This window comes from Chionomys nivalis, chromosome 8, assembly GCF_950005125.1.
Source record: "Chionomys nivalis chromosome 8, mChiNiv1.1, whole genome shotgun sequence".
Classification (NCBI taxonomy): domain Eukaryota; kingdom Metazoa; phylum Chordata; class Mammalia; order Rodentia; family Cricetidae; genus Chionomys; species Chionomys nivalis.
Window position 1 is genome coordinate 78,341,807 of NC_080093.1, and position 142,830 is coordinate 78,484,636.

A 142,830-nucleotide genomic window follows, 5' to 3' on the forward strand; every position below is an offset into this window, starting at 1 on the left:
GATGGACACACAGCAGGTCCTGACCATATGCATTAAGCTCCCCACATATCCCTAAACTTTGAAATGGCTGAGTCAATAAGGGTGGCCCTGACTTTACCACAGTGTGGTGGTTTCAGTGAGAATGGCTCTCTTAGGCTCCTACGGCTGAGTACTTGGTCCCCAGTTGGTGGACTATTTGAGAAGGATTAGGAGGTGTGGTCTTGTTGGAGGAGTTGTGTTACTGGGGGCAGATTTTGAGGCTTCACAAGACTTGTGCCATTTGTAATAAACCCTCTCTGCCTCCTGCTTGTAGATCCAGATGTGTGCTCTCAGCTGTTCCAGCTGCCCCCTGCCTGCTATCTCCATCCTGCCATCACAGACTCTAACCCTCTGGAACTATAAACCCAAACAAACTTGTAGAATATTATTTTAAGGTGTGTTACATTTGTTTATGCTCTGGTGCATTTGTTTAATGATGTGAAGATCATTAAAGCCCTTGTTTATACTGTATTTGTCTAACTCTGTGAAGCTGTGATTCTTTGCCTGTCTAAAACACCTGATGGTCTAATAAAGAACTGAACAGTCAATAGCGAGGCAGGAGAAAGGATGGCCATGGCTGGCAGGCAGAGAGAATAAGTAGAAGGTGAAATTTGGAAAAGGAGAAACAAGAGAACAAGGAGAGGAGAATACTAGGGGCCAGGTACCCAGACAGGGAGTAAGAAGCAAAGAAAGCTATACAGAAATGAGAAAGTGAAAAGCCCAGAAGCAAAAGATAGATGGAATAATTTAAGAAAAGCTGGCTAGAAACAAGCCAGGTATTTATAAGAAAGAATAAAAATCTGTAATGATTTATTTGGGAGTGGGGTGGCAGGTCCCCCCAAAAACCAAGAGTAAAAAAAAAATAACTACACAAATGCTTACTTATTTTTTGGTTGTGGTATTTTATTACAGTGATAAAAATGTAACTAATACAAGGTGGAAAGCTTCCAAGGTGTGAAATCCGAGGTGACCTCTACCCTCCACATGCCTGTTCATAAGCACCTGCATACACACATACTGTGCACACACAAATGGTAATGATGACTAAATCTCATTTTCTTTCCTTTCTCCTTCCTTCCCCCCTCCCTCCCTCCCTCCCTCCCTCCCCCTCCCTCCCTCCCTCCCTCCCTCCCTCCCTCCCTCCCTCCCTTTTTTGATTTTTGACACAGGGTTCCACCATGCAAGCTGACCTCAAACAACCACACCCAGCTCAGGAATTTCTATTTCTTTTTTTTTTTTTAATATTTATTTATTTATTATGTGTACAGCATTCCTTCCATGTATGCCCGCAAGCCAGAAGGGGGCACCAGGTCTCATTACAGATGGTTGTGAGCCACCATGTGGTTGCTGGGAATTGAACTCAGGACCTCTGGAAGAGCAGTCAGTGCTCTTAACCACTGAGCCATCTCTCCAGCCCCAGGAATTTCTATTTCTTTATTACAAATGCAGTTGTCTGGAAGAGATGACAGTGAAGCCAGGCGTGGTGGCACACATTTGCAATCCCAGCACTTGGGAGGTGGAGGCAAAAATTCAAGGCCATCCTTGGTAGTGTAATGAGTTCCAGGTTGGCCTGGGTTAATGAAACTTCAAAAACAAAAAATAGCAAACTCTCTAGGGGCTGGAGAGATGGCTAAGAAACCAAGAACACTGAATTTGAATCTGGTTTTGATTCCCAGCACCCACATGGAAGCTCACATCTGTCTGCAATTCCATTTCCAGGGGATCCGATACCCTCTTCTGGCTTCCATGGGCATCAGGCACACACATTGTATACAGACATATATGAAGACAAAACATCCATATTCATAAATTAGAACTTAAAATTAACTAGAAATAATGAAAAGAGAAGGAAGTTGGAAAAAGAAGAAAAACAGTAGGAGATAGATTGCTGTTTGAGAAGGAATGGCTCAGGCTCTGGGGATGAGGCTGTAATTTATACCCGTGCACTCTTTGCTGCAGTAGTATAGCTCACTTTTCTTATTTGTTTTAAGATAGGCTGGACTTGAACTCATAATAGTCCTGTCCCTGTCTCTAAAGCCCTGGGGTTTTGAGCCTGAGTCACCATGCCAGGCATTTTTTTTTAAAGCAATGCTAATATCCTGTATTAATCATCCACTAAGACAGAGAAACTACAAGGACAGAAACCGTGTAAACATCCAAAGGCCACTATCTAAGTGACAAGGGAGGAAGGAGGCACAGCATAAGAAAATGTACCAGGGCTGCAAAGGGCACAGGGAGGGAAGCTGGGTGACCGTCAAACAGCCATAATGACCCTGCCTGGATAACTTCACTGCCTTCACTGCCGTTGCTAAAGGCTTCCAGTGCCAGCTGGCGTCTGAGCCTCTTAGTAATTCCTAAAATAGAACTTCTTGCTCTGCCTTGTTGCCACCTGCCTGCTCCTCCTACCCCTCCCACTCTTTTCCTCTATTTTGATGAAGTTTCTATGTTGCCCCAGCTGGCCTTGAGTTCTTGCGCTCAAGCAACCTTCTGGCCTCAGCCTCCTGAGAAGGCGGAACAGCAACTGCACCCATTAAGTCTCATTCCTTTCCTGTCCCCTCTTTTCCTCTGAAACTGGATATATAGACCAGGCTGGCTCAAATTCACAGGTATCTGTCTGCCTCTGTATCCCAAGATCTTCTTTAAGAGCTATTTTTATTTATGCATAGATGAGTGTTTGTGTGGATAGATGCCATGTGCATGCAGGTGCCTGTGTAGGTTAGGAGAGGGTGTCGGATCGCCGGGAGCTGGAGTTCAGGGTGGTTGTGGGTGCTGGGAATTGAACTCTAACCCTCCGGAAGAGTAGGAAGTGTTCTTAACCAATGAACCTTCTCTCAAGCCCCACTTTATTTTTTAAAAGACAATTATCCAAATTTCATTTATTTACATATTTATTTTGTGTCTGTATGCATGCAGGGGGATTGAATCGGTCTGTCTTCCACCATGTGGATTCCGAGGTTAGAACTCAGGCAGTCAGGCTTGGCGGCAAGCACCTTTACCTGCTGAGTCATCTCACCGGCCCCACTCATTACCTTTAATTTTATGTTTTAACTGCATATGAACATAGGTATGGGGTGTAGGTGGAATGAGAATGTTTCTAAGACAAGCATATGTAGCAAATCCTCCTCCACCTGCCCTCCCCACCCCAGTAACCACGCAAGAGAGTTAACTGCACCCTCTAGAGAGCTATTTACAAACACATTGAAATTTGGTGCAAGGCACATTACTGTCTTAGTTATTATGCGTGTGTCTACAAACACACACACACACACACACATAGATGAACCCAAATGGCAACGTTCCACACTTTCCGTGTCCTTGCTACCAAATGACAATTTACCACAATGGTATTTGTAATCCAAGCATTTGGGAGGTGGAGGCAGATTAGGAGTTCAAATCTAGGTCTCAGAGTACAATAAGAGTGAGTGAGGGAAGTGGAAGGGGAGGGGAGGGAGCGAAAGAGAGGGAACACTGGGAAGGAGGCAAGGGGAAGGGAGGGGGCAAGGAGAAGGGGAGAAAGAAGAGGGAGAGGCTCCCGGAGGTATCTGGTCACCACCCCGCGCCCGTGGGAACGGCCCCGCCCGCCTCTGTGACGTCATCCGGAACCCGACGAGGCGGGGCGGCTGGCCCAGGCGGCTGGAGGGTCCTCGCGGAGCCAAGATGAGCGAGGGCAGCGCGGGCGACCCAGGTCGCGGGTCCAGCCGGCAGCGAGCCACACACCCAGGTAGGACTCGGCGGGACCGTGCGCTCGGGAAGGCGGGGTGGCTGCCCTGGTCCCCAGAAGGGGACCGCTGCGGGGAAAACGGTGGGCAGTGGACCTGCGGGACGGGGAGGCTCCCCTCGCCCTGTCTACAGAGCTGGGGAGGCAGTCCTCACTTTCCATACGATGACCCTCGGACCCAGGCCAGCCTCTAGTTCGCCACGGTATCTCTTCTGTAAAGAGACTGTGACAACCTGCCTGCCCTACAGGCTGACCTCGAGCCGCCTGCCCCTGGATATTCTCTTTAGATCCACTTGGAAGCCATTCCGTCTCTGGTCTTTATTGCTGTGTGAATTTTACCAAGTGACTTGCCCTCTCTAAAGCTCAGATTGGCTGAGAAACAGTGAAATATTAATAAATGCCCCCACATAGCCTCAGTTATAGTGAGACAGTAGTCAATGGTATCAGGGAGATTTTCTTTTTCTGTTAAACATACAGTCAGTTTATACAGCGTCCTAAGATTTTATAGAAATGTGTAAAGACACCGCCCAGTAGATACAATAGAGCTGCTAAGCCCCTCAGGCAGGCTTCCTAGTAGTTTGTATTTATTTTGTTTCTGCCCTGAGCCAGACTTCGCAATGAGATCTGTAGGCTGAGTTTCAGTGTGAGATTGTATCTACCAAGGCAAAGCTTAGCATGCAGCAAGACATAGATATCAGCGTTGGGACCTTCGCTTTGGATTGTTTTCAACATCAAGAAGAAAGACCCTGATCCTGGGACAATGCTTTGGAATCAGGGAAAAAAAAATATTCAGGCGAGGCACTATGATCGTTTTTTCTCGCTTGGTCCCAGCATTGTTGATGTCAGCTTCGTTTCAGCCTTCCGGTAGCAGTCAGAGACTGCAGTGTGGCTGGCTTAGAGTCCCCCAGTGAGGGGCGGGGGTGTGTCTCCTGGTAGAGTTTTCTGGCCTTGTATGAAGTTCCAGAATTCCGTTCCTGCACTGTGAACGCCAAGTGTCTTGTGGCTGGTTCCTTCTGACCTTCCTCTTATCCCAGCACATGCTACACCGTTGCCATTCCTCTCTTCTCTGATCAGGAGAGTGGAAGGGCCACTAAGCAACTGTTGGGCCCCTATAGTTGAACCATTTCTCCAACCCCTTGGGTATGTACATGTTTTTGCTTGATTTGTAATACTGGGGATTGGTCCCAGGGTCTCACACACGTGAGAGAAGAACCTTCCCTCAGAACTACATTCCCCAGCCTTCTTTTATATGTTAAGTTTTTTGGTTGTTGTTTTATTGTTGTTTGTTTTTTTGGGTTTTTTTTGTTTGTTTGTTTTTTGGATACTATCTTGTGTAATTCAGGCTGGCCTTGGACTCCTGCCTCTACCTCCTGACCACTACCTCTGGTTTTGCTTGTTTTTAAATTTTGAGACATTGCTCGCTATGCTGCCCAGGCTGGCCTTCAACTTACGACCTGACCTGCCCTGCCCTGCCCTGGCATTCTGGGATACAGGTTCATACTACCAGTCCCAAGCAGATGCTGATTTCTGACCTCCTAATCTAGCAGCATGAAGTGGAGTCTCTTTGGAAAAGGAACCCACAGTGGAATGGTGGGCTGTATATAAGCAGTGCTTCTCTGGCCAGGCCTTAGAGGGTGCAGACAGGAGTGAGCCATCTGGAGGTCTCTGCCACCTGAATTCATACAGTAAGGTTGTGGTCAGGGACACCTGGATTTGCAGTTGCCTGCACCTTTGACTAGGGCTAGAGGGTCCTTTCTACCATGTCCTGATCATGTGGGGTAACCCAGCTTTGCTGGCAGGGGCCTCGCTTCCTCTCTGTCTGGGCCTCCTTTATGCTTCCCCTTAACATGACCCGTGTCCTCCCCTGAGCAGCTGTCTCCAGAAGAGCAGCCTGGAAGCTGAAGTGTCCCATGTCCATTCTTGAAGTTCACACTGTGTTTCTGCAGTGACTCCTCGGACACGCAGGTCTCCTTGTGCAGCGTGCAGCGTGCTGGGTTTGGATGTGAGCATCCAGATGTTGGGAACATGGCTCTCAGGGGCTGTGGCAATGCTACAAAATGTTGACTGTTGTTATTTAAGGCTGTGCTTCCTTGTGCCACCGGGCTTCTGGAAGGTGGCCTCAGTGCTCATCAGTGCCTGGCACACTCTGATGGTAGTGTCTGCACTACCTTCTCTGTTGGTTCCCGTTTCCATGCTCATTCCTCCCACGCCCACCTGATGGTACTGTCCTGCTCTAGCCCCCGTCCCTCCGCCTTGGGGACCATGACCTACCTTAAAAGATACATACATTTCTTCTCTTCCTTCAGGGTCACTTATTCCCAGAAGCTCTCCTTGACTGCCTCTCCCAGGCTGGGCTCTGTCCCTACCATGTGCTCTTTTGGCCCCTGGCTTCCCCTGAGAGGGAGGGGTTCTTCCTATACCTGGCTTAATTCATTTTTGTTTTGTTTCAGATAGTTTATTATGCAGCGTAGGCCTGCCTGGGACTCACTATGTAGACCTGGCTGGCCTCGAACTCACAGAGATCTGCCTCTCTCGCCTTGCAGATGCTAGGAGTAAAGGCATAGGCTACCATGCCCAGCTGTGTTAGCAGCATTTAAGTGTTCTCTATTTTTCTTCATTTCCTTTGCATGGATTCTGTTAAAACTAGGCAATCCTGAAAGATTGGCCCAACCCCAGACAATGGGGCAGTAGGGGAAGACACAGTCACCACCCGTGTTAGTGTAAAAATGAGGTGAACATCCTGTCCCGTGTGCTTGCTCACCCAGTTTGGGTCTTGGTGCATCCTTTCTACAAAAAGGCTTGTCTTGCCAAGCTGCTTTGTCCATACACCCCTCTGTGTGGTCATTTCTTCCTAATCTTCTCTCCCCTTTCCCTCTCTCTCTCCTCCTTTCGTCCCTCCTTTTCTCTTTCCTTCATGGAGGTTTGGTCACACATGTTCAGCTGCTGTTTCTCAGCATGGAGTGATGCAGAAGCATGTCCCCCCCCCCCGTGAGAACTCACTCTGCACACCTCCATCCCCAGTGATAACCCACTCTGTATGTCCCCATCCCCAATGAGAACCCACTCTGCTATTCAGGAAGAATAAGGAGAAAGCTCTTTAGTGATAGACTCACCCTGCCCTTACTGATGTCCGAAGAGAGCTAACCTGGAGCAGGAGGTCTTTTTTATTAACTTACACATTTGAGGCTTATATATTCCACATACGCTGTCATCCTTAATTCTTTTAGTTCAGCCCCAGGTCATACTTTGAACAATTTAAACAGAGATGGGAAATTGAAGTCCGGCCACTTGGGCAAATGGGAGAGTTACATAGCAGAGATATTACCAGGATTTTTTTTTTTCTGAGACAAGGTTTCTCTGTAGCTTTGGAGCCTGTCTTGTAGACCAGGCTTGCTTCGAACTCACAGAAATCTGCCTGCCTCTGCCTCCCAAGTGCTGGGATTAAAGGCCATCATCCTGGTGCCAGGATCATTTCTTTTTTTAAATATATTTATTTGTTTTTTTATGTATACAATATTCTGTCTGTGTGTATGCCTGCGGGGCACCAGACCCCATTACAGATGGCTGTGAGCCACGATGTGGTTGCTGGGAATTGAACTCAGGACCTTTGGAAGAACAGGCAATGCTCTTAACCTCTGAGCCATCTCTCCAGCCCCCGCCAGGATCATTTCTTAACCAGTGTTGTTCTGTTTGAAAGTCTGTTACCAGACCTTGCCCACCTGACAGAACTGTGCTTCTCTAGGTAAGAACTCAGGGGACTGAACTGCAGACCAGACCTTCATGATGGTTGCAGACCTGCTCTGGCCTTAGGGACGTGTTCTTTGCCACAACCCTACACTTCAATTATGCCATGAATTTTTTTTCTTCCTGCAGTTTTTAGCGAGACTGCACTACTTTGCTCCAGTCTGGAGGCAGTGCTCCTTCGGCTAAGTTCCACTTTGTGTAATTTATATTTCCTAAGCAAGTTAATCCTTTATAGCATCGATTTTACTACTTAAAGTTTCTCCCACCTCAGGAGAAGGATCTGACCAGCTCTGACTGGTTCCAGTGTATTTCCATCACCTCCATCCCTCAATCCCTTCCCCCTCCCCAGTCTCACGCAACCAGCCCACTTCTACCTCTGTCTGTGGTTCTCCCATCCTGACATGGTTGTGAGTGCTTAGTGGCTTTCTCTAAGCATGACATCAGAATTCATCCATGGTCACATGACACAGTGCTTCTGTCCTTTTGATGGGTGACTAATACTCCATTGCCAGTGGGTCACATTTGTGCATGCTCACATCCATGGGCTTCTGGGCTGACTCAGCTCTTGGGGCCCTGTGGATGGGGTTGCTCAGTCCACATGTGCACAGTTTTCTTATTGTTGGAAAATCTTGCCTTCTCCCTTCTTTTCCTCCTGTATTTTGGGCAGAGTCTTCGAGTGTAGCTCGATCTAGCCTTGCACCTGCCTTCTTCCTGTCTCTGTCATCCAGTGCTGGCACTTTAGGTGTGTACTACGCCTAGCTCCATCAAAAATCCAGGGTGACCTCTCTATTTTGCTGTTTAGATGGTGAAGCCCCATGGGATCACCCCTGGAGAACTGTGAGGCACATCAAGGCTGTGTGTGAGCTATGCTAATAGGCCAGGCAGGGCCCCCAGCTTTTCAGGGGTCACCGGGCAGCTCCCCTCTCGAGAACAAACAGAGCACCTGTCAAAACACAGGTGGAGTCCTTCCAGACACCCAGACAGCCTGGGGAGATTAAAGTCAACTTTCTTCTGCCTTGGGGACAGAGGATGCCAGTTTTCATCACTGACTTTGAGCAAGAGAAGTTGTTTGTGTGTGTCTTGCCCAGTAGCTGGGACGTGAGATTCTGAGGACAATACTTGGGGATATTGTCCCAGCGCCCTGACTGCACTATGTGGTGTTTTGCTTGGTCTTTGACTAACAGCCCAAGGTTTGGGACATGTCCATTGTGCCCAGGCTTCTGCAGATACACCGTCAGGCATTTGCACGAATTTAAAACTGCTCTTCCACTTGAGTCAAGTCTACTATACCACAATAAACACGAAGACAAATAGCCATTGGCCTGTGGTGTTTGTCTTCCCTTATCTGCTGAGCCCACTCATCCGGTGAATGACCCCACTGCTTCTAGGTGTCTGAAGAGGGTGGAATGTTCTGAACCAGGCTGGCAATTACTTGAGCCTTTTTTCAGTCAGAACTTCAGTCAGGGTTCTCATGGGGACTGGTTCTCTTGAGCTATTTTTGCCCCTCTGTCTGGAGGAGCCCAGCTCTGTCCAGCAACAGTGACCCAGATTAGAGGTGGCTTTCTTTGTGTTTTCAGGAAGTGAAAACATTGGATGGATAAAAGGGGGAAATGTCTTTGCAGGGGTGTGACTCTGTTGCAGGCTGGCTGCTCTCTCCCAAGGAAGATTGTTTGGGTCTGGGACCACACAGTCAAGCTAGGCTGTGCACTTGGGCTTCCCTCCCAGAAGTAGAAGGATGGAGATGGTGCCTGCTCTAGTCAAGCCCTTGGACTGACCCCTGAGAGCCAGCCTGCAAGAGACAGGCCACAGAATTCCAGGTCAAGGGAGTAAGCAATGGACAGAAGGATGGGAAGAAAATCCAAGGGAACCTAACTGCTGGGAAAGAAATTACACAAAGGCTTGGGGTGGGGGAGGAGAGTAGTGCCAGCTCAGATGTGAAGTGACTCTGAGCTGAGGCAGGAGGACATAAAGAGAAGTGTTTGGGAGCCTTTGGTGGCAACGTAAGTGGGAGGAGCCTTCAGGAAGAGGGTACCTGTGGAATATTCCTTTACACTATGTGAATATATGTCTCTGTGATAGGTTTGATAAAGAAGTTGACTGGCCAATAGCTGAACAGAATAAAATTAGGTGGGAGAGCCCAACTGAGAATGTGGGGGGGGGGGGAGAGAAAGGCTGAGTCTGTGAAGTCACAAGCAGATGCGGAGAGAAGCAAGATGGGCATGTTGAACTGAGAAAAGGTACCAAGCCATGTGGTGTCGGGGACCAGCCTCGACAAAAATACCTCTTGCCAGGGTAGAAGCATCGGGATTTGGGAATATAGTAAAGAATATGAAGATGAGAATGAAAATAATAAAACAGAGAAACATATAGGATAGTATCGGGAGGGAATTCCAGTGAATACTGAAATTTGCTTATGTTTAATTTCCAACTGCTTAAGATACCCCTCATCCTGAGCTGGGCTGTGGTGATGTGCACCTTTAATCCCAGCACTCGGTAGGCAGAGGCAGGCAGATCTCTGTGAGTTTGAGGCCAGACTAGTCTATAAGAGCTAGTTCCAGAATAGGCTCCAAAGCTACAGAGAAACCCTGTCTCGAAAAACAAACAAACAAACAAAAGAGAGAGAGAGAGAGAGAGAGACCCTTACTCCAAAGCTAGGAGTAAGACAAAAACTGCATTAACATGATACAAAGAAATGAACAGACCAGTTGATGTAGTGGGCTCCATCCACAGTTAAACATTCTGCTGCTAGAACAAAGCAAGTCACACACACCTTAGACAGTAACATTCTGTAGGCAAACCACAAACCAATCCCTGGGTGGAATCCAAAGTTATCTCCATAAAGAAACTGGACCCTTAGTTGGCTCGTAAGATTCTTGTTTGAGGTAGGAACACACTTCTGGAGTACAAGGTCTGCCTGTGAGCCACACCTGTTGACAATAACCTTGAGAGAGTATAACTGCTTTACACCTAGGTGGGACCTTTGTTTGAGGCAGAAACACAATAATCTTGAAGGAACTAGAGTTAAGTTCCCACTCTGACCTTTGATCAATGTGGAATTAGGCTCATATTTTCGGGCAAAGCATAAGTAAGAAATAGGGATTGATTTAAATGTAAGAGTTAGGTGGTAACAAGCCTGAGCTGTTAGTCAAGCATTTATAATTAATATTTAGCCTGTGATTACTTGTGAACAACTTGTGGGACAGAAGCTTCTTCCTACAGAGGAACCTAAAGGGCAGAATGCAGGAGGGCTAGTTAAGAAATAGAGAGGGAGGCGGATCTCTGTGAGTTCGAGACCAGCCTGGTCTACAAGAGCTAGTTCCAGGACAGGCTCCAAAACCACAGAGAAACCCTGTCTCGAAAAACCAAAAAAAAAAAAAAAAAAAAAAAAAAGAAATAGAGAGGGGTGGGCACAGAAGGTGGAGTCAGGAGGACCAAGAGTTCAAGGTCATTCTCAGAAAAATAGCCAGTTTGATGCTAGCCTGGGCTACGTGAAACTTTGTCTCAAAAGGCAAAGGAGAGTTGGTGAGGTGGCTCAGTGAGCAAAGATGCTCGTCAGCCAAGCCTGGTGACCTGGGTTTGATCTCTGGGGTTCACATGGCGGAGGGAGAGGACTCCTCAAACTTCTCTATTGAGCTCCGTGGTGGTCTTCTTACCTCCATATGCATGTGCCCCCTGGTTTACCCACCTGCACACAGCAGGTAAATGTAATTTTAGAGACCAAACTTAAACAAAATAGGGGAAGAGCTAAGCAAGGCAGCTGTGACTAGTCGGCTGGAAGCAGAGGAATGGGGAGTGTAGTTGCTTTTTTCACTCTTTGGGGGTCTGCCACCTGGTTCCCAAATAAATACAGTCTTATTACTTATGAATGCCCGGCCTTAGCTTGGCTGGTTTCTAGCCAGCTTTTCTTAAATTATTCCATCTACCTCTATGCCTCTGGACTTTTACCTTTCTCTATTCTGTATTTCCTTCTTCTTTCTCTGTTGCTGGCTGGATGCCTGGTCCCTGGTGTCCTCTCCTTTTCACGATCCCTTCTCTTCTCTTCCTATTTAGTCTCTACCAGCCCTGCCAATCCTTTATCCCGCCTACCTATTAGCCATTCAGCTCTTTATTAGAACAATCATGTGTTTTACACAGGCAAAGTAACACAACTTCAGAGTTAAACAAATGCAACATAAAAGAATGCATCACATCTTTGCATCATTAAACAATGTTCCACAGCATAAACAAATGTAACACATCTTCACCTAATAGTCCACAGCAGGGTAGTGCTGAAGCTTAGAGGCCATCCTTGGCTGCATAGCGAGGTTCTGGGTTCTGCCTCTCCAACAGAGGGAGGTGGAAGAGTGGGAGAGAGGAAGGAAGGGAGGACCAAGAAAACATGAGAAAGGACCCTCCTCCACCGCATACACTTCTGGTTCTGATTGCTGTCCCTCACTGGCTGACACCCAGGTCTAGAGCACTGCCCTCTCCTTTCTGAGAAGTTGTCAGACCTCTGGCTTCTTGGGGACTGGAGAGATGTTTAAGAGCACTGGCTGCTCTTCCAGGGGACCTAGGTTCAGTTCCCAGCATCCACATAGCAACTGTCTATAATTCCAGTTATAGGAGATCTGACATTCTCACTGACATACCAATGCAAAACACCAATGCACATAGGTTAAAAAATACATGTGTATGTATATACGTCTACGTAAATATATGAGTATATATAAACTAATATTTTGTATGTGTATGTATACATAAATACATATAAAAACTCTGGTTACTGAATGGGGACCTAAGTCCAGCATCCTATGACCCAAGGAAGAGCAAGGGCCCCTTAGTTGTGTGTGTGTGTTTAATATTAGCATTTCCTTCCCCAGTGGCAAGCTGCATCTCTATCGGGACACAGCTCTGTAATAAGTCTCCAGGCCAGCATGGGCTTCCTCTAATATCTAACCTTATAGATGGAATAGCTTGGAAGCCCATGAATTGTGTCCACAGTGGCTGTGGAGGCAGCTAGGGGCAAGCCTCTCCCACCTGCACTGGGCCCTCTTCCAGTCTGTCTTTCTGGGTAACCAGTAGACTCCCTAACTTTGCCTCCCTCTTGACTAGTTTTGAGTCTCCTCTTGGCGGACATCAAGATTCTACCACACCTGGGCTTGAAGTCCTCGGGGCTCTAAGAGACCTGCCCCCTGGCTTCCCAGTGAGCATGTGGAGGTGTCAGTGACGGTGGACAACCGCGGTGTGTGTGTGTGTGTGTGAAGAGGCCTCTGGTAGAGCTTAGGGGAACAAGGAGGCCCAGGTCAGGCAAGCTGCAGCCTGTTTGTGTGAACTCCACAAGCCCGGGTCTGCATTTGAGTGTGTAACATATTTTCCCAAGTTCTTTCAGGAACTCAGTGAAGTAAGGGTTTGTCCTGGATAGTTTGTACTGTCAACTTGACACAACCTGAATCACCTGGGAAGAAGAAACCTCAGCTGAGGGACTGCGCATATCAGATTGGCCTGTGGCCACGTCTAAGAGAGGTTGTCAGAACTGGTGATGGATGTGAGAGTCTGAGACTTCATCCTGAGGCAGGATATGGGCTAAATAAGACCCACCCGGGTCTATTGAGACAGCGGGTGAGCGTGAGCCAGAGAGGAAGCCAGTAGACCATGTTCTTCCATGGTCTCTGCTCCTGGTTCCTGTCTCCAGCTTCTTGCCTTGACTTCCCTCGGTAATGGACTTGTTACCTGGAAGTGTAAGTCAAACCCAGCTTTCCTACTCAGGTAGCGCTTGGTCGTGGTATTCATCACAGCAACAGAAAGCAAACCAGGACAAAATGTTTTATCTTTGTGGGTAAAAAAAAACTTCTCTGAGGCACAGAGAAGTTACTTGACAAGTCACCTGTGGTCGCTTGCATGTGGTTTATCCCCGAGGACCTGTGTGTTGGAGGCAGGGTCCCCAGGGCATTGGAAAGTGATGGAGTATGATGGTGGTGGTGGCCTGCAAAATCTTAGCAGTTGGGAGACGGAGACTGGAGGATTGGTGTTCAAGGCCATCTTCTGCCAGCTAGAGTTACATGGAATTCTGTCTTGAATAAAACAGAAAAAAAAAAGAGGTGGAACTTAATGGGGAAGGGGGTGTCCGCCAAAGAGACTGCGGATCCCCGGGCTCCTCTCTGACTTGCGGTGACTTCAGCGAGGCAGTACTTTACCCTACGAGCCTCCAGAGGCAGCAGCTCCGTGGCCCTCACCAGAACTGAGCTCAGCACCGTGAGCTGCCAGAACTGTGTGAAGTCAGCCTGCTTACGAAGCACCAGCCGCTTTGGGCATCTTGTGATAATTTAGTGGTGGAAACCAGGCCAGCAGACTACGGTCACCTAGGAGCAGAGACATTCCCAAGGCCACATATCCCTGTGTCCGTCAGAGGGACATCTGTTGAATACGTATGTACCTGTTAGGTGCCGGGCCACTGCCATGGCAGACGTGCGGCGTGAGCATGTCCTGCTGAGGTTACCCCTCATGGTAAGCTTTGTCTCATTGTTCCGCAACGCTCTTATTGTGGCTACAGAAGAGAATAATGCATGAGACTCACCAGGGAGCCAGTGCAAAAGTTTTCCATAACTGTGGTGTGTGCTTATGCTCCTCAGAGGCTGCTGTCCTTGCTGCTAGGAAAACTGGAAATTACTTATAGTATTTATTATTATTTGTGTGTGCACATATGCATGAATGCATTTGTGCAAGTGTGCATGCATGTGCACATGAGATAACCTCAAGTAAGGTTTCTTGGGTGCTCAGGTGCAGCTTTTTTTTTTTTTTTTTTTGGTTTTTCGAGACAGGGTTTCTCTGTGGTTTTGGAGCCTGTCCTGTCCTGGAACTAGCTCTTGTAGACCAGGCTGGTCTCGAACTCACAGAGATCCGCCTGCCTCTGCCTCCCAAGTGCTGGGATTAAAGGCGAGCGCCACCACCGCCCAGCTTTTTTTTTTTTTTTTTTCCACACAGGTTCTCTCACTGGCCTGGAACTCACCAAATACAAAGCAAGCAGGCTAGGCTGGCTCCAGGGCTGCACCTGCCTCTGCCTTCCCAGTGCTAGGATTAGACACATGCCACTATGCTATTTTTTCATGTGGGTCCTGGGATTGAACTCAGTTCCCTGTGCTTGCAAGCAAGCACTTTATGAACAGAGCCATCTCCTCAGCCCCATTTGTTTATATTTATTTTGAGAAAGGGCCTCGCCCAAACTGACTTCGGATTCTCAATCCTCCTGCCTCAGCCTCTTACTTTGTTTTCGAAGCAGTCTTGGTAGAGAGAAGACACCTTCCACGCCCATCAGAATCATCTCACACGCTAAACTTTATCAATGAAGAGTGAGTCTCGGCTTCCACGTGTGTCTCACCGCGTCAGCAGCCACCTAGTTTTGTGAATGAGCTTTTGTTAGAACACAGCTGGGACTGTCGCTTGGGGATCTTTTCTGCCACGTGGGCAGCAGATACTACAGGAACGTGGTGTTTGGCTCTTGTCTAAACACTTCACACACGAGAGCCGACCCAGGAGGCACAGGATAATCAAGATACACACTAGCCTACAACAAGGGGGAGGAGGAGCTGGGGTGCAGCACCAGGGAGGTGGCCAAGGGGGCGGGGCTCCCTCCTACAGACCTTTTCAAATCACCAGGCACACTGACTCACAGGAACTGGCCGGTTCTCTATGATCCCTAAGCACACCCGACTTTCATCTGGTTCAACAACTAGATGATCCAAACATTTCACCCCGTGGTGGTGGCTCTGATTAGCAAGTTAGTCACCTGCTCCTGAGGGCTGTTTGCTCACCTGGTTGTAAAATGTGGGGGCCAGTCCAGCCAGATCCCTCATCCATATGACCAGCTGATGTGACTGAGGTTGTTTCTCCTAGCCCGCTGCCCAGGTGTGTGCTGGGCAGACGACACTTCTCCCTTCTTCCCTAGGCTCTGCGCCCCAGGGAACCAGACTCTTCCACAGTATCCCCTACAGCCCCGGCCACAGGTAGCTTTGGACATGTGACCAGATGAACGCTTCATTTCCTCCATCACACTTTAGTGGTCAGAGACCTCTTCCTTCCGTCTTAGGTTTCCTTTGCTGAGGACTGGGAATAGAAGCAGCTTGGGGAGGAAAGGGTTTACTTCAGCTTACACTTCCATCACTGAGGAGAGCCAAGGCAGGAACCCGGAGGCAGCTGAGGGCATGGAGGAATACTGCTTACTGGCTTGCTCTTGTGGTCTGCTTTCTTATACACCCCAGGACCGGGATCGCTTGCCCAGGGGTGGCCCCACCCACAATGAGCTGGGCCCTCCTACCTCATTAATCAAGAAACTGTCCACAGACTTGCCTACAGGCTAATCTGGTAGAGGCATCTTCTCAATTTATGATCTCTGAGGGCGCCGAGCATCCACATGGTGTACAGACACATGCAAACAAAACACTCATACACATAAATCTCAAAAGTAAAAACGAGTCCCTCTTCTCATATATGTTGAGGTTTATGACAAGTTGGCAGAAAAGCAACCAGTACATATACCTTCCTTGTGTGCCCAGCTTGGACCACAGCCATGCTACCATGGAGAGACAGCGGTAGCCACAGTGATCTCTATTAAATTCTAGCCAGAGCGGCATTGCTCTGCCACAAATCCCTCGTGGTTCTCACTTTACCAAACAAAAGCAAATGTCTTCCATGACTCTCAAGGCCCCATGTGACCTGGCTTGTCCCTCACCCCCATGACCTACTGTCCTCCCTGGTGACTCTCTCACCATTCTGTTTCTCAAGTCGACTGAGTTCCAGATGCCTCAGGGCCTTTGCACTTGCTCTTTTCTTCTTTGATAGCCTTTCCCACGATGGCTGCATAGCTGCTTCTCCCTGTTTTCCCAGCCTTCTGCAAATGCCAGCTTCTTGGGGGTACTCTCCTTGACGGCTCTGTTTAAAATTATACCCCCATCCCGAAGACCTGCCCACCTCCCACCCCCAACTTATTTTTCTCCATGTGATCACCACCTGATCTATGTTATTCCTCATTTAATGTTTGTCATTTCAAAATAGAATGTAAGTTTCAAAAAGGCGGCAGGAGTATGGTGTGTAGTATTCGGGGGTGTGTCTCAGTCTGAACTGTTTGGCCTGTGGTAGTTTCTCACCACATGTGCTCAAGTGGCTGAGCAGATGAGGGAGTGGATGGTGCCCGGGTGGGAGGACGGTGATCTTTGGGGGAGCAGCAGGTCTTAGGAAGTTCTTGAGTTTTTGTGTGTGGTAGGAGGTGCCCATGTGCTGTGGAATATGTGGGGAAGCCAGAGGACAATCTACAGCAGTTGCCTCTCTCCTTCTACCAAGTAGGTCCTCGGGATGAACTGAGCTCATCAGGCCCGGTGACAGGTGCCATACCTGCAGAACCATCTCAACGGCCCCTTTGGATATATATATATATATATATATATATATATATATATATATATATACACACACACACATTTGATGGATATCTTGTGGTAGCTTTTTAAGTCTCTGAATTCTAGAAACTTATAGGTAAAAAGCCTTTGGAATCTGTAAGTATGTGTGTTTTTTCAGGCTTCCTACCTCCAGTTCGCTTCCAGAATAACAGTGACATCAAGTCACAGGGAAGGGACAAGTATTCAGGAATCAGTGTACCCAGACTCTGTAATCAGTGTGTACAGATCATTTAGGAACAATGAATTGTGATTCTAACAGACCAAAGTGCATTTCCATAAACAAGACTATGGAAAGAACCCGAAACAAGGACATCAAGGAGAGTCAGTATCTTCTGCCAGGTTTTTTTTTTTTTTCCTCTTAAGAGATTTTAGAGGTAGACCTGGGAATGGTGGCTCACACCTGTAATCTGAGGCCTAGACAGGCCGAGGCTAAATGATTTTAAATTTGAAACCAACCTGGGCTACAGAGTGAGTTCCAGGTTAGCCTGGGATACATAGAGACACACTCTGAAAAACAACAACAAATTTTCTTTTCTTCTCTCTCTCTCTTTTCTTTTCCTTTTTTTTTTTTGAGACAGGGTTTCTCTATGAATCTCTGGCTGTCCTAGAACTCACTCTGTACACCTGGCCTGTCTCTGCCTCCCTGAACCCTAGGATTAAAGGCGTGTACCACCACTACCTGGCTTCAAATTTTATTTTCAGTTGTAAAAATTTATTGTCCATATAGAAAAGAATAATAAAGAAAATGTTTTATTTTTTCCCCTTGACTTTTATAGCCTGCTTTCTGGGGCACTAACCATGTACTTTGACCAAAAGCTTGGTAACTGTACAATTGTACACTGCGCCCTCAGCAGCAGATTCATCCATTCCCAGTTCGTTCATTCATTCATTCATTCATTCATTCATTCATTCATCAGGTATCTGTCAGACACTGTCATGTGCTAAGCCCTGCACAGACCCTGATGATTCAAATGTGGTCCCTGAGAAGGACGGAGGCAGTACACATTAAACGGCATAGATTAAGGACGGGAGGACCATTGTAGAGTGGGCACTTAGGAGATGTGGAGGTTGAAGAGGTGGGAGAAATCTCATCACATAAAGAGCAAACCTCGCTCTCTCCAGAATCCTAACCTAGCTCCTGACCAACAGAATAGCAGTTGCCCTACAACCCCATTATCTGAGGTTTTGCTGTCTGTGGCTTTAGAAACCTGTGGTCAAGTATGGTCTAAAATATTAACATTCCTGAAATAGCTTATAGATTTCAAGTGAAGTGATGAAATTATGTAGCTCTTGCTTTATCTGATACGGAACGCCACAGTGCATCCATGCTGTATGCAACAGCCACCCATATCTCTGTCCCCATGGGAGTGTTTGCATTTAAGTCCCTGCGGCCTCACACACAAGCGATGTAAGCCAAAGAGAAGCTGAAGCGCTTCCTGAGTTAAAAAAGTCCAAGTCTGACTTACTAAGAAAAAGAAGACAAGAACACTGTGTGCTGAGCTGCTGTGATGACAGAATGTGTTCCCTTCCAAGGAATTCATGACAGCTTTGCTGTCACACCTCAAAGCTGCAGAGGCTGGCCTGGGGCAATGGCTCAGTGGTTAAGCACAGTACGGCTTTTGCAGAGGTTAGGAGTTTAGCTTCCAGCACCCACATCACGCTGCTCACAACTGCTCATAGTTCCAGCCCCAGGGGATCTGATGCCTTCTTCTGGCCTCCTCAGGCACCTGCATGCACATACATGACCTGCCCCCACCCAAATATTTAAAAGTAAAAGCAACTGCAAAAGCTAAGGTCACAGTGTACGTAAGTGCTTGGTTTTGATGGAAAAGACAGAGCTGGCATTGTAACTAGTGATAGAGGACTTGCCTTACACACCCAAGGCCGTTCATCCCCAGCAACATAAACACACTTGAATGGGAGGGTGCGTGCATGTGTGCATGTGTGTGGTATAGAGAGAATGCCATGATATTCTTTGTTTCAGGCATCCCTTGGCATCTTGGACCATATTCCATGTGGGAAAAGAGGACACTATTGTAATTCCCACAGTAACTGGCAGGCTCTCCATGACCCACGAGGCCCCTTCTTCCCCAGAGTTCCACAAACCTGCAAGTAGGAAGCAAAACCCTAGGGAGCACAGCACCATATTAGGCTGAAGCCACTCTTGGCAGGCAGGCTGTGGGAGCTCAGGGCTCTTGGTGCCATTCGGATCATGCTTAGCCAGTCTCCTGGGAGAGTTCATGGTTTTCACTAAGGTTGGGTAGACTGTAGAAATAGTTGCCAGGACCGAAGGAGGCCCTCACGGGTCCTTGCTTCCGTCCTGTCATCTGTTTGTCCATCCATTCTTCCAATAGAAGGTTTTCTAGGGGCAAGATATGGCTCTAGACTCCGAGGCTTAACTTTGAACTGAGCCTGGGGGTGCAGGCCTGTCAGCCCAGCTGCTGAGGACCCCAAAGCAGGATGATTTTGAGTTCGAGGCTGCTCTGGAGAACTTAGTGAGACTGTCAACAGTACAAAGAAAGTTTAAGATGTGGCTGACATTAGAGCATTTGACTGACGTTTGTGAGGTTCTGGGTTCAGTCCAAGTTCTGAAAAAGAGAAAAGGTAGCTCCGTGCTTTGACCGGTACCACCTGTGGTCACTCATCCTCCCGCCTTGGTAACGGCCTAACTGCTGCCGGCTGATCCCAGTGGCCAAGAAACTCCTGGTATTTCTAGAAGTCACCCCGATGTTGGAAATATGCCCATGGTGACTAAACAGCCCCCACACTGACCACACAAGACCCAAGTCAGAGGAACACGTGACAATCGTACTCCCCAAGGACGAGCTGCCCGAGGCTCAGAGAGGTGCAGTGAGCGACCTTTGTAAGATGCCAGAGCTGAGACTGTCTTGACCTCGAGCCTTGGGCAAGCCATCGTCTTTCTGAGCCTCAGTTTCCCCCTTAAAAAGCCAGAGCACTGAAACCTTCTGTGTCTACCTGTGAGAGGTCCGTCGGAGCTTTGAAACCAACACAGTCCTATATGAAAGCTCAGAGAGGACATGGAAATGAGGACATTGCTGGGTGTGTTTTATTTAAAGATGGGAAATTTCCCCGGAGTGGCTGAGGAGAGAAGCGTGTATAATACACTATAACACTCAGCCATCACTACTTTATCTGTGTGTCATTTTAGTGTTTACAAGGCTGTTTCAAATCCATAGCCCATTTCATGGGAGGGGGATGGGTCTTGAGGAAGCTAATAGTATGTTAGGTCCCCAGTTCAAGGGCTTAATAGTAAGTGCATGCTCCTTTCTCTCCTTGTGGAGGGGAATCCTTTTTTTTTTTTTTTTTTGAGTGTGTGCCTGTATGTCTGTGTATACGTGTCACAGCACATGTAGAGGTCGGAGAAAATCCTTCAGGAGTTAAGCACTCCTACTGTGAGTTCTGGGGAGCTAACTCAAATCCCGGGACTGCCCTGCAAGCTCTTTTATCTGCTGAGCCTGCCCCATGATGGTGAATTTCCATCCTCAACTCGACTGTTTACTCTTTGATTCTAACTCCAGTCAAGTTGAGTCAGGGTCATGTTGTGTAACCCAGTCTGGCCCTCACACTCTCAGCAATCCTCCTGCCTCAGCTTCCTGACTGCTGGCCTTATATGTATACACCGCTAAGCCTAGCTTCTGGTACTTCTCACAGCCACACCCAAAGTGTGTGCTCACTGTGGCTCACAGTGTGACAGGTGTTTGTGATTGTGGCATTAGATGCCTTGTTCCTGAGACCGTAGAACTGATATCTTCCTGGGATGGCCTGGCGGTGGGCAACAGTGCAGCAGCTGAAGCCAGGCCAGGCTGCAGCCTCCATCCTGCGCTGGTCCCTGACCTCACAGATGAATATTCAACAGACTTCATATTCAAAGACCTTTGTTCTTGGTTAATAACAGTTCTTTGTTGCTGCCAGGAGGGAGGTGTGACCCCAAGGCAGCACCCGTGCCCTATTGCCTTCTATGCCGAGCCTCCTTATGGCTGGAGGCAGCCCTGTCTGATAGAGTGGCTCACATCCTCAGGGTGTGTCAGAGTGAATGTGGCATGGCTTGCCCATGAGGTTGGCAGAGCCCAGGCACGTGTCTCTGCGTCATTTGCAGAAAGATAACTGCCGTGGCGTGTCTGAGCATGCCTGTCGGGAGAGCAGAGGGTAGGGAATCTGTACATTCCAGAGAGACCCGGAATGCTGGTCCCTTGTCTTCCCCCAGCCCTCTCACACTTCCGGGTTCATTTAGAGTGTGTGTGGGGGGGGTACACTGTGTGTCTGCCACCTTCCTGGAGCTTGCAGCCTTGTGAGCACCTGTGATGCTCTGGCTGTAGTTACTGTACCCAGACTCATCCTTAGGGTCTCACTGTGTAGCCCTGGGTGCTTTCAAATTCAAGATTTTCTGTCTCGGTCTCCTGAGAGTCAGGATCACAGTCTGGGTTCTGGCAGCCTACTGGGGCCATCTGTTAAAGTCAGAACACAGTCTGCTCTGGTCCAGAGTCTTCAATGACTCCTCTCTCAGTGACATCTGTAAGCTCTCACTGGGTATAGCCCAGCCACGCAGGCCTCTTACTTTTCTCTTTTCCACACCCCCATACGATGCCCACATGGATGTTCTCTGTGGCTGGGGACAAAGACAAGGACCTTGGTTCTTGTCAATGGGTTCTACTGTCTGGATCTCTTTTAAATTGCATTTATTTGTTGTGCATGCATGAGGGTGTGTGTATGCATGCTGTGGTGCATGCTAGCAGTCAGAGGACAGCTTGCAGGAGTTGATCCTTCCCTTCTATCACGTGGGTTCCAGAAATTGAACTCAGACCCTCAGCATCCGTGGCATGTGCCTTTACCCTCAGAGCCATCTTGCTGGCCCTGTCTGGTTTCCAGCACCCAAATGCCCAGAAGTGAGCTCTTTTATGACTTGGGACTTTTGTGCTTTTTGGTTAGAGCAAGTTACTGCTTGGGCTTCGGGGAAGGGGACATAGGAGACCTAGGCTGACTCCACCATCCGCCAACCATATGGACTTCTGGACTCCTGTCTGTCCATCCTTCTGCAGTCAGGAGTTTGCATGCCTTTCTGCATGCCATGTCTCTGCGCTTCCTGGGATCTGCTCTTGCTCATGTAGCCTCAAGTCTGTGCCCTCTTTCCCCTGAGCTTCAACTAAAGGAAAGAGCTGGCCAAAACAGAAGGACCCAAAACCAGCGCCCCCATCCATCCCAGTATCCCCTCTGACCTTTACCCTTCAGCATTCCCCCACTGTGCATTTATGCTTTGTTCTTGTTTTGTACTTAGTACTTCTTGTCATGCGTTGATCACCGGCTTATTGACAGGTCCTCCTCTCCCCCACCTCAGAATATAAGCTGCACCAGAGTAAGATATCTTTTTTTTTTACATTAAAAAAAATGACATTGTTTTATTTCTGCTAGCAGGAGCAGGCTGTGTGTTATGTCAGATGTGGTGGTCTCAGTGCAGGTGTGGGTGGGGGAGGACGTAATGACTTGGTGGCTGGAAGGGAAATGGGAAGGTTAGAAACGCTTCTGGGAACTCATGAGGAAGGAATCATGGCATGCTACGGCTAAGCCACCAATGAGGTTGAGAAACTCTTGGAAATCTAGCTGCCCATCACTGTTGAGATCCAGCTTCTTCATCATGCGGTCCAGGACACCAGGGTCCTTCTGGTTCTTCGTGAAGGCGGCCAGCTCCGTGTTCATGAAGGTGAGGAACTCCGTTTTGGAGAGTGGGCAGCTGTTCCCATCCTTCCCACTGTACTTTTGGAAAACGGCAATCAGGGACTCGATGCATCCCTCAGTCTCTGTGGGTTTGAACATTTTTGGCAAGCTGGTGAGGAGCAGGAACCGATGGCGACTGCGGCTGCCAGCGGCGGGTATGGGATTGGCAGTCAGAGTAGGATATCTTCCTTGGTTGCCATAGTATCCCTGGCTCCGTAAAGGACACATCATAGGCCTATTCATTGAACGACTATTTGGGATGAGGACACTGAAGTTCTGAGAAGTGAACTCCTCCCAAACACACAGCAATAAAGGGACCAGGTCAGGATTCTAACTTAGGCCATCTAGCGCCCAACTGGAAGGACAGAAGTTAGGGTGTCCATGGAGGTAATTGCTTAGGCAATCATGACTCTTAAACATCATTATCTCCCCACTTATTGAGGATAGAGCACACATTGCTAGCTTCATTCAGCAAATGGACCATGCATTTATCTAATGGCTACAGGTAACTAAGTTTCATCTATAGAAAGCGAAGATGATTTCACTGTCCTGTGCATCATCCTGGACAACTAAGGGCGGCCAGGACTGGGGAGATGACTTAGTGGTTATCCCCTTGACCCCTAAATGTGAGGACCAGAGTTTGGATTCACAGATCCCATGTGGTGGACAGCGAAGTAGTAACTCCAATGCTCAAAAGGCAGAGATATCCCATCTCTTGGAGCAAGCTAGCCAGCTAGACTGTCTGGATGGGTGAGCTCTGGATTCAAGTGAGAGAGCCTGCTTTCATATATAAGGTAGGGAGTGATGGAGGGGGACGCCCAGCATTGTCCTTACTGACACATGCATACATGGCCACCTGCACACACACACATGCACCCCCACACAGGAGAGCACCCACACCCAAGCAAACAAAACAAAGCAGAATGACGCAGATTTGTAATTTGTGTTGACACAGGTTTGTTATTCCCACTACACAGGGGACAGAGGCAGGAGGATTCTAAATTCAAGGTCAGCCCGGGAAACTTATCAAAACCTTTTCTAAATAAATAAAGGCCTGACTAGGTAGCTCAGTAGTGGAGCACCTGCCTGGCATGTGTGAGGTCCTGGGTTGAATTCCCAGCACAGTAAAAGAGAAAAGAAAGTCCATCTGATACTCTGCCTTGTCCCCAAGACTTGTTCATAGTCTCTGAGAATCAAAGGCTCCCAAGCCATCTGGAGTGAATTTTGCTTTTCTTCTCTCATCCAGAGAACATGTCTCTGGGTTCTAGCTGCTTCTCTCCGTCTGTGAACTTCCTTCAAGAGCTGCCAAGCTATCGATCAGTGGCGCGCAGGAGGACAAACATCGTCTCCCGGGACAAGCAGAGCGGCACCCTGCTAAAGCCGACGGACTCCTACAGTTCCCAGCTGGATGGAGGAATCACAGAAAACCTCAGCAGTCAGTCCATCCGCAAGTACGCGCTGAACATCTCAGAGAAGCGGAGACTGAGGTTTGTTCAGGAGCTGCCTGGAAGTGGCCGTGCTGCAGGCTGGGAGAGGGCCGTATGTGGTGTGTTTGTCACATGTGGAACTGAGAGCTCATTCTGGAGTGAGCATCCCTAAGCTGTGGTGGCACGCGACCTTCAAGAAGTTGTTCCCCTCCTGTTTGAATAAACAGTCCCAGGTTTAGTTCAGTGGGGGATGTTGCCGCCAGACTCATGTTCTCTCTCTCTCTCTTTCTCTGTGTGTGTGTACATGTGTATGTGTGCATGCACCCATGTAGGGGCCAGAAGTTGACATGCAGTCATGCTCTGTAATTCCACCTTAATTTGGGGGTGGGGGCAGGGCAGACTCACTGAACCTGGAGTTCAGCCCTTGACTATTCTGGCTAGCCAGCAAGTCCCTAATAGGACAGTCTCATTACCCCCAGTTCTGGGGTTACAGGCAGGTCCTAGGGATCCTAATCAGATCCTCAGGCTTGCACATCACACACTTTACCCACAGCCATCACCCCAGGTGTCTTCCTTTTTTTTTTTTTTTTTTTTTTTTTTAATATTTATTTATTTATTATGCATACAATATTCTGTCTGTGTGTATGTCTGTAGGCCAGAAGAGGGCGCCAGACCTCATTACAGATGGTTGTGAGCCACCATGTGGTTGCCGGGAATTGAACTCAGGACCTTTGGAAGAGCAGGCAATGCTCTTAACCACTGAGCCATCTCTCCAGCCCCTTCCCTCCTTTTTTTATGTCAAGATCTCGCTGTGTAATCTAGTTAATCTTGAACTCATCTGTCCCAGCCTCCCAAGTGTTAGGGTTACAGGCGTGTGCATCATATCTGTCCATCCATCTCTCTACCCAGCATCAATCTCTCATCTATCCATTATCATCATTATCATCTGTTCATGCACTGATCTCTATCCTTTCCTCCATTTATCTGTATCCATCCATCATCTCTCCTTCTATATCTGTATTTGTATAACTCCATCAAGTCATCTGCATCTATAGCCATTGTCTATCCTATCTATCCATCCATTTATCCATGTCTGTATCTGTATCTCTCCATTTGTCTGTCTAAACATACTCTGTGCTATGGGAAAACACTTCACCTTTCATGAATACGGCAAGTATATATTACATGTACACATTTTTGTGAATAGTGTTTTTTGTTAGTGGTGGGTATTTATTAAGAATGGATTAAACACCAGCTACGGTGCTTAAGACGGAGGGGAGAGCAAAGCAAACCCGGCCTGGCAAAGGCTGTCATGGAAACAATAGTCTGTGTTCCTGGGGCAGAGGACCACAGAGAAAAGTGTTCTACATTCTCAGCCTTTAAAGAGCCCGTGGCATCAGGCTGGGCTTGGTGATGCACAGCTTTAATCCCAGCTCGTGGGAGGCAGAGGTAGGTGAACGAATCTCTCTGAGTTCAAGGCTGGCCTGGTCAACATAACAAGTTCCAGGCCAGTCAGAGCTATATCATGAGAGCCTGTGTCAACAACCAACAGAACCACTGCCTGTAGCCTATTGGGAGAGATGGACATTAATTGGAGAAGATGTGTCATCAAAAGAAGGGGTATCCTGGAGGTGAACTAGGAGCATTCGATCAACTGGCAGGGTGGGGCAAGAGGTCAGGAATGGCAGCGTCAGGCCATGGTACTGAGGAAACAGTACCCATTGTGGTTGACAGCTTATAATTCAGTGGTACTGAGCCTGTTGGCAATGCTGTGCCTCCATCACCACCAGCTACTTCCAAAAATGCTTTATCTCTGCAGCTCGCATTACAAAAGCACTCCGTTCCTCCTCCTTCGGCCCAGGCAGCCAGGCACCTCCTGTCTCTGTGTTTGTATGTGCATGGAATATGTTTTCCCCACTTTGTGTCGTGCTTTCAAGGTTCATTCATTCTGGAGCATGTATCAGCCCCTCACTCCTTGTTATGGCTAATATTTCAAAGTTATGACCACGGGCTCCCATCCAGGGTATCGTAGAAGCTTAGACTCAGTGCTGTCTTGTTGCCGCGCTCATGGCCGTGTTTCAATGCAGGGACATTCAGGAAACCCAGATGAAGTATTTATCGGAGTGGGACCAGTGGAAACGGTACAGCAGCAAGTCCTGGAAGAGGTTCCTAGAGAAAGCCCGTGAGATGACCACCCACCTGGAGCTGTGGCGGAAGGACATCCGCAGCATCGAAGGTAGAGCCCTTTGCTTCCGGCTCCCCAGCAGGCCAAGCGGCGGGCGGGGGTGGGGTTCTGAAGCCTATGGGCTTCAGCTTCCCCTGCGGAGGTTGGAGGCGGGTGGGGGGATTTCGCATACCTGCTTTGGCCTTCCCTGCAAGCAACTTGGGTTTGCAGCAGGCTGAAGCCATGTGAAGCATTTCCTCCCAGGATGAATGTTGTGTTAGCGATTGTTCTCGTTGCTAACTAAGGAAGCAAGGGCTTGTTCTGGGTCACAGTTTCAGTAGAGTCTGCTGTGGCAGGGCAAGGCATGCTGTCAGGAGCGTGAGGAGGCTGGTCACGGCATCTGTAGTCAGGACACAGATGCGATGGATGCTGGTGCCCGGCTCTCTTTCTCCTCCTTATTCAATCCAGCCCCTGGGATGGCACTGCCCACATTCAAGTTGGGACTTCTCACCTCAGTCATACCTCTCTAGTCCCTGACAGATGTGCCCAGAGGTTCCTCCTCGGTGAGTCCAGGCAAGCTGACAGCCAAGACTCTCAAGTATGAACTTGACCCACATTTAGCCTTAATAGGACCTGTGCCTCTGTCATCTTGAAAGGTCACAGCAGAGCCTGGGACAGGGAGATGCTTCTTACCCGTCTGTATTTTCTATCGTAAAACAAAATGATTTATAGTCAGTGTCTTACAGCTGCTAATATAGATGTTCTCAATATAGTCTGTAAAGCGCATGGCAGGGTGTTTGGGAGACATGACGGTCTTCCTTATTGACTACCTTAAAAGTTTAGTGCCAGGCGTGGTGGCCATGATCTTAATCCAGGGAGGATCAGGTGTAACTCTGTGAGTTTCAGGCCAGCCAGGGTTATATTTGAAACCCTGTCCCTAAACAAACAGATAGTGGGGTGTCCTCTGGTCTTCTGGGGAGGGCGGTGCTGGAACACAGCTCAGCAGGTAAGAGTGGAAACTGCTTTTGCAAAGGTCCCAGTTCTGTTTCTAGCACCCACGCTGGACAGCTCACAACAGACTGTAACTCCGGCTCCAGGGAATCCAGAACCCTCTTCTGGCCTCCACGGGCATCTTCGTGTCCTCCCACTCTTAGACATACACATAATTAAAATAAAATAAATCTTTAAATATACCATTCATAATTTCTTCTTCTTTGTAAGTTGCTGTTTTATGTGGAGACTATAAACATATTTCTAAGTTGTCCTCTAAGCTCGTCTGGAGCTTCGCCACACACACTCTTTCTCCTGAATGGAAGGAAGCATAGTGTGGTCTTGAGCAAAATACAAGCAAATCTTTACTGAACATTGGCAATGAACTGAGTGTTTGTTGCTTTTGGCATCTCACTCTTTTTACTTCTGTCAATCCTCACAAGACTCTCCGCTCCTTTGTTTCTCTCTATGTAGACTAGGCTGGCCTTGAGCTCTTCCTGTCTGTGCCTCCTAGTGCCACCATGCTCAGCCTCACAAAACCCTCTCATGTGGCTACTCCATTTTCCTGCCACAACAAAGTTAAGCCCAAGTGCACTCAGCTGTGACAAGGCTCACAGGCTGTCAGGCTTCACAGGTCAAGTGTGTTCTGAGTGTGTAATGTCTCCCATGGACTCCTGTGTATGAACACTTGGTCTCCAGTTCTGGGCTAGCCGCAGAGTGGGGCCTACCTGGAGGATATGAATCACTTGGATGGGCTTATCTGAGTCCCATTTCCTGTCTCTGCTTCTGACTGTGGACACAAGGTGACCACCTCAACACTCCTACTACCATGCCTTCTGTGATAAACTGTGTCCCCTCAAACTGTGATCCCCCAAATACCTTCCTCCTTGAGATATCAGGTACCAGACCACAGTACCAAGACCAGTAGTCAGGATGCTGGGCCCAGCTTCCCTGGTTTGGTGGAATACTCCTGGAGACTTCTGTCTGACTGGTGAGGCTTTTTCTCCCTGGGGAATGGATCTTTGCTTTGACTTCATTTATTCTACTGGGATTTCTTGGCTGACTGGATGTCCCTGTGGCAGAAAGAGGTATGCAAATCAAAGCCATATCATCTCTGGTGACATTGCTGAGTGTTTGAAAGAACATGGCGTGGGTGTCTTCGATGATTAGGGTCAGCTCTGTGTTCTTGACTCCCAGGGAACTACAAGTACCTCGCTCTGCAGGCCATGGGCAGGGATCCAGGTCTTCTCTGCTAGGAGGCTGCTCTTGTGTTTGTTTTCCTCCCTAAGTCCACTGCATGAACGAGGACGCTACGTTTATTCCGAGAGGTGCAGAGAAGACACCGTTAGCCCTAGTCCTCAATGTGAGCAAGTGTGAGCTAGAGTTTTTGCCTTTTAAAATCTGTGAAAAACGTACAACAAGTATCCCATTAGACGACATGTTGGAAGCCGGAGACTGAGGGTGAGAAAATGTGTCAGTTATTGCAGAGTCTCTTCAACATTACCCCGGAGGTCTTAGCTAACTGCTGACTTCCAAGATGAGGCAGAAAGGGAAAAGAAACAGAAAAGGAAGAAATAAAATATCATTTGTCCAGATAATATATGCATAGAAAAAAAATACCAGCTTTTAGAATCAATACGTGAATTTAACAAGGTTGGTTGTTGATTTGAAAAGGTTTGTATAAAATTGGTAGTATGCCCCCATCTTTAGGGAGCTGCTGGGGGAACCCAGGGCTTTGTATGTTCTAGGAAAATCTCTACAACACCGGCCCTAGGTGTATTTCTTCATACTAGCAACATTTAGAAAAGGAAGTTTTTTTTAAAAGAAAAGATTTAGACATTTTAATTATATGTGTGTGCCTCTGTGTGGGGTATGTGCATATAGGTGCAGGTGCAGGAGGAAGTTGGATGTCCTGGAGCCAGAGTGACAGGTAAACTACTTAACGTGGGTGCTGAGAGCCAAACTCAAGCTCTCTGCAGAGCAGTGCACCTTCCTAGCTGCTGGGTCACCTCCCCAGCCCCACAAAATGAATGAGTTTTTGTATGATTTATAATCACATTTAAAAAGTTAAATCCCTAGAAGCTTGTATAAGGAGAAATAAACAATGCTCAAGCATAGAAAACTGTAAAAATTTTTATGGACCAGGTGTGATGGCATAGCCTATAATCCCTGAATTTGGGAGGGGGACACAGGAAGAGCATAAGTTCCAGAATAGTCAGATATAACTGGTAAGTTCAAAGCTAGTCTATATTACATAGCAGGATTCTCCCCCCAAAAACAGAAAAAGAGACAGGTGTGGTAGTTCACACCTTTAAATCCCAGCACGCAGGAGACAGAGGCAGCTGGATCTCTGAGTTCCAGAGCAGCTTTGTCTATGAGAGTTCAGGGCCAGAGTTCAGGGCTACATAGTGAGACCCTGTCTCAAAAAAGAAAGGAAAGGAAAGGAAAGGAAAGGAAAGGAAGGAAGGAAGGAAGGAAGGAAGGAAGGAAGGAAGGAAGGAAGGGGAAGGGAAGGAAGGAAGGGGAGGAGGAGGAGGAGGAGAAAGAAGAAGAAGAAGAAGAAGGAAGAAGAAGAAGAAGAAGAAGAAGAAGAAGAAGAAGAAGAAGAAGAAGAAGAAGAAGAAGAAGAAGAAGAAGAAGAAAGAAGAAGAAGAAGAAGAAAAGAGAGAGGGGGGAAGAAAGAGGAGAATGGGAGGGAAAAAGAAACTGGGTATAAAACTCTTATTGAGAAATGCCAAAGAAGATCCAAGTATGTCACATTCAGGAGATTCAATATTAAAAAGATAAGATGTCACTTCTCAAATTCATCAATGTATTTCATGTAAATCAATCAGAGACTCATCTGTGTGTGTCTGTGTGTGAAAATCGATGCACTGATTCCAAGCACTGTATGTTAGAAACGCTAAGTCGTGGGGGCACCTGGGATAAGCTCAGGGAAGAGCGAAGCGGAAAACGGGTAGCACCGGAGAACATTCCTTTGCACACGTCTGCAACAACTGATTGATGTAAGGATAGATGTGTGAACCACGGGCAGGATAGGACTCAGAACATATGTACAGACAGAAACAATTGACATCCAAAGCAGTGCTGAGGCAGCTGGGTATTCATGCGACGAAAGCTGACTGTGAAGCCCTTCCTTTCCTTTCCTTACACTGCTCTTGGAGGACACATTCAGAAGCAGCTGTGGATCTACACATGAAAACTCTCTAGGAATCTGGGCTTCAAGCAAAGAATAGAGCATGAGATGTTGCTGATGACCCAAGTAGATTCCTAGGATCCATGTGGTGAAAGGAGAGGACAGACCCCTGAAAGTTGTCCTCTGACCTCATGCCTGTGCCCCCCCACCAAGTGATAAAAAAAAATGCATTGAAGGAATATGAGTCTCCCTCTCTTTCCCAGCCTTCTCCCGGTGATGGAGTCCACAGCGTGCAGCAGGTCATTGGTACCCGTGTTGCTTCTTTTCCAGGGAAGTTCGGCACGGGGATCCAGTCCTACTTCTCTTTCCTACGGTTCCTGGTGGTCCTGAACCTGGTGATATTCCTGATCATCTTCGTGTTGGTTTTGCTCCCCATCTTACTCACCAAGTACAAGATCACCAACAGCACCTTTGTGTTCGTGCCGTTCAAAGACATGGGTGAGTGGAAGGGCATCTTGATCCTGGGTCCTAGGCCACTGTGTCAGTCGGGATGGGTTAGGTTATGCTGCAGAAACAAATGATCCCATTATCCTTGGTGTCAATAAGCACGTACTTCTCTCTCACAGTCCAGATCCATCATGGGCTAGGAATCGTCACTCCGGAGCACAAACTGCCTGGGCAGCCATGATTGTCACTGTGACCCAGGGGAAGAGAGCCATGGCAAATGTGGGCTGATTACTGACACTTGTGTTTGGAGATGACACATAAACACATTTCCTCCACATCTCACTGGCTGAGTCAGGACCCTCAGCCCCTCCTGAGTTCATGAGGGCACGTGGGAGGAGCAATGCAGGGTGGGTAAGGGGGAGATTTAGCAAACCTGAAAGAATCAACCCGATGACTTCATTTCAAGATTGCTATCTGTGATAAGAATGTGCTTGGAGCTTAATAACAGTTCCACAGTGATCTTGTGCCAGACACTGTGGTAAGCGCCAGGCTGGGCTTTTGTCTTCTCAACAAAATTCAGATCTTCTGGGGATCCTGTTAGCCCAGATAAGGAGATTTTCTCTATTTCACAGATACTCAACTGCAAACCTCTGATCCCAGGCTCAGTGGAGGAGCCAGCTTGGCTCCATGTCTTCTGAAGGTCTTCCAGAACCCTCATGCCCACCTGTCACATAACTCCTGACCCAGAAGAACCTGGGAGCATCCCTTCAGAGACCCTAGGCATTCTTCCTCCTCATCTTTGTTTCCATTTTAATTCTCTTAAAATTCAAATAGCCTGGCACCTCAGACTTAGTGCGAGGGCCGCTTTCTGCCTCCCGTGTACCCCTATTTTCTCTGTATCCCCGTTTTAGAGGCTTATTTCCTGTGTTGTCTGAAAATCAACATTAGGTTTTCAGGCTGCTCTGCTGCTCAGCTAACCTTCCTGAGCCTCAGTTTCTTTTTCTGTTGAACCGGGGTGATCATTTAAATAGAGATGATTATTCTTCCCTTAAAACAATACTTGGTTATTGAATACTTAGATCGTGTAAAGAACAATCAATGTTGGGGCTGCAGAGATGGTGTTGGTCTGGTTTCCAGCTCCACAGTGGGCAGCTCACAGCTGCCTGTAACTCCAGACGTTGGGGATATGATGCCCCGTTTTGTCTTCTGTGGACACTTGCATACACATACTTTTCCAACACACATAAATATTAAACACGAAGCACATTGAGTGGTGCTTAGTTTCTAATCTTATGGCTTAGGATGCTGAGGGGGAAGATGCTGAGTTGGAGTGGTCTAAACTATATGGTGAGACCTTATCTCCAAAAAACGAAGTAACAAGGGACTGGAGAGATGACTCAGCAGTTAAGAGCACCTACTGCTGTTGCAGAGGATCCACGTTCTGTTCATGGCACCCACATCAGCACAGCAGCTGTACCCACCTGGAACTTCTGTTCCATCGGATCCGATGCCCTCTGCTGGCCTCTGTTGGCATCTGCACAAACAAGGTGCACATATGCACATGTATCAACAAACAGACAAGCAAAATGAAGCAATTCAAAAACCCACTGAACAAATAAAAATAGCTATAACCCCAAATTGTTTAGTAAAGGAACAGTAAAAGAGACCCTAAAAACAGAAATGAAAGGAGAAGGGATCTATCAGACACACTGGGACCTGAAGGCAGAGCAACAGGGAATAACAGATGTATGGACAGACACACAGGCGTATCTGAGTGTGTATCCACAGCTTATGTTCCCAAGCTGCAGTGGACGAGTTGGTGACATAGCGAGACTCTCTCTGACACATGTCCTCTGTGTTGTTTCCTGCAGATATTGAGTGCACAGTCTATCCGATAAGCAGCCCTGGCCTCATTTACTTTTACAGTTTCATCATCGACTTGCTCTCTGGCACGGTGAGTCTTTAATTCAGTCCTTTGTGGACCCTCCTTACAATGACAGTCAAGTTGTGTAGACGCTGGTATCCTGCATCCGGGGCTCTGTGCTGTGTGCCTGTGATCTTACAGGTAGAGGCAGGAGGATCGCCAGGCCAGCCCAGGCTGTATAGTTAGACCTTGTCTCAAAATGACAACAAAATCCAAAACACAGTGTTCTTTGTCAAAGACCAGTGAGAGCCGAATGCCGGTGTTGGCAGCGAGCAGCAAAACAGGGTTTGTGGTGAGCTCACCAGCAAGTCCTGTGCCCCCACTGACCTTCTGCTAAAGTATGCTGGAAATACTCTCTGCTGATTCCAGCTGCTGGCCTTCTCCTCCTCTCTGCTACCTTTGTATTGGCCTGAATTATAACGCTCTGCAGTTAGCATCTCTGATTTGAAAACTCAAAGCCAGATTGGGGACATTTGGGATTGGCTTATGGACACCCAACTGGTGAAGTCTATGGGAATAGTCCAAATTCTGAAAAGCTCAGAAATGTCAGGCCCTTCTGGATCCAAGCATTTCAGACAGAAGATGCTTAGCCTACAGATGGTTTAATCTTTCTGGAAGTTGCTAGTATTAAAATGCCACGCCATTGCTTTTCTGAACAGTTAGATTAAAAAGTCTGGGATTTGTCCATTATATTTAATATGGCGGCACGGGGGGGTTCTTTTACATCTCCAAAGTCATGTTTTCTACAAAAACAACTCAGAGGTTGTTGGTGCACAGTCGAGTGCCACATACATAAACGAGGAAATGGAAGCTGCACAAATGAGGACCACACAGTATGTTGCCCGAAGTCATTGTTACGGAGAGCAAAACTTGACTCATCATGGCGGAGCACACCTTTGATCCTAGCACAGGGAAGCAGAGGCAGGTGGATCTCTGCGAGTTCTAGGCCAGCCTGGTCTACAGTCAAGGATACATAGTGACACCCTGTCTCAATAAAAAAATAAAGATTCCTGGATCCTGACCTGACCTCAGAGCTTCTGTCATCTCTATTCCTCCCCTCTCTTTGGTCTTTCAAGTCAGGAACTCACTAAATAGCTCCATTTCTTCATGTTGCATCCCACAGGCAATGTATATTAGTGTGTGTTAAAGGGCAGTTAGTGGCACAGGATCATGGATGTTCGACACAGGTAGCTTGCTTCAGCCCTGTCCTAAACTTTCTGTGGTGTTCTGGAGAGTAGCGTGGGTCTGATATGCACAGTGAGAGAGCGGCTGGCTCATGGGCGCTTGAGATGTGGAGTCTGTGACTGAGGAATGGGTTTTATTTCATTCCATTCTTGTCACTTTCCACTGAAACAGGAAAAAGAGAGAGAGCGTGAGAGAGCCAAAGGGCCACAGGCTTGACTTCTGAAACAGGCTCCTTCTGAGGTCAGGGAACTTATTTTCTGGGCTCTGTGGCTCTCTGGCCCTCTGATGTCCTTTTAATGTAAGGAGAAGGTTGTAAGAACTGAGATCAATCTGAGGCCATGTGGAAAGGGATCCGAAGAGCTGGACAGACATTTATGATGTGTGTCCAGGCTTTGAGAGAGTGGGAGACAGTATGGAGTCTTCTCTTTCTACGTTTGCTCCTATTTACGCATTTTCTTACTCAGGTAGTGCGAGAATATGTGGTTATCATAAAACAATAGGACTTTGTTTATTATCTGTTTGTTTATTTTTAACAGTCTTGCTGCTTGGCTCAGGCAGACCTTAAGCTTGTCACCACTTTTCTCTGTCTGCCTCTACTGCTTAGATCCTTGAGCCATTTCCAGCTGTTACGTGTGATTTGGCTCTGGTGCCTCCCTATCGTGTGTTCAGAGGACATGTTTTCCCCTATAAAAGCTTGTTGGCTGGAGATGTTTGGGTGCTTGGTTCTGTTTTCTGCTGCGTGTCTGATTTTGTTGTTGTTGTTGGTGGTGGTTTGTTTTGTTTTGTGTAGACCAGGCTGGCCCTGACGTCACAGAGATCCACCTGCCTTTGCTTCCCAAGTGCTGGGATTAAAGGCGACTTCTGTCCCTTTTTGTGCCTGCATGGACGCCCTTGATCTTGCTTTGGGGCAAGACCTGGTCTTCCAGCTTTGCTCTTCTTAAGGCTGCTTTGGCTGCTGGCTCCCTTGTACTTGCATCTAAACTTTAAGACCAGCTTGTTAATTTCCGAATGAAGCCAGCTGGGTTCTGATTGTGTGTGTGTGTGTGTGTGTGTGTGTGTGTGTGTGCTGGTTCCATAGACCCATTTGTGGAGTATTAGTATAGAAATCCTGAACCAAATACATGAACGAAAACAAATGGATGCCTTTGTTATTTATTTAGTTTTGGTTTTTCAAGATGGAGTTTTACTATGTAGCAGCCCTGACTATTCTGGAACTCATTCTATAGAAGAAGCTGGCCTCAAACTAAAAGATACAGCCTGCCTCTGCCTCCCAAAGTGTGTGGACTGGAGGCATGACCTCATATATATGTATATGTGCATGTATGTATGTATGTATGTATATATATATATATATATATATATATATATATATATATATAATATTGACCCTTTTTTGTTTGTTTTGTTTTGTTATTTTGAGATAATGTCTCTTTTAGCCTAGGCTAGCATCAAAATAGTTATGTATCTCAAAAAGAATGATTTTGAACTTGTGATTCATCTGCTTCTACCTCCAGAGTGCTAGGATTGCAGGTGTGTGTCCCCATCCCTATTTTAAGCTGGGATCAAACCCATAACCTTGTGTATACTAGGCCAACACTCTACCCTCTGAACTACATCCCCAGCTTGTTTTTATTTCAAATGCGGTTCATAGTTTTCACAATATACTATTTATACTTGTGTTAAACTTATTCCTAAGTGTTCTTTTTGATGCTATGGCCTAGAAATTTTTTTTCACATTAGTTAAGCGTGGCTTACCATTTAATTTTTTTTTTTTTTTTTTTTGGTTTTTCGAGACAGGGTTTCTCTGTAGCTTTGGTGCCTGTCCCAGAACTAGCTCTTATAGACCAGGCTGGCCTCAAACTCCCAGAGATCCGCCTGCCTCTGCCTCCCGAGTGCTGGGATTAAAGGCGTGTGCCACCACCGCCCGGCTCATTTAATTTTCTTAAAGGTATTTAATTTTTGTTTGTATATGGATGTGTTTGTGTGGGGCTATGTGGACATGAGGCAGTACCCTTGGAGGCCAGAAGAGGGCGTCAAGTCTCCTGGAGCTGGAGTTATAGGAGGTTGTGAGTTCCCCTGCTGTGGGGACTGGAAACCAAATGGGATCTCTGTGGTACGTGTGCTGCTGAGTCATCTTCCCAGCACTTCCCAGGGAACTTTGATACCCAGGCTTTAGCAGATCTGCATTCCCCTAACACTAACTGAGCAGCCCATATACCTTGGGTTTCGCTCTGGTGTGGGTCCCTCGAGGCAAGGGGTCCTCCTTTGATTGCCTTTCCGAGCTGACCCACCCTGACCCGTGTTCTCGCTTCGTTCAGGGTTTCCTGGAGAAGACCAGCCTTTTTTATGGACACTACACCATTGATGGAGTAAAATTTCAGAACTTCACGTATGATTTGCCCCTGGCTTACTTAATAAGCACAATTGCCTACCTGGCCCTGAGTCTCCTCTGGATAGTGAAAAGGTAAGTGTGCCTTGCTTTCTCTTTGACTTTTGTGTCAGCAATGTTCTTGTTGCTGTGACCAGATACCTGTCAGAAACAGTTCAAAGGAGGAGATATTTATCCGGGCTCGTGGTTACAGGGAATTTCAGTCCGTCACAGTGGGAAGGCATGGCAGTAGGAGCTTGACACAGAATCTTGTTCATAGGGTGGTGGGTAAGAAAGCAGAGAACACTCTGGAACCAGGAGTTTAGCCCTGTGACCTACCTCTGTGAGCTCGTCCCGAAACCTCCCTACATTTCCCCACCCTTTTAAGTCTGTGGCGGCATCTCGGATTCTCCATGACTGAACTCTTATAGTTCTGAAAGTCAGGGCCTGAAGGATGAGCAGAACCCACGGGTGGGCTTCAGAAGAAGGGGTTGGGTGTGCTGCAGGCAAGGCTTGGAGGAAGCAGAAGTCAGGAGCTGGCAGCCAGAGCAGCAGTCTGAGTTGGGTGTGTGCTAAGTGCCTCTTCCAGGCCCCTCTTCCTCACAGACTTCACTCTGGCTGGGGAGTGTTATGTTAACCGGGTTTCTGTTGGCTTGCAAGTGGCAGAAAACCAACTCTGGTTAATTGGACCATTGGGGAATTGAGTGTGTGGAGAGCCAAGGAAGGCACGAGACTGGTCTGAGAAGGATACAGCCTTCGCTTGGGAGTGATGTCTAGGGCAAGAGCCGCCTCAGCTCTGAGCAGCTGTGTGGCAGCAGCTCCTCGCAGTGGTGGGAAATAGCGCATCAATTTCCGTCAGCCTGCAGTCCGCCTGATCGTGGCCACAGAAACGCCGTAAAGGTCTTGTTAGCTCTGTCCACTCAGATACCTAATCCTGACCCTTCCATTGTGGTCAGAGCCGGAAGACTGTTGATGAGTTGAGTCCCTGATGGTGTGTGTCCATCACCTGGTTAGGGTCATGTAGTTTGGATGTGAAATTCCCTCTAAAGGTTCACTGTCAAAGGCTTGGTCCCAGATGGTGAGCTATGTAAAGGTGAATGCATCATAAGGATGCTAATCTCAGAAATAGGGTGATCCACTGATGATTGCACAGCCGAATTGGCTTTTAAGAGCCAGGCCTGGTTGGAGGAAGCAGGTGACATACTTTGTCAGCATCTCCCTCCCCCCCCATTTCCTGGATAGTTCCCTTTTCCCCTCTGCTTCTTCCACCATGCCCAGCTGCTATAATGTCCTCCCCATCACCTCAGGCCCAGCAATGGATCCAGTCAACCATGGATAGAAGTTTTCTGGAACAGTGAGGCACATAACCCCTTCCAGCTTTAAGCTGTCAATCTCACGTATTCGCCGCAGCATGAAGAGTCTGTCTGACAGGTCCTAAGACACCAAGGCCTTTCTCTGGTGGTTTGGTGAGAGAGCAACTCCCAAGAAAGGAGAGAGATTCTAAATCCTGTTGACAGTCATTTCACCCCAAATCGGCAGGAACACAATAGAAGCTGTATTTGTGAACATCACAAGGGGCTTCTAAGTGAAAACTGTGGGCCGTGCATCATGAATGGTAGTGCACGCCTGTTATCTCAACTACTCGAGAGGCTGAGGCAGGAGGATCACAAATTTGAGGACAGCCTGGGCACCTCAACAAATGTCTCAAAACAAAAGTATTATAAGGGGAGGGGAGCTGGGAGTCTGGTTCAGAGATGGAAGCTTTGGGTTCAATTGTCAGCATTGCAACAAATGAATACATAAGGTAAAATTAAAAAAAATGTAAATTATTTTGAAAAAGTAAATTGCCTCATGGAGGGCTGAAGAGATGGCTCAGTGATGTGTACACCAGCTGCTCTTCCAGAGGATTGGGCTTGGTTTGATTTCCAGCATCCACATGGTGACTCACGACAATATATAACTCCAGTTCTGGGTGATGTGATACCCTCTTCTGGCCCCCACAGGTAACAGGTGTGCACACGGTACACAAGCAATACATGCAGGCCAAACACCCTACATATACCTACCATACACATAAAGTAGGTATATATTTAAAAAAAAAGTTATTGAATGGATAAAAGACAGTGAATCCCACCAGTGAGATACCTGCTCAGCTGTCATAGAATAAACTTCACTGTTCCAATGGGCCAGCAATGCAGCCATATCCAACTTCATAGATCTTAAATGAGACCAATTCACGGGGCCTATGTGTTGCTGCCGTTCTCAGAAGAATACTTGTGTTTTGGGGTCAGGTCGGTGGAAGGGTTCAAGATCAACCTGATCCGGAGCGAGGAGCACTTCCAGAGTTACTGTAACAAGATCTTCGCTGGCTGGGACTTCTGCATCACTAACCGCAGCATGGCCGAGCTGAAACACAGCAGCCTGCGCTATGAGCTCCGAGTGAGTGCTGCTGGCTTACCCTGGCTCCCCAGGGACTTCTCTACCAGGCTGGTGCGGGGAGGCTGTATGCAGGTTACATGGGATCTCAGGCCCGTTCTATCTCAGCAAGCTTCCCCTTTGCTGGTTTTAGGAGCTCTTTACAGCAAGCAGTTTGTCGGGTTGATCACCTTTAGCCGGAGCATGGGTGCTGATAACTTGGGACTGAGAAAGGAGGTAGGGCACACAGGGCAGGTGGCGTCTTACCCCCATTCCCTACTGTCTTATTAATATCCTACCTGGCCATAGCGTCGTAAAGGTTGTTTGCTCTAGGAACGTGAAGGGTGTGCTGTGATAACAATGGATTAGAGAGAGTAACAGGAAAACTTCCACGTTTAATAGGAAAAGAGAAATGAATAGCATGTTGGTCAAACCCATGAGAAAAAGGTTGGGAGTAGGGAACTAAAGCTGAAGGAAGGTGGGTAGAGTTGGCTCTATTTACTATTTATTACACTAACCATGAACAAATTAAATTCTGTTAGAAGCAGAGACTCCCAGGCTGGATTAAAAACAAACATAGCAGGACATACCCATAATCCTAGCAACTTGAAAGGCGGAGGCAGAAGAGCTAAATCTTGAGGCTGTCCTGGCAACTCAATAAGACTATCTCAAAAACAAAAACTTTTTTTTAAGGGCTGGAGATATTGGTTGATGGTAAAGGGCTGGCCTGGAGTACTCAACCCTCAGAACTTCAGATAAATAAATTACCAATTAATAAACAAAGTTAAAATAATGATATATCCCATTAAAAGAAATACTGCACCATCTCCATGTGCGCACACACACACAGACACACACACATGCATCATAAATGCCTATTCGGCTTACAAATTTATTGCAAAGCCAAATGCAATCTAGAGTGGAAGGTTCTACCTTACCATAAGTCTTAGACATAAAAACTGGTGGGGCTTAGCCTGGGAAGGTATCTCGGGCAACATCTTTAAGAGAAATCTGTGGGCTCTGTTACAAAATGCTCACGAATGAGTTTTCTTTGGTCCTTAGGCAGATCTGGAGGAAGAGCGGATACGACAGAAAATAGCCGAAAGGACCTCGGAGGAAACCATACGCATTTACTCTCTGAGATTGTTCTTGAACTGCATCGTGCTGGCCGTGCTCGCGGCCTGCTTCTATGCCATCTACCTAGCCACTACCTTCTCACAAGAGCACATGAAGAAAGTAAGTGCCCCGTGAGAGTCAGTTGACTTTGCGCCCTGGCATGGCAGCGTGCTGGGTGTCCTGCAGATCTCTGTGGAAGATAACCAACATCATTTCTCTATTCAGGTGGAAGGAGAAATTCAGTGGATACAGGAATGGCGAATCAGCTGTTCAGAAACCTTTGTTCTGGGAATACCTCTTCCCACCTGAGGAGTTCACAGTATTCAGATCTAAGCCGGGCCGCCTGTGTTATCTGACTCTTCTAGTTCACAGCCAGGGCCTCAGTTTATAAGAAGAATCCGTGTTTTAAAATGCTTTTTTGTCTTAAATTGCATGTGTTTATGTAGGAAGTGGAGTTGGTACTCATGAATGCATGTGGCTGTGGTGATCAGAAGAGGGTGTTGGAGCCCCTGAAGTTAGTAGCTGGCTATGGATGCTGAAAATGGAGCCCAGGCCCACTGCAAGAGCAGTATACAGTCTTAACTCCTGAGCCGTCTCCCCAGTCCCAAGCAGTGTCTTTAAACATCTGTGTTGGGAGCTGAGTGTGGTTGTGCACACCTGGAATTCCAGCACTTAGGAGGCTCAGAGAATCATAAATTCAAGACCAGCCAGAATTTCATAATGAATCTTCTTTAGATATATAAAAATGTCTAAATTGGTGTAGTGATTGTCAATCATCAGGCATTAGATACCCAAATACCAGCTTGTGGCTTCACCATCCATTCATATACCGTGGCTGCTTTCTGTATGGTACGAGATGGTTCACTGCCATATCCACATCCTAGCCAAAGGGAAAGTGGGGATGCTGGGGCTGACTCATCTCTTCAAGGATGTGATACAGAGTTTGATTTAAAAATTTCTGACAGGGCAGGGGTGGTCCACGCCTTGAATCCCATCTGGAAGGCAGAGGCAGGCAGATCTCAGTGAGTTCAAGGCCAACCTGGTCTACAAAGTGAGTTCCAGGACAGTCAGGGCTACACAGAGAAACCCTGTCTCAGAAAAACAAAACAATACAACAACAACAACAAACTTCTATTGCCTCAGCTAGAATTTAGTTACAGTTGTGTACCTGGCTTCAAGGAAGGCTAAGCAACTTAGTTTTCATCTTGGATATATATATATATGAGATCTGCTCCTAAGGTAACTTGAATGGGCTGTCCACACAGCACGCACAGAATTCTGTGTACTTCACTAATATGTCCAGCAGTGTTCATTATTCTTCCAGCGTGTCTGCCTGTGTGCATCGAAGGAAGGCTCTAAGCAGCCAAGGCTTATGTTTCCCAGCCGCCCGGGTTGATAAATGTGCTTTGTGTGTCTTCTCAGCATGCGCAGCTGAGTTCTCTGTAGTTCAAATCTTCACCGTCGCCCCCCCACTTAGGCTGACCGGTGCTTTCTGTTATCTTTCCAGGAAATTAACAAGATGGTTTTTGGGGAGAACCTCTTGATATTGTACCTCCCGTCCATTGTGATCACACTGGCCAATTTCATCACCCCAATCATCTTTGCCAAGATCATCCACTATGAGGATTACTCGCCAGGCTTCGAGATCCGCCTGACAATTCTTAGGTAATGCCTAGCTGTGTGCATGCTGGGTAGACCAGTGCTCACTCACGGCAGACATTGCTAGTTGCCTGTGGCTTGTTTTCCTGCTATGCTAAGAATCATCCTTCCGCCGGGCGATGGTGGCGCACGCCTTTAATCCCAGCACTCGGAAGGCAGAGGCAGGCGGATCTATGTGAGTTCGAGACCAGCCTGGTCTACAGAACTAGTTCCAGGACAGGCTTCAAAGCCAAAGAGAAACCCTGTCTCGAAAAACCAAAAAAAAAAAAAAAAAAAAAATCATCCTTCCTTTGATGAGCCCCATGAGTAAATTATCATTTGCCGCGCAGTGAAGGTCCCTAGACTTCAGAGTCTCCTGTCAGCGTTACACTTCTGATTCTGTGTTAACTGAAAGCATAGGATGGGGCCCTAGAAGGACATACTGTTCCAAAGATGTTAGAACTGACAGCGTCAGGTAGAATCCAGAGAGTTTATAGTGAGCAAAGATGGCCAAGCGGGTACTGTGCTTGAATTGGATAATTTTTTTCTTCTTCTCAAATATCTGGGATTGAGGGTTTCTTTTTTTCTTTTGAGACTATCTTAGTTTGGGTTTCTGTTGCTGCAATGAAACACCATGCAAATGTTTCAAGTTGGGGAGGAAAGGGTTTATTTGGCGTATACTTCCAAATCACTATTCATCATCGAAGGAAGTAAGGACAGGCACTCAAACACGGAAGGAACCTGGAGGCAGGAGCTGATGCAGAGGCCATGGAAGGGTGCTGTTTACTGCCAAGTTCAACATGGCTTGCTCATCCTGCTTTCTTATAGAACCCAGGACCACCAGCCCAGGGGTGTCCCCACTGTGCCCTTCCCCTTCAATCACTAAATGAGAAAATGCCCTACAGCTTGCCTACAGCCGACCTTACAGAGGTTTCCCCACTGAGGCTCCCCCCTCTCTGATGACTCTAGCTTGTGTCAAGTTGACATGAGACTGGGCAGGACAGAGCTCATCTCAGTATGTGTAACAAGACTAAGAAATTTATCCTTTATCCTGGAGAGCCTTAAATGTGGCTGAGCAAACTGCTGTTGAGAGAGAGGACGGCTGTTAGAAATCTTCTATGTTGCTAATGGCCTCGATTCTGCATCCTCCAGCCTCAGCTACCGAAGTGCTGGGATTTACAGGCCTAACCCGCCATCCAGACTGTATTCATATCATTTTTGTCTTTTCTTTTAAGCAAGAAAACAACAAAAACTTTTTATTTTGTAACTACATGGTTGGAGGGATTTTTTTTTTATTAGCACCTATCTGAACAAAACAATGTGTTTCATTGTGACATTTTCATATGTGTGTGTGTGTGTGATATGTTTCAACCTTACTGATTTCCTTCACATTCTTGGGTCTCCCTTCCTGCATTTGATGCCCTCCCTGTCACTGTAGGAAGTTTCAAGCCTTTCCACTCAACAGCTGCATCCATACCTGACCTTTGGCTCACCTTGTTTCATGCTTTCTCTGTGTTTATGCTGGGTTATATTAAGGAGCTCTTAGGTGGCATGCCATTCCACCCGTAAACACTTCAGTGCCTCCAAGTCACCAGGACGTGGTTAACAAAACTTTACCCCATGTTCCAAAATAGAGCCAGTCTCCATGGTGAAGGGGGTGGTGACTTGTTCATAGCAGGACCCACACAGGTCCACATGCTGAGCTTGATTACTCAGTCAGTCTCTGTCTCTCTCTGTCTCTGTACCTCCCTCCCTCCTTCCTCTTCTTCCTCTCTGAATCAGGGTCTCACTGTGGCTCAGCTGACCTTGAACTCGTCATCTGTGTGCCACCATACCTTGCCTTTTCCTGCCTTAGGACTTGTAGAGGCTGGAGAGATGGCTCAGTGGTTAGGCGCGCTTGCAGAAGATCCGAGTTTAGGTCCTAGCACCCACAGCAGGTGGCTTCTAACAGCCCGTAACCTCGGTTCTAGGGGATTCGATGTCCCCTTCTGGCCTCCATGGGCACCTGCATGCATGTGCACATATCCACACACAAACACCTACATATGCATATAAATAATAAAATTAATAATATTGTAAAACTTGTAAAATATGTATAACATGAAGTTACCATTTGATCATTTAAAATGTACAACTCACTGGTCTTAAGTCAGTTTCCTACCCTCCGCTTCCCAGCAGAAACTGCGTAGTTCAGGTTTGCTTGCATGGACCTCAATGTCGGGTCCACGGAAGTCCGGCCCTGACGCCTCCTCTTCCCCTTGCCTCTTTCCCGCAGGTGTGTCTTCATGCGGCTGGCCACCATCTGCGTGCTGGTGTTCACGCTGGGCTCCAAGATCACATCCTGCGGTGACAGCACCTGTGAACTCTGCGGCTATAACCAGAAGCTCTACCCGGTGAGCCATGGCCTTGACTCCCAGCTTCAGGCAGGTCTGGCCCCAAGCTGGGCATGGTCAAGGGCTTGGATGCTGAAGTCTGTGCAGGACCCTAGGGGCAGCAGGATGGGGATGTGGAGATGGTTGAGGATACAGAAGGCTGGGAGTGGGTCAGTGATTGTGTCTCCACGTCTTGATTTCAGTGCTGGGAGACACAGGTAGGACAGGAAATGTACAAGCTGATGATCTTCGACTTCATCATCATCCTGGCGGTGACACTGTTCGTGGATTTCCCTCGGAAGTAAGTGTGGAAGTCCTTGCCACCCCAACTCTGTGACCGGAAACTCTCGACACAGCTGCTCTCCACAAACGCTGGGTGACTCCACAGTCACTGAGGAACCATTGATGTCTGGTGACTTTCAAATGGCCCTAGGCTGTTGACACCATAGCAGTATCTGTAGGTGGTACCCTGGTACCCGGGATAGAGATGGGGCCTCCCTTCACAAGGCCTCCTGGTGTAGACTTCCTGCACTTGATGCAGCCAAGGCCCTGCCAGGGCAGACACGCTGGATGCAGCTTCTGGGTCTGGATTCACACCAGCTTCTTGCTGATCTTGTGACTATGAGCAAGTTATTTCTCTCAGTCACAAGACACTGAGTTTCTCACCTGAGTCAAGGAAGGCACGAGAGCAGGGCCATCTGAGCCTTTCTCTGAGAATAAGCAGGAGAACTGACTTAGTTAGGGTTTCTATTGCTGTGAAGAGACACCGTGACCATAGCAACTCTTAAAAAGGAAAACACTTCATTGAGGTGGCTGACTTACAGTTTCAGAGGTTCAGTCCATTGTCACCATGATGGGACATGGTGGGGCGCAGGCAGACGTGGTGCTGGACTAGGAACTGAGAGTTTACATCTTGATCCACAGGCAGCAGGAGGAGTTTGTGACCCTAGGCCACTAGGTGTAGCTTGAGCAACTGAGACCTCAAATCCCACCCCCACACATTTCCTTCAATAAGGCCATTCCTATTCCAACAACGTCACACCTCCTAATAGCGCCACTACCTATAGAGGCCATTTTCTTCCAAACACCACCATAACACAGACCAAAACAGGGAGAGCACTGTGGTGCAGAGCTCAACAGGACATGATCCCATCCCTGCTGTCATTGTCCTCCCAGGAGTCTGAAGTGAATCTCTGCTCACCACACAGTCAAGGCACCCAGGGTGTGACAAGGCAGGCCTATCAACCATTCTAGCACTCAGGAGGTTGGGGCAGGAGCATCCTGAGATCTAGGCCATCCTGGGCAACTCAAGCAGTTCATTCAGATGCAGAATTATCTAGAAGTCCAGTCTGGAATTAGCTAGAAATCCAGTCTGGAATTATCTAGAAGTCCAGTGAACCCTAAAGGTAGATACCAGAAAAGTTAAAGTAGGGGCCAACAGGCTGTCTCAGAGGGTAAAGGCAGTGGTCGCCCATCCTCACCCACCTAAGGTTGTTCCCTGGGACCCACACTGTGGAAAGAGAGAACTGACTTCTACACGTTGTCCTCTGGCGTCTACACATGTGCTATTGCATTGCACATCTGCATGCATGAGCACATACACACATAAAAACATGCATAAATATACTTTCTTCTTAATAAAAAAGAAACACTGGGCCGAGGAAATGATTCATTCCATAGTAAAAGCACTTGCTGTGCAAACACGAGAACCTGGATCCAGATCTCCATCACTCCAGCACCTACATAAAAGCCTGGAGTGGCCGCTCGTGCCTGTAATCCCAGCATTATAGAGTTGGAGATGGAAGGGTACCTGGGACTCAATGACTAGCTCCTTCAGCCCAGTCAGTAAGGCTCAGTAAGAGAGTCTGCCTCAAAACACAAGGTGGAACACATCTGAGGGAGGCATCTGATGTCATTCTCTGGCCTCTGCAGGTACATTTACACACTTGCATGCACAAACACGTGGACACTCTCATGTATACAACACACACACACTCTCTTTCTCTCTCTCTCTCTCTCTCTCTCTCTCTCTCTCTCTCTCTCTCTCAAACTTGTCTTGGAAATGATGTTAGTTGGTGGGTATGGCTCCGTAGCCTTAGGGGCACTGGTAGGATCGATCAGGTAAGAATGAGTCTAGTTTGCTTCCAGGCTCCTGGTGACCTACTGTGCATCCTCGAAGCTGATCCAGTGCTGGGGACAGCAGGAATTTGCCATCCCAGACAACGTCCTGGGTATCGTGTACGGGCAGACCATCTGCTGGATTGGAGCCTTCTTCTCCCCGCTCCTCCCCGCCATCGCCACCTTGAAATTCATTATCACCTTTTACGTGAAAGAGGTGAGGAGAGGCACGGGGCTCACACCCTGTACTGCTCGTTCTATTGCTTTGCTCTTGCAAATCTGTGGACAGGAACCCAGTGCCTCCAGCATGCCAGGCCAGTGGTATAGCCTGGGACTGTGTCCTCAGCCCCATCTGAGTCCTTCCTTAGCTCCTGAGACACATCGTAATTACATGTCCCTCCAACCCAGGGCCTCATGCAATATCGCTTCTTTAATATGTGTTTATTCCAGGAAAAGGTTTCCAATAACTTTTTACCTCTTTTTGCTGTATATCTCTGACTAGCCTCAAATTCCTTCTTCTGCCTTGACCTCCCAAGTGCTGGGCTTACACATCGTTTTTGTTTTGTTTTGTTTTGACAACTTTATCAAGCACATTTAAGAATTGGTTTGTTCCTATGATGTAATTGTGACTGACAATTGAACTGAGTCTCAGCTAGGAATTCAACAAGAGTGGTCTATTTCCATGACATTTAGTCACAGGTTTCTTGATTTCTGTTTTGTAATTTTGGAGTCAATGCGTAGCTTTTTGGGGCTTAGTGACTGGCCCAACTCATGATCCCCATGCATTGTGACAGGATCAGATGCTACATGGGTGACTGCAAGTGGCCCTGCAGGTGACTGGCTTTGTCTGAACTTACTAGTTTGCTCATAATCATAAAGTAAGCAATGCTTGCTATTTTTTTTAATGAAGACAGAGATCTTTTTAATGATTTCTTTTTATTATTTTTAATTCTCTCTGTGAGTGTGTGTGTGTCTGTGCATGTATATACATGTGTGGTGAATGGCAGAGGTGTTAGGTTCTCAGATGAGTTACAGAGAATTGGAGCTGCCTGGTGTGGGTGCTGGGAACTAACTCTGGTCCTCTGTAAGAGTAGTACACATTCTTAGCTACTAAGTCATCTCACCAGCCCCCATACTTACCAAACAATAAAACAAGCATATAAATAGTAATCACCACCCTTCTGCTCTTTTCTTTGTTAATAAGCCTAAGATTTATTTTTAATTAGTTCATTCTTTTAAGTACTGGAACTTGAACCCAGAATTTTGAACATGTTAGGCAAGTCCGTGCCACCCACCAGGTTGAAAATTTGTTGATTACCTGACAATTAAAAAATGGAAATAACAGCGTTCATAATGATGCTGCTGACAATAGGGGATAATATTAGTCCGTGCCCCCCAGTGCCCCCACTTCCTATCTGTAGTGCTTACCTCCAGCCCTGGAATAGCCACTAATGTTTTATGGAAGAGAATGCGGAGGCTCAGAGGGCTAACTGGCCCCAGGTCACACAGAGTGGGCATGTCTCCAGAAGGTTAGAGTCAGGTGTAGCTTGCTGTCCCTGAGGACGGTTGTCCACCCTGTGAGTGGGACCTCACTTTATTCTGGGCCAGACTTTATTCTGGGTGCCTGGGCCATTGGCCAGTGTTCTCATGTCTTCATTTGGAAACATCAGTTAGCAGATGTCACTAGAGGGGATAGGATGGTGGCCACAGTCATAGGAAAATGCCGGTTGGCTAGTGAGCTCCCGTGTGCCGTGTAGTGAAGGGCAGGTGAGTGAAATGGGTCACCGGCCTAGGGGACACAGGTTCCAGGTCCGCCCTGCTGCGGTCTGACTCGCCCCTAGAAGTAAGCTCACAGGTTGTTCTGGTTCTTATGGAATTCAGACAAGTTTCATGTCCTAGACAGAAATGCAGGCGGTGATGTTTGTTGGTCTGTCCTATTAGAAACAGTATGCCCTTATTTTTCATTCTCTCCCTTTTTACTTGATATTTCCTTCAAATCTCCATCCCCTCAGTGTTAATATTTATTTCTAACACACGGGAAAGATTATGCGCTTGTAAAATGTTCAAGTTGGCACAGATCACTGTAGATTCACTTCTGTATATTTGAATCCCTGTGAATATGCATTGTGTCCCACAGATCACTCTAAAGTGCTGTGTGCATTGTGTCCCACAGATCACTCTAAAGTGCTGTGTGCAGTACATCTTTCAGATTCGCTTTAGGGAACCCCCACTGTCAGCTTCAAAATTCCTTCTGGAGTATTCCCTCTGATCATCAGTTGTAGCATCACTGTGTTTTGGTCCATTCTTCTTATGTCATCAACATGAATTTCCCCAACTGGAATCTGCACTGAGCATTCTTCTTTTTAATCTCTGTATTATTGTACCCTGGCAGGGCTAGACAGTCCCCAATTGCACTACAGTGTGGGACCCTACTACTCAGGACTCTTATTTTTTCCTTTCTCTTTTGTTCCATAGCTGAGTCTTCTTTATACCTGCAGACCCTCCCCAAGGCAGTTCAGAGCATCCAATTCTAACTTCTTCTTCCTGCTGGTGTTGCTGATTGGGCTGTGCTTAGCAATTATACCACTAACAATCAGCATGTCTCGGTAAGTATATCTTCATTTTCTTTTTTTTTTTAAAGATTTATTTATTTATTATGTACACAACATTCCTTCCATGTATGCTTGCATGCCAGAAGAGGGCACCAGATCTCACCATAGATGGCCACGAGTCACCATGTGGTTGCTGGGAATTGAACTCAGGACCTCTGGAAGAGCAGTCAGTGCTCTTAACCTCTCAGCCATCTCTCCAGCCCCCATATATTCATTTTCTAAACTGCTCCTTTTTTTTGTGACATGTATCTCTTTATGGACAAGAACCTGTAACATTCTTCATGGGCTTTTCTAGAGCACACAGAGGGTCCCTGCTGGCTTCTTCGTCTGCCTTTTTTGGTTTTCCTTTGCTTTTTTTTAGCCTGGCTACTTTTTAACCCCAGGGCTGGGGAGGAGGCGGAAGACAGCTGGAGGAATGGAGACAGACAGTTCCTGGGGCTTACTGGCCAGCCAGACTGGTCAAAAGGACAAGCCCCAGGATCGGTGTTCATTGAGAAGCCCTGCTTTAAAACAGGAAGACACTGGTGTTGACCTCTGCCTCCAGGCACCGACAGACACACACATGCATGCACACACACACAGACACATGTACATGTCACATGCATTTGTGTACACATGCATGCACACACATGCATGCACACACACACACACACACAGAGGAAACATTGCTAATTATTTCTGTCAGTTTCAAATTTCTCAGCTATCCCAGCACAGTCTTCATGGGTTTGTTTTAAAGCAGCAGTCTTTCCCACATCCCCTATTGTGCTCAGCCATCATGTCTTTGTAGTCGTCTTTGATTCTTTGAGGAGTTCCAGCCCTTCTCTCTGCTTTGAATTAAGAGACTGGGGAATACACGGTTGTCTAGTATGTTCATTCTGTGACGTCAACCTTACATTTCTGCCTTGAATGTCCTGCAAACGGAAAGTTAGAGCTAGGGACCTGATGGAATCTCAGGGTCAGCATTTATAAACATAACCCTCCAGAAATGCCTGGACTTGGGAGCTCCCTGCAGGCTATTGCAAATAACTATTCTGGCCATGCCTGGGCAGACCTCTCAGCCTGGGCTGCCATCCCTCCCTCTCTGTCTTGGCAGCATCCCTTCCTCGAAAGCCTGTGGGCCGTTCACCAACTTCAACACCACCTGGGAGGTCATCCCCCAGACGGTGAGCACCTTCCCCAGCTCGCTGCAGACTCTGATCCATGGTGTCACATCGGAAGCCTTTGCCGTGCCTTTCTTCATGATCATCTGGTGAGTGACAGCCAGGCCACACCAGTATGTCCCCTCTCACCTGGGAAATGGAGGGTGTGTGTTAGAATGCTTTCTGTTGCTGGGACAAAACGGCAAGAGAATCAGTTTAGAAGGAGAGGAGCTTTATCCTGACTGCATTCCATGGTCATGTGGCCCTGTTGCCTTTGAGCCTGTAGTGGCCGAGTACTACATGGTGGGTAAAAGGAAAAGTATCAGCTCAGGACCTCCAAGACCAAGTTCTCAGCCCAAAGACCAAGATTGCCCAACAAAGGGCAGGGAATAAGAGACCTCTGGGTAGATAGGAGACAGACATGGCCCATAGGAAAATGGCAGTTTATAAAGGAAAAAGGGGGAAACCCTGTGTTAGGATGGGGTGTTTAATGTTTACTTTTCTTTCTTTTTATTTATTCTTTGTGTCTTTCACACCATGCACCTCATCCCATTCATTTCCCCGTCCCTTTGTATCCTTTGCCCTTGCAACCTTCCCCCACAAAAAATATAATAAAATTTAAGAGAAAAAAGGAAACAAAGTAGAAAGGAAAGAAATCTCGTCATAGAAGCTGCAATGTGGCACAGTGAGTCACACAGTTAACCCTTTTATCCATGTATCTTTACTTGTAAGTGTTCATTGCAGAGAGTCATTGGTCTGGTTCAAGGCCTCCTCTTTCTGCTACACTATCGATGCTGGGCCCTCACTGGAACTCCTCTTGGATATCCTGTTGTTGCCCTGTGCTATGGAGATCCTGCAGCTTTGGGTCTGCAGGACCAGTTCCTTCACCTGCTCCAGCAGATCACAGATGGGTTAGATGTTGGGGTGTGTCAACTCATAACCCTGGTTTAGGTTCTGGGTAGTTGTAGGGTTAGGTAGCCCACTAGCTCTCCCTTGTCTTCACCCCCAGAGTGAGCTCTCCTGCATTGCCTTGGCGAATTCACCCCTTGCAGAGATGAGCAAGGGGCACAGCCAGCTCTCCGGCTTCCCCATCCTCAGGGTTAGATCTCCCACAACTACACCTTTAGAGCCACTTCTACCGTGTTGCCCAGGCGTGGTGTAGGGGGCTGCAGCTGATGAGGGTTGAGCTAGCTCTCCCACTCTTATGGCCTCAAGGCCAGCTCTCCCACCTACCTCAGGGGTTGATGGCGCGCGCGCGCGCGCGCGCGTGTGTGTGTGTGTGTGTGTGTGTGTGTGTGTGTGTGCGCGCGCGCATGCGCGCGCACATGGTGGGGGGATTGCATGTTGGGAGGGGTGATTGCTGGCCATCTCTCCCCAACCTACGCTGCCACATGACAGATAAGTAATGGGGACAGCTCTCCCATTCTCACAACTTTAGGGCTGGCTCACCCACACCTCCACCAGTAGAGCACAATAAAGCTACACGTGCGAGTTGCAGGGCCTTCTCTCTCTCTCTCTCTCTCTCTCTCTCTCTCTCTCTCTCTCTCTCTCTCTCTCTCTCTCTCTCGTGTTGCAGCTCGCGGCAGGCAGGGGTAGCTATTCTGCCCTTCTGATCTCAGGGCCAGTTCTCTTACCTGTCTTGGGTGTAGATGAGCAGGGGTGGGAGGAAGAGGGGTTTCAACTGGGCATGTTAATTAGGTGAACCAAAAGGGGCTTTTGATTGCTGGACTTTGCTAACTGGACCTTGGTAGTCAGTCTCAGGAGGAGGAAGTGGCCTACTAAGGAAATGGGCCTTGGTGGTAGCTTTAGGGATGTAATCTAATGGTTTTTAGCAAGGCAGAGGGAGTGGGAGAGAAGGGCAAGCCCTGCCAGAGGCATGCCCACCACGCTCGAGCTGGCCAGAGTCCCTTTGGTGGCAACACATGGTATAGTAGGCCCGTTCACTTCATGTCCACTGGGAAGCAAAGAAAGAAGAGGAAAGGACCTGGGTTTCAAAACCCGTCAAAGACACACCCCATTGACCTACCTTCCTCTTGCTAGAGCCCATCTCCTGATGGCACCACCTGTTGGGAGCCACACTTTTAGCACACGGGCCTTTGGGAATACCCCGGAGTGTCACACGCTAGGCTTGACAAGTTACTGAGCTTCTCTGAGCCTCACTTTTCCATTTTAAAATGGCATAATAATATTTACTCTTTCAGGGGGATGTTGACTAGACTCAGGAAGTTTACACTCGTAAGGCCTGATCCCTATGTGCCTGATTATAAAAGCACAGTAAACACGGTCTATTTCTAACATCGTTGGTGGGTTGCCTAAATCTCACAGTCTATGAAAAAAAAAATGAATCATTGGACAACAGAGGAGCCCTAGAGAGGAGCTTGCACTTGAACTCTGCCTCTGCCGTGTCTAAGCCACAATGACCTGAAACTGTGCCTTCCACACCTTAACTTACAAGCTGCTCTTATATTATGACATCATTAGTCCAGTAAAAGCCCACTCTAGTAAGTAGCTTAAAAAATGCTCATGAAAAGGGGACACTTACTCCTACCTCAGCTGAGATGAATAAAATGACTTAGGGATGCTCAGCTGGACTTCCCAAGGAGCTGAGTTCCCGCAGCAATGGGTTAATAGTTCACCTGGTGCCCGCTGGTGGTGGACATCTGCTCTGCCTTTGCTGTCCTTGGAGGCCCGAGGCTTGAAGAGACTTGTAGACTCTCTCCTGGTTATTTGGTGCTGATTTGATCAGTCCTGCCTGGGAACATGGACAGGAATGAGGAGAGACTGGCTTCCCTATGAAATGAGGTCTTGTCCTCCGTCCCATTGTAACTTGACCCCGTCTGAGCCCCAGAGCTGTAGACAGGAAGCTGTTAATGGCTTTTAGTCCTAACCTTGCCACCGAGTTTTCCTTTATCCATCTCCCAGAAGAGGAGACTGAGGCCAGAGTGCCCGCCAAGTGAGCATGCCCAGCTAATTACTGACACCCTTAGCTGACTTTCTGGGCTTTTCCCTCTTCTCGTTGCCATTCCGCAGTCAGGGGAGGAGCATTAGTAACTTTGTAATTACCTGAGAAAGGTAAAGACTTCTAAGTCAGACTCTCCTGCCTCCAGGTGTCTCTCCTGCCGTCTGCCATCTGTTTAGGAGATAGGAGGGCTTGCCCGCTTAGCTCTTTTTTATAGCCAGAGAAAACATAATCCAAATGAAATATACTGTGTTGGATTTTAGTGGCCTCCAGGTGTCACAGCTCCCCAATGAGTGTTGGGTAGTTTTTAGCAGCCTGCACACCTGGGGTGGTTTTTGTTGACCTGCAGATGATGCAACCTCCCTGTGAGTGTTCGGGTGGTTTTTAATGACGTTTTGGTAACACAGGCTCCCTCACAACCTGCCTGTCTTGTCTTGCAGCCTGGTCATGTTCTACTTCATCGCACTGGCTGGAGCACACAAGCGGGTAGTTGTCCAGCTCCGAGAGCAGCTGTCCCTGGTAAGAAAGCACAGACCCAGAGGGTCAAGGTCAGGGACATTAAACCAGGACTCTGGGCATGATGGCACAGGCCTATAGTCCTAGCACTCAGGAGGCCGAGGCAGGCAGGTCGCAAGTTTCACATATACCTGGTCTACACAGTGAGTTCCACACCACCAAGACCTTGTTTCAGATAAAGGGGAAAAGATAAAACAGCCCTCTCTAGTTTCATTCATTCACCTGGTTCATTCATTCATTCACTTAGCTGGCTCATCTAGTCCTATGCCAGAGGGACGGAAGCATTAAAGAGTGAGAGAAGCGATACATTTGGGGTGGGGAGGTAGCCCGGTGTGTGAAGTGCTGCTGTACAGGCATGCGGACCCGAGCTCCACCAGGGCATCCATGTAGAAGGCTGCAGGCATCATGGCCTGCATGTGTAGGTCCAGCACGGGGAAGCAGAATCAGGCGGATCTCTAGGCCAGGAAGCCTAACCTCAGGCAAGTTGCTGGTCTAATTAAGAAACTCTGTCTCCAAACATGGTGGACAGGGAACCCTAGAGATGACTCAGTGGTTAGGAGCACTAGTTGCTCTTGCAGAGGACCTGGGTTCAATTCTCAGCACGCATGTGGTGACTCCCAGTCATCCATAACTCCAGTTGCAGGGGATCTGACGCCCTCTTTTGACATTCTGCAGGCACCAGGCCTCCACAGGTGCATATACACACCTTCAGGCAAAACACTGATGCCCATAAACACATCTAAAGATAATTTTAAAACAAATACCACCCCTGCCTCACCAACCCCACTTGAGGAATGGTACCTGAGATTGACTTGTGACTGCCTCGAGAAGGTCCACATCCATGCACACGTGCTCCCCCACCTCCACATGAGCATGTACACATGTGTAAGGGCATGTACACACAATGAACTAATTTCTGTGAGGATCATAAGAGCTAGGTATGTGGAGGGATGGAGGAGCCAAGGCTACAGCAGCCAATGGCTGTGAGAGGCCTGTTGGAGGTGACGTCAGAGGTGAGATGGGAATGATGGCAGTCACCAGTTATTAGAGGTCCTTAGGGGGATGGAAGGACAGACTCCGAACCTGCTTCTCTTTTTTAGGAGAGTCGTGACAAGCGTTATCTTATCCAGAAACTAACCGAAGCTCAAAGGGATGTGCGGAGCCAGCCTGCTTGAGCAAGACGCTGCCTGCAGCTTCTCAGCGTGGGGTCCTGGAGACCCTACAAAGTCCACCTGAGTGGAACTGTTAAAATGTATTTTTCTAGACTTTAGGGCTTTCAGTGACTTAGCCAAACAGGCTGACCCCTGGAGAGCCGTGGCTCCCTGAGGATTCTACCAGAACACTGACTTCTCAAATTGCTCGGGCTTTATTACTGAAACCAGAGAAGGAGATTTTTATTTATTTATTTTTTGTTTAGACTTTTGTATCTTTAAAAAAGGTTTGTATGTGTTGTTTTTCAAAGTAAAACTGAGTTCCGCCATCTCCAAAGCTGGGCGGTTTCTTTGGAAGCCTTTCCAGGTTGAGTGAGTAGCCTCTCAAATGCCGCTGGTGACTTAAAATTCAACCTGACTTCTTTTTTTCAAACGAACATGCATCTTCAGGTGCTAAAGGCTTGGAATAGCTGATAAGAATGTGGAAATACCATCCTGGCAGCTCCTGCTGTGTGCCCGGACCACACTTGAATTTCTGCCCCCATCAGGGTTGCCCTTGAGTGGGAGACTGAAGCAGGTTGCAGCCCCTCCTTCTCAGCTTTCCAAGCCTTTCCTGCAGTCTTGTTCACTCCCCAGCGGAAAGTGGCCTTAGCTGGCTGGCTAGCCACCAACCTTCTGATTCTACCTGGCTGCAAGTTCTGCGATTTGATGACAGAATTGAAGGAGGGTTAAACCTTGCAAGGCAGATGGATAGTTCCTCTGTTTTCCAAATGTCATTCCTCTCCCTTGCACGGAGTTCTTCATTCCTTAAGGAAACCAAATGTTTCAGAGCCAGGCTACAGTGTACTGTTTGGTATTGAAGCCGTGGATAAGGCTCGGGGGTTATATGTGTGATTTCAGACGTAGATCCATGGCCTAGTCTGTTGAGAAGAACAGCACACAATACAAACATAGGTTGGGTTCTGATTGCTTAAATACACATTTCAAAGGGCTAGGCTTTGTTTGCCTGCACTTAAAACTTTGGATGTGTGTACCTTTGTTTTTATAAAACGTTACAGAAACAGAGTATCTCTTGTGATCTCTGCTACGGTAAAAACTGTATTTAATAAATACCTCATCATGTATCTTCCCAAAGCTGGCCCTTTTTAACAGTGCCTAATTCGTTCACCTTTTACCTGAAAGTCTGTCAGGGCGCTACAAGTCCTGTGACAAACAGTTTGAAGCTTCGGTTTTTCACTGGCTCCTAACCTTTTCTGACATTTAAAATTAGATTCATGGTTTTAGAAAGCTGCCAAGAAGGATCTCCCTCCTCTGACCACCGCCTTGTTTCTCAGAAATGATTGTCTTCTTGCTCTGGAAGGAAAGCAAACTTGTCATGGTGAACACATCTCTATATGTATAAAGGGTGCTTTGTATGTGTCTTCTCTCTCTCTCTCTCTCTCTCTCTCTCTCTCTCTCTCTCTCTCTCTCTCTCTCGTGTGTGTGTGTGTAGATGGAACTCATATCCTCAAGTCCAACACAATAATTCCTCTAATCTTCCACGAGGTTGTATCAACATGGGATATTTTTGTACCTGTGAGAATGTGTATTTCCTAACGTTTTCTTATATTTGAAGATCTATGAGTTTTTAACCCTAAAACTAAAACACAGGCAGTTTGAATAAACCAAAGTTCATTCCATCCTCATTTTACAAATTCTAGCTGTTGGCATTTAGCCTAGTGCCGTCATATAATATTTTTGTCACTCACCGTGCCCCTGCGATGACCTACTTTCCTGTTTGTACAGATGATGGGTAAAATGGACAGTATACTGTTTTCTTTGTTATAAAACGGATACTAAAATATGCCAACTAGTATGTTAGCTTTAGTGATCGCTGCTAATGTCCATACCTCTTACTTGAATGTTTTGATAACTTTAGTAACCAGGCGACGTTGGTATGGTTTTTAACGCCCGGCTCTAACAGGTGTGTTAAACTACTGATTACACAGTGTCTTGAAGGTTTTAAGTAGTGATTGTGTGCACTTGAACCCACAAAAGCTCATCGTCAAGAACCGGGTGATGAGGACAATTGCAATATTCTGTAAAGATGCTCTTCTCACTGCAGTTAGAGGAAGTAGCATTCTGACATCTGTTGGATGAGTTTTATCACTTCTTGGTTTTCCAGGAGCCAAAGAAAAGCATGTTTGTGTGCTTTAAACTTCAACAACAAAGATATTTTAAGCCTTTTATACCTTAGCACCATAGTAAACCACTGTTGTGTTTATTCTATAAAGATATAATAAATATTGAAGTAGAAATATATGTGTTGGGTGTGTGTTATGAATACATATCTCTGAATTTTTTCTTAATATCTTGAAGTTCTGTGCAAGTAGCTACATACTTTTTAACGCTGTGTAGCACTTCAGAAGCCATACACATTTCCCGTAACCACGCAACCACTAGCGGGCACTTGAGGTGGGTTTTGTCATTCTCCCCCTGTACAAACACCGGAAGATTGAGCTTGCAAAGCCTTGGCAAACATTTCCATTTTTCCCTCTTCTTCTTTTTAAAGGCAGACTTGCAGGTTCTTGCAGTCACAAAATGTTCCCACCCCAGTGAAGAGGAGAATCCAGTCAGGCAGGTGTTTAGTTTGCGTTTACTCTTAAGTTCACAAATAAGATCTCGCAGCTGGATACCTGACGGGCAGCTAGCCACTTATGCTAAGTATTTGGAAAGAAAAGAATTCATTTTTTCCAGGGTGGTGCAAGGTCTGCCCCTGTGAGAACTTCCAAACATATCTTTATACTCTGTAGCATGTGGCTTTCCCAGAAGCCTGACCAGAGTGTGAGAAGTGCTTGATACAGGGATGTCCCTTTGCTGTGTGACTGTGGACAGGTGCCTTCACCTTCTGGGACAGTCCCCTCATATCTACGGTACAAAAGTAAGACAGTTGCTCTTATATTTCACAATTTGACTAGGGAGGCACATACTCTTTGTTCCCCTTTGGAAACATAAAAGTACTTAGGATAGAAAGTATGAGACCATTGAAAACTACAGAGGAAAAAAAGTAAAATTACTCATGAGCACCCAACTTATTTTTTTTTTAAAATGAAGTACAGAGTTAGCAGCAAGGCTGAGGCAGGCAGACTTCAAAGTCTTCAAGGCCAGCCTGACTACACAGCAAGCTCCCACTGGCTGTCTGTGTGGGACTGTTAACTCATAACCAAAGATAAAGCATAGAGGGAATGAGGGAGGAGGGAGAGAAGGAAAGCAACTATAGTGTTCTCACCTTGTCCACACCAGTGCTTTGCCATTTTAACCAAAGTTCTGTCACGGTTCACTACTGACACACACCTGTTAGCTCGGGGGTGGGGGGGGGACTGAGGCAGCCACATCAAAATTTGCTCACAGTTCATTGTACTGATAGACACCTCTGAGCTTCGGGGGCTGAAGTAGCCGCCTCACCAATCTGAGGCAAACCTGAGTTATCCCATCAGATCTGAACCTAGAAAAGAAATCATTACATACATTTCAGGGAGCTGCTGCTAACTGTGTTCATGAATCAGTGTTTGTTTGTTTTTTGTTTTTTTTTTTTTGCATTCTCTTGATGGAAACATTGTATTTTTAAAATGTGTATTTGTCTGCGGGTGCCTGCAGAGTCGGGAGGAGGGTGCCTGACACTGTGGAGCTGGAGTTACAGGCAGCTACTAGCCTCCTGTTAAGGGTGCTGGGAACCAAACCCAGGTTCTGCTCCAATTTTTAACAATCTCCTTCCAAAAATGTTCATAATAACTAGGATGTAGTACATCTCAACATCCTCTTTTTTCTCTTCAGGACCTATCTAGAAGTGCAATGCATGGCGAAGGTTTTGAACATGTGCAGATCTGGGGAGCCCGATTCAGGCTGAGCATTCATTACACGGGGCTGTTACCACACCCTCTCTGCCACTACTATTGAGTACGGGGGTTCATCTTAATTTGAAGTTACTGTAGCATACTAATTTGAACACTATCGTTATATAGCTTAGTAGCTTCAATTATTTTACAGTATGCATCAAATACACACAAAAAACAAGGGTGCAACCCGAAGTTCCCCTAAAACCACAGCCTCTGGCAGCACCTATAATAACTGATGTATATCCTTTAGGCATTTTTTTGTCTCATATACATTACTAACTTGAAAACTTATTTCTATTGGCTAGCCCCTAGCTGTCATATTAATGGATATGCACTTTTAAAAGTTTAGTGTATGTTGTTAAATTTTCCTTCCCTCAACACATTCTTAATTACCAGTGTGCACCAATACACACAGCCAGGAATAATCCAGTGCAGTATGAAGAACAACGTACGAAACAAATCTCAAAAAAAAAAAAAAAAAAAGAGAGAGAGAGAGAGAAGGGACAGGAAATACTGTGAAAGGAGCTGTCCGGCCCACAATTACACCAAACACTGGTGTGTTTTAACAGATAATTTTTACTGAATTGTAGGTGTAGAGAGGCTTCAAATAGAGAAAAAAATATCTCCGTTAAGGCGAGGGAAACTAAGGCCCCAACAGTGACCCAGGCGAGACAGTGAGCACTGCACCTAGGTCGCCCCTGCAGAGAAACTCCTCATCCTCACCCATAAAACCAGCCAGGGCCCCTTCATGACGCCCCAGTGATTGGCAGGCAGCACACCCAATAGAGTTCTTGCATTGCCATTTCCAGCCAATTAGGTGAAACCCCGGGTCCAGGGGCGTTTCCCCGGCCCGCCGCACCCATGCGTCATCAACGTGAGCCGAAAGCACAATTGGCGCGGGCGCTTAGGCCTTGGTGGCGTTGTCACCGGCGATGAGCGGCACGAGGGCGATAGCGGCTGCTTCCATGTGGCGCTTGCGCACTGGCGTCCGGAGGCCCTTCTCAGGTACCAGCCACTCGCGGTCGTGGGCCCAGCGCGGGGCTCCAGGCCGGGGGATATCTGAAGGGGAGGTCACGGATGTCACCGGGGAGACGCTCATTGCGTCACAGGCGCGCGACATGGGGGTGGAGTTTGTAGCTCACGTCGAGGTGATTGACAGGAACAGGTGGACTTGCGCAGCATGCGTAGGGAGGGTGGGGAACCAGGCGATTACCCACCTGTGACGTGACGTCAGCGCAGATGTGGTACTTGAGAGTCCTGCAGGACCACTGTAGTCTCCACCCGGCCTTTCTCCATCGGCAGCATTAACCTGTTAGAAATGCAGATTTCCAGGTCCCGCTCTTTAGCTATATATATAAATTTGTGTGTGTGTGTGTGTGCACGTGCGTGCGTGCGTGTGTGTGTCCAGTAGTTAAGTGCCAGAGAGACCAGAAAAGGGGTTCGAATCCGGAGCTGAAATAACTGGCAGTTTGTGAGCCCCTGTATGTTTGTGCTAGAAACCCAACTCAAGTTCTCTGCAGGTGCAGTACTCTTAGCTGCTGAGCCCTCTTTCAAGACCTTTTTATCAAGCTCCTCATGGGACTCTTTGCCTTACAAAATATGAGAAACACTGAATTTGGAGTGGAGAGAGGTGGATCTGGATTCAGGTTCGAATCATGTGTCATCCGAGCTGCCCCTAAAGATTGCGAGATCATTTTCTCAAAACTAAATCTTCAGGCATTTATTTGATCTCCGTTTTGCCTGATGGCAATACTGTTTGCAGTTTTGAGATGTGTTTTTGTGTAACTGCGACCTATTAAATAGTTTCATCGAAACCACATGTTTATGGTAAACAGTAAGCCTGTATTGCCTGCCCCCAAATGGACGAATAATCACACACCACCACCACCATGATAAGATATGAAACTTTGTTAGATAGTGTTGAATGTGCTACCAAAGTTTGACCCCAAGACTATTTTTCTTTCTGAAAAAGAAGAGTGCTTAGCTAGTGTTTGGGTATATTTAAGAGATGTCAACTATAAATACAGATGTTTTCCTTGATAAGAAATGGATTAGAAGAGAAGTTTTAAGAGCCTCTTACTATCTTCCGTATTCCATAAACCACTTAAATCTCCCAGGCACCTCTTTTGGAACAGCACCTTTGCGAGCTTCTAGCACTGAGCTTCTGTTTTATTTTAAAGTAGGTAACAAGGCAGTCAGAACTCAGGGATGTGAATTAGAAGGCTTCTTGTTAACCTAGTGAGTAGGTAACAATAAGAATCATTTGACCTGGCGGTGTGACGTACACTTTTAATCCCAGCACTTGGGGAAGACAGAGATAGGCAGGTTTCCACGAGTTCAAGGACAGCTAAGGCTACACAGAAACCCTGTCTTGAAAAAACAAACAAACAAACAAAAAACAAAACAAACAAAAGCCATTTGTTTTCATTTATGAAGTCACTTGACTTCCTTTGTCTCATTTAGCCTCATGATAATAAAAACCTTAAGTATATGTTTCTCCTTAAAAAGGAAAATAGCCTTGTTATTGGGTAAGTTTCTGTTTTGGCTTTGAGGCAGTATCTCTCTCTGTAGCTCTGACTGACCTGGAACTTGCTATCTCACCAGCCTTGCTAACTCACAGAGCTCTGCCTGCTGAAGCTGGAACTGAAATATCTATATGGATTTGGTTATCTAAAAGACAAGCACAGTCTTCATGCTCCTGTCTCAGCCTTTATTGAGTGCCTGGATCTAGAGGAGAGGTGAGATTAGAGAGCAGTGCCCTGTGTTCTCAGTAAAAACACAGTCCTGCTTCCCACTCCTCAAAAGCCAGCTGTGTGAACTTGGCCCAGCTGCTCAGCTCCTTGCTGCTTCTCAGCAACTCTTTGAAAGGGTTGCCTCTTTCTTTGATAACAAGTAAGAGAACAAGGAAACAGGATTGTATTGCGAAGTAGAGCTGGCTCATCAATTCTGTCTCCAGACTCCACTTTCTTCAAGGAGACAAATTGGCTAGAAGTTTGGGCCCTTGAAATTGAAGAAACACAGCAGGTCACTTTGATTGTGTCCCGTTTTTTCTCCTGTGAAACCTGGGCCACGCCCATAGAGACCCTTTCTGAGGGCAGTCAGGAGTGGTGCTTTGCACTTGGCAGAAGCCGGTGAGGCTTCTGTGCTCTGTTCAGTGTCTAGAGTCAGTGTGCTGAGTGAGGTGGAGCATGCCCAGTAGACCAAAGCTAGTTCTGCTCCTGCAGGGTTCATCCTCCTCTATACATTGTGTGCTCTTTATCCCAGGACTGTGGAGATGGCTCAGTGGTTAGACTATTTCCTCTGAGTGTATCAAGCCCTGGTCTTGATGATCTCCAGCACCATAACAAATAGGCACATTTAAAATTCTACTTGGCAGCAAAATTCATGTTCAGGACTCTGGCATACAGACATGCCAAATTCACCATGCCTGCCCTAAGGCCTTGTGTCCCAGAGGCCTTGGGCCTTCTTAATGAAAGAGTTGAAAATGTGTCCCAAATGAACCTTTTCACCTGTTTTCTGGACGTTGAAGTTAGCCAAGGAAAAAGTATCTTCCAAAGATGTGGTAGTCATGGCATACCAAGAGTCTGTGACACTTTAAGTAATGCCAACCTAGGCTAGACTGACAAACCAGAGGACCTGTGGATTTCTGCTTTCATATGAGGTGAATACACCTCACTACAAAGACCCTTCTCAGAGGGGTGCACATCTGAGATCCTCTCATCTAGGACCTGGAGAGTGTAATGGAAATGCTTACTAGTCAGTTCCTCAAAAGAATTTACATTTTAAAGAAGAGTTCAGTTTGTGAGGACAAATGTAGCACAATTAATAAAAACTCAGAGACAATTATTGGGTTCAACTTGAAGACCAGAAAATCAAAGAAGCTAGCTACTGGCTTTTACCTTGATCTCAGCCTGAAAATGGTGATCCTGCCTTCAGGAAACCCCAGAATGAGACTGAGATTGAGAGCTGTCTCCTCCCGCTTTACAATCCTCTCTAGTTCCAGGATTAAGGGCAGAGAAACCACTATTGCCTGGTGTCTATGGCAAGCTAGTGTGGCTACTGGGATTAAAGGTGTGTGTCATTGCTGCCTGGTCAGTAAGGCTGGCCAGTGTAACTGCTTTACTTTTCTGATCCTCAGGCAAGCTTTATTTATTAAAATACAAATGAAATGCCACTACATTTCCCCTTTTTGTCTAAAATAAAAGAGTATAACTAGTATAAGAAAAACTATATAAATAAGTACAATAACTATATGCAATGTATGCAGGCAATAAATACATCAACAATGTCTAGTCCATTTGTATTTGACAAATTTAGAGAAAATACTCCCTATCTATTTTGGTGAGTCCAAAGTCTTGTACCTAATTTACTTTCTATCATAACTTGTTTTCTGCATCAGGTAAACAAGGAAAACTATAACTATCTAGCTTTCAATTCCTTTAGAGACCCAAGAAGGAAATAATACTAGCTGAGTAAACAGGAAGTGCAAGCAAGCGACTTCCAAAAAATATGAGAAATGACAGAAACAGCTGGCTGCCTGAACAGTCACCCAAAGTTCCTCTGAAACATTAGGGCTTCTCCATGTTCAGTCTACAGGCCTGGCATATCTGACAGAGCTTTCTGTGAGGCAGGATATTCTGAAGGGCTGCCCTTCTTGTCTTGACAATGTTTAACAGTCATGTTCTTTTGTGTCCTGCTTGTCCAATTAGGACAGCATACTGTCAGCAGTTGAGGCAAGGGCCTTTTCTTGCCCAATGTCTTACTTTTGCCACAAAGAAAGTAAACTCCATGTGGAGTTTCTTCAATGCCCATTATCTTCTCTGAAGTAGGTTGGTGCTTCCAGGAGCAGATATGTCTCATTGCCATAAAAAAGAGCCTATGTTATTCAAACATCTTAAATGCCATATTCTGAAGATCTCTGAAGTATTTGAAGATGACCTATCTAAAATATATCTTTGTTTGACTTTGAAATCATACTTAATGTGACACAAGTTTGATTATAATATGTGACTAATTACTAACCTGCATTTCTTTATTATCCTAAATTGTTGGCAATAATAATTTTAAAAGACTGGAGATTTGCATCATATTGTTAAATGAGCTGTATAGGTATAATACCTTGAACAAGATTAGAAATGTATGTACAGTATGTTTTAACAAAATTAATCTTAAATTTGTATCAATATATAAAATTTGTATACAATATACAGAAATTCAATACAATGTAAAAATGTAAAACTAGTAGTTGCTTTTAAAAAGCAGATTCAATAATCTACCCTTTTATCCTATCATATCTATATCCCCCCTTTTTTCTTTTCATATTAAGAACCTTGAATCTAATTTCCTTGTTTAGCTTTTTTCCTGACCATTATCTGTAACAACTTGTAACTGACACAAGAAACAAAGACAAACATGCATAATTTATCTTTTGGGAATGTGAGCATAGTTTTCTGGGCTACTTCCTGCTGATTGGGGCACTGATAATCTTACGGGGACCCAAAGAAACTTTAGGATTATGGTCAAGTCCTGACTGGAGTATTCTGTGAGGCTGGATCATCTCAGCCAGCAGTGCTGAGGCTGTTCTGGATGTAGAACTCAGAGGAAACTGCATCGGGGGTGCTCTGAAACATTGGATCATCCGGGCCATCCACTCCTATCAGAGTTTTTTCTTAACCCAGAATGAATCCAGTCTCTCACTTCCTGTGCAAACAAAAGCGAAACCTCTTCTCCAAAGCAACATATCTTTTTACTTTAATTTTGAATTCTAGGCATTTTCAAAATATATAGTTGGATTAATCCAACAACATTTATAGTCCAATCCCAGCTCTGGCCTGGGCTGGTGGCTAAACAGCCTCAGGCAAATGGCTTTTTCATGAATTTGTACCCCAAATGTTGGGCACCAAATGTAGCACAATTAATAAAAACTCAGAGACTGGTATTGGGGTTCAACCTGAAGACCAGAAAAGCAAAGCAGCCAGCACTGGCTCTTTCCTCAACCTCAGTTCAAAGATGGTGAGACTGAGAGCTGTCTCTTCCCATTTTATAATCTTCTCTAGTGCTGGGATTAAAGGTGCATGTCATTGCCTGGTCTGTAAGGCTGGCCAAATGTGACTCTTTTATTTTTCTGATCCTCAGACAAGCTTTATTTATTAAAATATAAATCAAATGCCACTATTATAGATAAACCCAAGCTGTCACCTGTCCATGGAACCAATGTATTAAAAGAATTTCTAAGTCCCAACCTGGGCTACCAGATTTTGCACCCTGAGCCTTTTCAGGCTATCAGCATGGGCCTGCTTCCCAGGAAGACTGGGGAAGAGCATCATGGCTTGCTTTGTGCTGTACAGCTTGGGAAGGGAAAGCCTTTCCCAAAGCAGGGGTCACATGAGCTGCCTGGTGAGGACAGGCTTTGGCTTTCCCAGATGACCATGTGCTTTTGTAAAGTGAAGCCATAAACCCAGTTCTTAAAATGAAATCTTTGGGGTTTGAGCATTGCAGATGACAAAGAATGCATTGACAGACATGTGCAGCCCTCAGGGCTTGCTTATGACCTTGGTTCTAATGCATCTTTCATTCTGTCTGCAAAAGGACTACAAGCCAGTGAGATGGCTCAGTGGGTAAAGGTGCTTGCTGCCAAGCATAAGGGCCTGAGTTCCATCCCTGGGCCCCATGTGGAGGAGGGAGGGAACTGACTCCCGCAAGTTATCCTCTGACTTCCACATGCATATCAACACACACACACACACACACACACACACACACACACACACACAGAGAGAGGGGGGGGTAAATTTTTTAGAATAAAAAAGGACATTAATTTTCTGTGTGGATAATGAAGGCTTGTTCCTTGCGTTTTCATTGCAGCCTATGGAGGAGTCATTGTCGTCAGGTTTCACAGTTCAGGAATGACCTTAGACAATATTAACCGGGCAGCTGTGGATCGAATAATTCGGGTGGATCACGCTGGTGAATATGGAGCAAACCGCATCTATGCAGGGCAGATGGCTGTGCTGGGCCGGTCCAGTGTTGGCCCTGTCATTCAGGTGGGCTCTTTCCTAAGTCTCAACCTGACCTGTTGCCCTGACAATGAATCTGAAACCCACAGTAATCACCTTTGCCTGCATGTTCCAAAGGGAGATCCTGGGAAACAAAGAGCATATGTTCTGTTTGGAAAAGCTCAGGTCTAAACTGTACGTGGCTAGGTGTGGTGGTGCATCCCTTTAGCCCCAGCACTTGGGATAGAAGCAACCAGCTCTCTGTGGGTTTGAGGCCAGCCTGGGCTACATAGAAAGTCTCAGGTCAGAAAGAAAGAATGGGGAGAGAGGACATGTAAAAGAGAAAGAAACTGAGTGTGCAAACCAAGTGTACCTGCGATGTGACTGTCTGCTATCAGGAAAAGCTGCAGATGCCTCCGTGAGGGGAATGTTCCACACTCCAGCAGGTGTCTGTAGACTTGTCCTCACACAGACTGCCAGAGAGAGGGGTCTTCAGTCCCAGGGATCCAGGCTCCCTTTACAGTTCTTACTATCTGTGACCTTAAAGAGGCCACATGACTTTCAGGTTTCCGTTTCCCTGTGTGCAGGCCAGCCTGGTAAAACCCCTAACTCACTGGGTTTGGTTGGGGAATAAACAAGCTCAGACAGAACTATTGGGGCCATGCCTGGCGTGTGGTAGCTTCAGATTCCCCACAGACATCCCAGCTCCCGGAGCTGATCCCAAGTGTAAGATGATGTGCATCTGCATGTCGCCCTGCACCTGTGCATCTGTGCCTCTCTACCTTGGAGCACGTCCAGGCCACTGAATCCCCCATGCCAGGAGAATACCACACATTTGCTGTCCTGCTTCCTGTTGAGAACAGTCCGTGTGTTTTCAGAACATAGTTATTTTCCGTTATTTTCTGATGTCGAATGTCCTGTATATGTGTTACTTTTATTGGTCAATGAATAAAGCTGCTTTGGCCTATGGCAGGGATAGACAGGCTGGAAGAAAAAGAGAGACAGAGTAGGCGGGGTCAGGGAGACACCATGTAGCTGCCAAAGGAGAAAGACAGCAGACCTTACCAGTAGGCCACACCCTCGTGATGATACATAGATTAATAGAGATGGGTTAATTTAAGATGAAAGAGTTAGTTAATAAGAAGCCTGAGCAAATAGGCCAAACAGCACTGTAATTAATATAGATTCTGTGTGATCACTCAGGTCTAGGCGGCAAATGCACGAGCAATCTCTGTCTACAGTTTTCTCCTGGGGTTGCTGGAACCAGTGGCTCAGAACCTTGTAATAGGAGCTGCGGGTGCTTCCTGCTGCCCAAGCTCCAAGCCACCAGCTAGCTTTACCTGAAATAATTACATGGAAACTGTATTCTTTTAAACACTGCTTGGCCCATTAGTTTTAACCTCTTATTGGCTAGCTCTTACATATTGATCTAACCCATTTCTAATATTATGTGTAGCACCATAAGCTGGCTTACCAGGAAAGATCTTAACCTGCGTCTGTCTGGAGTGGGAGAATCATGGTGACTCCCTGACTTGGCTTCTTTCTCCCAACATTCTGTTTTGTTTACTCCGCCTATCTAAATTCTACCCTATTAGAGGGCCAAGCAGTTTCTTTATTAATTAACCAATGAAATTAACACAAAACAGAAGACTCTCCCCCATCATTTCCCCTTTTTCTGTTTAAACAAAAAAGAAAGGCTTTCATTTTAACATAGTAAGATTACATATAACAAAATAGTTATCAAGCAAGAATTACAGTTACAATATTTATATCTATTTTATCTTTTATCATAACTAAGGAAAACTATAATTATCTATCCATTCTTCAACTCCATCAAAGACTCCAGAAGGATATAATATTACCTAAGCAAACAAGAAGTTCAAAACTCTAGAAATGACAGAGACATCTCACTCCCTGGACAGTCACCCAAAGTTCCTCTGTACCATTGGGGCATCCATCTTCAGCCTACAGGCCCATAGTATCCAGCAGACATTTCCATGAAGCAGGAAATTCCAAAGACAGTTTAGTCACTTTCTACTGTGTCCTGCAGAAACTCTTGCAGACTCTTTCATGAATCAGGAACCCAGAAAGACCATCTCACCTTTAGGCAAGTTCAGCAGTCCTCTCTCTGCAGGGTCTTTGTGTCCAGTTTATGCAACAGTCCAGGCAAGAGCAGTTTCTTGCCCAAATGGCTAACCAATTCCCTAAGAAGCCTCTTCAATGCCCATCTTCCTCTTGAAGTAGATTGGTGCTGCCAGGAGCAGACGTGTCTCATTGTCATGAACAGCCCTAAGTTATTAAAACATTAAATGCCATGTTCTGTAGTCTTTGAAAGATATGAAGAATGCCTATCTAATTGAAATAAATCTCTATATATCTAGAAAATCTAACTAACATGACTATAAGCTTGACTATTATTTATGATTATCCATTAACAACCTATATTTCCTAATTATACATTACATTTTTAAATGAACTACACAATCACAATACCTTAATCAATATCAGAAGTGCATATACATATAACAAAATTGACCTTAAAATACGTACTAATGCAAATTATTCATACCTATATCATTTCCCCCTTTAAATGTAAAAGAACATTTATAAGCAATATTTGGGAACATGGGCGCAGTTTTTTGTGTGTGTGTTTAAAATTGAGCTCTCTCAGGTTTTACATGGATCCAGTTTAGCATGTTGGAGTGCCACTCTGTAGTAATAGGAGCAGCAGGACTGCGTCCCTGCCGCCCTAGCTCCCAGCCGCCTGGCTAGCTTATTCCCCAAAATAATTACACAGAAACTGTATTCTTTTAAACACTGCCTGGCCCATTAGTTATAACCTCTTATTGGCTAGCTCTTATATATTGATCTAACCCATTTCTAATATCCGTATTGCCACTTGAGTGTGGCTTACCCGGACGAGTCTAACGGGCGTCCATCTTGGACAGGAGAGTCATGGCGACTGCCTGACTCGGCTTTCTTTCTCCCAGAATTCTGTTCAGTCTACTCCACCTACCTAATTTTCTGTCCTATTCAAGGGCCAAGGCAGTCTCTTTATTTAACCAATGAAATTAACACAAAACAGAAGACTCTCCCCCATCAGAACCTGGGGTTCCAGAGGGCTCCTTGCATGAGATGACTGGGCTGTGAGTCCTCGGGGGAAAAACAGTCGGCCCTAACGAGGCACTGTGTGCATGGCAGCCCGCCAAAGCCATGCTGTGGCACCTGGTGTTTAGGAAGCACCGACTGTCCTGCCTTAGCTGCTCTTGTCCTTCTGTCCCCATCCTTTCTGTGGAGTCTAGAAGGAAATTACACCGTGACTGACATTCTGCCCTTCCAGTTCTGAGCTGGTTCAGTGAGGTGGGTGTGGGTCTGAGGTGTGGCAGTGGTGCTGCCTTGGCCTGCAGCCTCTTTTTTTTTTTTTTTTTTTTTATTTTTGAGAGAGTATGTGTTTTGCTTTTATCTTATGGACCCATAAAGGGATAGGAGACTGCAGCTCTCATCATTACACTGCTTCCCTTTTGCCTCCTGTGTGCTCAGCCATAGCAAGTTCCCAGGGTGTAGCCAGAGGCCCTTGTAATGCTTGCCTCTTTTTATGGTTCCTCCCCCCAGAAAATGTGGGATCAAGAGAAGGACCATTTGAAAAAGTTCAACGAGCTGATGGTTGCGTTCAGAGTCCGACCTACAATTCTGATGCCCTTGTGGAACGTGGCAGGCTTTGCACTGGGTAAGTGTCTGTTGGTGATGAGTTAGTTGTTATATAGTTATGACACACAGGGGACACTAGGTAGTGCAGTTATGATACAGGGGACACCAGATAGTGCAGTTATCATACACACAGGGACACTAGATAGTGCAGTTATCATACACACAGGGGACACTGGATAGTGAGTGCAGTTATCATACACACAGGGACCCTAGGTGGTGCAGTCACAGCCAGATGATGTCTCCTGGTGATGCTCACCTGAGATCAGCTTGAGTGCTGGGCATGGTCTCCCACTCCTTAATCTGAGCACTTGTGAGGCAGAGGCAGATCTCTGAGTTCAAGGCCAGCTTGGTCTACAGAGCAAGTTCCAGGACAGCTAGGGCTCTAACATAGAGAAACCCTGTCTGAGCCCCCACCCCAAAGGAAAAAAAAAAGGAAGAAGAGCAAAGAACCCAGTGTAACGTTCTAGGCTCTGAGCAGAAGGACCAAGGCTCACTGAGCCTGCCTGGTGGTGCATACCTGCAACCTCATCACTCAGGTGGCAGAGGCAGGAGGGTGGAGAATAGAAACCAGCCTTGGTTACACAGTCACACAGTAAGTTCCGGCTAACTTGGGTTTCATAGTGAGGTCTTGTACAAAATCAATCAAACTAACCAAATAAAACAGAAAAATACATTCAAAAAGAACGTTGAGACTGGCATCTAATAGTGAGGGCAAACTGCTTCTCAGCTTGGGGTGACTGTTTCAGAGCATCCGTGGGAACACGGAAATGTCCAGTATTAGGCTTAGCAGGTACTACTGATAACCAGAGGGTAGATATTGGGTATCATTAAACGTCCCCAGATATAAGGCAATACAGGCCATGCATGTTGAAATACTGGCCCACCCTTCACTGACCTGGGGATAGCTGTCCCTGACCCTCATGGGAAAGCTCCCCGCCACTCCCATTCTCAGGAGAGATGGTCCCACCCACACTCCCATCCTGGGCCTTGTGTTGGTCCACCCTAACATCTACCCCATCTATGAAGTGCTGGAGAGTGTGAAGGGACCGGTCCTGCAGAAGGACAGCTGCAGGATCTCCGTGACTCAGGGCAACATCAGGATGTCCAAAGGAGTTTTGGTGAGAGTCCAATGATGATTGTGCGCCAGAGGCCAGAGGCCTTGAACCAGACCACTGACCACAGTGAACATTTGCGGGTGGGGCTGATTGGACAAAGGGACATACAGTATGACACTCCCCAGCTCCAGTGCCATGAGGACAAAGGAAGAGGTGTTGGAGAGGCGGAGGAGATGGAGGGGGAGGTTCTTTTTCAGGACGACACTTCAGGGCTGAGGGACAGATATGGAGGGACTGGGAGGTGAGTGGGATTGGGATGCACAGTATGAAGTTACTAAAGAATCAATAAAGAATTACACACACACACAAATCCCCAGATGCACGACTGTTGTGAGGAGCGGCGGGCTGCGTCCTGCCACCCGGCTAGCTTTACCCGAAATAATTACACGGAAACTGTATTCTTTTAAACACTGCTTGGCCCATTAGCTGTAGCCTCTTATTGGCTAATTCTCACATCTTTGATTAACCCATTTCTAATAATTTGTGTAGCACCACGAGCTGGTGGCTTACCAGGGAGGATCTTAACCTGTGTCTGTGTCCGTTGGGAGAATCATGGCGACTGCTTGACTCGGCTTCTTCCTCCCAGCATTCTGTCTGTCTACTCCGCCTACCTAATTTTCTGTCCTATTAAAGGGCCAAGGCAGTTTCTTTATTAATTAACTAATGAAAGCAACAGACAGATACAAGACCCACATCCATCACATGACATAATCCTACCATAGAGAGTTGCAGCCCAGATGTCAGGATGCCTCACAATGTCTTTGACCAGCAGCCTTTGGCTCTTCTCACGATTGACCTCATTTGACGACTGCAGGGGCGGGAACGGCCTTGCTGGGGAAGGAAGGAGCCATGGCCTGCACTGTGGCAGTGGAGGAGTCCATTGCTCATCACTACAACAACCAGATCCGCACGCTGATGGAGGAGGACCCTGGGAAGTATGAGGAGCTGCTGCAGGTGACTGTGCTCCGCCTGAGGGGAGAAAGGGCAGGTGACAGGTGACAGAGAAAGATGGAAGGGCGCTAAGGAGGCAGGGCTTAGCCTGGGGAGGGGCAGGGAGTCCTGAGTCAGACAGGTTATAGGGCCCTGGCACAGTGAAGCCTAGAACTGTGTCTCCTGAGTCCAGGTCTGTGTGTCCTCTGCACATCCATGACTCAACAACTCGTGGGCTGTACACGGAAGACACCAGCTAACATGCTAAACTGGACAGAGAACTGTAGGCAATGGAGGGAAGCTGAGACCGGAGAGGTGGCCTTCTTCAGGGGAGAGCACATCCATGGTTGTCCAGTGCCACAAGGTCAGCCCTGAAAGCATACATACAGGTAGCATTATATAGACCCAGCAGGTTATACTTCAATATGTATATGCAAACACAAATATGCATGCCATAACAGTGAAATAAAGAGACCATAAATTGGAAGGAGAGCATGGAGGGTGTATGGGAAGGTTTGGAGGGAGTAAAGGGAAGGGAGAAATGTAATTAAATTATAATCTCAAATAAAATAAAGAAAATGATGATGAAGTCTTTAGGCTGCGTGACCTAAGTGCTAGAGCACCTCAGGTCATCGCCTACAGGAAGAAGGAACTCAGCCAGGCTGGTCTTCATTTGGTGGTTACAAAGGATCCCCCTGCCTCAGCACTGTCCTTCCACCCCCCAGTAGTAGTTTGTTTGTTTGGATTTTGTTTGTTTTCCAGACAAAGTCTCTGTCTATAGACCAGGTTGGTCTTGACTCTTGGTCCCCCTGCTTCCAAGTATCGGGTTGTCAGGATGCATCTCTGTGTTTGGCCATGTGGTGGTTTGACTAAGAATGGCCCCCACAGGCTCATGTATGTGAATGCTTAGTCATCAGGGAGTGGCATTATTTGAGAGGTACTGGGAGGTATAGCGTTGTTGGAGAAAATGTGTCACTCGGGGTGGGCTTTAAGATTTCAAAAGTCAGGCCAGGCCCAGAGTCTCTCTCTTGGCCTGCAGATCAGTATATAACTCTCAGCTACTCCTCCAGCACTGTAAGTGTTGCTGTGTTCCCTGCCATGCTGATAATGGACTAAACTCTGAAACTGCAGGCCAACTCCCAATTATATGCTTTCTTTTATAGTTATAAGGGTTGCCTTGGTCATGGTGTCTCCTCACAGCAGTAGACACCCACTAAGACAGGCCACAACTTAATTTTTAAAACCTAAATCAGCAGTTGGCAAACAGCAGCCTGCAGCCAAGCCTGTTTCATAAATAAATCCTGCTAGAGCCACACCATGGATTACTCCTGCAAGGCCGCTCTCCCCACTAGAACGGCAGTGAATGCTGGCCCTTTCGTAGGAAAAGCATGTGGCCCTCACCTGTAGACTAGAACGTGAATCTCTGGCCTGGACATAGGATGAGCAGCAGGTGACCTAGAGTGCTGACTGGCTTCCGCTTGAGTTCCTTTTCTTTTCCAGGTCATCAAGAAGTTTCGAGATGAGGAGCTTGAGCACCACGACACGGGCCTGGACCACGATGCGGAGCTGGTAGGGACAGACTGTGGCTGGTGATGCTTGGGGATTATTTTAAAGGTGGAGGGGCCAGAGGTTTCTGTTCCCAGAAAGAGATGTTTGAAAATAAAGGTCAAAGGTCAGGGAGCCAGCTCCTGGACAGGAAGCACACAAGCTTAGCCTTGGTCCAATGAGGCTCCTGTGTCCTACTGTTATAGCCCAAGGAGCAGCCTAGGGTTTCAGTGGCCATAGATGCTTCTAGCAGGTTTCCAATTAAATGATTTCCCAGATCCTGTTTTTGATCCAGAGGAGCCCAAACCCTGCCCTAGCAGTGAAGCCAAGTCTGACATCTAGATGCACCAGGTGTGGTTTCGTTGTTGGTTGTTCAGGTGCTGGGGTTGAACCCAGGGCCTTGCTAGGCAAGTGCTCTGCTGGTGAGCTTACATCATGCGCTGTTTGCTTTTCTCCCCTCTGAAGTGCTGCAGACCAAACTCAGGGTGCTGAGGATAGACAGGCCCTCTACCACCCAGCTACATTGCAGCCCTTTGTTCTCCACAGGCTCCGGCGTATGACTTGTTGAAGAGGGTTATCCAGGCTGGATGCAGTGCAGCGATATATTTATCAGAACGGTTTTAAAGTATGTCCGACGACCCATTTCTAGAAAAGATGGTCACTTAAGGAGTGGCGATTGCAGAGGAGGAGCTGTACAGTTATCACTGTGTGCTTTTTTTTGTTAATAAACTACAAGAGGTGGTTGTTGGTTTTTTTTTTTTTTTTTTTTTTTGTCTTTTTTTTCCACTAATAAAACTCTTTGGCACTGGGTGGTGGGGGCACACACTGGTGGTAGAGGCAGGTGAATCTCTGTGAATTCGAGGCCAGCCTGGGCTACATACAGAGTGAGTTCCAAGGCGCAGCTATTACACAGAAAAACCCTTTCTCAAAAAACCAACAACAACAACATAATAATAAACAATAAAAATCCAAGAACCCCTTTGGCACTGTTTTCCTGGGTTTTCCTCTGCTGTGAGGGTGGCCAGCTCTGCTTACCTTACAGCACATGCAGCTGGTTTTCCTGCGATCTTTAGTTGGTTTTGGCCTAAGAAATCATGAACCCATCATTCATTAGTTAGCAGGGATCCTTTTTCTTAATGTTTATTTTATTTTTATTTATGTGTGTGCGTACATGTGTCTGGGTGTCTGTGGAGGCCAGGAGAAAGTGTTGGATCCCCTGGAGCTGGAGTTACAGGCAGTTTTGAGCTGGGAACCAAACTCGGGTCTTCTGCTTAGCAGCAGGTGCTCTTAGCCCTGCTGCAGGAATCTTTAAGAGGAAAATAAGTTGAGTTCTTAGGTAACAAACAGCTCTTTAAAACACGAGGATGTTTAAGATGGGATCAGCAAGACTGGGAAGTCCATCCAGGATGTGACTGCATATTCTGAATTCTGCATGGTACGGCCAAGCTCTGGGGTCTGAATAGCTACGTATCTGGAAGGCCCTCACCCAGAGTCCCTCACCTGAGAGGGGTACTGTAAGAGAGAGGAGACTGGGAGGTGGGTAGATGGGGGGGGCAGAGCCCCAAGGAGTGGCATTAGTACCCTTATAAAAGCGAAGCCTGAGGGAGACCCACAGTCTCTTCCATGATGTGCCACAAAAGCCACTGTCTATGGGGACACAGGCATCACAGGACACCAACCTGTTGGCGCCTTGACCATGGACTTCACACCCTGCAGAACTGAGAACGAGGTTTTTATTGTTTACAAGCTCCCCAGCTGACCGTATTTTAATAGCAGCCCCACAAACTAAGACAGAACGGCATTACCCCAATCAAAACTATACTTAAGTTGGGTGTGGAGGTGCAGGCCCCTCATCCCAGCACTTGAGAGACGGAGGCAAGGGGATCAGTAGGAGTCTGAGGTTATTTATCCTCAGCACAAGTTCCAGGACAGCATGTGTGACACCCGGCCACATCAGACAACCACAATAAAATACAGACTTGTGGATTATTTGCAAATTGAATTATCATAATTTCCATAAGGTCTGCTGCCCCCAAATAAACCATCCTGACTAAAACTTAGTACTTTTGTGAATTATTTTATAATTTGTTAAAATTTCAGAATTATATATTAAAAATACAGGATCAAAAAAATTTTTTCAATGAAAAAACCAAACAAACCAGAGTCGAGCTGAGTGTGGTAGTGCACACCTGTAATCCCAACGTGTGGGAAGCAGAGGGAGGTAGATCTCTGTGAGTTGGAGGCCAGTCTGGTCCACATGCACATTCCAGGTCAGTCAAGGCTACTTAGCAAGACTATCAAATACAAAATCTAAAACCAAAAAGGCAGTAAAAAGATCAGTGGTCCTCCCCTCACAGCAGAGTGCCCTCTGGAGCTTCCTTAGAGACTGAAGTGGGTGTCAGGTCAGTCTGAGTGATGCAGTGAGAAACAAAAAGAAGTTTATAGACCAAAAGTCTGACCTAGTTAGGTGGTCCCAGGATCAGCGGTTTCCTAGCTTGGCTTCCCTCATCAGCACCTGTGGCGAGATGGGGTTTACTGCAGCAGCTCTGACTTGGAGTGCAGTGGACATCAGATATTTCCACCAACACTCTGCAACCTTTTTCTCTTCTGCAGTTCAATGGATTTAGTACTCAGGAGGCTGAGGCAGGAAGATTACAAATGTAGGGCCAAGGTAGGGTCCATAGAGAGACCCTCTATCAAGAAAATAAAACAAGGGGCTGGAGAGATGGCTTAACAGTTAAGAGCACTTGCTGCTCTTCCAGAGGACCTCAGTTCAGTTCCTGCATCCTTACTGAGCAGCTCACAACCGTCTATAGCTCCAGCTCCAAGGGATCAAACACCCTCTTCTTACACCGGGACCAGAACACACAGAAAAATAAAGAGAAAAAAAGCAACAAAGATGATCTTAACTTTGTCACCAAGTACTAGTAAGAAATTAAAGCTGAGAAGAAGGGTAAAGATGGCAGTAGATCTTCTGTGTGGATTACCATCAGAAGTTTGTGGTATAGTTTGGTGTAGCTGGCAAAGCCGAGCTCAGGTTACTGCTGTGTCTAGACTTTCATTAGTGGCCATTTTCTTTCTCTCCTGGGTAAGATAGGTTGTCCTAGTACACAGTACGAGGAGGGGATAGAAACTGAGGACATGCTAAGGGCCATGTTTCAGGCAGGTGATGAACTATGAAAATAGTAGACCTACAAACCACTCAGAAGCCTGTCCTGGCTTGCTCTTTCTGTAATGGTCTGTCCTGTCCCCTTAAGAGACAAGCCCCGCCCACTCTCTCCCCCATCCACTGCTTAGTCTGGCAGATCTTCCTGCCTGCCTGCAGCCCTTCCCCTGCCTCTCTCACTCTGCCTTTCTCTCTACTCCTCTCCCCTTTCCCCTCCATAACCCACTAAATAAATATCCAACCTCACTCTGCATGTTATGCCTATCCATGTCTCTGTCTCTCACCCACCACGTGGCTCCCTGCCCAGGATCAGAGGCCTTTGGAGACCTGTGGTGTGGTCTTGTGGTGTGCCCATCTGTCTTTCTCTCTCCTCATGGGACTCACTGCCCCATTGAGGTCTCTCACCCAACACGCAGCTCCCTGCCAGGGACTCTGGCCACTTGGGGAACTGCACTGCCCCTGCCTGGGACTGGCTGCTCTCGGGACTCGCTGCCTGCTGCCTGCCGCCACTTCAGGGAGCTGTGGTGTGGTCTTGGAACCTGCTGCCTGCTGCAGCCACTCGGGGACCTGCAGCATTTTGTTTAAACCGTAACTTAACTTTTTACCTCTATCTCTTAACATCACAAGCTCCAGGTACACCCTTGGCCTCCTGTCTACCCTCTTCTCTGGCTGTCTCATTGTGAGTATTTGTCCCGGCCTCCCATTTTCCAGCTGTCTATCCAATGCCTCCATCTGGAAGTTTGAAAAGAATTTTCAGGCTGAGTTGCCCCAAGCTGAACCCCTTGCCTCCCAATATTGCCAAGTCTGCTCCCCCAGTAATCTCCATGGTAGCTAACAGTGACACCAGTCTTCTCGTGTTCAGGTGACCACAGTCACCCCTGCCTCCTGCCTCTGTCACTTCTATCTGTTTGTCATGGATGTGATATCACTATGTAAAAACTTCTAGCACCTTCCATGTTGCAGTTGGGGCCCAACCACTCCCTCCCCTCCCTTGTCTAGATGATTCCAGATGCCTCCTTCACATTCTTGTCCTCCCACAATTCATTTTTACCTGGCAGCATCGTGACGAGCAGTAATGAGCCTGCTCAGGCCACAGTGCAGCTCAGAACCTCCCGCCCAACCTTCCGGGGCCCATCCCTGTCTCACTCAGCTCCAGACTCCTTGCCCTTCGCACAAATGCCAGGCACAGGCCTGTCTGATGTTCTTCACAACGCCTGTGCCCGCTACGTAGACTGCCTTTCCCCCGAGACAGTGGCTATCAAATCTCTCACCATCCCCCCCCACTCAAGTTCAGACTCCATCACCACCCTTGAAGGAGCCCGGTATAGTAGCCAGTTTCTGTCTCTGTGACCAAAATCTCTGTGAGAATAAATTAAAGATTTTATCTGGTGTTTTTAGTTTACGGTGGCTCGGCCCATGCACTGTGGTGGAGAAGGGAAGTGTCCCCACCGTGGACAGGAAGCCAAGGGAGGGAAACTGGATGGAGAGGGGAAGACAGTCCAAGGGCACGCCCTCAGCAAGCCACTTCTTCCGTGGAGGCCCTGCCTCCTACTTTTCCACATCCTCAGTATGGTCATGTTATGACTCCATCAGAGGATTAATCATCTTTGCCTGATTTCCTGAAATGCTCTCGCAGACCCTTCCAGAAAGAGCTCCACTATCTGGGGCTTTTCAATCCAGCCAAGTTCACAAGACCAACCCCACCAGTCCTGCCCCGTGCCTGGCCCTGGGTGATAAGGCTGTGCGAGACCCTTGTGCTATCTGGCTCTGTGAGATCCAGGTCTTTGGGTCATGCAGAACAGGTGCTCAGCAAACACCGAATGGGACCGAATGAAGAGCTAGCCCTTCTGTGTTAACAACCGCTTTCAAATAACTGCTCACTGGAGACCCCTGTGTCTCAGCAGAGATTCAGTGGGGATTCCTTGCCAGGGTCCGTGGATGTGTGCCCGCTCGTTCCACCTTGACTAAGGCCAGAGAACTTGAGCTTATTCTTGCTCCTTCAAAGCTGTTGACAGCAGGTGAGGCAGAGCTCCTGACCTAAGGTGTGGATAATTAGTATTTTGAGTGTGGAGATGGATTCGCTCCACCTTGACCAAAGGTCAGAGAATTCAAAACTATTCCTGCTCCTTCAAGGAGATTGGCTGGAGGTTCCAGGAAGTGGCTGCCTGCAGGATTCTTGGCCTATTCCTTATATCATGGTAATGAAATCTGTTGCCTCCTCTTCCTCCTCCTCTGGATTGGGGTATATAAGCATATGGAAAATAAACATGGGTGGTTTCAGTATTCACTGAATTTCCCTCCCAGTGCTGTTCTGTGTTTCTGTCTTTTATTTTTCTCGTATCTCTGTTCCTTCTGCTTAATAACTCTAATCCTCATGCTCCTACCCTGGAACAGGCAAATTCTGTCAAGGCTGGACCCCGACGATTCATGTCATCAAGGACCAACAGAGGTTATTTTTCTGTGTTTTTTAACATACCAGCTGGACTTCCATATGTAAAGAGTGAATTTGAAGCCAGGTGCAGTGGTGCACATATGATGCCCATGTGATGCACATATGATGCACACATGTAATCCCAGCACTCAGAAGGCAGAGGCAGATGGATCTCTGTGAGTTTGAGGCCGACCTGGTCACATGGTAAGTACTGGCCAGCTAAGGGCTATGTAGTGAGACTGTCTCAAAACAGAGTTTGATCCTTACAGCATATATTGAAATTAAGTTACAATATTTTAAATATCTGCATGTCTTTTAGCTTCCTTTCTACTGCTGCAATAAGACACAACCACAAGCCACCTGAGGGGGAAAGAGTTGATTTGGCTCACACATCCCAATCACAATCCATCTTTAAGAGAACTCCTGGTGAGAACCTGGAGGCAGGAACTGGTGCAGAAACCAAGGATGAAAACTCCTTACTGATTTTTTCCTCATGGCATATTCAGCCTACTTTTTAAAAAAATATTTATTTATTTTGTATACAATATTCTGTCTGTATGTATGTCTGTAGGCCAGAAGAGGGCACCAGACCTCATTACAGATGGTTGTGAGCCACTATGTAGTTGCCGGGAATTGAACTCAGGACCTTTGGAAGAGCAGGCAATGTTCTTAACCACTGAACCAGCTCTCCAGCCCTAGCCTGCTTTCTTATAGAGCCCAGGACCATCAGTCCAGGGATGGCACCATCTACAGTGAACCCCTCTACCAATCAATCACCAGTCAAGAAAATGTGCCACAGACAGCTTCCAGACCATCTGGTGGTGTCCAAATGCAAGGCTCTGAGAAGCAAATACGCCTGTATGTGTGACCTTGAATCAGGGCATCTTTCTTAGCTATGATGTCAGAAGCACAAGTGGACAAGGAAGAGCAGAGGGCTGGGGTGCAGGTCAGGGGCAGAGCACTGTCTAATGTGTATCGGGCCCTGGGTTTGAATCCTACCACACTACCACAAAACAATGAGATCCAAGTCACTAGACACCATCAAAACTAAATACCTATGCCATCAAAGTCAAGACACTGAAAAAAATGTAGGATAGGAAAGGTGTTTGCAAATTATCTATCTGATAAGATGTTTCTTTGCAGGAGCCAGGCATGGTGGTGGTGATGGGCTTGCCTTTTATTCTCAGCACCCGGAGACAGAGGCAGGCAGATCTCTGAGTTCAGGGCCAGCCTGGTCTATAGATCAAGTTCTAGGACATCCAGGCCTATGTAGAGGGACCCTGTTTTGAACCCCCTTCCCCTCAAAAGGAATACACAAAGAACACCTACAACTCAATAAAAAGAAGTAGCTCAAAAACAGACAAGGAATTTGAATAGACATTTCTCCAGAGGAGACAGGTTTGTATGAATGATCAGCTAAGAAAGGATATCTGTGATCATTGGTCGTAAGGAAATCCAATAAGAAACCTTGGTGAGGATACAGAGAAGCTGTAGCCCTCAGGTACTGCTATACTGCTTAGGGAAGCAGTCTGGCAATTCCTTAGTCATGGAGTTAACTTACCCCAGGTTAAGTCAACAGAAATGAAAGCATGTTCACACGCGCGTACGTGGCTGTCCATGGCAGCACAACACCTAATACCTCAAATGCCCATCAGTGAAGAGTGGTCTCTACAGAAAATGAAGCGTTATTCAGCCATCCGAAGAAATGAGGTAACAGTCCCTGCGGTAACATGGCTGAGCCTTAAAACATGCTTGGCTACAGGGGTTCGGTACAGAAGAGCCCTGGAAAGGGACGCTGGTGTCAATACCCTGAACTGTTGGTTTAAAACTGGTCCAAGTGGCAATGTCACATTAATGTTTTCCCACAACTCCCAACACATGTACAGGGAGTGAAGCCAGATCTGAAGGCTACTGATGACGTCATTTGTATGACGTGTCCGGAATAGGCCAGTCACGGGCACAGAGGGGAAATTAGTGACTTCTTGAGGCTGGAGTGGAGGATGGGAAGAAAGAAGTAACCCCCAATAGATATGGGTTGCTTCGGGGGGGGGGTTCATAAGGATGTTCTAGAATTGGTGGTGCCTGTTGTTCAAGCTTGTGCATATAGTTAACCCCACTGATACTGAGTTCAACAGTGTAGATTTTCTCCCATAAAAATAAAAATAAAATATACACTTCTATGCTGCATTTGAAAGCAAGTTTTAATCCAGGCCATTATCAGACTGCATGGCTTATGTGTTTGTGGGTGAGGTGGTTGCTTTGAGAGGTGTCTGTGCACTGGTGGCTGTGCATAGGCTGTGCACTGGTCTGTAGCTCTCCGCCTTAGTCTGTGAGACAGGTTTCTCACTGAACCTGGAGCTGGTAGATTCAGCTGGACTGGCAGGTCATGTGACTCCAAGTCCTCTGGTCTCTGCTCCTCCAGCGCTGGGTAGAGGTGTGGAGTGTCCTCTGAGACGCCAGTGCTGGCTTTGGCCTTCCAATATCAATGCCAGATGTCTTAGCCACATGGAGGGATTTTACAGTCAGCTGTTGCTTGGTTAGCCTCCCCTCAAAACGAAGGGCCGGTGCTTGATGCTTCTGAGAGCTTCTAGAACAAGGCCAGGGAGGTTCTGATGCCCCCTCTTGTCATTAATCCATGTGTCCTCCCATAGCCACAGTGTTCCCTTGTCTTTTCCTTTCTTTGCTACTCTGACCTTTCAGGGAAATATGATTTAAAGTTGGTCAGAATCCAGGGCTGATGCCCGGATGATGAAGGAGCTGTCCCTGCAAGACCTGTGCTTCCACAGCCGCTGAGCTAGGATTCTCTGCATGCCCCTGTTCCCTCCTTCTACACAACAGTGGGACCAAGCTGAGAGAAGGTGGCAAGTGCAGGTTGGAGGTGCTCCCTCACCCTGTCAGACTATGCATATTGGACAAGTGGGGGTCAGGACCTCCACAGGTTCCTTAGTAGTTTCTGTTTGGTATGTTTACTTCAGGAGAGACTTTTCTCCGTGGTATAGCCACCTATGAATTGTCCGTGCTCCCATGATTCTTTGGTAGACCACACTAGACTTAGGTGGAATGGCGGTACGAATCTGGGTGGAGGGTGTCAGCGCCACCACCGCTCTCTGTGAACCTACTTCTCTTCTTCCTGGTCCTGTTCCTTCAGGGGACCATTTGAACTTGTAGCTCACGGTGGGGTTTTGTTGGTTTTGCTGGTGGCCTTGCTGTGGAGCTTTGGAACTACGCATTCAGCGCCTGTGGTGCAAGGGTTTAACTCTGTTGGAGACCCCACTCTCTTTGAGGACCTTGCAAACACCTCCATAAGAAGGCTTGGTCCTTGGTTCGAGGGAAAGGAAGCACTACCTAGCCTACTCAGGGAAAGTGAAATCAGTGAGTAAATACATAAGTCGGCCTTTTACAGCTGGTCTTCGGTCTGCAGCCCAAGGGCCAAGGGCCCTTTGCCTACACCACAGCCCCAAAGGACCACGCCTGCACGCCTCCCCGGGGACTGTCCTCCACGCCAGTGGCCTCCAGAGGGCGCGCGCTCACCGAGCGGAGCCCGTGGCGGAACTGTAGCGGCCGGCAGGAGGTTCCAGATGGCTTGGGTGAAGGCACCTGGGAGAGGCAGGGAACTGCCACAAGGTGGATTACTTGTCCTGGCAATCCATCCTTTGATTTCTGCTGCAAAAGAAGAATGCTACGCCTGAGCGTTGCCAGATGGGAGGGTGAGCTGGCGTGGTCCATGCGGCGCTGCCCACATGGCTTGTGTGTCCTGTCCTGGGGTGGTTTCATTTGCTTTTTCAGAAAAGGTAGGGATGAGAATATGGGATGAGCTAGTTGGGGTTCCCTGCGGGGTGCCAGGTTCCAGCGCCAGACCGCATCCGATGGTTCCTGCTCTCCCGCACATCCGGACTCTCACATAAACTCTGTCCCATACATGGACTCAGCGACGCTCCACCCTCATGCTTGTCTCTGTAACCTCACCGTCCTTATAGCTTACCTGAAATCCTCATCTCCCCTGTCCATACGTCCCCCTCGTTCCCTTGTCCCCCCACCTCACCCCACCCCGCACCTCGCCTGTTTGTTACTTGCTTTCTCACTATCTCCCAGCACCTGGAGTTGAACTTGCAGCCCACATTTGTAAAGGAATCTAAGGTAAACAAATAGGCGGACTCAACGACTCAAACAAAGTGGAGGGCACAAATAGCTGTAAGTCAGAAATGACCCTACTGAGCTGGAGAGCATCTGGGAACATCCCAGGAAAGTCTGAAGGAAAGGAGGATGGTCAGTCAGTCCGCTGGCCTATCAGTGCCCAAGCCCAAGCCCAGGGGTGGCCAAGCCTGCCAGCCCCACAACCGTGTCTCAACCTTTCTCTTCCCAAATGCTTTTGTGTTTTTTTCTTCCTGCTGTGTTTTACTGTTTTGTTTTTGAGAATTTCTCAATTCTTGGTACTGCTGTGCGTCTTAGGTACTTTCTCTGTGCTGACAAAAATATCCTGCCAAGCTGGGCAGTGGTGATGCAGGCCTTTAATCCCAGCACTCGGGAGGCAGAGGCAGGCAGATCTCTGTGAGTTCGAGGCCATCCTGGTCTACAAGAGCTAGTTCCAGGACAGGCTACAAAGCTCTGTCCCTCTACCCCAAAATATAGTTTGAGGATATAGTCCATCATGGCGGGGGAAGGCCCTGTAGCGGGAGCTGGAGGTGGCTGGTCACATCATGCCTGAAGTCATGAACAGAGAGCTGTTGCTTGCTGCTCACTCTCCTGAGTCAGTGCAGGACCCCAACCCATGGAAGGAAGGTCCTTCCACCTCAATCTAGACACTCCCTCCTAAGCATACCCAGAGGCTAAGCCCATCTAAAGCTCCCCTAACCACACAGGCATGCCCAGAGCCCTGTCTCCTGGGTGACTCTGGAAATTATTGACAATACTAACCACTGCATCTACCTTTAAGAAATGAGTTGTCATCTTTTTAAGGTTACACAAAATTTCAAATGCTTCATCTTTGTTTTTTTTAAAGATTTACTTATTTATTATGTACACAGTGTTCAACCTCCATGTATGCCTGTAGGCCAGAAGAGGGCACCAGATCTCATTACAGATGGTTGTAAGTCACCATGTGGTTGCTAGGATTTGAACTCAGGACCTCTGGAAGAGCAGTCAGTGCTTTTAACCTCTGAGCCATCTCTCCAGCCCCTCATCTTTGGTTTTTAACTAAGCTGGCATATTAGAATCAACTTAAGGCAAAATGACAGAGGCTCCCAGGCCAGGCCTCAGGATGAATATATTTCAAAACCCCATGTGGGAGTTTAGAAGTGCCCGTGGGCCAGGTTGGGAGGTAAAGGTTAGTTCCAGGACCGCCTCGCCTCGGTCTGCCCTCCTCCGAGGATGCATTCCCTCTGCTTTGCGGCTTGCTTTCTCGGCTGAAGCAAGGTTTCCAGTGTCCTGCTCTCCCCACTGCTTTCTGGTAAGGAGGGTCCTGTTTTTGCAGTTTTTCTCCAGCCCCTTTGGTGCCTCAGCAGCTGGAAACACATTCCCAGCCCTGTGTCTTCACAGGCAGAGACAATCGTGAGTAGCCATGCTGCTCCCCTGGGCTCATATCTGCTGAGGGAGGGGACAGCTTTGCTTGGTATTTTCAGAGTTTAACTCCCAAGTTGCTTCCTCTCAATGATGAAAAATTATGTTGAGATGCAGCCTCCCGTGTTTGCTTGCTGATGGTGTTTGTGTGTGTGTTTAAATAAGGCCACATAGCCATTAAAAAGAATAATTAAGTCTAATAATTGTTCTAAGGCTGTGGAATAAAATAATTTCAGAATATGAATTCACATATACCAGTTAGAAGGGTCACAGAAATCTGTCTTCGTGCCTAATTGGAAGTTAAGAGCTCTACCAAAGGAAGAGGTTCCTTTTTTGGGTACAGCTTGACGTGTGCCTGAGTCAGTGTGCTCATCCCTTTCCCTGAGTTATGCGCTGGATGCACGCTAAGGGAGGACAGTGATGTGGGAGTGTCATATATCAATCTGTTGATTTCATTGGTTAAGTAATAAAGAAACTGCTTGGCCCTCATAGGTTAAAACATAGGTGGGTGGAGTAAACAGAATAGAATGCTGGGAGGAAGAGGAAGTGAGCTCAGATGCAGGGCAGCTCCTCTGAGAGACAGACGCCATGCTCTCCTCTCCAGAGCCAGAAGCAATGAAGCAAGCCGCCAGGTCAGACACGCTGAATCTTTCCTGGTAAGACTGATGATACACAGATTATTAGAGATGGGTTGATCGGGATATGAGAATTAGCCAGCAAGAGCTAGAGCTAATGGGCCAAGCAGTGTTTAAAAGAATACAGTTTGTATGTCGTTATTTTGGGGCATAAGCTAGCCAGGCAGCCATGAGCCCAGCTGTGGGAAGAGGCCCACAGCTCCTACTACAGGACAGGGCTTACTTTGGCTCACGGTTTCAGCAGTCAGTCCCTTGCGGGGGTAGGGAGTGGGGAGCTGTTCTCACTGTGGTGGCCAGGAAGCAGAAGGAGCTAGAGCAAGTTATCACCCCAACTCACCCCCCAGAGACCTCCTTCCTCCAACTAGGTCCCAGCTCCTGCCTTCCACCTCCTACCTAATGTCACCCCATCCCGAATCCATCATGTTAATCCATGGATTAGACCAGAGCCCTCATGATCTAGTTTAATTAGTCTCTGGAAACACCCTCAGATACAGAGAGGCATGCTTCCCTGGTCTAGACATCAATCCCATCAAGCAGACAGTAGAAATTAATCTTTACAGCCAAGGATCCTGAATTCACCATTCCAACACACTCTCTTAGCTTTCTCTCTCTTCACTCCTTTTCTCTCTTTTATGCTCCCACTCTTCCATTCCGATCTCTCCTCCTCCAGGTCTCTCCTCCTCCAGGTCTCTCCTCCTCCAGGTCTCTCCTCCCCCAGGTCTCACCTCCTCCAGGTCTCTCCTCCCCCAGGTCTCACCTCCTCCAGGTCTCACCTCCTCCAGGTCTCACCTCCTCCAGGTCTCTCCTCCTCCAGGTCTCACCTCCTCCAGGTCTCACCTCCTCCAGGTCTCTCCTCCTCCAGGTCTCACCTCCTCCAGGTCTCACTTCCTCCAGGTCTCTCCTCCTCCAGGTCTCTCCTCCTCCAGGTCTCTCCTCCTCCAGGTCTCTCCTCCTCCAGGTCTCTCCTCCTCCAGGTCTCTCCTCCTTCAGGTCTCATCTCTTGAGTGTGCTTCCCCTTCCTGCCAAGGTCCTGACTTTACTAAAAGCTGTTCTCCAGCCCAAGGACCTGGGTGGTTCATTTTATATAGTAGCTCGAGTAGCCCATGAGGTGCCACGATATTTGATCGATGCCTGTGTGTCCCTAGGAGGGAGTTTCTGGATGTGACTGACCAGTGTGAACGGTTGAGCTGAGTAAAGTAGGTGGGCCTTACTCCATCAGCTGAAGTCCCTGTAGACCATAAAGTCTGAATAAGAGAACATGCCACCTGCCTGGCTTCCTGAGGGCTGGGCCAGCTGTTTATGTGGGCTTTGGGGTTCAAAGTCTCAAAACATTGGCTTATCTTGAATGATCCTCCATTTCTGATGGAGTGGCAGCCTGTGAATCCCACTGAAAACTGAAAATACCATATGTAGAAAGTGTGTTCATTGCTGGAGATCGAGCTCAGCAGTTAAGAGCACTGACTGCTCTTCCAGAAAACCCAGGGTCAATTCTCAGCACCACATAGCAGCTCACAACTGTCTGTAATTCCATTTCCAGGGGATCTTACACCCTCACAGACATACATGCAAGCAAAACACCAATGCACATGAAATAAGAATAAATACATAACTAAATAAATACAGAACAAATAAATACAGAATAAATAAATAAATACAGAAAGAAAGTTTGCTCGTCTACCTCACTTCCCAAGCATCTTAGCAGCACAGCAGTTCACAGTGAGTCTCCTCACAGGGAGCTTCACTCTCTGACAGTGCCCAGCCTTTCAAGAGACAATCACATCCCATCTTATTGCCTGGGAAAAGACCCAGCTCAGTGCTCTAGACACAGAATTCACTGGGAGTGGCTTCTTCAGCATCATAGAGGTGAAGGTTTTCAAGTCAAAACGTTGTAAATGGGGGACTGTCTTGTCACATTGGCTCTCCTGCTTCTAGAACCTTCTGTGCACACTGTATCTCCGTGAGCTGCTCTCCTGGGAACCTTTCTGAGCCTCTGCAACTGCACAAACCCTTTTCTTCTAATAAATTAATCTATGCATCTATGTATTTATGTATCTATGTATCAATGCATCTATCTATCTATTGCCTATCATCCATCAATCATACATCTACTGTCTATCACCTATCTATTGTCTATCTACCTATCATGTATCTTTTTGTCATCTTGCTTTTGTCTATCACCTATCTACTGTTTATTTATCTACCTATCATCTATCAACTCCTCTATCACCTACGTATTCATCTATCTTTATGCTTGTCTACCTACCTACCTACCATGTCCCATTCTCTCTCTCTCCTATCTGTTTGTTCCTCCTCCTCCTCTTTCTATACCCTTTCTCTCTTCTCTCTCTTCTCGTCTCTCCCTATCCCCTCTCTTCTCTCTCTTTTCTCTCCACCCTCCTCTTTCCTACTCTTTCTCCTCTCCCTCTCCCTCTGTTCCTCTTATATCCTCTCCTTTATATTGGTTCTAAGTCCCTGGAACCTCTGGCCACAGGCCTTATAGGAAACCTGAGTCAGATGTGAGCCTCAGCAGAATGACCATGAATGGGATCAAAATACAGGGCAGATATAGGAAATCAAGGGAAGTGACTGGTTTGGGGTAAAGAAAAAAAAAAGGTTGTTTTTTTTTTTTAATTTATTAGATTTAGAAAAAAAAATACCAATCCAAGTTCCCGCTTCCTCCCCTCCTCCCATTCCCTCCACACACCCTCCCACCTCACCCCATCTAATCCTCAGAGAGGGTAAGGCACATTGCCTTGTGGATGGTTCAAGGCCCTTCCTACTATATCTAAGCTGAGCAAGGTACACATCCAAAGAGAATAGGATCCCCAAAAGCCAGTACATGCAGTAGGGATAAATCCTGGTGCTTCTGTCAGTGGCCTCTCAGTCTGCCCCAACTGTCAGCCACATTCAGCAGGACTGGTTTGATCCTATGCTTGTTCCTTCCCATTCTGGCTGGAGTTGGTGAGCTCCCATTAGCTCAGGCAAACTATTTCAGTGGGTGAACCCATCATGGGCTTGACCTCCTTGCTCGTATTCTCAGTTCAGTGCTATGATGTGGGTCTCTGCCTCTGTCTCCATCAGTTGCTGGATGAAGGCTCTCTTAAGTCCCCTCAGTATTGGAGCAAGCTGTGTTTCAGAGTTCCACTGAGGTTGCAGGAGCGGGGGGAAAAGTTTTTTATGCAAAAGCATTTAGTTAGCATCTGCCCTGTACCAGGTGGAGTCAAGAATGGAAAGATCTGCCTGAGTGTCTAACCCAGTGGTTCTCAACCTGTGGGTCATGACTGGTGTGGAACAGAAGAAAACAAAAAATCTAGGGACTATAGTTGTCAAAACTCTGTTATCTCCCCCAAATTATATTTATCCCCATTCTTATTTTTTACTCTTTAGTACCTTTCTTTGGATAAATATCTGTGTTAAAATCTAAACTTTTCATTTTGATATTAAAAATAAGTTTTTCACAATGAATAATAAATTTTCCTGACAACAATCTCTGAAGTCTCCAGAAGGAAGATGGGGGCCCCACAACGATTCTACCTGGTTCATAATGATGTCATCAGCCCGATAAACACCACTCAAAGATCGGCTTTGGACTACAAACTGCTCAAGACAATTCCAAATTGGCTAGCTGAGATGGTTCGCCATCTAACAGCACTCTAGCCTGAACTTCAGGTAAGAACTTCAGATAAGCCTTACCCACTACTCAGAGACTGGCTACAAATGTTACATCTGGTCCTCTTGAGACTAACCATTGTTTCAGCTTTTTACAGGATCCCATAGAGATAACATAGCCCCCAAGACTGCTGGAAGTAATTCTAAGAAAACAACACCCCCTCTCCCTACAGATGGGATGGATGCCTTTTGTTCTCAGGGTTGGTTATAAGTTATTGTAGGGTTGGGGGCAAAATAATAATAATTAGACTCAGGAATCTCATTTGGTATAGAAAAAAGGGGAATAGATAGGATAGGATAATAGGGTAGATTAGTGTATCTACTTGTAAACTATTTCAGCAACTATCAGTTTTAGACAATTTACACTGGTATAGATTCTTGTATATTAACACATATATAAAACTATTTTTGTATTAATGTCCAAGATAATTTGTATATTGATACAAATTCAAAATTATAGTTGTCATATGGTATATGTACCTATTGGGTTATAATATTTTTGTTCACAATGTAAGATATTTTTGTCATTACTATATGTATGTTTTTACTTTTGCTCCAGATATTTTGAATATTGATATAAATTAAGGATATTGTCATCTTGCACTATACATTTATAGTTGATTAAAAATTGATGTTTTAAAAAAGATATTTTTATATATTGTTACAATTTTTAAGATCATTGTCCTTATGTTGTACACATGTTTGCAGATTATCTATCTTTATAATATGAAGCTTTAGTCTTTTTTTTTTTTTTTTTTGGTTTTTCGAGACAGGGTTTCTCTGTAGCTTTGGAGCCTGTCCTGGAACTCCCTTTGTAGACCAGGCTGGTCTCGAACTCACAGAGATCCGCCTGCCTCTGCCTCCCGAGTGCTGGGATTAAAGGCGTGCGCCACCACTGCCCGGCATGAAGCTTTAGTCTTTAAGCTATATAGGTTACTAAAAATTACAGGTTAGTAGTCACCCATGTTTGTCATACTTATGTTAGGTTCTCTAGATGCGTAGAGATGTACTCTGCATAGACAGGTAATCTTCAAACACTTTAAAGATCTACAGAATATGGCATTTAAATGCTTTACTAATTTAGAATTCTGTTGATGTGAGACACGACTGCTCCTGGCAGCAGCAATCTACTCCCAAGAGAATAACGGGCACCAGAGATACTCCTTATGTAGTTTGTTTTCTTCTCGGCACGACTGGCCTATTGGACAAAGAACTTCCCTTGCCTTGACTGCTGACAGCAAGTATACAGTCCAATCTGGACAAGCAGGATACAAGGTTAAGTGACTGCTGAACTTGCCAAGACAGGATAGAACAGTCTTTCAAATTTTCCTGCTTCTGAAAATGCCCTGTCAGATATCCTAGGCCTATAGCCAAAGTTGGTTGCCCCAACATTGCAGAAAGACTTTGGATGACTACCCAGGTAGTCAGCTGTTTCTGTCATTGCTTGCATCTTTTGGAAGTCATTTGCTTACACTTCCTGCTTACTCAGGTAATATAATTTTCCTTCCCAGGTCTTTGATGATGTTGAAGACTAGATAGTCACAGCTACTATCCTCTCATATCTTAGCTAATACATATTAGGTACAAGACTCAGACTCTTCAGGATAGAACAGCTATCTATAACCTGATTTTTGCTTGATGTTGTTCTTGTTGATTGTAGTTTCATTTTTGTGTTATTACCCTTTCCTTCTTATGGACAATACTTGATAATTGTTCTTATTGTATATAGTTTTGTATTAGGTTTAGAACCTTCTTATTTAGACAAAATGGGGAAATGTTGTGGGAATTCATTCTGCCAGTAGCTTTGGGGTACCATCCTTAGGACATGGCTTCTTATCTGTGATGTGATCTCTTAAAAGGAGGGAGACAGAGGTTGTGTGCTTTCTTGGTTGTGGTGACTGGTTGAGGCGGTATGAAATAGCATGTGTCTAGTTTCTAGGACCCTTGGGCCCAGCTTTGTGAGTCTGTTTTTCTTAATAAATTGATATATATCAACATAATATATCAATATAATATATATCTTTATGGTTCACACTACACACAACTCCTTTGGTGAACCTCTACCTCCAAAAATATTTACATTATGATTTACAAGAGTAGCAAAATTAGTTATGAAGTTATGAAGCAACAAAAATAATTTTATGGTTGAGGTCACCATACCATGAGGAACTATATTAAATTGTCAGAGCATTAAAAAGGTTGAGAACCACTCACTGGTCTGACCAGAAGCCAAGTTCACCACCTCACACACACACTCTGCCTGCAGCCCACTCTTTTAAAACTGAAATATTACCACTGGATGGTGGTAGCACCACCTTTAATCCCAACACTCAGGAGGCAGAGGTAGGTGGATCTCTGTGAGTTCGAGGCCAGCCTGGTCTACAAAGTGAGTTCCAGGACAACCGGGGCTGTTATGCAGAGAAACTTTGTCTCGAAAAAAGAAACAACAACAACAAAACCTGAAATATTATCTCAATTGCATTGATTTTTTAATTCTGTTTCCCTGGCAGGTAGAAAGGGTTTGAAGAGTCCTTCTCAACCCAGAAAGTCACTGTCCCATGTCCTTCCAGAATCGCTCCATTTTCCAGTGGCTTCACCCATGCATCAGAGGACCATGGAAATCTTTGAATTAGCCATAGAGTTCCTGAATGTGAAATTAGGACAGAAAGTGTGGGTGTTGGGCAACGGTCCAGGATCCTAAAATGTGTTTTGCATCTATGTGTGTAGGTGAAGAGGAAGCTGTTGCTGCCCAGGTTAAGTGTTTGAGGGGTACAATGGTGTCCACAGGAAAAGATCAGAAAGTGTCCTGTAAGAGGCCATTACTCCAAATCAGGCCTCGATTAGAGGGAAGATAGAGGGTGGCCCCCAGTGTTATCTTTCTGTCACTGTAACAAAACCCTCGAAACCATCAAATAGAGGAGAGGTTAAATTTAGCCCACAGTCGCAGTGAGCTCACTACTGTACCTGGCTCCACCCTGTGGGGTCTGTGACAGGGAGCAGGTGGCAAAGAAGTTGTTCACACTGTGGCAGCCAGAAAGCAATGAGAGGGGAGTGACTTTGGGGGTTCCAGAACCCCTAAATCTGAAATGTCCTCTGAAGGCTCATGGGCCAAGCTCTCAGTCCCCAGCTTATGGTGGTGCCTGAAGACTATGGAGGCTGCCTGGGCCTCTGGCTGGTTCTGGCTTTCCTTGCTACTTCTTAACCCACCATGCTGTGGAAACTGGCATCTCATGCTCTCAGCATCAGAGAGCCCACTACAGACACTGTGGATTCTCCACCACCATGAGCTGGAAGAACCTTCTGTGAGTCGTTTCTGTGGGGTGTTTTGATTTTTATCACAGCAATGCAAAAGTTACTAATTCATTTGCATGCTGGGGCATTACATGTTCATGCACGCACGCATATACATGCATCCACATGTGTGTACATGAACATCCACATATGTACTCACTACGATTTGTGTGGGGCAGTTGTGATCTCTGTCTGTTGTCCCAATTCAATTATCCTTGCAATCACTTTCTCGCTATCAAATCTGAGTCTGGAAAATAAATTTCATTGCCCGTGTATAATTTCCTAGACTGGAAACATCATCTGAATGATAATGAGGTCTTTGTTTTGTTAACTGAGTGTGCTCCAAGAATCTGCAATGGAGGGCGACACATCAGAGGTACAGGGCAGTGTGTGTTCAGGCACAACGCTGAAGGGAATCATCCGCCAGCCTGTCAGTGAGCCAAAGTCCTCCAGGGGACGAGGATGTCCTCTTAGGGAACTCTGGGTGCATAGGCTGTCCTTCTCTGTTCCTCCACGTGGCTGTGGGTAGCTGAAGTCAGTTCACATGTGATACCTTCCTCATGTGGCTCAGATACTCATTTCATACAGTGTATGATGCAACTTGGTGTACCAGGCTACCAACCAGATCCCAAATCATGACACAGAGACTTGTTATTAGTTATGAATGCTCAGCCTTCTCTTAGCTCTTGTTTTAATTTATTTCTCTTTATCTACATTCTGCCTTGGGACTTTTTACCTTTCTTTTATTCTGTATGTCTTACTTTCCTGTTTCCTCTGTGTCTGGTTGGCTGACTGGCTGCTGCCCGGCTTCTGGTCCTGGGCATCTCCCTCTTTTTCTCCTGTTGTAATATTTTGTTTGTGTTCTGACAAATAAAGTTTGCCTGGAGACCAGAGGGTGGAGCTAGCTACTAGTTAACCATAGAGGTCTGGAGGTCTGTACAGACAGACAGGAAGTGATAAGGCTGGGTGGAGACAGGATCTTGCCCCTTTTTGGTCTGAGGAGTTGAAGAGGTAAGAGGTGACTATGGCTGGTCCTTTCTCTGGTCTTTCAGTTTTTCCCCTGATATCTGACCCCAGGTTTTTATTATTAGGACTAATTAGAATTGTGCTTCATTCTCCCTAGTTCGTTCTTGTTCCCCAAGCCTAGATTTCTCCTCCTACTTATTCTGTCTGCCCACCAGCTCCTCCTATCTCTCTACTGCTTAGCTATTGGCCATTCAGCTTTTTATTAGACCGATCAGGTATCTTAAGCAGGCAAGATGAAACAGCAGCACATCTTTACATAATTAAACAAATGCAGCATCAATAAATGCAACACACCTTTATGAAGTTAAAGTAATATTCCACAACAAATTGGGTTTCCAAGATGTCTGAGAGGCAGGTGTCATTCCTGGTCTCTAATGAGGTTTGGATATAAGTCCTCAAATATTTACTCTACACCAGTTTAATTTCCAGGCACAAAGGGACCTTTAAGGGGTGAAGCCTAGCTGGAGGCTGTCTTTGGGGGTGTGTCCTTAGAGAAGACAGCACACACACACACACACACACCCTCTCCCCTTTTGTTACACCACCCCACCACCCACCCCACACCAGGTGATCATTTCTGCTCTCCTATGTTCCTACCAGGATGTGCTCCTCGCCACAGATTTGAAAGGAATGAGCACCAACTGGCCATGGTCTGAAACTAAAACCTTGAGCCTGAGCTAACCTTTTGACCTTGTAAACTGTCTGTTCCAGGTATTTTTTTATGGTTCTCATGGAAAGCTGGCTAATACTGCCTTCTAAAGGAGACTGGTGTTTGGGACAACCCTTCACACAGGGACAGAAATAAAACTCATCAAATTGAACCTTAGGTGGTTTTGCCAAAGAAAAAGCATGCAGATTTTGTGCTCAGCACAGGCCTGACGGGCAGGCAGGCTGATAATCTATCCCTTTTGTTCACACAGTATGGTGTGGGCCATTTTCAGCGGCAAAGCAAAGCCTGACCTTTGCGGAGGACTATAAAAAGACAGCCAACCGCACCTCTTCTTCCTCACAGTTACCCACCACAAAGGAGGGAACCTGCGGGGCTTCTGTGTTCAAGAGTAAGGTGCACAAAGCAGCTTGGCATTTTTCAAGCTAATGGCTGGAGCTGGGAGTGACAGACAAGGTACTTAGGCTCCGGGAACCTTAAGTGGCCCTGAGCAAGCTCGACATTGTGACTGTCAGTAGCGGGCATCTGATTCCCACTAACCTTATAGTACAGACACTGGGAGGGCATAGAGAAGGGGCAAGGACTTCAGGAGCGATCGTGAGAGAGGTTGGTACTGGAGAATGAAGAAACAGCGTTTATCTGTGACAGGGTAAGGCAGTTGCTCCAGTGAAAATGGAATTGCAGCAGATTCAAACATTCCAGGAAAAGCCGTGTGTGGGAGCAAGCGAGTGTGCACTCAGCCTAGGTCACTGGGGACAGGGTGGACAGAGGCTCAAAGCTGGTCAGGTGCCTTGAAATAATTCCCTATGTTATAGTTAGGGTTTTTATTGCTGTGATGAAACATTATGGCCAAAGAGCAAGTTGGAGAGGAGGATTTATTGGGCTTATGCTTCTGCATCATAGTTCATCATCAAAGGAAGTCAGGGTGGGAATTCAAGCAGACCTGGGACCTGGAGGCAGGAGCTGATGCAATAGCCATGGAGGGGTGCTGTTTATTGACTTGCTCCTCATGACTTGGTCAACTTGCTTTCTTATGGATCCCAGGACCATCAGCCCAGTGATGGCACCATCCACAATGGACTGGGCCCTCCCCCATCAATCACTAAGAAAATGCCCTGCAGACTTGCCTATAGCCCAATCTTTTTGCTTGTTTGATTTTGTCTTGTTTTGTTTTTTGTTTTTTGAGGCAGGTTTTTTTTTTTTTTTTAATGTAGCCTTGGTTGTCCTGAAACTCATTCTGTAGACCAAGCTGGCCTCAAACTCACAGAGAATCACCTGTCTCTGCCTCCTGAGTGCTGGGATTAAAGGCGTGCATCAACACTGCTGGGCCTATGGCCCATTCTTATGGAGGCGTTTTCTTAATTGTGGTTCCCTCCACCAGACGATTTTAGTGTGTGTCCAACACACCTAGAAATCACAGTTGTGGGGCCCCTCAAGGAACCCATGTTGCTGTCTGAGTTGTTCCCCGGGTTTGAACATATCACCCTGTTTCTTGGCGGGAAGTTGTTTCCAGGGACACGGCGAAGGAAACTGGAAACCATTATTAGTCACCTGTGAGTCTGCTTCCCTTTGCAGTAACCAAGACCAGAGACAATCAACTTAGACAATGTTTCTCTTGACTCACTTTCGTGTGGCCATACATCACAGTGTGAGCTTGTGGCAGGTCAGAACTGCTTATTTTGTGGCCATGAAGGAGGAGAGAGGGAGGGATGGTGGGGCAGGAGGAAGGAATGGGGGGATTCGGGCCATTTTATAGCCTTAAGTTGCTCTGCTGGGCCTTGTAGTTAATATTGATGGTTTACTTGACAGACTGGAATCACCTAGAAGAGGGGCCAGTGAGGGGTCTGTCTAGGTTAGGTTGTTATAGTGGTATATTATTTGTGATTTAATAAATAAAGCTTGCCTGACGATCAGAGGGCAAAGCAGTTGTACTTGTCAGCCATACAGGCCAGGCAATGGTGACACACTCCTTTAATCCCAGGACTCGGGAGACAGATCTGTGAGTTCAACTTCACCCTGGACTACACAAGATTGACTCTGTCTAAAAGAGAGAGAGCTCACACAAAGGTGATCCCAGCACTTGTAATCATACATGTTTAATTCCAGCACTAGGGAGGTGGAGACAGGAGCGATATGGCTGGGCCGAGAGAGAAACAAAAAGGGAAGAGACAGGAACTCAGTGGAGTGTGGAGTCTGAGGTTGGTGGGGAGCATTGAAGGATCACCCCTTTTGTTTGTCTTACCCTTGGTAGAGGTAAGATCTCTCTAGTGATTGGTTGCTTTGCTTTTCCGATCTTCAGCTTGAACCCCAATAACTGTCTCTGGGTTTTTATTATTTGTGCTACAGGTTGGCCCGTGGATGTGTCTGTGGGAGAATTTCTAGACTGGGTAGGAAGACCCACATTATCCTTAGGTGACACCATGCCAAGGACTGTGGTCCCCTGGGAGGATGCCCTGTGACCTGCAGACTCTGCTCCCTCAGGGAAGGCACTGACTTCCCCTGTGAGGACTGAACCCCAGTCCCAGTAAACCCTTAGTTAAGTTGCTTCTGTCAGAGTCTCTTACCATAGCAACAGAAAGGGGAACTAAGTCAAGACCCCGCCTCTTACAGGCTCTGCCACCAGACAACACACAGTAGATGACAGGTGGTGACAGGCGAGGGGGTCAGAAGACTCCAGCTGGTCATTCTCACTGTGAGGGTTTATCGCTCAGCTCAGTGGATTCTAACAAGGGCTTCCTGTGATCATTTCTCTCTCTCTCCCTCCCTCCCTCCCTAGCTCCCTCCCTCCTCACTCTTTCACACACACACACACACACACACACACACACACACGCACGCACGCACGCACTCACGCACACACACCTTCTTTCCCCCATTCTCCTCTATTCTCTCTGCCATGTGTTTGTGCTTAAGATAAATTACAAGGCCCTTTCCAGAGAGGAGGTGGTAACCACCCTCAGTGGACCTGGTGACCTCCCGCTAGGCCCGCCTCTTAAAGTTCCACCACTTCCAGAGCAGCTGCGAATTACTCACACCGCTTGGTCCCTTGGGATCACCAGATGCCCAACAAGTGAGAATTTGGTTTTTGACACAAGAGAATTTGCCTGCTATAGCCAACGAGAGAATGAGTACCAGCAGCTTCCAAAGAGCATCTTAAGTGTATTATTTCTTTATCAACATTACATTTAAAAAAAAAAATTTCCCAAACGGGCAGAGAAACTGAGAGAGCCACACTGTCAGTCCTGTGTATGAGCCACCGGGAGCTCAGCATCGTATCTCATTCCATTCATTTGTCTTCTGTCTCTGTTCTTCCTTCTCTGCACCCATTTATCCATCCTAGTCACCCTCCAACACGGCAGCCTGCATCCTGCTGCATCCCACTGTGTGTTCCTGGAAGTTAGAAGTGAAACCGATCCATAATGGACCGCGCAAGACTGAAGCCAGCTGCTCGGTGGTTCTGATGCGTGAGTGGCACAGACTGCTCTGTCCCCAGAGTGAGGCAATTTGAACTTAATATGGTTTTCTTTTTCCAAGGGCTGTCCTTAGAAATGTCCCTGCCATGTGAGATAAGACTCCACAGTAAACCTTAGGAAATTTCTCTTCCTATGTCTTATTTTTTGCTCCAGATCATGAAAGATGTCACCAGACAGGAGACAGGGAATCTGGGAACAACGAACTTGAAGCAATGCGCAGGGTGAGGAAAGCTTTAGTGGGGAAGACCTGGGTTCAAATTCCAGCTCAGTCGCTTCAGGCTATAGGTCCTAGGCAGCGAACACAGCGTGCCCGTGCCTCAGTTTTCCCACCTGTAAAGTAGAGATGAAGACAGATGCTACTTTGTAAGTTTGTTGTGCATGGAAGGGCAGAACAAGCTACATCATGTGTTACTACCTATTAAAGCTCTGGCTGCCGCTTAGGAAATGCTCCAGCCGGCTTCATCTCACTCCCAGTGCCGCTAGCAGACAGGGAAGAGGGAGTCTTGTATCTGACATGCTCACTTTTGTAAACTTCATGCCCAATGGCTTTGAGGGCTCTGTGGTTTTGTATCCCACTCCCTTCTGAGTTTCTTTGGCCCTCTTAGACTTCTGGTGAGAAATTTAATGGCTGTCAGGATTCTCACCATGACATCACCAGACAATGTCAGTGAGAACTTGGTGTCCATAAAACGGTTCAAAGTCAAGGAGCTGGAGCTGATGAGTTAGCCTCTAATTGTGTGGAGTTTGCAATGCAGTTCTCATGGCCTTGATTCATAGAGTACCACTTTATTGGTACCCACTTACGTCAGACTCATTAGCGCTCTCTTGGCTCTGTGTCTTAGCCAGGCCAAAGCTTTCCTTCAGCAGTGGTCTCTAAAGTGCAGCTCAGGGAGAGCATTCTCTAGGGAAAGGCTGCGGACTGACCCAGACCTACTCTGCTGGACTTCTGAGATAGGGCTCTTTCTCTTTCATTCCACTCCACCTACTGGCCAGCGGTTGAGGGTCTGTATGACAGACATGAGGGCTAGGTGAAGGAGCCCACATCTGGAATCTCAGCACTTGGAAGACTGAGCAGAAGGTTTGCAGAGTACTGGGCTATCTCAGGCTACAGAGTGAGGAGATAAATGAATGGATGGATAGATGCATGGACAGACAGACAGGTGATATACAGACAGATAGATAATACAAGAGGAAGAGGGGAGAGAGATTGATGGATATGGCAGTGTACACCCATAATCCTAGCACTTAGGAGGTGGAGTCAGGAGAACAGGAAGTTCTAGGCCAGTCTGGGCTACATGAAATCCTATCTGTAAGTGGAAAAGTATCAAAACAAAACAAATAAACAGTCCCTGCTCTCCAACCCTGTAGGCCGAGGCAGAAGGAGCAAAAGTTCGAAGGTTGACAGCAGGCGGACTACATAGCAAGACAGTCTTAAAAAAAAAAGTGCTCTTAACTACATCAGCTAAAAATCCACAAACCAAACCTTTAAAACAGAGATCTTTACAACCTCCTTGTAAAGGCAAGCGCTTATCAGCAGCTGTGAGTCACAGAAAACAGGAACTAGAGTGCGTGGATTCTGTTGGCGCCCGCTGAGGCACAGCCTGGGGGTTGCCCTTCTGTGTTTATTCTCACCATTTCTCATAGCGATAGTATGCATTTCAGCAGGATCCATGGCATCTAGGGCAATTACTACACTTCCCAGCCTCCTCTGTTGTCCCCTGTGACCATGTGACTAATTCATGAAACCTCCCAAAGAATTTCCTGTTTCTCAACAGGCCCCGAGGAAAGACCAGCCCTCCTCCAGTGTGGTTTTCTCTTTCTTCCTTTCTTTTTTTTTTGCTTCTCATGTGGTCTGGGGAGAGAGTACACACGGGTGCATGCCCATGGAGGCTATAGGAAGACAGTGGGGATCTTACCCAACCACTCCTCACCTCATTCCCTTGAGACAGGGTCTCTCACTGAACCTGGTGGACAGCAAGTCCTGTCTCCCCCTACACACTGGTGGAATCACAGTCCTGTGTGGGAACTGGGGAATCAACTCGGGCCTCATATTTGTGTAGCAACTGCTCACTCTTACCCACCGAGCCACCTCCCTAGCTCCTAAAGGATATTTTATATATTTGTTTGTTTGTTTATTGTGTGTTTGTTGGGGGACGAGACTCACATGTGCCACAGTGTAAGTCTAGAAGTCAGAGGACGAGGTAGGGGGAATAGTTCTCTCCTTCTACAGTGTGGATTCCAGGAATTGAACTCCGGGCCTTGGGCTTGCTGGCAAGCACCTTTCCTCTCTCAGCCATCTCGCTGGCCTGCTGGGTATGTTTTCTGATGGTTGTTGCAGTGTTTGGATGGGACCGCCCAGAGCCATGGTGGCCATCTTGAACCAGGAGGAAAGCCAAGCTGTGGATGAGAGATCGGAGAGATGGAAGGAAGAAGACGCCACAGGAAAACCATTTAAAGGACAAGCTGGGGGGCGGCGGGGGAGGGGCACTAGTGAGCCTCTACTTGCAGTCGCAAAGAACATGTCCTTACTGTCTGTTAGTCTTCTGACATCTGCCCTGAAGACAACCTAGCCAGGCATGGTGGCACACGTGGTTCATGACTCTCCAGTCTCCTCTGCTCAACCTTCTTCCCACACTTCAGACAAGCTAAAAGTCAAACCAGCTTCTTTGGGACGCTGCACTAGAGGGTGCCCCTCTCCATCCTGGTTGCAATTGGTTCTTCCAAAATGGACTCTGTGGGTCGAAGGAACTCTTGGACCCAGACCAGCTCAACAGTCCCTCCAGATCCATCGGGCCCAATTGCACTTATGGATCTTGACGACTGTCCTGGGTTTCTCAGGCAGGGCACCTCTAAGGACCGCTCAAGCCACTCTCACGCACAGCTGGAAAGACTCGGCAGCCACCCTCTCCTGTCCCAAACAGAGCACTTCCTTCACCAGGTGCCAATCAACGGTTCAGACTTGCGGGAGCATTCTGTTGGGACTGTCTGTCCAGGGACGGGAAGGAACTGAGCTCTAGTCAGTCTCTGTGAACATCAGGGGACTCAGTTTGCTGCAAAGGTTTCTCGGGGCTTTCTTTCCAAGGAAACATGTGCAGGTGAACGTAGCTTGTGATCTGCTTCCAAGGGAACCAGAAAGGCCTTTTTATCCCATGCCCTGCCCCTTCCCCGCCATGGCCCTCCTCCTCCCCAAATCTGCTCTCCGGGAAGAGACTCATTCTATGACCTCAGGCCCGGCCCCGTAGGGAATTCCATGGATCCTGGGAACAGAGGCTACTGCTGTTCTTTCAACCTTGAGTCCCAGAAGCTGGAGGCCTCACAGCTCTGTTCCCTCCTGTCAGCTGGCCAGCTAGGACCCGCCATTTTCAGTCTTCCCCTCCCTAGTGGGCTAGCTCTTCCTTCCTCCTGACTCACGTGGTTTCTGCGCCTGGAAGGCTTTTTTGCCTGTTCCAGAGTGTCTGATGTTTAAAACGTCTGTTTATTTCTCAATCCTGCTTCCCCAGGGCTCCGCTGTCCTGTTGCTCAGACGCATTAAGAGAGAAGATTGGGTTGAGCCAAATGGGTTGGTTTGAATGAAAATGACTCCCAAAGACATACAGGGAGTGGCACTGTTAGGAGGCGGGCCTCGTTGGGGTAGGTGTGGCCTTGTTGGAAAGAGCACGTCATTGGGTGTGGGCTTTGTAGTTTCAAGAGTTCACGTTAGTCCCTGTGTCGTGTCTCTTTCTTTCTGCTGTCTGCTGATCCAGGTGTAGAACTCTCAGCTGCCTCTCCAGCTCCATGTCTGCTTGTGTCCTGCCATGCTTCCCATCACGGACTGACCCTCTGAACCTGTAAGCCAGCCCCAATTAAATGTTCTCCTTTATAAGAGTTGCCCTGTTCATGACACCTCTTCACAGCAATAAAACCCTAAGACAAGCTACTTGGTCGTTCATCTGTTTATGGATCATGGTTGGCGGTGCTATGTGTCAGGTCCTGTTTTCACTGGCTTCTCTGGGCCAGGCCTGTAAATCTTGAGCAACCTGCATTAATTCACCATCCCTGGGACAGCCATACAAATGTTACCAACTGGCTCTTCCCTCTGCAGGGACAGAGTAGGGTGTGTATGTGATGTTTTTGGTGTATGCTTTTGAGACAGGGTCTCACATGTTCCAGGCTAGCCTTGAACTCTATGTAACTAAGGGTAACCTTGAACTTTTGATCCTCCTGCTCAGTTCCTGAGTAGTGGGATTGAAGACGTGCACCACCAGGCCTCGTTTGTGTGGTGCTAGGGATCGAACTTAGGACCTCTGGTAAGCTAGACTAGCATTCCACTGAGTCACATCCCCAGCTCTACAGATAACTTAAAAAAACAAACAGTGTGTCACTTATCACATACAGTCTGAGAGTCACAGGAAAGTGTATGGGAAAAGATGCTGAGTGAAAGCTCCAGTAGACTCCAAATCCAGACAGCGGACTACCAAGGGAACCACTGGCCCAGGTCCCACCAGGGAGCAGCTTACAGAGTCCGGGCTGCTGCAGGTGGGGGCCTCAGAAAGACTCCGTCTTTGAAGTCTGCAACACCAGCACTGGTGTTCCCACAGCACAGAACGAGGGCCTGGAAGAAGGTCTGGAATGGATTGCTGCTGGACAGAGCCTCGGCGTCCACTTAAAAACTGCAGAGTCCCACACAGCAGCGCCACCATCCTCTTCCTCAGATGTCACGTGATCCCCGACCCGCGATTGTTTCCCTCCCCTGGGCTGGCCTGTGAACTCATTCATTAAGACCCTCAAGTACCTAGTGTGGCTGAAGCTGTAGGAGTACTGAGACGAAAGCAGCAGAGATTCTGCCTTCCAGATCCTCATCCCATATGCAGTGAGGCAGATGGACCAAAACCTTCCTCCCCTGCATGCTCCTTTGCTTCTCAAACAACGTGCCAGGCAATAGAGGCCAGAGGGTAAGAACCTTGCTGGGGAATCAGGCGTGCCTGATGTGTGGCCTGGGACAAATCTGTCACCCCCTCTCAGTTTCACTTTCCCTAAACAGGAAATGGCACCAGCCTCACAGCTCAGACGTTTCAGGAGATGACGCTCAGCATGGGCCAGGAGGCACCTGGCGCAGATCCGCAGACCTGTCCGTCAAGCTGATGGCCTGTTGCTGCGCCTGGCCCTCCAGTCACTTCTTTCTCTTTCCCCCTTTCTGCTGTCAGGAGATAGAGGGAGGTGTGCATAGTCTTGCTGCGCTGTTAAGATCCGGGTGGGCCCTTCATCACGTATTAAACATTAATGGAGATTTTTTTTTTTAAAAAACTTTTCTTACTTCACTTATTTTTTAATTTTCATTTTATTTATTCTTTGTGTCTTTCACATCATGTCTCCCGACCTCACCTGCCTCCCCACCCCACCCTCCAAAAAAAAACAGAACAAAATTTAAGAGAAGAAAGCGAGGTGGGGGCGAGGAGGAAGAAATGAAGAATCCCATAATGGAAGTTGCAATGGGACACAGTGAGCCAAGCAGTAAACCCCTTTGTCCATACATTTTTACATGTAGGCGTTCATCGCAAAGAATCATTGGTCTGACTCGAGGTTCCTGGTCTCTGCTACAGCATCAACCACTGGGCCCTCCTTGGGATTCTTCCTGGACATCCCCCTGCTGCCCTGTGTGGCAGGGATCCTGCAGCCTGGGGTCCACAGGACTGCCCCACCCGACTCCCACCTCATGCTCCAGGAGTACAGATGGGGTGGATGTTGGGGTGGGTCAACACACAGCCTTGGTTCTGGGCCTGGGTAGTTGCAGGGTTGGTTGGTCAGCTTGCCAGCTCTCCCCTGTCCCACCAGGGTGAGCTTTCCTGCATCACTCTGGCTAGTTCACCCCTTGCAGGGATGAGCAAGGGGTGGGGCCATTGCTCCCGCTTTCAAGTCCTCAGGGTGGGTTCTCTCATACCTACACCTTCAGGACCAACTCTAACGGAGACTTTTCTAATGAAATGATTAGCTGGAGTCTAAGGAATGGGTTCTTTTCTGGAGTCACCTACCCTGTGTGGACCTTTCCATTCTGTAACCTCAGGATGCCTCGTTTTCTTTCAAGTTCCCTGCTGCCCAGCACACTTAAGAACCATGATATTGTGAAAGATGTGCACAGTGGATGAACTTGTATGTGGTCCACACCAACAGCGGATGCTCCAAGCTCTAAGTTCTGAGGTTCCAGCTCCAGAAATGCTCTGAAGAAACAGGTGCCAAGAACCGCGGCAGGAACCCAGCATCACTCAGCACAGCTGGCTGAGTACTGGTGGCCGATGCATTCCGTACTCACCTCATTGTGACCAGACACCCCCCAAAAGTAACTTAAAGGAGGAAGTGTTGGTTGGTTTGGGCTCACGATAGGGGCACAGTGGTGGCAGGAGGCTGCTTGTCCTCGTGCGGGTGGATTGGGTAGCAGACAGAGGTGGTTGCTGACTCTGGGTTGGCTTCCTTCCCCACGTTTGTTTGTTTGTTTGTTTGTTTGTTTGTTTGTTTGTTGTTTGTTTCTTCTGCAGTCTAGGACGCCAGCCCACAGGGTGGTGCTGCCTACATTCAGGGTGAGTCTTCCCTCTTCAGCTGAACTGCTCTAGAAACGCCCTCATAGACGGACCTAGAGTTACAGCTCCTTGGTGATTATAAATGCAGACAAGTTGACAGTGAAGACTGGCCCTCACATTCCTAAAAAAGACATGCCCACCCCTGAGTATTACCTTATTTGGAAAATGGATATAATTTTTGCAGGTATAATTAAAGATCTTTGAATTTAAAACTCTTAATCATCTCTTGATGAAGCCCAGGGGATTACCCATGTAGACACAAAATAAAAATCTGAGTCCTTATAAGAAACTGGAAAAGGAGCAGGGTGGTGGTGGTGGTGCACATCTTTAATCACAGCACTCAAGGAAGCAGAAGTAGATGGATTTCTGTGAGTTTGAGGTCAGCCTTGTCTAAGAGACCTGGGGAGCAAGTTCCAGGACAGCCAGGGCTGCAGAGAAACCCTGTCTTGAAAGCAAAGCAAAGCAAAGAAAAGAAAAGAAAAGGAAAAAAAAAAAAAAAAAAAAAAAAACAGGAAAGGAGACAGAGTCCCAGAGGAGAGGTCCATGTGTGGGCATAGGCAGGGGCTGGAGTTTTACAGCCACAAACCTGGAGTGCCTGGAGCATCCGGAGGTAGAAGAGACAGGAAGGATGTTCTCCTTGGAACTGAGCCCAGCCCTACTGACACCTTGATTTCAAAATTCCGTTCCACAGAACTGGAAGTACAGAAATTCATTGTGTCCTTGTTGCTGTGACAGAATGCACAACAAGCCACTTAAGGGACCGTGGTGAGTGTGATGCCCTCCATATTCTCGGGCATCAGAATACTTGGTCCCCAGTTGGTGACACTTTTTGGGTAGGTTTAGGAGGTGTGTGGCCTTGCTGGGGGAAGTATGCCCCTGGGAGTAGACTTTGAGGTTTCGAAAGCTTTGTTCCATTTCCAATGCTCTCTCTCTCTCTGCCTCTTGGTTTGAGACATGAGCCCTCCAGCTGTCCCTGCTGCCATCACTGCCTGTGAGGTCCCTGTAAGCGTCACAGCTGGGAGGAAACATCTACTCCGTCCACACGGAGTGAGAAGGAAAGCCAAGCCGGGTCAGGATGATTAAGTTAGCTGGGTGCTGGTTCAAACTTCAGGAGTTTGACACCAAGCCAGTTTATTTCAGACACATTTAAGTCCAGTAGAGTTTTGGAAAAGAGTTTCCTAGTAACAACTATCCCAATCCCACGTGCACAATAAAGCTTAAGGAGTGACTACATTGAAACTCTCTTGCAAAAGTGACCTCTACCACGAAGATGGGTTTTATAGCTCAAGGGCTAGGCGCTGGAGAAAGTGTAAAGGTCAGTACAGGTGACGTCTCACCTAAGGATGGGTTCTATTGCCTGAGAAACAGGGCCAAAGATAAAGGTCTAGGGAGGGAGCGTCTGGGATAAACATTCTGGGGGATCTGGGTGGGGCCTGACTCAAGAGATAGCAAAGGTCACCTACTCCTAGGTTTCTGGGTGGAAAACAGGTTGTCTCCATTGAGAGGACAATCCTGCATGACTAACATTCCTGGTTTCTCCAGTGTTCATCTATGAGCCATTGGTGCCCTCCACACCTGCCTCCTTCCACGCCTCTCAGCCGTGATGGTGATGGACTCTTATCCCTCAGGGGCCACAATTCCTAATAAACCCTTCCTTCCATTAGTTGTCTTTGACATGGTGCTTTGTCACAGCTGCAGAACAGTAACCAGTACAGGAAGGAAGAACTTATTTTGGCTTGTGGCTTAGAGACTGTCTGAGGCACAGTCTAGCATGGTAGGGAAGGCATGGGGGATGGGAATAGACTTGTTCACATCCAGGTGGATCAGGAAGCAGAGAGCTCTGGGGGGGTGCGGACAAGGCATAACCCTCAGAGGCACCCTCACCCCCACCCTGTGACTGGCTTCTTGCAGTCATGTCTCCCATGACAAGGTCCCATGGCCTCTGCAGACAGCACAGCCAGCTGGAGACCAAGCCATCAAACCTCATCCTGTGTGGCCATTTCACACTCAAACCACAGCACTGAGAGATGAGACCTGGGCGGTTTTAAGTCATCGGATGTGTCGTGATTTCACCGCAGACACAGGAGACTGAAACACTCAGCAAATACAGTCAAGAGCGGCGAGCTTTGTTCCAGAATGAACTCCGGTGGTCCCATGGATGATGATACCCTTAGTGCGTGCAAGTATAGTCTGTGATGTTCTCGAAACAACCAGATTGCTAAGCAAAGCTTCTCGCAGAATGTAACCTGCCATTAAGCAAATGCCTGACCATATTCATCAGAGATTACCCTGTCTTGGACACTGTTCTGGGAGCCAGGGCTACATTAGTGAAGAGACATAGGTCTGAGTCTGTAGCTCCCTTCAGGAGGGCAAGGATGACACGTATTCCACACCCCGTGCAGCCACAGCATGTGGTGTGGGTAGAGGGCAGAGGACAGCATCAGACACCAGCTCTCCTTCCGCTGGAGGAGCGCTGGAGGAGCACTGAATTGAGATGCACGCCACTGCGCCTGTGTTTTTAAGGGTTTGTGGAGGTTTGAACACTGATCTTCACGATTTTGAAGCAAGTGCTTTACCCATCTCCCTAGTCCCAGATGGAAATTTTAAACATTTTCAACACACAGTTTGTTGACTCTAAGGAGGTAGAAAGCCAACTGTTTCATAGAGCAGGGGGTGAGTGATGTTTGAGAGAAAAATAAAGTGGGGTGTGAGACCAGAGAGTGGTGGGACTGCTGTCCTAGGGTCGCATGGGCAGGGTTAAGGGAGATGTCCCTGATAGGAGGATTTTGAGTAAAGATGTAGAAAAAGTGAGGGAGTGATATATGAGTCACTTGTCAGGGGAATGGCAAGGATAAAGGAGGGAACAGCACAGAGAGGGAACAGTAAAGATGGTTTGCTTCTTGTCAATGTGACAAAAGCTAGAATCATCTAGGAAGAGGGAACCTTAACTGAGGAATCGCCTCTGAGGTCATTCGAATAGCCGTGACCCCCACTGGCTCTATATTTAAATGTTTAGTCACCAGGGAGTCTGAAAGAATTAGGAGGATTAGGAGGTGTGGCCTTGTTGGAGGAAGTGTCGCCAGGGAAGGACTATGAGGTCTCTAACACCTGTGCCAGGCCCAGTGAGTCTTTTTTTTTTTTTTTGGCTGTCTGGGGATCAGGATGTAGCTCAGCTACTTCTCCAGCACAATGTCTGCCTGTGTGCCACCATGTTCCCCTCCTCCCCCCCTGGAGGATAATGAACTAACATCTGATAATGAAAGCTGTAAGCAGGCCCCCAGTTAAATGTTTCCTTTTATCAGAATTGCTTTGGCCCTGATGTCTCTAAGAGAGCCTCCATCAGATTGACCCATGGGGGAATTTTGTTGATTAATGAATGATGTCGGGGGGGGGGGGGTCCAGTCTACTGTGTGTGTGGTACCACCCCTGGGCAGGTGATCCTGGGCTGTTTAAGAAACAGGGCAAGCAAGCCACGGAGAGCAAGGCAGCAGGCAACATCCCCCATGGTCCTAGATCAGTTCCTGCCTCCGCGTCCCCTGAGTTCGCGCAGTGATGGAGTGTGGCCTGGAAGTTGACCTTGATCAGTGTTTTATCACAGCAACAGAAAAAATAACTAAAGTAATCAGGGAGCAGCAAGGGAAGGGGATGCCAAGCCTAAAGACGGGAATGTGACAGAGGAACGGAGGACAGGGAGTGTGGAGAAGAGAGGAGAGGACACAGAGAGGACTCGAAATGATGGGCACCACTTTCAGCAGGGTCTCAGAGACTATGGGGGCCAGGTTTGGGGATTTTATTCTAAACACAGAAAGCATGACAAGTTCCTGTTGTGGACTATTCCTTTACACGGTGTGGAGACATGTCACTGTGGCTGGTTAATAAAGAGCTGAATGGCCAACAGCTAGGCAGGGAGAGGTTAGGTGGGACTTCTGGGGACAGAGCACTCTGGGAAGAAGAAAAGGTGAAGTCACCAGCAGACATAGCGAGAACAAGACATGCAGGAGAAGAAGTAAAAGCCACAAGGCACATGGCAATGCATAGATGAATAGAAATGGGTTAAGTTACAAGAGCTTAATTTCATAATAGTAAGTCTCCATGTGGTTTTCTGTGAGCTGGTAGCCCAAAGGAAAAGCTTGCTTCAGTTTCAGAACAGAGGCCCGTGTGGTTTGATCAGGGTGTAGAAAAGCCACTCCGGTGCTGGGTCAGGAGTTTGGGGGTCAGGAGTAAAGGACGAAGGGTCCGGTAGGGTGCTGCTGGTACAAGGCAGGCAAGCGAGGCAGACGCCATTTGATTACAGTGGCTGGATAGGGCTTTACCTGAGGCAGAGACACACAGGGCTTAGAAATGTCAGGTGCTGATCCCAGCACCCAGTACTGTGCTGTGACTGCACCCCGACTACCCAGCACCCTGATTCTTTTTACTGTCCTTATTATTTTGCTTTGAACAAAACAGAAGTTTATTCTTAGCCCTAAATTTGAGTATATAGTCCATTCAGACCTGCTGGCTCAACAGACCAGGGATCTATGTGCCTTCACTGTTGGAATATAAAATGTCTTCCGATGGTTCATATGTCAGGGTTCCAAGTTGGTCTCACTATTCTAGGAGGTTAGTGGTCCTAGGTGGAAGGAAGTGGGCCACTGGGGTTTGATTTTGAAGGGGATACCTGGTTTCGGCTTTCCATCCTGCGCACCATGAGATGAAGCAGCCCCTCCCCCCACCTGCTGCCATGGAACACCCATTCTGCTGTGGCCTATGCGTGGAGCCCAGTGACCACTGAGCCCTTGAAGCTGTGGTCAGAGAGAAGGAAACCCAAATGGTGTCGTGGTGGCACACACTTTCAGTCCCAGCACTGGGGAGGCAGAGGCAGGCGGATCTCTGTGAGTTTGAGGCCAGCCTGGTCTATAAGAGCTAGTTTCCAGGGGCTGGAGAGATGGCTCAGTGGCTGAGAGCTTTGCCTGCTCTTCCAAAGGTCCTGAGTCCAATTCCCAGCAACCACATGGTGGCTCACAACCATTTGTAATGGGGTCTGGTGCCCTCTTCTGGCCTGCAGGCATATACACAGAATACTGTATACATAATAAATAAATAAATAAATAAATAAATAAATAAATAAATAAATAAATAAATTTTTAAGAGCTAGCTTCCAGGAAAGGCTCCAAAGCTACAGAGAAACCCTGCCTTGAAAAAAGAAGGCAGGGGGAGAAATTCTTTCTGTAACTTATTCTGTCCAGTATTGGGGGAAAGGCTGTGTAAAAATCCCTAATGCTTTGTCTCCAAGGTCAAGGTCAGCAAATCTTCATGTGCTCACCAAGCTGAGATTTTTTTCTTTTCTTTTTGGCATCAAGTAACTAATTGGTTTTTAGAAAAGGGTCTTGCTCTGTAGTCTTTGAAATAAAGTCTTGCTCAAGTCTATGGACTTGAAGTCATGATTCCCCCTGCCTGAGCCTCCTGAGTGCTAGGATTATAGATGTATATTATTATGCCTGATTTATGGTCTTAAGTAGTTAAGGAAAAAATTCAACGTATTGCTGTGTAACAATCCTCTTGTACACTGTAAAGATTTGTTACTCGAATTGTTTTAATAAAACGCTGACTGGCCAGTAGCCAGGCAGGAAGTATAGCCAGGGTGACCAAACTAAGGATGATGGGAAGGAGAAGGGCGGAGTCAGGAGTCACCAGCAGACGCAGAGAGATCAGAAGACAAAGGTGTCATGCTAATAAAGGCACCACCACGTGGCAGAGTGTAAATAAGAAATATGGGTTAATTTAAAATGTAAGAGTTAGCTAGTAAGAAGCCTGAGCTATCAGCCAAGCATTTATAAGTAATATTAAGCCTCTGAGTCAGTTATTTGGGAAGTGGCCACTGGGTATTTCGGACTAGGTGGGCAGGAGAGATATATCCACTTACAGTGTATATTTCAGGATATGAGATTGTTTAGAAATTCAGGCTTCAGCATCTATAAATAAGCAGTACAGTCAACTCCATCCCCTCATTGATCTGCTTTCTGAAGCTGCTACAACGATTTGGGGTCAGGGATCCCCCAAGCATGGATGTTGTGCAAATTCTAATTGTTCTTAATAAAAACCCAGAGTCAGGTATTAGGGGGCAAAAGCTGAGAGGTCAGAGAAACAGTACAGCCAGTCACTAGAGATACCTTGTACCTCTATCGAATCCTCAGACCAAATGGGTGATCCTGTCCTCAGGCTGCCTTCTCTGACTGATTGCTTCAGACTGCACCTCAGACTGCACCTCAGACTGCATCCTCAGACTACATCTGCAGACAGCACCTCAGACTGAATCCTCAGACTACACTCTCAGACCACACCCTCAGACCGCACCCTCAGACCACAGCCACAGACAGCATCCTCAGACTGCATCCTCAGACTGCACCTCAGACTGCACCTCAGACTGCATCCTCAGACTGCATCCGCAGACCGCACCCTCAGACCGCACTCTCAGACCACACTCTCAGACCGCACCCTCAGACCACAGCCACAGACAGCATCCTCAGACTGCATCCGCAGACTGCATCCTCAGACTGCATCCTCAGACTGCATCCGCAGACCGCACCCTCAGACCACACTCTCAGACCGCACCCTCAGACCACAGCCACAGACAGCATCCTCAGACTGCATCCGCAGACTGCATCCTCAGGCTCCACTGACTCTTGTCTCCTCCCACCTTTTATTCCTCTCTCCTCCCAGCCATATCCCTTTCTGTCTCCACCTCCATAGTGCTGGGATTAAAGGTGTGAGTCCCCCACCACCACCTGGCCTCTAGTGGCTTAGCTCTGCACTCTGATCTTAATTTGTTAAAACACAAACAAAATATCACTACACATGGAGACATTCTGACTCTGATACATGCGTCAGTCTTCATTCAAAAGTGTTTCTGCAGAGGTAAACAACATGAGATGAAGTCATACTAGACTAGGGTGGGCCTTAAAACCGATTGACATCTTTCCCCTTCACTCATGGTCCTGGTTGTTGAACCTTGGCCCTCACACATACTAGGCGAGTGCTCTAGCGCTGAGTTACCCACATTCCAAGCCCATTCTGCAGTTTTTAAAGTTCTGACGCAAGTTTTCCCTAAACTGTCCGTGCTGGCCTTGAACCCACTGTAGGCCTTGGACTTGGGATCCTCTTGCTTCCGTCACCCAGACCAGCTGGGATGACAGGGTTGCGCCCCCACATCTGGAGTGACTGATTTTGTTGTTTTTTGTTTTTTGAGATGAGGTCTCACTCCAGCTCAGGCTGGTCTAGTATTTACTATGTAGACCAGTCTGGTTTCAAACTCATAGAATCCTCTTGCCTTAGCTTCCCAACTGCTGAAATTACAAGGATGTGAGCCACCACGCCCAGCTTACAACTGACATTTCAAAATCAAGAGAGAGAGATTTGGAGACCGAGATGCCAGCAAACCTACAGGGAAGAGATGGTGGAGGTTGCAATGCTATGAGCGCAGGCTAAGGAATGCTAAGGACTTCCAGGAGAAGCTAGGACAGGCTTGAGTCTGGGTCTTTAGTAGTTTTGCTATAGAAGCCTCTAGAACTATGAAGAAATTTTGTCTTTTTGCTATTTTGAGACAGGAGTTCACTATGTAGCCCAGGCTGGCCGTAAGCCTATGATCCTCCTATCTCAACTTTCCGAGTATCAGGATTACAGGCAGGTGCCCCCAGGCCTGGCAGTTTCATGTTTAAGCCACTCTTTTGTACAGCTTTGTTCTGGGGGCCCCAGGAAGTGAACAGAGCTTCTCTGGGGCTGCTGAGCAGACGTCGTGGAGGTCAGGCTCACGGTCTGAAACTACCCACAGGGTGGGTCCTCACAGAAGTGTTTGTCGAGCTTTGTTCTACAGGGTTGCCATTATTTGGGTGGTAGGAGATGGCGTGCCACCGTATCTGGTGGGGGGGAATTAACCACCCAGTAGGTGACTCAACCCTCCCTCCCCTAGAGATGCAGTGAGCAGAGCCAAGCAAGGTTAAGACATAAACAGGGCAGCCTCTGCTCTGCCTCACTCTCTTCCTTCAGCACTGTGACTTTCTCTGGGGGAACACCCCTGCCACAGTGACCCTGCGTCCTGTTCCCAGGGCTGGGTACCCAGTGTGTTAGTCAGCTTGGACTGACTGCAAATGCCACAGGTGGAGTGAGTTTAACAATGGGACTTTATCTGCTGCGCCTGAGTCTGGAGGCTGGGAGGTGAAAGATGAGTTCTGCCAGGCTTCGGCTTCTGAGGGGGGCTGCTTCCCCGGCTTGAAAATGGACACCTCTGCCTGGGTCCTCATGATCTTTCCTTGGTGAATGTGCACAGCCAGGCATCCATGTCTCCTCACAAGGCCACAGATCCTATCAGATGGGGGCCCTGTCTTTACCTCATTTAACCTTAGTGAACTCCCCAAAGGCCTTTCTTCAAATTCAGTCATCTTGGAGGCTAGGCTTTCACGTAGACTCTGGAGGTGGGAGCACAGGCCCAGGGAAGGCAATCAGTGCCTTTTCTTACCTGGTCACTCCTCACACGTGGCCTGACACTATCCCAAGGATAGCATTGGTTACAACTGCTCGGAAAGCAAGATTCTCTTTCCCTCTGAACCCAGAAGAAACGTGAGGCTAGGCCATGGCTCATAGAGGTGACCTGTCAAAGCACAGCCCGTTTAGGAGAAATCAGAGTTAAGAAGCAGAGGGAAGCAGATACATGTGGAATTATGGGACCTAGGGTCAGCTGAATCTGAAGCGGGTTCACCATGCTTGGTTCACTGCACTGACAATACAGTGTGTTTTTTCTTAAAAGGTGCCTAGCTGTATTTCTGTCCCTCTCAACATGTTAGCTAGTCTATAACCTCTTATCTAATATTTATTCTGTCCAGTCAGCCTCTTTTCATGCCTGTCATTACCCAAGAGGCCCATGGACAAAGTCGCTGTGACGGTAGAGAGGCAGGTTAGGTATGAGCTCTCTGCAACTTCCACTCACCAAAACTGACCCCGCTACAGCTGCTGCTGAGTTCCCCATCTGCCAACAACAGAGACCAGCACTGAGCCCCAGATATGGTACCATTCCCTAGGAATGAAGGTATGGGTCATTCCTTCAGGAAAAGAGCCAAGATCTGCCGAGGTGGTACTTGCTGAGGGTAGAGGAAACATAGAACGGGTAGCAGAGAGAGGTAGTTATAAATACCAGCCGAGACCACGAGACCAGCTGCAGACAGGAGGATCATAATTGACGTGTTTCTGTTGTACCTTTGTTAAGAACGTCTGTGCATATGAACAAATACATTAAGCATTCACTTTCTTTTATTTCTCTGTCATATAATATAGGATGAGATAATATCAGTGATTATTATGTTTAGGTCATGAGACGCTAAAAGACTAAGCATTCCTCAAGGGACATTGCCACCTATTCCAAAATATATACTGCATTAGCAATTGTATGTGGCTAGTTACGTCATGTTTGGCAAAATTATGACCTGGTTATTGTTTTCATTTGGGAATTATGCATGCCATAAGGATGTGACTGAGGAGCAGGTTGTCAAGGGGTGGGTGTGTGATGGCAAATCTTGGTTGTCATCTTGCCTACATCCGGCACCAACTGAAACCCAAGCCGCTGGCCACTTGGATTTTCTTCACTGATCATTTGAAGTGGGACTATCCACCCTAAATCCGGGCCTCAGATTCTGGTGTCATCCCAAATAAAAGATCAGGGAAGAGGAAAGCTTTTGCTTTTTGCCTACTTGTCTTCACTCTTGATGGCAAGGGCATCCCTGCTTGGTTTCTGCTGCGGAGCACTGCCCCACTGATGGCAGAGCCTACTTCTTTGGAATGCCAACATGGACTGAAGACCAACAGCTACTAGGAATCCTCTGGGACTCCGGTACCAGCCCAGATGGGATCCAAAACATGTCTGGAGGCTGGGGAGATGACTAAGTCAATAAAACACTTGCCTTACAAAGGTGAAGACCCTAGTTCCACCCCCAGAACCACTGCGGGGACGCTGACCATGATAGCACTCTTTTGTAGTCCCAGCACCTGGCAGGTGGAAACAATCTGATCTCTGGAGCTCACTGGCTAGCTGAATCAGCAACCTCAGGCCCCAGTGAGAGACCCTGTCTCAAAGACCAAGGTGGACTCAAGGAATAGCAGCCAAGGTTGATTTATAGCCTTTGTATATGCATGTGAATGAACAGATGCACGCTCATACACACACACACACACACACACACACACTTCTGCTTAGCACTAACTGGTTCAATCAAACTCTCCTAGTCTAATGTGATATAGGTGGGTCATCTGTCTATGTGTTATTTTTTATTGGTTAATAAAGAAACTGCCTTGGCCTTTGATAGGACAGCAGCTTAGATAGGCGGAGTAGACAGAACAGAATGCTGGAAAGAAGGGAAGTGAGGCAGACACCATAGCTCTCCTCTCTGAGATGGACGCAGGTTAAGAATCTTCCCGGTAACCCACCACCTCGTGGTGATACACAGATAAATGGAAATGGGTTAATCAAGATGTGAGAGTTAGCCAATAAGAGGCTGAAACTAATGGGCCAAGCAGTGTTTAAAAGAATACAGTTTCTGTGTAATTATTTCGGGTGTAAAGCTAGCCTGGTGGCGGGATGCAGCCCGCCGCACCTACTACACTAATGCTAGGAGGACCCTTTGTCCTGGCTGGGCTCTCTTATGCTTTAACGCATTCACCCTTGCTCTCCTTACAAAGCAGCAAGGTGTGTTTAAGTGTGAACAAACACAGATGACTATTCAAATAAATTCAGATTGCTTCTGGGAGTAGCCACGTTATGAAAAAGCACAGACTTTCTAGGTCCCAACAGAGTTCTGGAAGGACTCAGACTCAGAAAAAAAAAAAAAAGTCCAGAGGACAAAAAGGGACCCATGAGCTTCTTCCCTGGGCATCCTGCCCTCTGGCTCTTCCAGATGTAAGCACCTGAGTTCAAGGCACAGCTCCGCAAAGGGCGTGACCTCGGGCAATCTTTGGAACCTGCCAGGGCCCTAGTTTCCCTATAGGAAAAGCAGAGAAGGCACTAGGTGATTCATTAGCAATAGATATTAGTGCTAATGTCTAATCAGTATGTATTAGCATTAAAGTGCAGAGCAAATGTGTTCAGTGTGACTAAGCGCAGACATAAGTCCTTCCCCTTCCAGAGAGAGAGAGAAAGAGAGAGAGAGAGAGAGAGAGAGAGAGAGAGAGAGAGAGAGAGAGAGAGGGGTGCTCTCTCTACCTCCTCTATGTAGGTTCCAAAATTAAACTCAGGTGGTGAGGCTGGGGATCAAGCCTCACTCCAGCCCTGTAAAAACTATCATTATCTTCTTGTTTCAGCTCTCCCAGGTCTCAGGCCCAACGCCATCCCCTCAGCCACCCCCTTCCCCAGCTACTGCATGGTTAAGGCAGGGATGAGCCCTGAAGTATCACCCTGTGCTCCTTCTGCCAGCTTCCTTTCAGAACATCTGCCTGTGGTGTTTTGTTTTGGGGACAGGGTCTGCCTAAGTGTAGCCCAGGGCGGCCTTGAACTCATGGACCCAGCACAGGGGTCAGAGGTGGCCATCAACCTTACTGTTCATAGTCCCTTTTTACAGAGTTGTAAGCTTGAAAGGCTGGCAGAAAAGCCTCGCTCACACTGTCAGCTGCATTCCCAGTTTTTAGGCTCCCGCCTAGTGCATAGTAGGTGCTCAGCGAATGTTGGTTTGCACGAAAGCACAGCCTCAGAATGCAAGGGGCCACTTCCGCCCCGGGCCTGCCACGCCGCCAGCGGGACGCGCAGGGGGTGGGGCCGGCGAAGGGAGGGCCAGGCCGGTGGGGCTGCAAGCCTTCCTCCTGCAACTTCCCAGTAACTACGGGATCCGATGCAGCCACCGCCCCGGAACCAGGCCTTCTCTGTTCTGCCTTCCAAGAGGGGGCCCGGGAGTAGCCCTTGGGAGGGCAGCCTCCCGCACGTCCCGAAGTCCCTCTGGCCACCCGGCGTCGATCCAGGCGGAGGCCGGGAGGGGGCCGCCCTCCCCGCGAGGCTCCAGACTCAGGCATTTCCTCCCTGCTGCCCGGCGCGGCCTTCCCCTCCGAACGAAGAAAATCCTGGGGCCCAAGTAACCCGGCCGATCGCCCCGGTGTGCAGCGGCTGCCGAGCCAGGAGGGCCGCTCAGGGTAGGATAGGAGTCCGGAGCAGAAGCTGGTCAAGGGCAGCGCGACAGGGACTGAGCCGGACAGGGACAGGGCGCGGCCAGGGACCGGAGTGTGCAGCACGGGCGGCGCCTGGAAGGGGAACTTGAGCTGGGAGTGGAGGCAGAGCAGTGGGGCTGCTGGTCCCGGCGCTGCGAGCCGGGAACCGCCTCCAAGGCCAAGGACACGGGGGCCGCGGGGCCGCCAGGGCGCTGCGCGCATGCTGGACAGGGGACATCACCCGGGCTCGCGCCCTGGGCCGCCCGGGCTCCCGGCATGTCAGTGCGGTACACACTCAACCTGAAGGTCTTCTGGCCGGTGGTGACCGGGCTATGCACGGCGCTGGTGTGCCTTTACCATGCCCTGCGCAGCACCGAGGGAGCCCGGACCGAGCCCCCCGACGGCGTAGACAGCGGCTTCCCGCTGCTCAAGGTGGCCATCCTCCTTCTTCTCGGCTACATCCTCCTACGATGTCGCCACACCATCCGCCAGCGCCTCTTGCCAGGCTCTTCCCGCCCTTGTGGCCACGCCAACTTTTCAGCCAGACCCTTGCAAGAGCCAGGCCTGAGCATCTTACTGGAAAGTTACTATGAGCACGAGGTGCGCCTGTCGCCGCATGTGTTAGGTCATAGCAAGGCGCACGTGAGTCGGATCGTGGGTGAACTGGTGCAGGCTGGCCGAGCCCGAGGGTCTCCAGGCCCCATCACCGGGGGAGCGCTGGCCTTGGCCTTTCGGGGAGATTTCATCCAGGTGGGCAGCGCCTACGAGCAGCATAAAATCCGCCGGCCAGACAGCTTCGACGTGCTGGTGCCACTGCGCTTCCCGCCGCAGGTGGCTCTGGAGCCGCGGAACCTGGGGACCGAGCCCACGCTGGCTCCTGCCTTCCGCAGCTGCTTCGTGTGTGCCCTCAAGGCACCGCCCTCGCCTTCGGGGACCTCGACAGGACAGTGGCATCGCGACTGCAAACCCTTTGCTGAAGGGTTCTGTGTGGATGTGCAGGGCCGACGCCACCTCTCTGCCACCCTGGTGCTGCGCTGGTTCCAGGCGCACCTACAGCGCTCCTTGGCCACAGTGCGCTACAGCTTGGAGGGTCGCTGTAGAGTTAGCCTGACCCCAGGTGGTCTGGAGCAGCCTCCCACCCTCCACATCCTTCCTTGCCGCACGGACTACGGCTGCTGTCGCCTTTCCATGGCCGTGCGCCTCATCCCCGCTGTCCATCTGGGCGATGGCGTCTTCCTTGTGGCACCGCCACCACCACCCTCGCCCAGCGGAGCCCTGTCAGAGCTGCCGGGTGGCCTGCGCGCTGAGGCACTGTGGGGTGTGAATACAGCACGCCAGGAGCAGAAACTGCTGGGCTGGCTTCAGGAACGGGCTCCTCCAGGTGCCTGCTACCTCAAGTGCCTGCAACTGCTTAAAGCTCTTCGAGATCTGGGTGCCCGCGGGCTGGACCCTATGGCTGCTACCCACTGGGGACGCATCCTGTCTTCCTACGTGCTGAAAACGGTGCTGCTGGCGGTGCTTCTGAAGGAGGGCGGTCCAACGCACAGCTGGGACGAGGCACACCTGAGTGAGTGCTTGGAGAAGCTGGTGAAGTTCCTTAGGGACTGCCTGCTGCGACGCCGAGACCTCTTCCACTGTGTCCTGGGTCCAGGTGGGGCGGCCGCCGAGGTGGGCCCCCTGCCCAAGGTCCTGCGCGAGGCCGCTCCAGTTGATCTCCTGGCACCCTTCGATCAGCATGCCCGGGAGCTCGCAGCAGCGCGGTTGCTGTCCACCTGGCGACGGTTGCCCCAGCTTCTCCGGGCCTATGGTGGTCCCCGCTACCTTGCCAGGTGCCCCTTACCCCGGAGTCAACGCAACCAGGGATTCCCTGAAGATGAACCATGAACCCGGATTACACTCCACCTGACCAAATGTCCCTTTCCCACAGGATGGGTGGGAGGGTGGCAGTTCAATTCGAGATGAGCTGTAGAAAAGGTTAGGGAATTTGGAGGATATCAAAGACTTTGGTGGGCATAAATGTTCTGCCCTAGGCTCCATGACCCAAGATAGCTGTGGCATCTTCTGCAGGCCCAATAGAGTGCCCTGGGTGGTCTGATGCTCACATATCTCTGCCCCCAAATTATTTGAAGCAATCATGTTTGACATGCCTACTTGTTAGATGCTAGGTTCTCAACTAGATGTCCATGTTTTTGGAGGGGGGTTGTATGTTTGCTTCAGTTACGGGGTTGGACTCCTGGGTCTTGCATATGCTAGGCAGCTACTTTACAACAGAGCTGCACATCCAAGGCTCCTAGTTTTGTTTTTAAAAGGGGGGAAAATCCTTATCCACAACTAGAGTTGAAATTCTAGTCCAGCTGTTAGCATTCCAGAGTAATAATTTAGCCATTCCCATGAGCATTTGTGTATTTTTAATGGTGCAATCATAAGTTTGTTGAGCAAGATTAATGGAATTGCCATAAATTAAGTGACCTTGCTAAGACCTGGCCGGGAGCTGGTTAGAGACTTTCAGAGCAAGCAGCCCTCTATGTCCAGCCATTCTCTTTTTCTGTGGTGACTGGAACCAGGGACTGTTCAAAGAAGGCTCCACACAGTTATCTGGAAGACCAAAGCTCTGAGAAGCAGCCAGCCACCATTCAACACTCTCCAGGTCACAGGTGGGGATTGGACACTCAGCACCTGTTCATTTGAGCCGGGCAGAATGCAGAGGGAAAAAATCCTTAATTAAGACAGGTCTGGCAAAAGTGTGAAGCGCGAGTCTTGAAACAGATCCTGCCTGAGGCTCGCTGTCAGCCGGACACAACCCGCCTTTGTTTCAAAGTTTCTGAGCAAGCGGCACTGCAGGCTTGTTTCAGATTTAAGGATCTGTGAGGAGAAAATGCTTGGCATGTTGCCTAGTTAGGGCTCGGCTTTGGTGATACCTTGTGTTGGGGTAGTGGTTGGAAGGTTCTTGATTGCCCAGATAACCTTGCAGAGTCTTGGAGGCCAGTTCTTGCTTCTGCGGATGACCTGTAATAGTAGCTTGCAGTGTGTGTCTGGAGACCTACCATTTCTCACCAGTGGGCAGAAGAGGTGGGCCACAGGAGCTGAAGGAGAAGTCAGGGAGCTGGCCTTATAATGTTCTGCTCTTCTCGACTGTGAGCTTCCCCAGGCTGGGGGCATCTTGCAGTTGGGAAGAGCCCATTCTCCTGTGCCTCTTAACTTCTGGCTTCCTGACAGCTCCGAACTTCAAGCTTAGAATGTTCCACCTTCCTCTCTCCTAGTGGGAAGTGCGGCCACCTCAGCAATATACTTAGGGATTTTCTTTTTTAAGTAGACTCTTTAAAGTGAAGGTTAGAGGACGAAAATAGCCACATGAATAAGGCCATTGTTTAATGTCTTAGCTATCTGGAGGGAACTCTGCAAACCCCCTTTCTTTAGGGCACCCGGTTGGCAATCAATGGAACTAGATTGTAAGGAACTTCTTGGTAGAGCTATGTTGGCTTCTGTGTGCTTTGCAACTGAAAGAGGAACAGCTGTCTCAGTGAGTTGTTTTGGGGACCATTCCTCTTGATACCCCAAGGTCATTCCTACTTTTTTGAGGCCAATATTTGGTCATAAGGTACGGCATTGAATGTAGGGGGTGTTCCGTCATCCTCTTGCAAGGACATAAACTGCACAGTGGGTTTTATTTTAATTACTTAAAAAAGTCAATGCCAAGGGAAGATTGTGTGCGTGAGTATGTGTGTGTGTGTGTGTGTATGTGTGTGTGTGGTATGTGTGTTCGTCTGTGTGTATACTACACATGTTTCCATACTCAGCCTGTTGATTCCTCTGTAGTCACTAAGTTGGAATAGGGGACAATGAGGCAATTTTCCAATTATTAGATTTTTTTAATTGTGATAATATTTTAAAATATAAAACTGGTTATTGTCATAAATATAAATATCTTTCTTGTAGGGTTTTTTCTGTTATTTTTATTTTTTTTTTTTGGTTAATTAACCAAAATTTCATCCATCCTCAAAGCTTTTAAATTTTATTATATTATTATTATTATTAAATTAATGGGCATTGTGCTTGTGAATTAAAGAAATATTAATGTTTTATTTAAATGCCATGCTGAACAGTTGTTCTTGTTATGTGGCAACCAAAACTTAAGAGATTTCGATCAATTTTGATCAATATTTAGCGATCTGAAGCATGTACTGTGTACAGATGCAATAATACGGCCGTTGCGGTGGCTGCCCGAGGCCCCTGCGTTCAGCTGAGTTCTGCCTTTTGTTACAGCTACCGTCACAGCCTCTGTTTGATGTGTACACATTTTTGGTGTATATTTGGTACTGGAGAGTCACATATGCCAATATTCTCTTAGAAGATGGCGCTACCAAAAACTAAAGAGTCGTTTAGCCAGTGCCCAAAGATGTTTTGAGGAAGATGACTCAGCCCTTTTACAGTCAGACTCTTCAATGACTCCCACTGCCCGGCTCGGAGCCTTCCTGGAATGTTCGTGGGATGGGAGAATGTGTTTTGCAAAATGGAGTTGGAATGGAAAGAGAGGACGTTTTGAGTGGATGAAAATATTGTCTGAGGATTGGGGACGGGGACTTAAGATGAATGGGAAGGGGAGAAATGGGAGGAGGGAGACAGACGACGATCTCTCGAGGGTGGGAGGGTGTTTTAGGTGAAGAAGTGTGTTTTTAGGTATGTGCTATTTCCAGCCAGGAGTCACAAACTCAGTAGCCGGAAGGCAGGAAAATAAATGAGGGTGGGGAGGGTGGCGGGGGCTGTGCCCACCTTAAAGAGGGCAAAGAAAAGGTGGGGCTAATTTCAGATTAAAATACTGAAGCTCACTGGTTTTTAATTTAAGCTATAATTTAAAATGTCTAAAACCACCGAGTGAGCAGAAAGTTGATTGAACCTGAGGCCACCAGTTTGTGACACCTCGCCTTACACAGTTAGCCTTTCCTCCGAGTATATATAAAGTTATATTCTTTGCTATGGAGACGATGGTTATATACACGTGGGGGTGTGCTAGCTTGCTTCTGCTTTAATCTCTCAGAGTTAAGCTTTATTATAGGAATAACAACAGAAAAAATTAACAAAGCCACAGATAACATTTGTCCCCAGTTTCTGGTAGGGTTCCCATGCAAGCCTGACTCTCCAGTCAGAATTTCAACTAAAACACTTGGGGCTATTTCTGGATTTTCTTTGCTGGTGATTCGGGGTCAGCTTCTCTCCCTGGCTGGAGTTTGCGGATGAGTAATGAGGCGGAATTGCGGAATATATTCTTTCTTTGTATTTGGTTCCTTTCAAAAATTAATTTCTTTGGTTGTAACCTAGCCCGGGACTTCACAATGTTGGTTGAAGGCATTAAACACCAGCAAAACAACAGCCAAACAGCCCGTGTTCCATCTTTGGGCCAAATTCCATGGCTTTGTACTATCGCCCTCTCCAAGAATCCTGCGGGCTTCACTCTCAGCCTTTCCGTCTCTTTCTGACTCAGTGTCTGTCTCCAAAACTGCCACCAGCTGAGCTTGCTTCCCAGGCGTCTTTTGTCACCTCCTGGAGGAGGAAGTTGTGGTTTCCACAGAACTGGGCTTCCTGGCTTTGACCTTGACGACGAGGTTTTTCCCGGCCTACACAAAAGTTCCTCCCACGTGGAGAGAATGAAGCTTGTCCACATTTCTGACGTCCCTCAGGACGGCAACTGGCTCAGTGTTACCCCTGTGTGGTGCGTTAGCTTCTTCGTCTTTAATTTCATGTCCGTAACATATCTCCTTATTTTTTACGGCACACGGTTGGGGGTGGGGATAATGCTAGCGGAAGTCGAGAGAGGGTAGCAAATTCCGGATCATGTAGACAGAGAGAATTGGTGAAGACCTGCAGCTAACTGGTATGAAATCTGGCTCTGGCAGTATTGGATATTTAGGACTATTTTAGCACCTTTTGGGGGGGAAAAAGTTTCCTTGTCTTAGTCGCTTGACTTGAAGCATTCCAGTTCGGGCAGCTTTTTAACTAACGTGCCTTCTGACCCCAAACCGCACATTGGGATACACTTTGAGAGTCTCCGTTACAGCCCAAGTTTGTTCCAATAAAAGAGACCAAAGAGTTAATCAGACCTGGTTGACTGCTATCACAACAGTGTGGTTAAGGACGTCTTAATCACGCAGTGTCCATGGCCCCAGTGGTCAAAGCCTGTCACTCCCATCTTCATCTGAAGTTAGAGTGCATTTGCACTTTTTGATCCTGTGGGTCACTAGGGGACCTTGTTCTTTCTCGTTTTGCTGTATCAATAAAGGAATTTGTGGAAACCTCTGGACTGTGTGTGTGGGCTTTGGGGACCCTAGGGGGAGGGTGCTGGTGCCTGTGCCTGCACCAGCTTGAACTTTGCACAAACTTCAGTTGCTTTACTTCAGTTGCTCCCTCCCTTCCCTCCCCCCAATCCGTGTGTGTGTGTGTGTGTGTGTGAACAAGAGAGAGAGAGACAGAGAGAGAAGAGGTTCTGGGTGTTATAAACTCAGGTCCTCTTGTTGCTTGGGCGGCAATCACCTTATCGGCTGAGCCATCTCTCCAGCTCATCTCATAGACTTTTCTGGAACTCTGTCTCTTGATCTTACTGGAGAGAACTGTTTGCCCAGGTGGGTGTGAGATGCCCTACAGGGGTGCAGCCTGAAATTCTGTCTTCTGTTCTTTTCCTGCCTAAAACTCTCTGTCCTGCCCCTCCTCTCTGCCAACCATCCCCCCCTCGAACACCATTCAAGTATTGGCCTGTGGCTAATTCATAGTTCAAACATTTTGCCCAGAAACTGCCTGGACCCCGAGGCGGTCTTGACATGCTTAACTGCTAACATTGGAAATCAGCCATTCTTAACCCGAGATGGCATCTTGGAGACCATGTTGGGTGGTCGACATCTCAGCCAGTGAGGCCTCAAGGAAAGCTGCAGCTGCCACCGACTAAGCATTAGCTGTGTTGTGTGTTCAGCCTCGGGGACAGCTGATGAGCACATTGCGATGAGTCTTCAATGAGAGTAGTCATGTCCCAGGGCATTGAAGACAGCACAGAGCTGGCCAAGACACACCCCGCCTCTTCCAGGATTATAGACGAGCTGTCGGAGACTAGGGTACTGAGTGGGGAGGGCAATGAAACTCACAAGAGGGATGCCTCCTCGGGCATAGGCATAGGGATTTCCAGGAGGGCTACTTGGAGGAGGTGGCTTCTAAGGAGAGATCTAAAGACAGATAGGAATTAGCCAAGCCAAAGAGGTTGAGCTACCTTCAGAAGACTAAGACATCAAGCGCCACCAGTGAGGGAACTGTGTGGCAGAGGAAAACTGATCACTCCTTACTCACCAGGAATGAGAGGGAGGGGTCGGGGGTCCCAATGCCTGCTCTTCGCAACCTGGCCTCTTTCCTCTATGGTCCAACTCCCCAAGGCTCCCCTGTCTCCCAGTGGCATCACAGCCTGAGGACCAAGCCTCTACTGTAGGGACTTAAAATCCAAGCCATTCCAGAGGAGCATGGAGGGAAAGGCATGCATTAAGAACACATTTGGCTACAGCTTATTATAAAAGCCTGAACTACAGGGACATCAACAAGGATTTCAAACCCCATCTGCTTCTAGAAGATGTGAGCGTCCCACAGTTAAGGGATGGTTTGGGATCCAGGCATCTTTTTGCTTTGGCTTTCAAGGTGGCTTTGCTTTTATCTTTGTGCCGTATTCGTCAAGGTTCTGCAGTGAGCACTTGCTTTTCCCACAGCTAACTTGCTCAGAGAGAACTGGCTGTGGAAAATGATGGCCTTCCCTCTTCCTATTGGGCAGAGTCCTGTCGCATGACATACGCGGGAAGCTAGGAAGGGCAAACAGGTATTAGTGGATAAGCAAGCCAGCCACAGAATCTACCAATAAACAAATCAGCCCTAGATACAAATTCCTGAAGAATCTACCAGAAAAGGGAGCAGTGGCGGACTCAACAGTTCATATCTGCTTGATTAGACTGTCCTAAGTTAACTTACAAAAAAAAAAAAAAAATACACAGATGAGTCTGGTATCAGGGTCACTGTTCACTCATGATGAGGATGGTGATTATTATTATTATTTCATTAAGTCAGTTGAATTTTTAAAAAATATCACTCCTACCCCATATTCAGTGTATGAAAACCCATCCCTTGATAGCATGGAACAATGCATGCACACTGGCAAGTGTGAGTCAGATGTTAGCTGTCTGCCCGTAGGACCTGTACGCCGGACTTTTGGAACAAGCAGACGGTCAGCTTACAGAGGGACCCCCTCAAGCATTCAGCCCCTTGTCTCCCAATCACCAAGTTTCCTTCCCGGTGGGACCAGGGCTGACTGCAGTTTTGAACATTTGCTGTAGCTGTCCCTAGAAACGAAGTCCATTCAGTGAGAGGTTTGCCTGCAGCCACTTCTTTCTTCAACAGTGAAACGTCCCCAAATGTCCTTCAGCTGTTGCCCTTGAGAGTTCCGGGCACAAGGCTCAGCTTCTCAATGGCCTCAGCCCCGGCTTTCTTAGGATAAACCAGGGACTTTGCAAAGATACCCAAGTCTGGGGTTCCACCCGACACCAGTGAGGTCAGAACCTCCGAGAGTGCAGCCCAAGTAAGAACCCTTTTTAGAACCCCATGGATGGATTTCCTAGGGCTGTTAACCACTGGCTTCTGTCTGGTGGCCCTTGCAAAACCTTATTCCTGTGATATTACCATCAGGTCTTATGGCATCAGTTGGTGTTTGTCACATCTGCTTCCTGGCAGAGTCAGATAGGTGAAGGGTCAACAGCAGTGGTGAAAATGAACAGGAATCTTTGCCTGAGAGACACAGGCTCAGCGTCACTTCTGAGCAAGTGTGGGGCTTAACTTTACAGGCACTTTCCCTTTCTCTAAGGAAAGACAGAGACAATTTTGTTAAGATGTCGAAGTCCCAGTGAAACTTCTCCACAGAGAAAAGCTTCTATAACAGAAAGACACTACCCTCCTTCTATAATCCAGGATGGAGCTGGATGCTCCTGCTTTCTGTCACTCTGACAAAATACCAAATATAAACAAGCGTTAAGAAGGAACACTTAGAAGAAGTTTCAGAGGGTTCAGCCCATGGTCAGTTGGCTCCATTGCTCCTGACCTCATTGTCATTGTGGGACATCAAGAAAGAGATGGGGTTGAGATTCCTTTCAATAGCATGTCCCACCATGACCTAACTTCCTCCCACTAGGATCAACTACCTAAAGATTCAACTCTCTCCCTCCCTCCAATGGCACCATGGGCTGGGAACCAGGAACCAAGCTTTTGATACGTGGTCTTCAGGGTGAGACATTTAAGATCAATGTGCAGTAGCTATAATCCATCTTCACAGAATGCTGCCGTTTTCCATGAACATCCAATGACTTAATCCACACATGCATGCATATGTATGCATGTGGCAGCCAGAGATTAACTTTAGGTATAAATTCTTTTTTTAGATTTTTTTTATGATTTATTTAACTTTATTTTACGTGCATTGGTATGAAGGTGTCAGATCCCCCGCAACTGGATCTTCAGACAGTTGTGAGCTGCCATGTGGGTGCTGGGAATAGAACCCGGGTCCTCTGGAAGAGCAGTCAGTGCTCTTGACCACCGAGTCATCTCTCCAGCCCCGATTAGGTATAAATTCTTCAAGCTGTCTCCATTATGGCATTTTTGTTGATATGGTTTGGTTTAGTTTTTGATTTTGTTTTGTTTTGTTGAAACAGTGGCTTGGACCTCACCAAGTTAGCTAAGCTGACAGACCACTTAGCCCCCAAACCTGCCTGTCTCCACCTCCCCAGCACTGAGATTACACAAGCAGGTGCCACTTCTGGCTTTTTAACCTGGGTCCTGGTCACAGAACTCAGGTTCTCCTGAATCCAAGGCAAATGCATTAACAACAGAATTGGCTATCCAGCTCCTAGCCACTGCTTCTCTCTGTTTCTTCCTCCAAGCCTTCTTTATGTGCAGTGACCCTGAGCTGTCCCTGAAGAAGAGATTCAGCTCCATTGAGCCACCTTCCAGTGAAGCCAGAGGGAGAGACCCCAAGAGTCACTCTGTCTTCCGCAACCGACGGAAAGCTTTTAAGGGCCTAATCTCTTGAAAGATTTTTGTCTTCATGGTTTATCTAATCATCAGTCACTTCAAATTAGGAGCTAGGCCTCTATGGAGTGACTGTCGATACCTTATCAAAATGAAAACATCAAAGCATGTCAACCAGGGATCCAAATGGTCTTGGTGCTGGCCATGAGCGGCCTTCAGGATCCCGCAGGGCAAGGAACTACAGACTGAAGACACTGCCTCACACATCTTAGATGTCACGTGGGCAAAGGCTGTGTGATCACCATCCTTTTTCTGATAAATACAGCCCACTTTCCATATCCCTGGCTGGCACATCTGTGAGTTCAACCACGGAGCAAAGATTCAGGGAAAAAACAACAACTGAGTCTGAAGGCCAGCAAGATGGTTCAGCAGGGTAGAAACACTTGCCCAGAAAGCCTGGTGGGAACTAACTCCCAGAAGTTGCCCTCTGATCTCTACACACACACTGTGGAATGTTCACACCCACATGTGCACAAACATGCACACATTATAATACAATAATTTTATACATGCAATAAATTTTAAAAATTGCATCTGGGACTGGCAAGATGGCTCACATGATAAAGATGCTAGTTGGCCAAGCTGAGCTCACCCCTGGGATCCAGGAGGAGCTATCTTCAGAACATTGTTCTCTGACCTTTACATGTGTACCAAGGCACACAAGGATCATGGGAGACTTTCTTAGTTTTTGGAGAAAGGACCTCACTCTGTGACTCCAGCTCACCCACAACTCGATCTCCTGACTGCTAGGACTACAGGTGTGAGCTACAATGTCCTTTTTTTTTTCTCCACCGTTGTATACAAAGGGCTTGAGCACCCACAGTTTTGATTCTTGGGATGGGTCTTAGAGCTGAAGTTCAAGGATGCTGCGGTGTGATTTGACCTGGTTCTCAGAAGCCATCTTGGCAGCGCTCTGTCCCTTCCAGATCTTCAGTGAGCATTGGAACTCCCCCTTCCTAGTCACAGACTTGGGAAACCAGTCTCAGAGTCTGAGCCCTCTGCATGCAGAGACACACACTGACTAGGTATGAGCAACCTTCTACTGACCCATTGTAGGCCCCTGACATCTTGAGGACAGTTTCTGGTCAGCTAACTAAAACATTCTGTTTGTTCCTGTGCTCCCTCTGCCCCGCCTGGTGATTAGCTGTAGGGCATTGTTTACTCCATCTTTGGTGTGGTAATTTCCCACCTGCCTGGGTGGAAATCCTTGTGCAGCAGCGAGGTATATAAGGATCTCCCCAAGGTTGAATAAATGGCATTTGGCTGATCTCCTTTCAAATGACCCAGGTCTCTTTGTGTGTTCTTTCAATCTCCAGGCCCTTGCCCAACTCGCGTACGGTACAGTGGCGCGCGAACTGTACCAAGGGGGTAACACAGAGTCGGGTGTTACAACCCATCCCCCTACAGATGCATAATGCCGAGTGACTAGTTGTAATCAATGGGTGGGTAGCAGAAGAGACATGTGTCTGATCCTGCAGGGCCAATAAAAGTGACCAGTTACAATGACAGCATCCCAGATTGCAGCTGAGTCATGAACACATAATCCCATAAGAGACACCGGGGTTATATTTAGATGGTTGAGAAGTCAGCCATCATTGCAAGATATTTGATCACACTGTGTAAAGATGTGTCACTGTGATTGGTTTAATAAAAAGCTAAGTGGCCAACAGCTAAGCAGGAGGTATAGGTAGAGTTAACTCTGGGAAGAAGAAAGGCAGGGTCACCAGCAAGATTCAGAGCAAGCAAGACATGTAGGAAGAGAGGCTAAAGCCATGAGTCACATGGCAGCATGCAGATGAATAGAAATGGGTTCATTTAAGTTATAAGAGCTAGTGGGAAAAGCCTAAGCTATAGACCGAGCTTTCATAGTTAATAACAAGTCTCGGTGTCGGTTTTTTGTGAGCTGGCAGCCCAAAGGAAAATCCAGCTACAGGCCTTTGTGATTGATGCCAGGTTTCTGAAGCTCAAGGCTGGGGCTCCCTGTGCCTCCAGCACAGTCTAATCTAACCCAAACTAACTGATGCATCAGGATGCTTCCCATTAGAGCAGGAGTTCTCAGCCTGCGGGCAGTGAATGACCCTTTCACAGGGTCACCGAAGACCATTGGAAAACACAGATATTTACATTAGGATTCATAACAGTGGCAAAATTATAGTTAGGAAGTAGTAACGAAGATGATTTTACAGTCAAGAGTCACCATATATGAGGAACTGTATTAAAGGATCGCAGTCTTGGGAAGATTGAGACGCACTGCCTTACAAAATCTCCTTGGGAGCTAGGCAGTACATAGCAACTGTCAGCTATGTGCTGGGCCCATGCAGAGGGTGGGGACGGGATGGTGAGCATACAGAACCTCCCGCGTCTGGGGTTTACAGCTGGCTAAAGGAGAGAAGCTGTCAGCAGACACAAGGGCCAATAGGTGCAGAGTGGAGGCAAAGAAGCCAGTTTCTATGACTTCATAAGTGAAAGGAACCTGGTTCAGCCCAGGGGTGTTAGGGACGGCATCTCTAAAACTTGGAATCCCAGAAGTCTGTCTCAGGAGGCCACCTTGAGGAGCCCTTCCTGAGCACAAAGCTCCATGCCAAACATTTGACACACACGATTCTCATTACTGGAATGGTGCCAGGAGCTGGTTCTGGGAGCCGGCCCACTTTACAGACGAGGAGCCCTTTGCTCAGCAGAATGAGGTCACAGGCTCCAAGGAAGTACACAGGGTTTTGAACCCACATCTGCAAACTCCCTGAAGAACTCTCAGCAGCCCCTGTATTGCTGGCCTTTTAAACTCAGTCAAAGAAGTGACTCAGGCAGGAAGTTTCTCTTTGGGAGTCCCAGAAGGAAAATCAAACCAAACTGGGCAGGCAGTGTCCACCAGCACCCTGCAGGAAGGGTGTAGAGCCTTCCCCCAAGTCCCTCCTTAAAAACTCCCTGGTTCCTTTTTAACTTTTGCAGCTTCTTCTCGCTACCCCCACCCCTAGGGTGACTTCACTTCTCTCTTAGTAGATGGGAACGCGTGGGTGGCTAGTTCCACAGTAGCCCAGCCACTGCCCTCCTTTCCCTGCAGACTTAACCCAGAGACAAACAAGAACACAGCAGCTGGCTCTTCTCTTGGCTTACTGTGATGCCTCCCTCTCTCCTTCCTACAAAATCAGGAAGTCCCCAGATTGCTGTGTTGAAATGCTGAAATGTTGCCTGGATTGTTGCTTTCCTTTACAGAACCCAGATATGGACACAGGGACACATTCAGATCCATGTTTCCCATGAAGATGTGTGGACGTGGGCTCATGTGTATGCATGCATGTTACACATATTCATCAACTATTCTAGGTAGGACAAACCTTGACATGCCAGCACTGTAAATAAAGTTTTATTGAAACACTCATTCCATAATATCACATCTGCAGCTGTTTTTGGCACTACAAAAACTGATCTGAATGTGTGGCAAGTGACCGTTTTTGTTTTGTTTTGTTTTTTGTTTTTAGAGACAGGGTTTCTCTGTGTAGGTTTTGGAACCTGTCCTGGAACTCACTCTGTATTCCAGGCTGGCCTTGAAAGATCCACCTGCCTCTGCCTCCCAAGTGCTGGGATTAAAAGCATGTGCCAACACCACCCAGCAAGTGACCTTATTACTTGTGACTTTTGAAATCTAAATTATTTATCATTTGCCTCTCAGCAGGAAAACTAAGCCTTGTTCCTTGATCCTTCTTCCGGTGTTCTGTGAGGTGTCTGCTACTTACAGGTTTGTAACAAAACACCTTAAAAAACTGAGATGCTCAAACCCACTGTAAGGGCTGGGAAGATGCCCAGGTCTGTAAAGTGCCTGCCATATGAGCATGAGGACCCAAGTGTCCCCAGAGCCCGTGTAAGACCCAAGTGTGGCAGTTCCTGTAATCCCGATGAACTGCAATGCATGCTCGTAAGCCCAGCTCTGGGGAGGTGGAAACAGGCAAATTTTCGAGGCCAACACACACACAAACACACACACACACAAACACACACACACACACACACACACTACCACCACCACCACCACCATGGAACCCTCTCTCGTAGTTCTGCTTGGTGACCAAGCTGAGCCAGGCAGTATCGCTGGCCATGATGTAAGATCTGAGACCCGGGCACCTCTGTTCACTTCCCTAGTGTGGAGGAAGCCAGAAATCACAGATGAGCTCAGCATGCATTCCTGAGCAGCAGAGCAGCCCCTGGGTCGGTGGTGCCTGCTGACCACCCTTTATGGAAAGTCCTGGCACAGGGGAAATCCATAGCTCTCGAGGAATGGATGGGTCAGAGGTGCCCATTCAGTACTGAACTATGGCTGTGTGTACATATGTATGTTCAGGTCTGTGTATGTTTGTGTTTCTGGATGTGTGTACACTTGTATGTGTATGCATATGTATGTTTGTGTTTCTGTATATGTGTGTACCTATATGTGTACATATATGTTTATATATGTATATATCTGTGTGTATGCATCTCTGTGTATATATCTGTGCATTCATGCATGCACGTGTGTGTGTGTGTGTGTGTGTGTGAGAGAGAGAGAGAGAGAGAGAGAGAGAGAGAGAGAGAGAGAGAGAGAGAGAGTGTGTTAGGACTTCACCATATGGCTCCAGTTTTACTCAACTAGTCTGGTTGACTAAGAAGCTCCAGAGATCTGCCTGTTTCTGCATCTCCAGTGCTGATATTACAGACACACACTACATGCCCAGTTTATTGCAGGTTCTGGGGATTTGAACTCAGGTCTCCATGCTTGCTCACAAGCACTTTACCTACCCAGCCATCTCCCCAGTGTCCTGGTGCTCTGTATAAAAAAAGTATCCCATCTCGAATATTTTGTTATAGAAACTGAGCACAGACCAAAGCATTTAAAAAGATTAAAAGTTTTTTAATTTAATTAATTTGTGGTTCTGGGGATCAAAGCCAGGGCCTACAGGCTAGATGAGTGCCCTCCCACAGAGCTACATCTCTTCTTGCACAGTGATGCCTGAGTTCCATCCCTGGAGACGAAGATTTGATTGGTCTGGTCTGGACCTGAACACCAGGGCTTGTTAAAGCTCTGGGTAGTTCTAATGTATGTCCGGATGGAGCCCAACTAGTCCATGGAGAAGCTGCTGTGGGAAGATGCTTGGGAGCTGAAAGGAGAAGAAAGGTGTCTGCTGGACATCAAAACAAGAAGGTCTGGACGGCAGCACAGCCCTGCTGGTGGATTTATCTTGACAGAGTCAGCCGCTCTAGGACACACCCACTCTCGCTCTTGAATGCTGACTCCCACGGCCTCCCACCAGTGACTGTTCTTTCAGCTACTGCCCTGACACCCAGACATATTTTACTGTGGTAAGTGGCTTTGGCCAAAGTAATCCCAGGTCTCAGTCTGTCCATGGTATTCCAAGTATCTTTTTTAATATTTATTTATTTATTATGTATATAATATTCTGTCTGTGTGCATGTCTGCAGACCAGAAGAGAGCACCAGACCTCTTTACAGATGGTTGTGAGCCACCATGTGGTTGCCGGGAATTGAACTCAGGACCTTTGGAAGAGCAGGCAATGCTCTTAACCACTGAGCCATCTCTCCAGCCCCCAAGTATTTTTAAACTTTAATTTTATTTATGTGTATGAATATTTGGCTAGCATGTATGTCTGAATACCACTTAGGTGGCAGATGCCTGCAGAAACCTGAAGAGGGGCTTGGATCCCTGCAACTGGACTTTCAGATACTTGTTAGCTACCATGTGGGTGCTGGAAATTAACCCCCTGGTCCTCTGGAAGAGCAGTAAGTGCTCTTAACTGCTGAACCATCTCTCCAGTCCCAAGGGGGCTTCTCATGTATCCAGTGTGATGGCTAATCTTGATTGAATACTTGATGGGATTTAAAATCACCATGGAAACAAATCTCTGGGCAGGTCTAGATTAGGTTAACGGCAGTGCGAAGACCCAATGTAGATGTGGGCAGTGCTATCCCATGGGCTGGGGTCCTGGACTGGAGTGAAAAGGAAAACACAAGATGAGTGTCAACATTCATGGCTCTCTGCTTGCTGACGACACAGGCAAGCTGAAGCCTCAAGCTCCTGTGTCTTCCCTGCTCTGGGGGAGCAGGCGCCCCCCTCCAACTGTGAGCCAAAGCAAACCCTTCTCCCTAAGTTGCTTTCATCACATCAAGACAAGTATTATCCTAACTACTTCAGCTCTGAGGCTTACTTGATGGCTGGTGTTAGTTCCATGGTCCATTCAGAGTGTCTGGGTATGATAGAATCTCAGGAGAGCCTCCTGATTCTGCTGAATGGTTATCAGGATGCTAAGCCAAGGATCAGGGGGTCCAGGGAAGTCAGAAACCAACGCTGGGTCTCTAGTGGAATGCCAGCCAGTGTAGGGTGGATTTTCCACGATGGAAATATTGTTCTTGCTGTTTGGGAGTGTGGAAGTCTGAAGAAGGCATAGATGTATGGCTGGAAATGGAGATCACTAGGTACCCCCTAACATTTTTTTCTTTTTCTTTTTCTTTTTTTTTTTTTACTCCCTAACATTTTAAGGCAGAGTATCCCCATTTGGTACCAGAGTGAAGGAGAAGGGCTGCTTAGGAGGGCTCCTCTCCACCCAACTTTACCCATGGTTTCAGAATAAAACAGGCCATTTTCATGACATCACCTCTTTGCCTTGGGACTGTGGTATGGGGACAATGGCAGGATGCAGCCTTCCAATTTAGCTCTTGACATCAGCCTGGTTGGAAATGACTTGGCCCAGAGCCTCTATGTGCCCCTGGGGAGGAATCACTGGGTTTGAGCCAAGATCCTGTCTCTAGAGTGACTGATAATAAGCCTGTTGCCTGGATACTCCCTGAATATCAACTGTCATTCCTAGACTAGCTAACTCAGAAGCAGGCACACCCCAGCACTGGGACCACTGCATGTCCCACGTTGAGCATCCCCCACAGGGCCTAGGTTGAAGGTGTGCTCCCCAGAGAGGCACTGCTGCAAGTCGTGAGACCTTTAAGAGGTAGACTTTAGTGGGAGGTCTTCAGGTCGTTGCAGCGTCCCCTGGAAGGGGCCGGGGGACCTCTGCCCTTCCTTTTCTCTCTTTTTGAGTTCTGCCACCATGCCTTTGCTCTGCCACCGCAGACTCTCACCTTCTGAAACGTAAGCCCAACTAAAGTGCTTCCTGTTGCAGTAGAAAAGTAATGAAGACACCTTGTGTACTGGAGGACTTTGCACAGCCAGCCTTCCAGATGTGCCTATTTTCAGTATACCATTCGAGCTTAACATAATTACAGCAAAGCACACAGTGCTGAGGGGAAACTGCTTGAATAGCCATTACAACTTGAACCAGAAGCCAACACTTCTGTCACCATAGAAGCCTCCCTTTCAGTCCCTACCTTCTCCAATTCCCATGACTTTATATAAATAATAGGACTGCACAGCCCGGGCTACAGGGAATAAATGGTGTGTGTGTGATGTATAGCAGTGCTGTCCTGTGACCATGTCTGGGGACCTTGAGGGTCACCTTCACCTGTGGAGGGGAGGGAGATTCTATTGTCATCTGTCAGGTGGATCCACTGTGAAGCAGTTTCCTCTGAAGTGAAGCATTCTATCCTGGCTCAGGACGTTCTAAAGGGAGGCTGGTTAAGATTGTGATAGCAAACAACACAAAAGGCTCAGGAAGTCCCTAAAACTTACCAAATCCACGAGGTCCTTCCATGCCTAAGCTGATATAAGCAGTAAGCACTGCTCGAGAGAGGAAACTCTCCAACCTGTGAGCTGCCTACAAGTTTTGCAGTATGCTCCAGGTCTCTAGCTTTGTTGACTGTCACCTGTGTTGCTGTGGGCTTTGGTGAGGCAGCTGTCTTTGAGTCATTTCTGCTCTTGTAAGTAGTTCCTCACCATACTCTTTAAAGTAACTCCGATAACTCTTGGCTAACCAAGTTGGACTCTAGTAATATTCTTCCTTTGGTCTGTCCTCAGTTCGTCTTTGGGTTAAGTGTGTCCCAGTCTCCCCACAGGGTAGTGTCATGCAATAAGTCCAGGGATACCATCCAACATTCCACAGTACAGGGAATCCCCGAAGCAGAGAAAGGGCTTTCTGTGTTAGCCATGGCGAAGTGCAAACCTCTGTCTGCTATGGACCTGACTAAGGAGCTCAGATTGTATTTGAAGAGCAGCAGAGACGGTGGGAATGAGGGCACATGCTTGTCAGGCCCACTCCTAGGAGGGGAGGCAGAAGGATCATGAGTCTGAGGTCAGCTTGGCCTGCAGGGAAAGACCCTATGTCAAGATAAAGCGAAATGAAGAAAATAAGAGTGATGGAGAAACAGTGACTCATGGGTGCTTTCAGCTCTATCGGACACTGCCAAATGCTCTTCAGAGTTTATGTCTGTCCTCTTTGCTTTCAATTCTGCTCATCTTACCTGTTTCCCTAATCTTTGGGTCACCAAATCAGTGCCAAATGAAAACCTGCATAGCAGTCTACCAAGTTAGAATAGATCTGGGTCTAAAACACACACACACACACACACACACACACACACACACACACACACACACACACACTGTTCTTCTGCAACAGAACCATGATAGAAGCTTCATTTAAATCATTGGTGCTCAACCTGCGGTCACGACCCCTTTGGTGGTGATCAACCCTTTCACAGAAGTTGTCTAAGGCCATTAAAAAAAACCCACAGATATTTACATCATGATCCAAATCAGTAGCAAAATTACAGTTATAAAGTAGCAACGAAAGTAATTTCATGGCTGGGGGTTCCACAGCATGGGGGACTGTGTTAAGGTGTTGCAGGACCAGGAAGGTTGAGACCCACTGATTTAAATGTAAATCTCCACTCTTTGCTTGCTTCACACGGAATGGGCACCAAGAGAAAGCTCTGGTCATCTTGGCTTCTGCTCTGGTTTCACATCTTGTATACTGGAAAGATAAACAGGAAGTCCCTTCCTGACTGGGAGGATGGGACAAGCCTCTGCTCCTCTCAGAGATGGGACTCAGAAGAGCTAAATGTCCCTTGGGAGGGGCCCCAGGGCCCTGGGATGAACTTCCTGCCTGCAGAATGCCTTTTTCCTCTCTCCTAAGTGCCTGTTTTGCACTAATTTTACTTTGCAATTCACCTGGAACATCCAGGAGGCTTTTGTCTTTGTCTGAAATTCCAGTTTGGGTAATGCTTTAAGTCCTGAGCGTATGGTGACGGCATGACTTGCCTTGGTCATTTTGGGGTCGCTAATAGTTTTCCTTTTAGTTTTTTTGTGTGTATGTTTGTGGCCTGTGCACATGCGTGCAGAAGCCAGAGGCTGGCACCAGGTTTCTTCCTCCATTGTGATCCGTTTTGTTTACTGAGGCAGGATCCTTCCCTGTACCAGGAGCTCTGTTTGGTTACTCTAATTAGCCAGCTTGTCCAGGGCCTCCTGTCCACAGCCCAAGTGCAGGGATGATAGACGGGCCACTGTGCCCACTCTACTGTTTAATGTGGATCCTGGGGATCCAAACTGTAGGCCTCATGACTGAAGGGCAAGCAAGCACTTCATCCACTGAGCTATCTATCCCCTCGGCCATGCCGCTGATGCTTCAAGCAGCTGGATCAACAATCTCTTTCAGGTAAACTCCCTGTTACTAGAACAACAGAATCAATAGAACAGACATTTTAAACATTCTCTCACTCTCCCCCTCTCCCCTTACTCCCTGCTTCCCTCTGTTTGGAGACAGGGATCTTGTCACATCTAGACCAGGCTGGTCTCAAACTCACATTCCTTCTGCATCAGCCGCCTGAGTGTTGAGATTATAATATGATAGAAAATGGTGGAAAGACCTGAGGTGGACTTGTGGCCTCCACATATGTTATGCCCTATACACTCATATTCTCTTCTCTCCCTCTCTCCCCCCCTCCCTCCCTCCCTCCCTCCCTCCCTCCCTCCCTCCCTCCCTCCCTCCCTCCCTCTCTCTCTCCCCCTCCCCCCTCCCTCACTCTTTCCCTCCCTTCCTCCTTCTCTCTTTCTCTCCCCCTCTCCCTCACTTTCTCCCCCTCCCTCCCTCTCTCCCCCTCCCTCCCTCTCTCTTTCTCTCTCCCTCCCTCCCTCCCTCTCTCTTTCTCTCCCTCTCTCCCCCTCTCCCTCACTCTTTCTCCCCCTCCCTCCCTCTCTCTTTCTCTCCCTCCCTCCCTCTCTCTCTCCCTCTCTCCCCCTCTCCCTCACTCTTTCTCCCCCTCCCTCCCTCTCTCCCTTTCTCCCCCTTCCTCCATACCTCCTTCCCTCTTCCTCTCCCCCTCCCCCCTCCCTCTCTCCAGGTTATGGCACTTCTCCAAGGTCATCCTGCCGAACAGGACCTGCTCCAGGTTCAGGGTTTGTTCTACTGCAGCCTGCAGCAAGTTAGAGTTAATAAAACCATTTCCGGAAATAGTTAAGAGCCAGAGCTGGGGAAAAACATTTGGAATTGGCCAAGGGGGAATTGAGCAACAGCTCCTGTCACATCCTTGCCTTTTCTCCTGATGTGGCCAATTGCCTTCCCTGACTGTATTTTCTTAACTGCTCTAACCTTCCCCAGAAGAAAAACAGCATAGAAGTTCATTCATTCATTCACTCACTCATTTATTCATTCACTATTATAGAGTTTTGTCCACCCAAATTTATATGTTGGACCCCCCAACCCCAGCATCTCAATATGTTTTGAATATGGCCTGTAAGAGACAACTAAGGTACCACTGCAACTAAGATACATACTGCAAAACCAGCACAGGAGACTGAGGCAGGGGGATCATGAGTTCAAGTCCAGCCTAGATAACATAGTGAGTTCCCAGCCAATCTGGGATACCCAACAAGATCCTATCTCAAAAACAAAGCAAAGTGAAAACTCCAAAGCATGATTAAGATACAATGAAGTCACACGGGCGGACTCTAGTGACTGGCGCCCACATAAGAGGTCAGAAGGACACCATCTGCATAGAGGTGAGGGATGGCTGCAGGAGGACACAAGACGAGGGCTGCCACCTGCAGGACAAGACAAGTGGTCTCCCGAGAAAACCTCAACCCTGCTGACACCCTTCTTGGATGCCCAGCTTCCAGAAGTTAGAGAAATGGGTTTCTCCTGGTTACACGACCAGGCTGTGTTGTTTCTGGAAGAACTGAGTACATATTTCCTCTCTTCATTTCCCGCTCACACACATCGCTTCGTGTGCAAGTCTGAGCTCAGCTGTCAGCTCCGGGGATTTCCTGGAGCCCCCATTTAACGCTGCAGCGCCACTGTCTCTGGTTCACACTCCAGTCGAATTCCCTCCTCCGCTTCTTCATTCTCTGCAGCGCTGATCACTAGCTGGGACTTGAGGGGCATGACAGTCAACCTCTGTCCCTTGGAGGTAGGCTCTGGCACAGCCTGACTCTCTGCCTATGGAGCTACAGGGCTTCACTGGGCCAGCATGGAGGCTAATTGTTACCTACTCCTAAGAGGCAGGGAGGATATAAGATGGAAGGAGACAGTTTTCAGTCTGTCTCATTCTGAGGATTCCTGGAGGCAGGATCGCCATATTGGACTGAGGTAGAAGTAAGAGCCAGTGGCTGGCTGTTTTGCTTTTCTGACCTTCAGGTTAAATCCCCTTCTCTCCCCCGCCCCCCCCCAAAAAAAAGCAGGGAGGAGAGAATTTGTCTCTTCCCCCTTGCGAAAGTGACACATACAGATGATTAGTATTGGCTAAGTATCACATGGGCGACAAATGTAGGCATAATAAAGAGTTCCACAATAGCCGGGCATGGAGTAGCAAAGGTTTATTTATTTGGGGATAAATTCACAGTAAGGCTAGCGATCCATAGTCCTCTGCATGTGCTGGGAGCTGGGAACTGAATCCAGCAGAAAAGGGGACCACGCATGCTTTTCATTTGCACGTATAGTACCTCAGACCACATCCAAAATGGGCCGGTGTCTAAAAGGCTATTGACTGAAGGAGTTCCCATAGCACGTGATGCTCCGATACATGAACATAAGACACAGGGAATGCTGTAATAATGACATGACTGTCAGGGAGCTCACAAGTGACTTACAAAGTTCCAACTGCTTTCTGATTAGATTTGAAGCCTGTTACATGGGAAAGAACCAGGGCTGGCACTGTCAACATGGTCAGAAGCCCATGGCTGAGTAAGTCATAGCAGACACATTGTCAAATATTCTGAATATTTCTGCTTATGCCCACAGATCAGTACAACACTCAACCTTGATGAAAAGAACTTCTTTTTACAATGGATAGCGGTCAATACAGAGTCTCATAACTAACTCATCAAGCGCTGAGAACATGTGACCACTGAGGGCTCAGCCCTAAGCAGAACATCGTACCAACCCCATCCAAGGCCCGAGGAACTCAGGGGAAGAAAGGGCAGAAAGAACACAAGAGCTGGGAGGATGGCAGAGGAGCTGTGAAATTCTGTCTTCTGGACATAACAAGGCTGTAGGACTCGTGGATTCATGGGAGCTGTAGTCACCGGCACAAGACCTACATGAGTTCAAGCCAACCAGCATTCCAGCATGGATCAGGGAGGGGCTCATGAGCCTCCCCCAGTAGGGGCGCTGTTAGCCATTGACAGCTGCTGGGGGAGAGGGAGCTTATTTTCCTCAGGGGTGTTGCCTGTGTGATTGTAGGCAGCACTAACTGAACTCCTTGGGTTATTAAAACAAACAAACAAGCAAACAAACAACAAAACAGAAGAGGACACTGTTGGGGGGGTCTGAGGGAGCAGGAGGGTGACTTAGGCTGGATATGATCAAGATATATGATACATACATAGCAGAATTGTCAAAGGCTGAGTTAGAATTTTTTTTTTTTAAATCAGGATAATCATGCAAATTCCTCAAGTGCTCATCACACTTAGCTCTTCTCAGTGGTGAAGACTCAACATCCTTCTGTTTAGCATTTGAAGTGCACAGGACAGTATTATCATGTGCAGTCCCCTGCCGGGCAGTAGCAGGTCAGAACTGCGCTCTAGTCTTGCTATAACTCTCTGCTCCACCCCGACTCTACTCGAATTTAGCAACCACTGTCCAGCTCTCAGCGCCTTCAGCACTAACTTCTTCAGATTCCAGGGGTGAGGTGCCCATCTTTCTGGGCCTGGAGGGTTTCATGTACCTCGTTGCTGCTAGGTCCCTCCCAGTGGTAGAAGTGATGAGATTTCATTTCAACTTTGAGTTCATTCATCGTCCCCTTCTAGATGTGAGAAGATGACAATATGACACTTCTGAGCTACCCCAAAGCCCAGACTCCAGGATGCACAGTGGTCCACCCTGCCCCCTGCTGACTCACCACCCTTGGCTGGGGGACCTTCCACTGCTCCTCTAGGGTTTTGCATATTTGCCTTAGTTTTGCTCATGGAGATGGCTTACGAAGGGGGAAACCCCCGTGTGAGGCACTGTCTTGTCCTAGTGAGCTTCCTTTTCCTGCTACGGAACAAGTCTGGGCTACGCAGCTGTGGGTGTCGTCAGACACAGGGGATGGGGAACTTGAGATTTGTGCAGACCACTGTCTGCATATTGAAGTCTCTAGGCTGGGGAGATGCTCAGTCAGAAGGCACTGGCCATGCAAGCATCAGGCCTTGACTTCAAGCCCCAGAACACGTGTAAAAGCTAGGTGTGGTGGGAAGTACCCATAGTCCCATGGTTGGAGAGGCGCAGACAGGCAGATGCCTGGGGCATAATGTTCAAATCAGGATAACTTGCTTGGCAGTCCATCTAAGCGGACTAATTATCTTCAGGTCAGTGAGATACCGTCTCAGACAAAGAGGAGAGAGATTGGAGAAGACGCCTGACCTCTGCCTCTGGCCTGCACACTTATTTATACACAAACAGGCACACACACGCTCATACACATACACACACACATATACACACACTCATGAACATGTACATGTATATACCAAAATGTCCAAGCCTTGGGAATGGCAGTCCTTGCTGAGGTCTTTAGGGGGAGTAGGGAAGCATCTACAATTTTTTTTGGTGGGCATCAGAAACCAAGATGGAGGAAGGGAAAACAGCTGGAGAGACTCACGGTAAAGCACGCTGGATGAGGTGCTCACGATAGTCATCATATTCTTCCTGAATATCACAGAACGCTGTGGGGGAAATGTGGGCAAGTGAAACCTTGTGCTTCTGGGAGGAGACTGGGGACCACACGCTCAGATGGAGTGGTAGCGTCTGCTAAGGTGGCGACGCTGGAGCCGTATGTTTAGAACGGTCGCTTCTGTTGTCTCCTCCTCTTCCTCCTCCTCCTCCTCCTCCTCCTCCTCCTCCTCCTCCTCCTCCTCCTCCTCCTCCCCTTCTTCTAAGGCAAGTGCATTGATAATAAGCCACACCCATAGCTCTGCCTTCAGTTTTTAGTGCAGCGGTTCTCGACCTTTCTAATGCTGCGACCCTTTAATGCAGTTCCTTATGCTGTAGTGACTCCAACCATAAACTTAGTTTCATTGCTACTCCATAAGTGCAATTTTGCTCCTGTTATGAATCATAATGTGAATATCTGTGCTTTTTGATGGTCTTAGGTGACTCCTGTAAAAGGGTCATTTGTCCCCCTGGGATTGCCACCTATAGGTTGAGAACCACTGTTTCGAGACAGTTTAGTCTCCCTGATGGCTATCTTGAGCTCATGCCATAGTTCCTGCAGCTCATGAATGTGAGATCTTCCTGCCTCAGTTTCCCCGTGGCTGGGACTACAACCTGGCCTTTCGTCACCACTTGTGACGTGGGCGCTATGGTTGACAGAGCACAGTATCCCAATTTTCCCACCTGTGTTGGGGACGGCAGCCGCTTTGAAAAGCCCTATATTTCTGATACTTACTTTTTTTTTCTCTTAAAATTTGGGGGTGCATATTACTCATCCATTTAGTCATGCCTTCTTTTCTTTCCTCCTTCCCTCTCGTTGTTTCCCTCCCTAAGTTAATAGAAGACTAGTGAAGCAGCTACTGGAGAGATGGCTCAGAGATTGGGAGCACTGACTTCTCTTCCGGAGGATCTGGGTTCAAGTCCCAGCACCAGGTGGCTGTCATAACTCTGCTGGCCTCTGTGGGTACTGCAGGCATGTGGTGTGCAGACATACATGCAAACAAAACCAAAAAACCAAAAACCAAAAAACAAAAAAAAAACAAAAACGCCCAAACACTTAAAAATGAAAAAAATAAATCTCAAAGACAAGTAAAGTGTGCAGTAGCATTTTCCATGTTGATCACAACAAATTAAAAAACTATCATTTACGCCTTTAATCCCAGCACTCGGGAGGCAGAGGCAGGCAGATCTCTGTGAGTTCGAGGCCAGCCTGGTCTACAAGAGCTAGTTCCAGGGCAGGAACCAAAAGCTACAGAGAAACCCTGTCTCAAAAAAATCCAAAAAAAACCCTATCATTTAAAATAATAAAATAAAGGTCACTGACTAAACCACCACACATCTAGGTATAGTCAAAGGTCAATGATTCTTTTCAATGGAAGTTTATCCTGTGTGCAATATTAGGACTTACTCATATTAAAGTTTTGTTTTTCTGATATTCAGTTTTAAAATAGGTTTTATGCATGTATTTTTCCCCCAGACCTCACACTCTGGCTTGCCTGACTGTATTGACCTATGGAATAGATACGTGGAACACATTAACATTGCAGGGCACAGGGAGTGCAATACTAGCACTTGAACTCAGAGCGTTGCACGACTAAGCGTGCAGCAATCCTGCATATACCCCAACCCAAGAACGATTCCGAGCAACTCTCACTTAGGAATCTTTTAGCTTCATAGAAAGTAACACAGTATGAACGAAGTTCTAGCCTACCCTAAGGTTAGCACTTTACAGAACCAGGGAGAAATCGTCAAAGCTATGAGTGCTACTCACGAGACTCCAGCCTGTGTGTGCGTATGTGAGTGTGTGGGTGTGTGCTCCGGTGTACCTGCACATATGTATACATGTGTGTTGACACCAGGGCTATCATTCTTCCCCATCTTGTCTCTCACTGGCCTTGAACTTTCCAAGTAGACTAGGCTGACTGGTCAGTGAGTCTCTGGTGTTAGAATTCTATGCATGCATCACCACTTCTTGCTTTTTACACGTTTATGGTGGGTTTGGGGGCGTGAACTTGGGTTCTCCTGCTTGCATGGCAAGCACTCTACCAGCTGAACAATCTCCCCAGCCCCCCAGACTTAACATGACGGTCACCTCATTTTCCTACTGGCACGCCTTTTCCGACCCAGAATCCAGGATCTCACATCAAATTTGGTGACTTTGATTTTCCTTTTAAAGTTCAGTATTTTAGGGCATATGCCTGTTTGCTCTCATTACAAAAAGGCAACTGGCTGAGATTGTGTAATTGGGGGGTTGTTTGAAACTTTCAAAAGTTAGTCAAATTTCACAGAACCACAGCAGAAAGAAGGGTACAATGCCATGCTTGTGAGTGTCTGCCTGAGGGTTGGTGTGAGTCGTGGCCACGTGCACGCCTTCTTTGTATCTGTGCTGCACTTAGGAGCATATTATTTATTGAGCAATCTTCAGCATTGAGCTGCTGTTATCAGATCACTTGCCCCATGAGGGCAGGGACCAAACTCCCTTTTTGGCCCTAACACAATGCCTGGCATTCAGTCTGTGCTCTGCAAACATTTACCAAATAAACCAGGCATAGAATTGTTCTCCCTAAGTGTTCAACTATCTGTCTAACTAGTTTGAAGGTCAAAGTTCTATGAATATGTGTGTGTGTGTTTTAATTTATTAGTGTATGTTTGTATGATGGGGGTCACACATGCTGCGGTGTGTGTGTGTGTGTGTGTGTGTGTCAGAGGAGTTTTTTTTTGTTTTGTTTTGTTTTTGTTTTTGTTTTTTTTGCTTTTTTCGAGACAAGGTTTCTCTGTGGTTTTGATGCCTGTCCTGGAACTAGCTCTTGTAGACCAGGCTGGTCTCGAACTCACAGAGATCCACCTGCCTCTGCCTCCCAAGTGCTGGGATTAAAGGCGTGCGCCACCACCGCCCGGCCTCAGAGGAGTTGTTTTGTGGAGTTTTTTTTTCTTTTTTTTTTCTTGGTTTTTTCGAGACAGGGTTTCTCTGTGTATCTTTGGCTGTCCTAGAACTCACTCTGTAGACCAGGCTGGCCTCGAACTCACAGAGATTCGCCTGCCTCTGTGTCTCGAGTGCTGGGACTAAAGGCGTGCACCACCACCATCAGGCTTCCTTTCCCTTTTATGTGGGTTCCAGGGAGCAAACTCGGGCTACAGGCTTGTGTGGATTCACCAGAGCACCTTGCCAGTACTGGGTTATTTAAGACAGGGTCTGGAATTCATGGTTCTCCTACCTCCACTGAGTGCTGACATGCGTCATCATGCTTGAGGGTGATTGTGGACAGGGTGAAGGGGCTCTGCTTCACGGGCCTCTTGACGCTTAAAGAGCAGAGCACCGACGAGATAGTTGAAAGTTGACTGTGTGCTTGCCTGTAATTCCAGCGCTTAGGAAGCAGAGGCAGGAAGTAGAGTCTGAAACCAGCCTGGGCTACTTATTTTGGTTGCCTCTGCTACATTGTTTTGGTTAGAAGTAGCTACATTGTCTCTACTAGCTGAAGGGACCCATGAAATACAGCTTTCCTTTGGCCCCAAAAAGAGGTCTGTGGAAGGGAACTCGGTGGGTGTGGCCTTGTGCCTCCCAAGTTTAATGGCTCTT

General features: G+C 47.5%; 4 protein-coding genes across 4 annotated transcripts; 3 read left to right on the forward strand and 1 right to left on the reverse strand.

Moving 5' to 3' along the window:
- Window positions 1-3,639: 3,639 nt before the first annotated feature.
- Tmc7 (transmembrane channel like 7) lies at window positions 3,640-56,633 on the forward strand. Its single transcript, XM_057779569.1, has 16 exons — window positions 3,640-3,739; window positions 23,885-24,125; window positions 26,153-26,301; window positions 30,686-30,853; window positions 32,674-32,756; window positions 36,230-36,375; window positions 38,571-38,718; window positions 39,757-39,930; window positions 41,318-41,475; window positions 43,724-43,841; window positions 44,024-44,121; window positions 45,969-46,155; window positions 48,414-48,544; window positions 49,644-49,799; window positions 53,089-53,167; window positions 54,265-56,633. The coding sequence occupies exons 1-16, from the start codon at window positions 3,676-3,678 to the stop codon at window positions 54,337-54,339; spliced, it is 2,175 nt and encodes a 724-aa protein (XP_057635552.1). The 5' UTR covers window positions 3,640-3,675; the 3' UTR covers window positions 54,340-56,633.
- Window positions 22,372-22,753, reverse strand: LOC130880506 (protein S100-A11). The gene has a single exon (XM_057779570.1). The coding sequence runs from the start codon at window positions 22,735-22,737 to the stop codon at window positions 22,435-22,437; it is 303 nt and encodes a 100-aa protein (XP_057635553.1). The 5' UTR covers window positions 22,738-22,753; the 3' UTR covers window positions 22,372-22,434.
- Window positions 56,634-59,061: 2,428 nt separating the features above from the next.
- On the forward strand, window positions 59,062-73,230 carry Coq7 (coenzyme Q7, hydroxylase). The gene is made up of 6 exons (XM_057778478.1): window positions 59,062-59,195; window positions 65,055-65,233; window positions 68,798-68,912; window positions 70,823-70,962; window positions 72,439-72,507; window positions 73,030-73,230. The coding sequence occupies exons 1-6, from the start codon at window positions 59,123-59,125 to the stop codon at window positions 73,105-73,107; spliced, it is 654 nt and encodes a 217-aa protein (XP_057634461.1). The 5' UTR covers window positions 59,062-59,122; the 3' UTR covers window positions 73,108-73,230.
- Window positions 73,231-114,735: 41,505 nt separating this feature from the next.
- Window positions 114,736-121,373, forward strand: Itpripl2 (ITPRIP like 2). The gene has a single exon (XM_057779372.1). It carries the CDS (start codon window positions 115,381-115,383, stop codon window positions 116,986-116,988), a length of 1,608 nt encoding a protein of 535 aa, XP_057635355.1. The 5' UTR covers window positions 114,736-115,380; the 3' UTR covers window positions 116,989-121,373.
- Window positions 121,374-142,830: the final 21,457 nt, after the last annotated feature.

What these genes read in the sequence shown, in the direction of transcription:
- Tmc7 (XM_057779569.1), top strand. Translation starts at nt 3,676, where the DNA reads ATGAGCGAGGGCAGCGCGGGCGACCCAGGTCGCGGGTCCAGCCGGCAG. An exon ending in CTCCTCTGGATAGTGAAAAG is followed by an intron (nt 36,376 to 38,570) that starts GTAAGTGTGCCT and finishes TTTTGGGGTCAG; the next exon opens with GTCGGTGGAAGGGTTCAAGA. An exon ending in TCACCTTTTACGTGAAAGAG is followed by an intron (nt 46,156 to 48,413) that starts GTGAGGAGAGGC and finishes TTTGTTCCATAG; the next exon opens with CTGAGTCTTCTTTATACCTG.
- Itpripl2 (XM_057779372.1), top strand. Translation starts at nt 115,381, where the DNA reads ATGTCAGTGCGGTACACACTCAACCTGAAGGTCTTCTGGCCGGTGGTG.
- Coq7 (XM_057778478.1), top strand. Translation starts at nt 59,123, where the DNA reads ATGAGCGGCACGAGGGCGATAGCGGCTGCTTCCATGTGGCGCTTGCGC. An exon ending in CGTGGCAGGCTTTGCACTGG is followed by an intron (nt 68,913 to 70,822) that starts GTAAGTGTCTGT and finishes TGACGACTGCAG; the next exon opens with GGGCGGGAACGGCCTTGCTG. An exon ending in TGGACCACGATGCGGAGCTG is followed by an intron (nt 72,508 to 73,029) that starts GTAGGGACAGAC and finishes TGTTCTCCACAG; the next exon opens with GCTCCGGCGTATGACTTGTT.
- LOC130880506 (XM_057779570.1), bottom strand. Translation starts at nt 22,737, where the DNA reads ATGTTCAAACCCACAGAGACTGAGGGATGCATCGAGTCCCTGATTGCC.